Here is a 108,131-nt window from a genome sequence, read left to right as displayed (position 1 = left end):
TATAAAAAGTGTCTGCTGGATGGCATATATACTAAACAAAAATATAAACACAACATGCAACCATTTTAAAGATTTTACTGAGTTACAGTTCATATACGGAAATCAGTCAATTGAAATAAATTCATTAGGCCCTAATCTGTGGATTCCACATGACTGAGCAGGGGTGCAGCCATGGGTGGGCCTGTGAGGGCTAGGCCCACCCACTGGGGAGCCAGTGTTTTTTCCCACAAAAGGGCTCTATTACAAACAGAAATACTCCAAAGCATCCCCTGTCCCCCTCAGACAATCCCACAGACGAAGAAGCCAGGATTAGAGGTCCTGGGCTGGCGTGGTTACACGTGGTCTGCAGTGAGGCCAGTTGGACATACTACCAAATTATCTAAAACGACATTGGAGGCAGCCTTTGGTAGAGAAATTAACATTCAATTCTCTGACAACAGCTCTGATGGACATTTCTGCAGTCAGCATGCCAATTGAACTCGCCCTCAAAACTTGAGACATCTGTGGCATTGTGTTATGTGACAAAACTACACATTTTAAAGTGGCCTTTTATTGTCCCCAGCACAAGGTGCACCTGTGTAATCATCATGCTCTTTAATCAGTTTATTGATATGCCACATCTGTCAGGTGGATGGATTATCTTGGCAAAGGAAAAAATGCTCAATAATAGGCATGTAAACAATTTGTGCACAAAATTTGAGAAAAATACACTTTTTGTGCATATGGAACATTCCTGGGATTTTTTTATTTCAACTCATTAAACATGGGACCAACACTTTACATGATGCATTTATATTTTTGTTCAGTGGGTTATCTGCATGTTCTGTTCTGTAACCCACCACCAGGTGACAGCAGTCATCCGCTTGACCAGCATCATCCCTCTCTCCAAGGGAAGAGGATAGGAGTTGAACAAGCCAATTGGAAGCTGGGGATGATTACATTTCTTATTGTATGATGGCCACGGGAGGATTGTGGCTATAATTTAGATTCATGTCAGCAGAGGTGGTGCAGTGCACATCAACAAAATGCTTGCTTTTAGCTTTTGTTACTTGATTCTTACTTACAACATTCATTGTAAACTGGGAGACAAATACAACCTTTTACACAGGCAGCCCAGCTAATATTTTTTCACTAATTGGTATTTTGAGCAATCAGATCAGCTCTGTACATGTATTTATTTAACCTTTATTTAACTAGGCAAGTCAGTTAAGAACAAATTATTATTTTACAATGACGGCCTAACCTGGCCAAACCCTCCCCTAATCCGGACGACGCTGGGCCAATTGTGCGCCCGCCTATGGGACTCCCGATAACGGCCGGTTGTGATACAGCCCAGGATAGAACCAGTCTGTAGTGACGCCTCTAGCACTGAGATGCAATGCCTTAGACTGCTGCGCCACTCAGGAGCCCAAAGGGGATCTGATGTGAAAAGATCTGATGTGATTGGTCAAAAGATCAATTGGTAGAAAAAGTTATCTGAATTGGGCTGGCTGTGTAGACGCAGTCAAACTGGCCCAACATCTTTTCACTGGCATCTATTTACCAACATGCATTCTAGTGTCCAGATTACCACAATATATATATATATATATACATAATAGAGAGTTTTCTTTTAATTGTAAATTAATGTTTTGGCCTATTGGAAAGCTATGCTGTTGATACAGTTGATACCTTATGAATTGCTCTTCTTTCCCACAGTCAGGGGCATTAGTTAGCTCTGTGTAGTTTGTTTTTTACTCTCTTCTTTCTGTGTAAATCTCTCAGTTGACTATGGACCAAAAAATGCTTTTCTGAAGAATTGTCCCTCAGAAAAGAAGGGGATTTAAATGAATGGGATTTAAACCTAACCGCAGAAGAAAATCTAATCGTTTGTGAAAGAAAAGTATAGCATTGATTACCATTCTCTAATATCTGGCCTAAGGAGGCTAAAGTCTATCCAATTACCTTTGGCTGCCACCATCGTTAGCTTGACGGGCCCTCCAGCCAGTCGGCCCCTTTTGTCTGTCTTACTGAGATGCCAAACACAGGGACAATGGCTGCCATGCAGTGAGACGGTCCTAATTAGAGGCTGCTGGCTGGGTATGGTAATACCTCCAATGTAAAACCTCTACTAGGGTAATACCTCTCCTCTCAAATAAAGCTGTTTTACCAATCTCTTCTGTGGGCTGTGGAATTTTTATTTTATTTTATTTATTTATTTCACCTTTATTTAACCAGTTATGCCAGTTGAGAAGAAGTTCTCATTTACAACTGCGACCCGGCCAAGATAAAGCAAAACAGTGCGACAAAAACAACAACACAGAGTTACACGTAAACAAATGCACAGTCAATAACACAATAGAAAAATCTATGTACAGTGTGTGCAAATGTAGAAGAGTAGGGAGGTAAGGTAATAAATAGGCCAAGGAGGCGAAATAATTACAATTTAGCATCAACACTGGAGTGATAGATGTGCAGATGATGATGTGCAAGTAGAGATACAGGGTGCAAAAGAGCAAGAAGATAAATAACAATATGGGGATGAGGTAGTTGGGTGTGCTATTTACAGATTGGCTGTGTACAGGTACAGTGATCGGTAAGCTGCTCTGACAGCTGATGCTTAAAGTTAGAGAGGGAGATTTAAGTGTCCAGCTTCAGTGATTTTTGCAATTCGTTCAGTCATTGGCAGCAGAGAACTGGAAGGAAAGGCGTCCAAAGGAAGTGTTGGCTTTGGGGATGACCAGTGAAATATACCTGCTGGAGCGCGTGCTATGGATGGGTGTTACTATGGTGACCAGTGAGCTGAGATAAGGCGGAGCTTTACCTAGCAAAGATTTATAGATGACCTGGAGCCAGTGGGTTTGGCGACGAATATGTAGCGAGGGCCAGCCAACGAGAGCATACAGGTCGCAGTGGTGGGTAGTATATGGGGCTTTGGTGGCAAAACGGATGGCACTGTGATAGACTACATCCAGTTTGCTGAGTAGAGTGTTGGAGGCTATTTTCTAAATGGCATCGCCGAAGTCAAGGATCGGTAGGATAGTCAGTTTTACGAGGATATGTTTGGCAGCATGAGTGAAGGAGGCTTTGTTGCGAAATAGGAAGCCGATTCTAGATTTAATTTTGGATTGGAGATGCTTAATGTGAGTCTGGAAGGAGAGGGGTATGTGGAGAGTGACTGAGTGTCTCTTATTTTCTTCTTAATTAAACAAACTGAGTGTTTCTCCATCTGCAGCCTGTCTCAGTTTCAGGCTGCGTCCCAAATGACACCCTAATACCTATGTAGTGCACTACTCTTGACCAGAGCCCTATGGGCCCTGATCAAAGCTAGTGCACTTTATAGAATATGGTACCATTTGTGTCAGGCAGCCACATTCTGCTGCCAGTACAGAGAAGGCCAAGGGAGGCTCCCAGCCTAGAAAAGGCTGCTGTAAAACGTGTCATGTATATTCTCTGTTTGGACCATAGGTTGTGGATTTGGACCAGCCAGAGACAGACAGAGTAGGTTTTCTTCCATTCAAAGTTTGTCTCTATCTGGAATAGTTATTGCCAACCGGAATGACGACAGTCAGAGACAAAAAAAATCCACTTTATCCTAGTTAAGTTTTACAGTATAGTCTCCTGTTGCTGTTATAGCTTTTATGTAGTCTCTTCCAGCAGCTGTGTGCCTGGCACACAAGGCTGGCCTTTTTGTCTCTCTAGGCTATTAAAACATGGTGCCTCCTTTTCACATCTAAATCCCAGAGTTTGAGTACGGTAAACTAAGGTGGTCAGGGACAGACAGGTTAATACCCGATCCATCAAAGGACCAACACATACCCTAACTGACTGACTCTGCACCTGTTGGATGGACAGGGCAAACTCCAACTGGGCTCTGGCCAAGCTTCCTATTGACCCATTCAAAGACTCTTGTCTTCCCTGCAATTCTCCAGGTCGTTGCTGTATAAGAGAATCTTCTCAGCTCAAATGACCAGTTAAAATAAGGGTTAAATAAGACAGAACAGGTGAATATGCAAAATTGCTTGAATTTCGGTAGAATTACTTGAATTGGCTGACAGGTGTTTAGGGTTAGAATCATATATTGTATGAGGGGTGTGCAGGTAGTTTATACAGGGTGTTTAGGTAGTTTATACAGGGTGTTTATGTAGTTTATACAGGGTGTTTAGGTAATTTATACAGGGTGTTTAGGTAGTTTATACAGGGTGTGCAGGTAGTTTATACAGGGTGTTTAGGTAGTTTATACAGGGTGTTTAGGTAGTTTATACAGGGTGTTTAGGTAGTTTATACAGGGTGTTTAGGTAGTTTATACAGGGTGTGCAGGTAGTTTATACAGGGTGTTTAGGTAGTTTATACAGGGTGTTTAGGTAGTTTATACAGGGTGTGCAGGTAGTTTATACAGGGTGTGCAGGTAGTTAATGCAGGGTGTGCAGGTAGTTAATGCAGGGTGTGCAGGTAGTTAATGCAGGGTGTGCAGGTAGTTAATGCAGGGTGTGCAGGTAGTTTATACAGGGTGTGCAGGTAGTTTATACAGGGTGTGCAGGTAGTTTATACAGGGTGTTTAGGTAGTTAATGTAGGGTGTGCAGGTAGTTAATGCAGGGTGTGCAGGTAGTTAATGCAGGGTGTGCAGGTAGTTAATGCAGGGTGTGCAGGTAGTTAATGCAGGGTGTGCAGGTAGTTTATACAGGGTGTTTAGGTAGTTAATGCAGGGTGTGCAGGTAGTTAATGCAGGGTGTGCAGGTAGTTAATGCAGGGTGTGCAGGTAGTTAATGCAGGGTGTGCAGGTAGTTAATGCAGGGTGTGCAGGTAGTTAATGCAGGGTGTGCAGGTAGTTTATACAGGGTGTGCAGGTAGTTAATGCAGGGTGTGCAGGTAGTTTATACAGGGTGTGCAGGTAGTTTATACAGGGTGTGCAGGTAGTTTATACAGGGTGTGCAGGTAGTTAATGCAGGGTGTTTAGGTAGTTAATGCAGGGTGTTTAGGTAGTTTATACAGGGTGTGCAGGTAGTTTATATACAGGGTGTGCAGGTAGTTTACGCAGGGTATGCAGGTAGTTTATGCAGGGTGTTTAGGTAGTTTATACAGGGTGTTTAGGTAGTTAATGCAGGGTGTTTAGGTAGTTTATACAGGGTGTTTAGGTAGTTAATGCAGGGTGTTTAGGTAGTTTATACAGGGTGTGCAGGTAGTTAATGCAGGGTGTTTAGGTAGTTAATGCAGGGTGTGCAGGTAGTTAATGCAGGGTGTTTAGGTAGTTTATGCAGGGTGTGCAGGTAGTTTATACAGGGTGTGCAGGTAGTTAATGCAGGGTGTTTAGGTAGTTAATGCAGGGTGTTTAGGTAGTTTATACAGGGTGTGCAGGTAGTTAATGCAGGGTGTTTAGGTAGTTTATACAGGGTGTGCAGGTAGTTAATGCAGGGTGTTTAGGTAGTTAATGCAGGGTGTTTAGGTAGTTAATGCAGGGTGTTTAGGTAGTTTATACAGGGTGTGCAGGTAGTTAATGCAGGGTGTTTAGGTAGTTTATACAGAGTGTGCAGGTAGTTAATGCAGGGTGTTTAGGTAGTTTATGCAGGGTGTGCAGGTAGTTAATGCAGGGTGTTTAGGTAGTTTATGCAGGGTGTGCAGGTAGTTTATACAGGGTGTGCAGGTAGTTAATGCAGGGTGTTCGGGTAGTTAATGCAGGGTGTGCAGGTAGTTAATGCAGGGTGTTTAGGTAGTTTATGCAGGTTGTTTAGGTAGTTAATGCAGGGTGTGCAGGTAGTTAATGCAGGGTGTGCAGGTAGTTTATGCAGGGTGTGCAGGTAGTTTATACAGGGTGTGCAGGTAGTTAATGCAGGGTGTGCAGGTAGTTTATGCAGGGTGTGCAGGTAGTTTATACAGGGTGTATAGTAGTTAATGCAGGGTGTTTAGGTAGTTTATGCAGGGTGTGCAGGTAGTTTATACAGGGGTGCAGGTAGTTTATACAGGGTGTGCAGGTTGTTAATGCAGGGTGTGCAGGTAGTTTATGCAGGGTGTGCAGGTAGTTTATACAGGGTGTATAGTAGTTAATGCAGGGTGTTTAGGTAGTTAATGCAGGGTGTGCAGGTAGTTTATACAGGGTGTGCAGGTAGTTAATGCAGGGTGTTTAGGTAGTTTATGCAGGGTGTGCAGGTAGTTAATGCAGGGTTGTGCAGGTAGTTTATGCAGGGTGTTTAGGTAGTTTATGCAGGGTGTGCAGGTCGTTTATGCAGGGTGTGCAGGTAGTTTATACAGGGTGTGCAGGTAGTTAATGCAGGGTGTTTAGGTAGTTTATGCAGGGTGTGCAGGTAGTTTATACAGGGTGTGCAGGTAGTTAATGCAGGGTGTTTAGGTAGTTTATGCAGGGTGTGCAGGTAGTTAATGCAGGGTGTGCAGGTAGTTAATGCAGGGTGTTTAGTTAGTTTATGCAGGGTGTTTAGGTAGTTTATGCAGGGTGTGCAGGTAGTTTATACAGGGTGTGCAGGTAGTTCATGCAGGTTGTTTAGGTAGTTTATGCAGGGTGTTTAGGTAGTTAATGCAGGGTGTTTAGGTAGTTTATGCAGGGGTTGCAGGTAGTTTATGCAGGGTGTGCAGGTAGTTTATACAGGGTGTGCAGGTAGTTAATGCAGGGTGTGCAGGTAGTTTATGCAGGGTGTGCAGGTAGTATATACAGGGTGTGCAGGTAGTTAATGCATGGTGTTTAGGTAGTTTATGCAGGGTGTGCAGGTAGTTTATACAGGGTGTGCAGGTAGTTAATGCAGGTTGTTTAGGTAGTTTATGCAGGGTGTGCAGGTAGTTAATGTAGGGTGTGCAGGTAGTTTATGCCGGGTGTGCAGGTCGTTTATACAGGGTGTGCAGGTAGTTAATGCAGGGTGTTTAGGTAGTTTGTGCAGGGTGTGCAGGTAGATTATGCAGGGTATGCAGGTAGTTTATGCAGGGTATGCAGGTAGTTTTTGCAGGGTGTGCAGGTAGTTTATGCAGGGTGTGCAGGTCGTTTTTGCAGGATGTGTAGGTAGTTTATGCAGGGTATGCAGGTAGTTCATGCAGGGTATGCAGATAGTTTATACAGGGTGTGCAGGTAGTTAATGCAGGGTGTGCAGGTAGTTTATGCAGGGTGTGCAGGTAGTTTATACAGGGTGTATAGTAGTTAATGCAGGGTGTTTAGGTAGTTTATGCAGGGTGTGCAGGTAGTTTATACAGGGGTGCAGGTAGTTTATACAGGGTGTGCAGGTTGTTAATGCAGGGTGTGCAGGTAGTTTATGCAGGGTGTGCAGGTAGTTTATACAGGGTGTATAGTAGTTAATGCAGGGTGTTTAGGTAGTTAATGCAGGGTGTGCAGGTAGTTTATACAGGGTGTGCAGGTAGTTAATGCAGGGTGTTTAGGTAGTTTATGCAGGGTGTGCAGGTAGTTAATGCAGGGTTGTGCAGGTAGTTTATGCAGGGTGTTTAGGTAGTTTATGCAGGGTGTGCAGGTAGTTTATGCAGGGTGTGCAGGTAGTTTATACAGGGTGTGCAGGTAGTTAATGCAGGGTGTTTAGGTAGTTTATGCAGGGTGTGCAGGTAGTTTATACAGGGTGTGCAGGTAGTTAATGCAGGGTGTTTAGGTAGTTTATGCAGGGTGTGCAGGTAGTTAATGCAGGGTGTGCAGGTAGTTAATGCAGGGTGTTTAGTTAGTTTATGCAGGGTGTTTAGGTAGTTTATGCAGGGTGTGCAGGTAGTTTATACAGGGTGTGCAGGTAGTTAATGCAGGTTGTTTAGGTAGTTTATGCAGGGTGTTTAGGTAGTTAATGCAGGGTGTTTAGGTAGTTTATGCAGGGGTTGCAGGTAGTTTATGCAGGGTGTGCAGGTAGTTTATACAGGGTGTGCAGGTAGTTAATGCAGGGTGTGCAGGTAGTTTATGCAGGGTGTGCAGGTAGTATATACAGGGTGTGCAGGTAGTTAATGCATGGTGTTTAGGTAGTTTATGCAGGGTGTGCAGGTAGTTTATACAGGGTGTGCAGGTAGTTAATGCAGGTTGTTTAGGTAGTTTATGCAGGGTGTGCAGGTAGTTAATGTAGGGTGTGCAGGTAGTTTATGCCGGGTGTGCAGGTCGTTTATACAGGGTGTGCAGGTAGTTAATGCAGGGTGTTTAGGTAGTTTGTGCAGGGTGTGCAGGTAGATTATGCAGGGTATGCAGGTAGTTTATGCAGGGTATGCAGGTAGTTTTTGCAGGGTGTGCAGGTAGTTTATGCAGGGTGTGCAGGTCGTTTTTGCAGGATGTGTAGGTAGTTTATGCAGGGTATGCAGGTAGTTAATGCAGGGTATGCAGATAGTTTATGCAGGGTATGCAGGTGGTTTATGCAGGGTGTGCAGGTAGTTTATGCAGGGTATGCAGGTAGTTAATGCAAGGTATGCAGATAGTTTATGCAGGGTATGCAGGTAGTTATGCAGGGTGTGCAGGGTGTAAGCCTATAATACTGTAAGTGTGTGGGGGGACTGACAGCTGGAATGTAGTGAATATAGTAGGTACTGTAAGGACCAAGGGTCTACTGTTTTTCAAATCGTATTCTCTGTGCCACTCCATCTTCTGTATGGCCACTGTAGAACAGCAGAATAGAGCTCAGAGCTACCCTAACCAGATGCCCTGACATGGATAGAAATCTACCAGATAAGGAATACGGATATCTTACTCAAGTCTTGGCTCAAACACCTATTGCACTTTTTCCTCAGATCACGAAAACACTCTGCCAAAGGATAACACACTTAGGGACTTTACAGAGTATGTAACTAATTGTAACATGAAGAGACCTCTCTGTAAAATACAGGATAAAACAGTGCTTATAGATGGATTGTTTCCTTCTTTGACAGAAGCATCCTACTGTACTCCCATCCCTGCAGAGGGTTTTTGTAACTCTTTCAGAGAACAAACACATATTTTACAGTATCTAATAGCTACTTTATGTGTTCTTATTGTTTCTCCCTTGATTCATAAAGTAGTAGTACTATAATAGTACTGCATGTGTTTCACAAATACTTGATATGAAAACATGCATATGAACTCCTCTATGTTTTGTCTATTTTTGTCTATGTACTTTTATTTCGCAATATTGTATTGTCTGCCTGCAGGTGTAAGTGTTATGGACAGACTGATGGCTGTCAATACACACACACACACACGCACACACACACACACACACACACACACACACACACACACACACACACACACACACACACACACACACACACACACACACACACACACACACACACACACACACACACACACACACACACACACACACACACACACACACACACACACACACACACACACACACACACACACAGAGCCTGGTCTGACGATGCTCCAGGGGCCTCACACACACACACATCGCCGGTCCTCGCCTCGGCCTCCCAGGAAATCCGCTGCAGATGGACAGGATAACATCAAGTCCACTTCCCCAAGCCTGTGGTATAGCTGTAACAGATCCCAGATAGAGCAGAGGACGAAAACTAGAAAGGATTATGGAAGAGGGAGAGATAAGATCTACAGTATACTCCATAAGTCTGAGTCAGGGAAACAAACACTACAGAGCGCTCTCTCTCTCTCTCTCTCTCTCTCTCTCTCTCTCTCTCTCTCTCTCTCTCTCTCTCTCTCTCTCTCTCTCTCTCTCTCTCTCTCTCTCTCTCTCTCTCTCTCTCTCTCTCTCTCTCTGTCTCTCTCTCTCTCTCTCTCTCTCTCTCTCTCTCTCTCTCTCTCTCTCTCTCTCTCTCTCTCTCTCTCTCTCTCTGTGTGTGTGTGTGTGTGTATGCGTGCGGTAGCCACATATCCCCTCTACCCATGTCTCCGCCTTTCCCCCCTTCCCTGTCTCTCTCCACCTCCCTCCTCTTGTTTGTGTTGTGTGTTGGCAGCGATATCACAGATGTTGTTGCAGTGTTGCACATGGTGGGAACTAGCACCGGTGTTGTGACCACCACCACTCTGACTGGGTTCAAAGTGTTCAAATAGTCAGTGTCCCAAATGGCACTGGTCAGAAGTAGTGCACTATATATGGAATAGGTTGTAATTTGGGACACAACCAATGTGTTACGTAACTATAACCTTCTGTGGTGATACTGTGTTCTTCTGGTTCCTGAATGTACATTGCGTCTTCTTGGGCAGAAGCTTTTCTAGTCATACCGTACCCTGAGGTCAACATTTTTAGCAAATTGCTGAAGCGCCACTTCTCCTTGCTCATGAGTTCATTGGATTTCAAAGGGCTTCCTCATAGTGCAAGTGCAATGATATTATGCATGGCCATAGGGGAGATGATGCTGTAACTGTATAACTACAAGATGTGCAGAGTAGGGTTTAAGGGGGACACCTACAAAAATGGTATACTGTACTTATCATATTCCTAGAACTGACTTACCAGGCATTGGTCATGGATTTACTTGTCATTGTTTTGGAGGTTGTCCATAAATTCTTTGTTCCGAGGTCTTCAAATGTTACACAGACGTCTCAAATAGCCTACAGACATAGATGATATACTGTTGTAGACGCTGATGAAAGAAACTCCTAGAACTGTTTAGGAAACAGCTTCTCATTGTTATTATGTGCATGATGTCAAGATTGAGTAAAGATAGTCTTGTATATTGGTTCTTGACGACAATAGGCTGCAACACATTAATCTACCATGTGAATGTAGGACACAAGAGGCTCTGAGGGCCTACTGTATCTTCATTTCTAATACAAAAAAGCTAGGGTTTGTTATCATAGGAGGGATAAATAGCCAGATAACTAGAGTTCATTGTGGGTTCAGTTTCAGTGATGCACTGTAACTCACTCATCATAATAAACAACAATAATTGGGATACAGTAGCTTTTTAGACTGAACAGCCTGCTTTTCTTACCTAAGCATTGGAGTACGTGCTGTCACCCTGGCCTTAGTTATCTTTGTTTTCTTTATTATTTTAGTTAGGTCAGGGTGTGACATGGGGAATGTTTGTGTTTTGTCTCGTTTCGGGTGGTTATATGGAAAAGGGGGTGTTGGGTTTAGTGTATGGGTTTGTGTTGTGTGAATGTTTCTAGGTATGTCTATGGTTGAGTGAATGTTTCTAGGTATGTCTATGGTTGCCTGAGTGGTTCTCAATCAGAGACAGATGTCGTTCATTTGTCTCTGATTGGGAGCCATATTTTAGGCAGCCATAGGCATCATGTTTTTGTTGGGTCATTGTCTAGGTCTGTGTCTGTGTCTAGGTTGCATGTTTGCATTTTGTTCGGTTATAGCTTCACGGTCGTCTATTTGTTGTTTTGCTTCGTTCGTTCATCTCCTAAATAAAGAGAAGATGTATTTTTTACACACTGCGCCTTGGTCCTCTCTCTCTCCCTTGGACAATCGTGACAGAATGACCCAAACATTCAGGACCAAGCAGCGTGAAAGGAGGGAACCAGAGCCAGTTGTGCGGATATTGGAGGTGAGCAGCGGGAATGATACAGAGACTGTTAAGGATTTATTGAGGAGTTTGGAGGAGAGTGAAATGAGGGAGCTGCTGTGTTGGTGCGTGAGGCACGACATCCACCCGACAGAGCGTGTGCGGGATGTGATGTTACCTGAGTCAGTTCTCCATGCTCGTCCTGAGTTGCGTGCTAACCGTCTGGGAATGACAGTTCCACGAACTAGGTCTCCTGTGTGCCTCCCTAGTCCTGCTCCTCCTGTAGCACCTTCCCGCTCCAGCCCGGTACCACCAATTCCGGCATCACACACCAGGCTTCCAGTGTGTCTCCAGAGCCCTGTTCTTCCTCCACGTACTCGCCCTATGGTGCGTGTCTCCAGCCCGGTACCACCAGTGCCGGCACCACGCACTAGGCCTAATGTGCGTCTCCAGAGCCCTGTACGCACTGTTGCTTCTCCCCGCACTCGCCCTGAGGTGCGTGCCCTCAGCCCGGTACCACCTGTGCCGGTACCACGCACTAGGCCTATAGTGCGCTTTGAGAGCCCAGTGTGTCCTGTTCCTTCTCCCCGCACTAGCCTTGAGATGCGTGTATCCAGCCCGGTACCACCAGTGCCGGCACCACGCACTAGGCCTAATGTGCATATCCAGGGTCCAGTATGCCCTGTTTCATCTCCCCGCACTAGCCTTCAGGTGCGTGTCCCCAGCCCGGTACCTCCAGTTCCGGCACCACGCACCAGGCTTATAGTGCGTCTCAGCCGGCCAGAGTCTGCCGTCTGCCCAGCGGCGCCAGAGCTGCCAGTCTGCCCCGAGCCGTCAGAGCTGCCAGTCTGCCCCGAGCCGTCAGAGCTGCCAGTCTGCCCCGAGCCGTCAGAGCTGCCAGTCTGCCCCGAGCCGTCAGAGCTGCCAGTCTGCCCCGAGCCGTCAGAGCTGCCAGTCTGCCCCGAGCCGTCAGAGCTGCCAGTCTGCCCCGAGCCGTCAGAGCTGCCAGTCTGCCCCGAGCCGTCAGAGCTGCCAGTCTGCCCCGAGCCGCCAGTCTGCCCCGAGCTGCCCGTCTGCCCCGAGCTGCCCGTCTGTCCCGAGCTGCCCGTCTGTCCCGAGCTGCCCGTCTGTCCCGAGCTGCCCGTCTGTCCCGAGCTGCCCGTCTGTCCCGAGCTGCCCGTCTGCCAAGCACCGTCAGAGCGGCCCGTCTGCCAAGCACCGTCAGAGCGGCCCGTCTGCCAAGCACCGTCAGAGCGGCCCGTCTGCCAAGCACCGTCAGAACGGCCCGTCTGCCAAGCACCGTCAGAGCGGCCCGTCTGCCAAGCGCCGTCAGAGCTGCCCGTCTGCCAAGCGCCATCAGAGCTGCCCGTCTGCCCAGTGCCGTCTGAGCCATCCGTCTGCCCAGTGCCGTCTGAGTCATCCGTCTGCCCAGTGCCGTCTGAGTCATCCGTCTGCCCTACGCCGTCTGAGTCATACGTCTGCCATGAGCCTGCAAAGCCGCCCGTCTGCCATGAGCCTGCAAAGCCGCCCGTCTGCCATGAGCCTGCAAAGCCGCCCATCTGCCATGAGCCTGCAAAGCCGCCCGTCTGCCATGAGCCTGCAAAGCCGCCCGTCTGCCATGAGCCTGCAAAGCCGCCCGTCTGCCATGAGCCTGCAAAGCCGCCCGTCTGCCATCAGCCTACAGAGTCGTCCGCCAAACAGGAGCCGCTAGAGCCTTCCGCCAGACAGGAGCCGCTAGAGCCTTCCGCCAGACAGGAGCCGCTAGAGCCTTCCGCCAGACCGGATCCGCCAGAGCCTTCCGCCAAACAGGAGCCGCTAGAGCCTTCCGCCAGACAGGAGCCGCTAGAGCCTTCCGCCAGACAGGAGCCGCTAGAGCCTTCCGCCAGACCGGATCCGCCAGAGCCTTCCGCCAGACCGGATCCGCCAGAGCCTTCCGCCAGACCGGATCCGCCAGAGCCTTCCGCCAGACCGGATCCGCCAGAGCCTTCCGCCAGACCGGATCTGCCAGAGCCGCCAACCAGACAGGACCTGCCAGAGCCGCCAACCAGACAGGATCTGCCAGAACCGCCAGTGAGCCATGAGCGTCCAGAACCGTCAGCCAGCCATGAGCGTCCAGAGCCGTCAGCCAGCCATGAGCGTCCAGAGCCGTCAGCCAGCCATGAGCGTCCAGAGCCGTCAGCCAGCCATGAGCGTCCAGAGCCGTCAGCCAGCCATGAGCGTCCAGAGCCGTCAGCCAGCCATGAGCGTCCAGAGCCGTCAGCCAGCCATGAGCGTCCAGAGCCGTCAGCCAGCCATGAGCGTCCAGAGCCGTCAGCCAGCCATGAGCGTCCAGAGCCGTTCGCCATCCAGAACTGCCCTCAGTCCAGAGCTGTCTCTCTGTCCGGAGCTGCCCTTCAGTCCGGAGTTGCCCCTCTATCCTGAGCTACCTCTCTATCCTGAGCTACCTCTCTATCCTGAGCTACCTCTCTATCCTGAGCTACCTCTCTGTCCTGAGCTACCTTGTCCCGGAGCTGTCCCTTAGCTTAGAGCTGCCATTTATCCAGAACTGCCCCTCAGTCCAGAGCTGTCTCTCTGTCCGGAGCTGCCCTTCAGTCCGGAGTTGCCCCTCTATCCTGAGCTACCTCTCTATCCTGAGCTACCTCTCTATCCTGAGCTATCCCTCTGTCCTGAGCTACCTATTTGTCCTGAGCTACCTTGTCCCGGGGCTGCCCCTTAGTCCGGTGCTGCCCCTTAGTCCGGTGCTGCCCCTTAGTCCGGTGCTGCCCCTTAGTCCGGTGCTGCCCCTTAGTCCGGTGCTGCCCCTTAGTCCGGTGCTGCCCTTTAGTCCGGTGCTGCCCCTTAATCCAGTGGGGTTAAGTTGGAGGGTGGTCATTTGGAGGAGGCTACGTAAGCGGGTAGTGACTATGGTGGGGTGGGGACCACGACCTGTGCCGGAGCCGCCGCCGTGGACGGACGGACGCCCACCCAGACCTCCCCTAGACTTTATGCTGGTGCGCCCGGAGTTCGCACCTTAAGGGGGGGGTTATGTCACACCCTGGCCTTAGTTATCTTTGTTTTCTTTATTATTTTAGTTAGGTCAGGGTGTGACATGGGGAATGTTTGTGTTTTGTCTCGTTTCGGGTGGTTATATGGAAAAGGGGGTGTTGGGTTTAGTGTATGGGTTTGTGTTGTGTGAATGTTTCTAGGTATGTCTATGGTTGAGTGAATGTTTCTAGGTATGTCTATGGTTGCCTGAGTGGTTCTCAATCAGAGACAGATGTCGTTCATTTGTCTCTGATTGGGAGCCATATTTTAGGCAGCCATAGGCATCATGTTTTTGTTGGGTCATTGTCTAGGTCTGTGTCTGTGTCTAGGTTGCATGTTTGCATTTTGTTCGGTTATAGCTTCACGGTCGTCTATTTGTTGTTTTGCTTCGTTCGTTCATCTCCTAAATAAAGAGAAGATGTATTTTTTACACGCTGCGCCTTGGTCCTCTCTCTCTCCCTTGGACAATCGTGACACGTGCATTATGACGTCGTGTCACGTAAGACTTCATTGTTTTCTGACTTGATATATAGAGATGTTTCAATGGAAATTAAACAGCAAAGACATATGCCTACAAACTTACACAACCACCCTGACTCACCCTGACTCAGGATTCTATTTTTTGATAATCACAGTTGGTGTATGTCAATGAGAAATCAAGAGAAAATCAAGCGAGCGTTGGGAGACATTTCCTGTTGATACTTATCTTTACTTGACAGCAGAACAGGTTGGAAGATAGCAACCCATTGTCTTCTTATCTTGTTGCACAGTCATCATGCCTTTATGCAGCATTTCAGAAGCTAAACCTCTCCTCACCTGGGCCCATGTGGTCACTTCACCTCTATTCTTTCTCCACAGAGGGCTCTATGGCTGGCAAGAGAATCTACCTCAACTCAATGTCTCACGACAGTGACACTTCCAGTACAGTAGTACTGTACCAGCACAGGAAACAAATGGCCAAATCTGCAAGAGTTGAATCCCTGCTCACACACATGTAACTCCATATGGCAAGGTCAAGCAGATACCCGCTCGACCCGCGAAAGACGTCAACGCACCCTGGCAACAGACAAAACAAGACACGGTACTGCAAAACAAAAAACAGCTGTGGAGGAAACATTCGTGATGTGGACGTTAATAAACTCTTAGAAGAGCTGAGGAGTGACTGAGTGAGGACTGCCCACGGCCCGCTGGCTGCCTACACAGTGCAGAGCAGCAGCAATTGTGTATCCAAGTTGTGATCTCACTCTGTTTATGCATATCATCTCATAGGTATTCTCATCTCAAGAGATTATATCTATTTTTTAAGAATCCTCTTTGCATTCTTGCAGCTCCATCAAATGCACTTTTTCCTACTAGATATATATATTTTTTAGGGCTCTATTCAATCCATAGCTCTGAAGATCCACTTTATAGCGTGATTGACAATTAATGGCAATGTTGCCGAGGTCTCGCAGACTGCATTCACAGTAAACGCAGCATATGTTGGCTCAATCGCATTTTAACGCGGATTGGATTAAATCCAGCCCTTAGTTATGAAATGAAGGGGATACTGTTTGGAATTATCTTTTACCCAGATAATGTTCACCATATACTTTTCTCAGCATAAAGAAACAGCACTATTCAATATTGTTGTGCTTCATGTCATGTTATACGTTATATGTAATATGTCTGACAGGAGTTTCTGTCTGTCATGTTTGTGAAAGTCCAGAGCCTAATACTAATATTCCAGTAAACTGATAGGGTTGTGACCCGAGCCTTATGTTGGTGGATCATATCATCTCTAAATGAACATCATTTATGCTTCAACTCCGTCTATAATATGCCAAAAGTCACACCTCTCTGGAGGTTAAGTCTAATAAATCTATTAATAAATCTAATAAATCTATTATATGTTAAATCATATCAGAGTTTTTTTTCTGCCGTGAGACTCTCCAAGTTCAAGCTCAGGTCCACAAGATTTAGGAGCCGTTGCCAATTCATTTTCTACTGGATCTGTCTTCTGTGAAAATCCTACAATGTTATTCCAAACAGTGACATCGTGTGTTATAGTAGTCTGATGGTGAAAGAAGACATTGTTCTGGCAGGGGGACATTAACTGTGAGCAGTTAAGCAGAACAGTTGTAATATTATTAGAAGCCATTGTCGTTGCAAACACAAATGTTAGGGAGAGGGCCAAGAGTTCATTCGTAAGTATCTTATCACAACAATAAATTGCACAGGGATGTCTATATTTATCTAACTTTGGTGTTGTAGACAGACATGTCTGGCTATGTCAGAGAGCATTGCTTAACTTCTACAACTAAAAAGATTGCAGTAATGAAATAATAACAATATGGATGTTGAATGTCTATTCCATTACTAACTATATGTCTCAAAATGACAGTACCTGTAGGTTGGCTTAGATAGCTGATGACATGTAGACTATATTTCGTCTCCAATGTTTATTGAAAACATACATTAAGATGCACAATGAGCACTTGTCTCTTAAGTACATTGGTACAGTTGTTGGTTAGCTAGTTAGCAAATTTGAGCCATATTAGCATAGATGTGACATCAGTCAAAACACCTCAAAACAAGACATGTTATCAATAACAAGACCAAACTAGCTGCAACGATCCACTTACAATTCACTACATGGCAGTTTATTGTCATTGTTGCTAGCTGTCTGGCCATCCACAATCACAACAATACACAGCCTTCTGTCCCTTTGAAGTACACACATTGGGAATAACAAAAATCAATGGAACAGATTTTGTCATGCATGTGTCCCACTATCTAATGGAAAGAGTTACTTCTCTCAGTTGGAAAGACATCTCCCTCAACCATTTGCCAGTTCATTCTATAAAAACATGTTTATAGATTTTTATTTTTTTATTTAACCTTAATTTAACTAGAATGAGTACCAATCTCTGTCCTGTCGATTTTTATGGCTGGCCTGCTCTTAGCAACCCAACGAAGAAAATTATAGCAGATATAATTTTTTGGGCAGCTTCATTAAATAGTACCCGCAAAATACCAGTCTCAACATCAACAGTGAAGAGGCGACTCCGGGATGCTGGCCTTCAAGGCAGAATTGCAAGGAAAAAGCCATATTGCAGACTGCCAATAAAAAGACTAAGATGGGCAAAAGAACACAGACACTGGACAGAGAAACTCTGCCTAGAAGGCCAGTATCCCGGAGTCGCCTCTTCACTGTTGACGTTGAGACTGGTGTTTTAATGAAGCTGCCAGTTGAGGACTTGTGAGGCGTCTGTTTCTCAAACTAGACACTCTAATGTACTTGTCCTCTTGCTCAGTTGTGCACCAGGGCCTCCCACTTCTCTTTCTATTCTGGTTAGGGCCAGTTTGCACTGTTCTGTGAAGGGAGTAGTACACAGCGTTGTACGAGATCTTCAGTTTCTTGGCAATTTCTCGCATGGAATAGCCTTCATTTCTCAGATCAAGAATAGACTGACGAGTTTCAGAGGAAAGTTCTTTGTTTCTGGCCATTTTGAGCTTGTTATCAAACCCACAAATGCTGAAGCTCCAGATACTCAACTAGTCTAAAGAAGGCCAGTTTTATTGCTTCTTTAATCAGAACAACAGTTTTCAGCTGTGTTAACATAATTGAAAAAGGGTTTTCTAATGATCAATTAGCCTTTTAAAATTATAAACTTTAGCTAACACAACGTGTCATTGGAACACAGGAGTGATGGTTGCTGATAATGGGCCTCTGTACGCCTACATAGATATTCCATAAAAAATCTGCCAGTTCCAGCTACAATAGTCATTCACAACATTAACAATGTCTACACTGTATTTCTGATCAATTTGATGTTATTTAAATGGACAAAAAAATTGCTTTTCTTTCAAAAACAAGGACATTTCTAAGTGACCCCAAACTTTTGAACGGTCGTGTAGATACGTGGTTGCAAAGGGCATCAGTGTTCCAAGGCAGGATACTATGAGCGCAGCCCAATCCAGAAATCTGGCAGTGGCTTCTGATTAAATTCAATTTTCACAGAACCGCTTGTTGCCATTTCGATGAGGCTCTCTTGTTCAGATATCGGTAATTGGACTGGAGGCAGAGCATGAAAGGGATAACGAATCCAGTTGTTTGTTTCATCCGTTTCGGGAAAGTACCTGCGTAATTGAGGACTCAACTCACTCGGGTGCTTCGCTATATCACATTTGATATTGTCCGTAAGCTTGAGTTCATGTGCACATAAAAAATCATACAATGATGGAAAGACCTGTGTGTTGTCCTTGTTAATGCAGACAGAGTAGAGCTCCAACTTCTTAATCATAGCCTCAATTTTGTCACGCACATTGAATATAGTTGCGGAGAGTTCCTGTAATCCTAGATTCAGATCATTCAGGCAAGAAAAAACCTCACCCAGATAGGCCAGTCGTGTGAGAAACTCGTCATCATGCAAGTGGTCAGACAAGTGAAAATTATGGTCAGTAAAAAGTAAAAAGAAAACTTTAAGCTCGTCTCTCAATTAAAAAAAACATGTCAATACTTTGCCCCTTGATAACCAGCGCACTTCTGTATGTTGTAAAAGTGTTACATGGTCGCTGCCCATATCATTGCATAGTGCAGAAAATACACAAGAGTTCAAGGACTTTTCTTTAACAAAGTTAACCATTTTCACTGTAGTGTCCAAAACGTCTTTCAAGCTGTCAGACATTCCCTTGGCAGCAAGAACCTCTCGATGGATGCTGCAATGTACCCAAGTGGCGTCGGGAGCGACTGCTTGCACGCTCGTTACCACTCCACTATGTCTCCCTGTCATGGCTTTTGCGCCATCAGTACAGATACCAACACATCTTGACCACCAAAGTCCATTTGATGTCACAAAGCTGTCCAGTACTTAAAAAATATCCTCTCCTGTTGTCCTGGTTTCCAGTGGTTTTCAGAAGAGGATGTCTTCCTTAATTGACCCCCCATAAACGTAAAGGACATATACCAGGAGCTGTGCCAGGCCCGCCACGTCTGTAACGCACAGCTGTAACGCATAAAATTCACTGGCTTGTATGCAAAGCAGTAATATTTCAAAACATCTCCTGCCATGTCAGTGACGTGTCGTGAAACAGTGTTGTTTGATGAAGTCATTGTTTGTATAGTTTTTTGGGACTTTTCCCCCAGCATTGTCTCGGCCATATCCGCGGCAGCAGGAAGAATTAAGTCCTCCACAATAGTGTCATGACGTTGCCTGTTTAGGTACATAAAGCCCATCCCCCTCTCCCTGCCACTCCCTGCCTCCCCCTTTCCTCCTTCAACCCATGCTGTGGTCACAGAGAGACGTCATAAATTCCTGAGAATCTCCTCATGGACACACAGTATAGCAGAGGGTAAAACTTCCATAGAGAACAAAGAGATTTCTTCCACCTCACAGAACTTGAGGTACGAACACATTTCATGTTCCTGAAAAGTATAAAAGATTGGTGAAGATTCCAGCTATTAACCGGTCCGTTTGTCACAACTCGGGAAACTCATGGGAGACTGTGTGGCTACATTACCATACCGCTGTTTATATAATAACCTCAGATATGAGGTTTACATCTAATTGTTATATAAAATGAATGAGTGAGTATGATACTGTTTGTATAATTGTGTAATATGATTTTGGACTGTTTAATAAAGAAAAATACAAATCCCTTTTGATTTGAACTAAATCCGAGGACCCGCCCCTGAGCCCAGTTGGGTCAGACATCCTGGGACCGCCCCTTTCTGCAATCCTAATAAAAACCCAAATTGAGAAATTATCACTAGACCATGTTTTTCTCCATTAGGAGGAGAACGAAGGTTGTGTACCATTGCTGAATCGTTTAACCATACCACGTGGTTAAACTCTTAGACGAATAAGAACAAGTCTTTGATATTGACTACTAGTCTGCAGCTAGGAATTCGGTATCATTGAACGCGAAGAACGACAACCGCCGAAACATCCATTCTATAAAGAATGTCAGTCTGAACTATCCACAATAACCAAGACAGAGACGGACAAAACTCTCCAACAGAAACTAACTTTTCTCCAGCGATCAAGACGACACACTGAGCGTAAATATATATATATATATTGATTGCAATTGTTCCCGAATGAGTGAACGTTCATGTGTAAAGGATTAGCATGTCAATTGTTATAATTATGAACTCTGTAGTGACTTCTTAGTCGACCCCCAATTTTCCCTTTGTCTAACAAGCCGCCATGCCGGTTCAGCCCACTAGGGCATATTTCTCCCATCATTTCATGTAACCATTTTAAGTTTGTTTGTTTGTTTATGCATTTCTGTGAATTACTTAGTTAGTAATAAATAAGTGATTTAAGACAATTGATGTATGGATGACTCATAGTGAAGACTGGGTTCGTGCAGATAACCAACAATTTACGACGTTTGGAATGAGACTAACGTGAGGTAAAATAAATAAATCATTAATCAGAAGACTATTGATCAGATATGAAAATATCTGAAAGGTTATATTGGGAAATTTTGTAATCTGAAAAACTTTGTAATCTGAATATATTCCCTGGTGCCCCAAATTCATAGTTAATTAGTTACGTTATTATTTAGTTGATCGCGTAATAACTAATTACAGAGAATCTTTGATAAAAACTGTAAGTCTTCAATTTAATGATAGCAAAGACACGACAATAGTATGGAGCTTGCCTGTCCTAGCCACTCAGTAGTTCACCATATAAGATGCTTCTCACAACTGTCAGTGTCCATGCAAGCTGGGCTAACAACAAATGTAGAATTACTGATGATAGCGTTGGATGTGCTCGTGGAAGCAGAACAACTTGTGTTGTTGACAGGTGCAGGTGTAGTACTGCTGGTAGTAGTAGTACTATCAGTAGAGCTGGTAAGTGTCTCTATGGACACGGGCCTTACTTTAATGAACCATTTATCAATTTTTGAGCAAACGGAATGAGCAGCAGCAATGTTTGGCTACATACGGACCGTTAGTTGAATTCCCGTGAGAGAGTAACGGTTAATGTGATTGGATGTTAATTATTTGACTAGGCTACCTGTATTTGTGTTATTACGTCGCTGAACACTAGATGGTTTAATTTTATTTTTGGCAGTGAAACGAGGCTACTCAGGCGAGAAAAAAACCTCACCCAAATGTATAGCCCCGTTGGGAAATATAAATGGACTGTTTGAAAATATGAAGAAAAAAAATAAGAATGTTATTTCTTATGTCGGCGTACCCCCGATGGCATTGTGCGTACCCCAGTTTGGGAATACCTGACCTACAGTATACTGTCATTCACACTGTGCCACAGAAAGAGAAGGGGACCTAGAGTCCTAGACCGTGTCAATGTGGTAAAGTCAGATGACAGATGAATCCAGGCCTGATCATTAAAGAGGCTGGACAACCTTGGAGAGCATCTGGTGTCCTCTGAGAGTAGGAGAAGATACATCTGCACTTTCTCTCTCTCTCTCTCTCTCTCTCTCTCTCTCTCTCTCTCTCTCTCTCTCTCTCTCTCTCTCTCTCTCTCTCTCTCTCTCTCGTCGGAGTGCATGCTGGGAGTGAGTCGTCAAGCAGGAGTGATTGTGAGAGCGAATGGAATTTCTTTTCACTCTATTGGGTTTTGGTATGTATATACAGTGGGGAGAACAAGTATTTGATACACTGCCGATTTTGAAGGTTTTCCTACTTACAAAGCATGTAGAGGTCTGTAATTTTTATCATAGGTACACTTCAACTGTGAGAGACGGAATCTAAAACAAAAATCCAGAAAATCACATTGTATGATTTTTAAATAATTAATTTGCATTTTATTGCATGACATAAGTATTTGATCACCTACCAACCAGTAAGAATTCCGGCTCTCACAGACCTGTTAGTTTTTCTTTAAGAAGCCCTCCTGTTCTCCACTCATTACCTGTATTGACTGCACCTGTTTGAACTCGTTACCTGTATAAAAGACACCTGTCCACACACTCAATCAAACAGATTCCAACCTCTCCACAATGGCCAAGACCAGAGAGCTGTGTAAGGACATCAGGGATAAAATTGTAGACCTGCACAAGGCTGGGATGGGCTACAGGACAATAGGCAAGCAGCTTGGTGAGAAGGAAACAACTGTTGGCGCAATTATTAGAAAATGGAAGAAGTTCAAGATGACGGTCAATCACCCTCGGTCTGGGGCTCCATGCAAGATTTCACCTCGTGGGGCATCAATGATCATGAGGAAGGTGAGGGATCAGCCCAGAACTACACGGCAGGACCTGGTCAATGACCTGAAGAGAGCTGGGACCACAGTCTCAAAGAAAACCATTAGTAACACACTACGCCGTCATGGATTAAAATCCTGCAGCGCACGCAAGGTCCCCCTGCTTAAGCCAGTGCATGTCCAGGTCTGTCTGTGACCATCTGGATGATCCAGAGGAGGAATGGGAGAAGGTCATGTGGTCTGATGAGACAAAAATAGAGCTTTTTGGTCTAACTCCACTCGCCGTGTTTGGAGGAAGAAGAAGTATGAGTACAACCCCAAGAACACCATCCCAACCGTGAAGCATGGAGGTGGAAACATCATTCTTTGGGGATGCTTTTCTGCAAAGGGGACAGGACGACTGCACCGTATTGAGGGGAGGATGGATGGGGCCATGTATCGCGAGATCTTGGCCAACAACCTCCTTCCCTCAGTAAGAGCATTGAAGATGGGTCGTGGCTGGGTCTTCCAGCATGACAACGACACGAAGCACACAGCCATGGCAACTAAGGAGTGGCTCCGTAAGAAGCATCTCAAGGTCCTGGAGTGGCCTAGCCAGTCTCCAGACCTGAAACCAATAGGAAATCTTTGGAGGGAGCTGAAACTCCGTATTGCCCAGCGACAGCCCCGAAACCTGAAGGATCTGGAGAAGATCTGTAGGGAGGAGAGGGCCAAAATCCCTGCTGCAGTGTGTGCAAACCTGGTCAATAACTACAGGAAACGTATGATCTTTGTAATTGCAAACAAAGGTTTCTGTACCAAATATTAAGTTCTGCTTTTCTGATGTATCAAATACTTATGTCATGCAATAAAATGCAAATTAATTACTTAAAAATCATACAATATGATTTTCTGGATTTTTGTTTTAGATTCCGTCTCTCACAGTTGAAGTGTACCTATGATAAAAATTACAGACCTCTACATGCTTTGTAAGTTGGAAAACCTGCAAAATCGGCAGTGTATCAAATACTTGTTCTCCCCACTGTATATATATATTGATTAGTTTAGTTGTTTTAAGGGTATCTTGTTTAACTATCACTAAGCACGTATAGGGGTGGTGGGATCGTTGAGGTTGGTTTTTCGCGAGGGCACAACCAGCGGGTGGGGCTGGTTGCAATGGCCACTCGCGGAAGTGTAGAGTTTGAAAAACTTAGTCGGAGGCATGGAGTAAAGGTTCCTGCTGCGGCCGGGTGTTCAGTGGAAGAATGTAGCTTGGCTGTGGGTGCTATCATTGGGTATGATAGCATCAAATCAGCCTCAAGGATGAATAGCGCTGTAGTGATATTCTTAGATTCCATTGAAAAGGTGAATAAAATAGTTGAGAGGGGTGTTGTGTTGCGGGAGACACAGACGCCGGTATTTCCGCTTATGAATCCGGCGAAGAAAGTTATACTTTCTAACGTGCCACCATTTGTTAGAGATGAAGTGTTGGAGCGAGAGTTATCTCGCCATGGTCAAATCGTATCTACAATAAAGAAGGTTCTTTTTGGATGCAAATCTCCGTTGCTGAAACATGTCGTGTCTCATAGGAGACAAGTGCATATGATTTTAAAAAAGGACGGAGATGAACTGAATTTAGCGTTCAGTTTTAAGATTGATGGATTTGATTATGTCTTCTACGCTTCTACTGAATCAATGAAATGCTTTGGCTGTGGAAGAGAGGGGCATTTGGTGCGTAGTTGTCCCGAGAATGAGCGCGCTGAGCCCGGTAGTAGCTCTAGTGCTGGTGCAACTAACGCACCACCGCGAAGGGATGAACATGCTAAGGGTGCAGGGGAAGGGAGAAGGTGGGCAGATGTGGTTGGAAAAGTAGGAGAGGAAGGCATTGTGGATACGGGGGCAATTGTGGTAGATCAGAACAAAGAGGGAGGGGAAACAGTCGGTGAGATTGCGACTGCCGTCGCTGAGGTGGTGCTGGAAAATGAAATTGGAGGTCAAGAGGAGATTGAAATAACGGAAAAGGAAGCAGATGTTTTCAAAATACCGAGGAGTAAAAGGAAGAATTTAAGGGGTGGTGAAGGGTCTAGTTCTAAGAGAAAGGTAGAGATTGATAAATCAGTTGAAGATGAACAAGTGGTAGAGATGGTGGAGTTTTCTTCTGGGGAGGATAGCGAGAGTGAGTCATCTGACGCGTCACAACAATATAGCGAGATAAATGGGGTGGAAGGGAGGTATGGGATTGAGAAGATACGTCAATTTCTGAAGTTGACAAAAGGGAAGAAATATATGCAGGATTACAATGTAACTGATTTTTTCCCTGAAAGTGAATTGTTTATTGAATCAGCAAAGTTTCTGATGTCAAAAATTACAGGGGGAGGTTTGAAAAGCCCTGAAATTGCTAGACTCAAGAAAGTGGTCACGAGAGTGATAAGTGATGTAAATTCTAAAGAAAATGAAAGAGTTCAGTTGCAGTTTTAACTCTGTAAAGAGATGTGGTGGCTGTCTCTTCCTCTGTATATTTTTTTCATCCATGAGCAGTTTTAAGATTTCTTCTTTAAACGTAAATGGGGCAAGAGATGGTAAAAAAAGAGCCATGGTGTATGAGTTAATTAGGGGAAAGGGAAGTGACATAAATCTTCTACAAGAAACGCATAGTAATTTGGAAAATTAAGTTATGTGGCAACAGGAGTGGGGGGGGACAGTGGTGTGTAGTCATAAAAACTCAAAAAGTGGGGGTGTGGCTATCTTGTTCTCAAAAGGGTTTTTGCCTTTGTCATATGAGGTTGAAGAGGTAGTTGAGGGGAGGTTATTAAAAGTTAGAGCAAGGTATGAAAACATCACTATGTGTCTGATAAATGTATATGCCCCAGTGGTGACAGTTGAGAGGGTATGTTTTTTAGAGACCTTATCAAATACCATTGAGAAATGTAACAAAGAAGATTATTTATTTATTGCTGGGGATTTTAACTGCACAGTCAGCGATTTAGATAGAAATCACCAAGAACCTCATATAGCCTCAAGGACTTTTTTTAAAACGCCTCATTGTAACACATGAACTGTGTGATATTTGGCGGAGTCAACATGGAGGAACAAGGCAGTACACCTGGGCGCATGTGAGAGAGAACATCATCTCTATGGCCAGGTTAGATAGGTTTTATTGTTTTGAGCATCAATCTCAGGTCTGTAAATCAAGTGTGATAACCCCAGTGGGATTTTCTGATCATTGTTTAATAACAGAGGTGGTGTTCATTAACGATGTAAAACCCAAAAGCGCATACTGGCATTTTAATATAACTTTATTGAGTGATGCTCACTTCAGGAAATGTTTCAGTTTTTTCTAGGAGAGGTGGAGGTCTCAAAAGGCCAGTTTTGTATCCCTTCAACAGTGGTGGGATATAGGGAAAATCCAGATTCAACAATTCTGTAATCAATACACAAGGAATGTCACCAAGGATATCACCAGATCAATGAAAGCCCTAGAGTTTGAAATAGTGGAACTCATGACGTTGGTTGAGACCACAGGAGATCGAGGCCATACTCAGGCCCTCAAGAGGAGAAAAGCTGCATTGGCAGACCTGCTGGGTATCAGAGCACAGGGGGCATTGGTGAGAAGTAAGTTTCAGGGAATATCTGAAATGGATGCCTCATCCAAATTTTTCTTTGGTTTAGAGAAAAAGAATGGACAAAGAAAAATTATTCATTGTCTCAAATCAGCTGTTGGACAAGAGCTCACTAGCCCTAGTGAAATTAGAAAGAGGGCAGTAGAGTTCTATGCTGAGCTCTACAAGTGTGAGTACAAAGAGGATAAAACAGTGACACAGCAGTTCTTTGATGGGCTCCCAAAGGTGGCTGCAGAAGCTCAGGTTGAGCTTGAGCAACCATTGTCTTTGCAGGATTTATACACTGCATTAAAAGGCATGGAAAATGGAAGGGCACCAGGCATTGATGGGCTTCCCGTTGACTTTTTTAAGTCTTTTTGGGCTATGTTGGGAGAGGATTGGCTAGCAGTAGTTAATGATAGTTTAACCGGAGGGTTACTACCAATAAGCTGCAGAAGGGCTGTCCTCACCCTACTGCCCAAAAAGGGTGACCCTAGGGAGGTGAAGAACTGGAGGCCGGTGGCTTTATTGTGCACTGATTATAAGATATTGTCAAAGGCTTTGTCCAACAGGCTGAGGGAGGTGATGGGGCAAATCATACATACGGACCAGTCCTACTGTGTTCCTGGCAGGCAGATAGGGGATAACATTTCTCTGATTCGTGATTTTTTGGACGTCTCTAGGGCTATTGGGTTGGATGCTGGTCTAATTTCAATTGATCAGGAAAAGGCATTTGACCGAGTTGAACATCAATATTTATGGCACACGTTTGAGGCGTTTGGGTTCAGCTCTGGTTTTATTGCCATGATAAAGGTGATATATGGTGACATTGAAAGTGTATTGAAAGTTAACGGTGGTTTGAGTGCTCCTTTTAAAGTGTGTAGAGGTATTAGGCAGGGATGTTCTTTGTCAGGAATGTTATATGCCATTGCTATAGAGCCACTACTAAATAGCATTAGAAGTCGCATTGCAGGGGTGTACCTTTCAGAGGATATTCCTCCTATTCGTCTCTCAGCCTATGCTGATGATGTAGTTGTGTTAGTGAAAAATCAAGCGGAGGTGGATAGTTTGAGTCTAATGGTTGATCGTTTTAGGGGAATATCCTCTGCAAAGGTAAATTGGGAAAAGAGTTGTGCTTTACAGATTGGAGAATGGTCTGGAGGGATCATGGCTTTGCCAGGGGGGCTAGAATGGTGTAAGGGAGGTTTTAAGTATCTTGGAGTGTACCTAGGAGATGAGGGGACTATGGAAAAAAATTGGAGTGGGGTGGTTGAAATGGTGGAAGGGAGGATGAGGAGATGGCGTTGGTTACTATCTCATATGTCATATAGGGGGCGCACTATTATAGTTAACAATGTGATTGCCTCTGCACTGTGGCATCGGTTGTCAGTTTTAGAACCACCATCTGGCCTTCTGGCTAAGATACAGGCAATTATTGTGGATTTCTTTTGGGATAAATATCACTGGGTTCCACAAAGTGTTTTGTATTTGTCAAAAGAGGAGGGGGGACAAGGTCTTGTACATCTTGCTAGTAGGACTGCTGCTTTCCGGTTTCAGTTTATTCAAAGGTTGCTTTATGGACCGGAAAATGTGGTGTGGAGAGGGGTGGCAGGTCTTGTATTACAGAGGGTTGGAGGATTATGTTTAAAGAAGGCTTTATTTCTGGTTGATAGTAGCCAGATTTCTAGGGAGGGAGTACCTCCGTTTTACAGAGGCCTTCTCAGAGTGTGGAGCATAATGAAGGTGTCCAGACGAACTTCAGCGGAGTCAGTGCATTGGCTGTTGGAGGAACCTCTGGTGTATGGGGCAAGACTGGATTGTACAACTGCAGCTGTTCCACATTTCTCCAAGATTCTGGTGAAGGGCAAAATCATCACCTTAAAACAGTTAATGGCCATGGCTGGGCCCGCCTTAATGGATGGAAGACGGGTGGCTGAACATTTGGGGATGAGGTCGGAAAGGATTGTCGGACAAATGCTGGGGAGCAGCAGGAAGGCTCTGTCAGCGGAAGAGTGGGGTATGCTTAGTAGCCACAAGAAGAAGGTACAAGATGAAGACGTCTCATTTCCAAGACTAGGGATTACACCAAATATCCCAGAGTTAGAAAGAAAGGCGTTATTGCTGGATTTGAGAGGGTTGGAGGAGGTGGGTTTGGATGAGGTGAATGGGAAGGACTTGTATAGGGGGTGTGTCAAGGTGTTGAATAAAGATAAATTGAAAAATAGAAAAGACACTCCATGGAGGGTAAAATTGGGCATTGATGACAAGGTAAAGCCAGAATGGAGAGCACTGTACAAGCCACCGTTACAAAAGGGTACTGGTGATATGCAATGGAGGGTGTTACATGGCATCATTGCAGTTAATGCTTTTGTATCTGTTATTAACTCAGATGTTAGAGATGGATGTCCTTTTTGTAATATAAGAGAAACCATTTTTCACTGTTTTATGGAGTGTGAGAGGATAAAACCTCTATTGGAAATGCTGGAATCTTTGTTTAAAGCTGTAGGGGAGTTTTTCAATAACACTGTTTTTATTTTGGGGTTTCGATATAGTAAGCAACAGAAAAGAAAATGTCAAATGTTACATTTTATTTTGGGACAAGCTAAGATGTCAATTTTTCTGAGTAGGAAACATAAGATAGAAACGGGATATGGGCAGGATGTAAGATGTGTTTTTAAAGGATTAGTGAAAGCAAGAATAAAAGTAGATTTTGAGTTCTTCTCAGCTGTAAAAGATCTCCTATTGTTTGAGGAGAAGTGGGCCTACGAAGGAGCGCTTTGTTTTGTAGAGGAGGGGAAATTATTTTTTGCTGATGAAATAAGTTGAATGTATATGTTATGTATTTATTTTTGTTTAGGAATTACATTTGTTGTTTCATTTCTGAAAAGGCAGTGTGTCATTATTTATGTTAACACTTGAGTATAAAATAAAGGTTTTATAAAAACTCAAAAAACTCTCTCTCTCTCTCTCTCTCTCTCTCTCTCTCTCTCTCTCACTCTCCTTCCTCTTTCTCCCTCTCTCTCTTTCTCTCTCTGCCACTCTCTATCTCTCTCTTTCTTTCTTTCTCTCTCTTTCTCTCTCTTTTTCACTCTCAGTCTCACTCTCTTAATTTCTATATTTCTCTCTCTCTTGCCATCTCTCTCTCTATTTTGCTCTCTCTCACTCTCCTTTGCTCTCGCTCTCTCTCTCTGTCTCTGTCTCTCTCTGCTAATTACACTGTTCTTATTATCAGCCTCTGTATAGAGATAAGGGGAGGACTCTATTGTATCAGAGACAACGGACACCTGGCTTTGACTAAGTGCTCAATCAATTCACAGAAGAAGCAGAACTGCATGGGAAATTGTGCATCTTGCACATGTATTTTCATATAACCAAACTTCAATTTGCAGGAAATTTAGTTTTCATCAAGTCTATTATTAAATCCTTGCAAGATATTGAATAAAGAGATGTCTGGTTTAAATGTCTGTGGTTACTATGAGCTTTTTATGTTTAACCTCAGGTCATGGTGTCACGATCGTCAATGGGAGAGAGAGAGGACCAAGGCGCAGCGCGTGAAAAATACATCTTCTTTAATGAAGGAAAAAACAACCACTTACAAAATGAACAAAACAAACGATCGTGAAGCTAAACTGAACTAAGTGCACACATGCAACATAGAACATACATAGACAACTACCCACAAAAGCCTACTGCCTATGGCTGCCTTAAATATGGCTCCCAATCAGAGACAATGAATGACAGCTGTCTCTGATTGAGAACCAATCCAGGCAGCCAGAGACATAACTAGACAACTATACTCTACTCTGCCCCATACACATACCACACCATAGACTAGACAAAACACACACAAACAACCCACCCCAACTCACGCCCTGACCAACTAAATAAATAAAAGAAAAAGGAACAATAGGTCAGGAACGTGACACATGGAAATAACTGATTAATGGAAACAACATTTCCAACCGCACCAGCATATGGTCTCACAAGGGGTCTGAGGATCTCATCTCGATACCTAATGGCAGTCAGGCTACCTCTGGCGAGCACATGGAGGGCTGTGCAGCCCCCCAAAGAAATGCCACCCCACACCATGACTGACCCACCGCCAAACCGGTCATGCTGGAGGATGTTGCAGGCAGCAGAACGTTCTCCACGGCGTCTCCAGACTCTGTCACGTCTGTCACATGTGCTCAGTGTGAATCTGCTTTCATCTGTGAAGAGCACAGGGCGCCAGTGGCGAATTTGTTCTCTGGCAAATGCCAAACGTCCTGCACGGTGTTGGGCTGTAAGCACAACCCCCACCTGTGGATGTCGGGCCCTCATACCACCCTCATGGAGTCTGTTTCTGACCGTTTGAGCAGACACGTGCACATTTGTGGTCTGCTGGAGGTCATTTTTCAGGGCTCTGGCAGTGCTCCTCCTGCTTCTCCTTGCACAAAGGCGGAGGTAGCGGTCCTGCTGCTGGGTTGTTGCCCTCCTACGGCCTCCTCCACGTCTCCTGATGTACTGGCCTGGTAGCGCCTCCAAGCTCTGGACACTACGCTGACAGACACAGCAAACCTTCTTGCCACAGCTCGCATTGATGTGCCATCCTGGAAGAGCTGCACTACCTGAGCCACTTGTGTGGGTTGTAGACTCCGTCTCATGCTACCACTAGAGTGAAAGCACCGCCAGCATTCAAAAGTGACCAAAACATCAGCCAGGAAGCATAGGAACTGAGAAGTGGTCTGTGGTCACCACCTGCAGAACCACTCCTTTATTGGGGGTGTCTTGCTAATTGCCTATAATTTCCACCTGTTGTCTATTCCATTTGCACAACAGCATGTTGTAAAGAAATGTATTATCAATCAGTGTTGCTTCCTAAGTGGACAGTTTGATTTCACAGAAGTGTGATTGACTTGGAGTTACATTGTGTTGTTTAATTAAAAACAACCTGAGGATTGATTATAAAAAATGTTTGACATGTTTCTACAAACATTACGGATACTTTTTGGAATTTTCGTCTGCCCTTCAGGACCGGCACGAGCCTGTGGTTTTCTGAACATAACGCGCAAACCAAATGGAGGTTTTTGGTTATAAAAATAATCTTTATCGAACAAAAATAAAATGTATTGTGTAACTGGGAGTCTCGTGAGTACAAACATCTGAAGATCATCAAAGGCAAGCGATTCATTTTTATTGCTTTTCTGACTTTCGTGACCAAGCTAATTTGCGGCTAGCTGTTCTTACTGTTTTGTCTAGTGATTGATAAACTCACAAACGCTTGGATTGCTTTCGCTGTAAAGCATATTTTCAAAATCTGACGCGATAGGTGGATTAACAACAAGCTAAGCTGCATTTTGGTATATTTCACTTGTGATTTCATGATTATAAATATTTTTATTTTTTATTTGGCGCTCTGCAATTCAGCGGTTGTTTACGAAAATTATCCCGCTAAAGGGATCCGTGCGTCAAGAAGTTAAACAGTCCAAAATCACATTACACAATTTCACAAACAGTATCATCCTCACTCATTCATCTTGTACAACAATTAGATGTAAGCCTCATAACTGAGGCTATTGTATAAACAGCGTTATCCCATGAGTTTCACAAAATTGTACCAAACGGACTAGTTCGTAGCTGGATTCTTCACCGATCTTTTTTACCTTCTCCAGAACATAAATGTCATTCGGTTCTCCAGTTCTGTGAGGTGGAAGAAATTCCTTTGTTCTCTCTATGAAACTCACTCTCTCTCTATACTGTGGCCATCAGGAGATAATCTCCTCCAGGAATGTACAACCTCTCTGACCACAGCAGCCTGGTTGTAGGAGACAGAGAGAGATGGTGCCGAGGTAGGGGGATGGTGCTCGCTGTGTCCAAAGAGGGCAACGTCATGACATATGGAACATACTGTACTATCACTACCATTACACACTGACTGTTGTTCTAAAGTTTCCTCTCTCTTCACTCACCTAAGAGATAATGACATGCAGTAATCTCACAACAACAACTCTGCTGCCTATTCTAGTGTTGTGACATCGTACGGTATGCAACATGTTTTGGCACATGCCGGTGGAAAAGCTAACGGCATATTACATATATCAAATAGATAAACAGTATTGGTCTTGTGCACAACAGCAAACGTCTGCCATTGAGCCTGATCCAACATGTGTGTCTTTTCTGGAGATTGCCGACCGCAGAGGAAAAACACTCATCCTTCAATAAGCTTTCCTCCCCTGTCAAACAAAAACAACCACAGGGAATATTTACTGTACTAAAGAAGACTAGTGATGCCTGACTTCCTGTGTTACACCCTAAATACTCCATAAAATATCAAAATAAAGAGAGTCGCACACTCCATATATCACCTCCTAGTAATTTATTGGGTAAATCACCAACGTCTCTGTCAGCACCTCCACATTAAATAATATTTCTGTGTGTGCCCCAGCTCATGTTTTTTATCACACCCTAAATACTCCTCAGCACGAGAGAAAGAACCCCAGCATGACCTTTCCCCTTATATCAGTCTATGCAAGTCTCCTCAATTGTGTGTGTGTGTGTGTGTGTGTGTGTGTGTGTGTGTGTGTGTGTGTGTGTGTGTGTGTGTGTGTGTGTGTGTGTGTGTGTGTGTGTGTGTGTGTGTGTGTGTGTGTGTGTGTGTGTGTGTGTGTGTGTGTGTGTGTGTGTGTGTGTGTGTGTGTGTGTGTGTGTGTGTGTGTGTGTGTGTGTGGAAGAATCCCATTGTGACCTTCCTTTTAATATCTGTCTTTTGACGTCCCCTGATAATATTTAGTGAATACTGCAGGGAACCAGCTGGACTGGTCATATAGCACAGGAGGGTTCCCATGGGACTATTATACTAAGGTGTAACGTGTGAGCTGGGAGTCAGGGAGTGAATCATTTAATAAATAAATGAAAACATAATATAAAACAAGAAACACGAACAACGCACAGACAGGAAACAGAAACAATAAGTGACATACAGTATATAGGGAAGGTAATCAGGGAGGTGATGGAGTCAAGGTGAGTCTGATGATGCGCAGGTGCGCGTAACGATGGTGACAGGTGTGCGCCATAACGAGCAGCCTGGTGACCTAGAGCCCGGAGAGGGAGCACATGTGACACAAGGAGAGTGCATAGGGCTCATACAGAAAGCAGACTCTTTGCTTCCTATACACAAACATACACACAACTGTACACTTAGCATACCAGTAGTTTAATATGGCAGAGCTTCAAAAGAATGTGAATCTTCGATAAAGCGTAAATCATGGTTCTGAGATGCAGTAGTCTGGCCGGAGTACCGCGGGAGAACACACCTCCACACAGGTCCTCTATACATTTCAATGTGTTGACAGCTGGAGAAGTTGCTTGAGCTGCGCTGAGTTCGAAAAGAATGAAAGCCAACGGTCCAATATTGTAGAACACTGCTGTGTGTACGAGTACACGGTTTCTAGACCCTTACGTGCAACACTTGGAAGGAGAAATTTGCTTCACAGCAGCATGCAGAATACCCTGTATCCTGGTGGGCTTTTGACTTTCTTAGAAGTGATTTCCTGGCACAGCCACTTCTCAGTTCTGGGTGCTACAAGTTCAGGCATGGGCTGGTTTAATATTCTTTCTAAGTAGTTGAAATAAACGCCTGTAAATAGCAGGTAGAATCCAAAAAAGTCAACCATTATTATACTGACTGTCTTTGTGTCATTTTCTGATTCATTTGTAAGAAGAAAACAGGTCAAATAAGATGTATTGGCATCACATGGTCATTGAGCCACTACTGATGTTTTATATAACACTATGAAGACAATGATCAAGTGTGTTGCTAATGGCAAAATATGTTTAAACAAGCACTTCCATTGAATTGAACATCATGCTGGTTACTACTTAGTTTCCTAATACCTAGAACCATCTCAGGCTTGAACGTACGCTGGGGAGAGATATCATTGCGAAAGAACATAAACACAATTAAGGCCCAGGGATGCTTGTTATTGTGGTCATCCTAGTGAAATGTGCAATAACTCATGTTAACCTTGGCATTCATTTGTGAGCTCATGGAATCTGATATTTGTTTTACTATCTCCATTCAGTTGCTCAATTCCTTCAATTTACAACATTGTGTACCTACTGTGGTCGTGGGTTCCAATGGTACTTTGATTTATCATGTGTAAAGCCTCAACAAAGACTTGGCTGAATAATGTTCTCCTCTATGCCAACCACACTTCTGAATTCCACCAAGCAAACCTCTGCATTTATCTATTTTTAACAACACCTTCTCTGTTCTCTCAGAGGCTACATCCATCAAGGAGTCGTAAGCTGCCTGCCATCAACAGGAGGAAAGATCTGCAGGTCACATGGATTAATCTCCGCCAATTGGATTATAAGTAGAATACAAGGCTTGGATATGAAGAGGAGGTAAACCTAAAAAAAAGTCCTTATTTTCTCCCCAATCGCATTAGCTCTGCACAGAGCCAGTAATTAGGAGGCTGTCTGTGGAAGGCCAGCTCCAGCTTGACTTTTATTGGCTAAACAAATTTGATGAAAGTTTGTGGTTTTGACCTTTTTGCTGCGTTGCGTTAAGGCCCAACGGGAGGTTCAGAGAGGCAGGCAGAGATAAGACTGAACAAAATGGAATGGCAGACGATGTCAGGGCCTTATCAGAACAGATCACCAGAAAGAGAGAGAGGGAGAGAGAAAGAGAGAGTGAGGGATAGAGAGAGAGAGAAGGAGAGGGAGAGAGCGAGAGAGAGAGAGCGAGAGAGAGAGAGAAAGAGACAGAGAGAGAGAGAGAGAGAAAGAAAGAGGGAGGGATAGAGAGGAGATGGAGAGAGAGAGAGAGAGAGAGAGAGAGAGAGAGAGAGAGAGAGAGAGAGAGAGAGAGAGAGAGAGAGAGAGAGAGAGAGAGGCGGGCATCTCCTGTAAATATCAATGGAAGTGTCCAATAATGGACTTCTAAATAAAATGAAAGACATCCTGCTTTTTGAAATGGTGTTATCTTCCACTCACAGCACTTTTTCCCCATTAGGTGTCCCAGCGGTACGGGTAGTAACCATGTCACCTGTGTTGATAACAGCCTACTTTCTGGCTGACAAAACCCCTTTGATATGACAATTGCCTACACATTGTGTTTGGTTCTTATCGTTGTCATAATGGGGAAAAGGCCCAACCTAAGACTGAGGCAACTGAGAGGCAGCATAGAAGGGCACATGAGGAGAGCATGTAAGTCCCTCATTGTCTACACGGGGAATGACTTACAGTATATTTCTCTGTTGTTGCCAATAGAAACCGTGCAGTGCTTTTAATAAAGGATTTTCTCAGTTTCAGGTTAGGTCATAATCCTTTGGCTTCAAAGTCTCCTGCTACTTAAAGGAACCCCCTCTCAAAGAAAGACTGTTCTCTCAAAGACTGACTGTTCTCTCAAACACTGACTGTTCTATCAAACACTGACTGTTCTATCAAACACTGACTGTTCTCTCAAACACTGACTGTTCTATCAAACACTGACTGTTCTCTCAAACACTGACTGTTCTCTCAAACACTGACTGTTCTCTCAAACACTGACTGTTCTATCAAACACTGACTGTTCTCTCAAACACTGACTGTTCTATCAAACACTGACTGTTCTCTCAAACACTGACTGTTCTATCAAACACTGACTGTTCTCTCAAACACTGACTGTTCTATCAAACACTGACTGTTCTCTCAAACACTGACTGTTCTATCAAAGACTGACTGTTCTATCAAACACTGACTGTTCTCTCAAACACTGACTGTTCTATCAAAGACGGACTGTTCTCTCAAACACTGACTGTTCTCTCAAACACTGACTGTTCTCTCAAACACTGACTGTTCTACCAAATCCCAGACTGGCACAGATTGTCAGGCTCCATCTCAAATGGCCCCCTGTAGTGCACTACTACTAGTACTTTACACTACAGTAAGAGACCTGTCACCTGTCAATCGTTGTCATTTCAAATAGGATGAACTGTGTATGGTGGCCGTGAACATGCCTGAATGCAGAGAGATAAGCTGTAGCATTGCTCTCCCAGGAACATATACTGAACAGCAGTATGGGATTACCTGGGGTCATAAAGGACCATGGTACACCCCTGAATGTTACGGTACATCACACACTCCCCTGACCTGTCATACGCCATGTTGGTCAGTTAAATGTAATGTTACACAATGACTGGCTGTACATGCGTTAATCAGCCTTATTTCCCCTTCATTTGATTAGGTTTATCACACCATGCAAAGGTGATGATCTCTGCACCAGCTGCAGACCTTTTCAGGACATGAAACTGTCAACATGGGCAAAAAAAATAGGTTTATGACGTTAATGAGGTGATCAGGCAGTGGAAGTGTCAATGTGGGCGAGAAAGATAAACATGCTCCTGGCCATTACAATAATGAAGTGGTCTTATTATGGAGCTGTACTAACTACTGTACTGTGTTAGATATAACTACTGTACTGTGTTGGACATAACTACTGTACTGTGTTAGATATAACTACTGTACTGTGTTAGATATAACTACTGTACTGTGTTAGATATAACTACTGTACTGTGTTGGACATAACTACTGTACTGTGTTAGATATAACTACTGTACTGTGTTAGATATAACTACTGTACTGTGTTAGATATAACTACTGTACTGTGTTGGACATAACTACTGTACTGTGTTAGATATAACTACTGTACTGTGTTAGATATAACTACTGTACTGTGTTAGATATAACTACTGTACTGTGTTGGACATAACTACTGTACTGTGTTAGATATAACTACTGTACTGTGTTAGATATAACTACTGTACTGTGTTAGATATAACTACTGTACTTTGCCAGTCATAACTACTGCATTGTGTTAGATATAACTACTGTATTGTGTTAGATATAACTACTGTACTGTGTTAGATATAACTACTGTACTGTGTTAGATATAACTACTGTACTGTGTTAGACATAACTACTGTACTGTGTTAGATATAACTACTGTACTGTGTTAGATATAACTACTGTACTGTGTTAGATATAACTACTGTACTGTGTTAGACATAACTACTGTACTGTGTTAGACATAACTACTGTACTGTGTTAGATATAACTACTGTACTGTGCCAGTCATAACTACTGTACTGTGTTAGATATAACTACTGTACTGTGTTAGATATAACTACTGTACTGTGTTAGACATAACTACTGTACTGTGTTAGATATAACTACTGTACTGTGTTAGATATAACTACTGTACTGTGTTAGATATAACTACTGTACTGTGTTAGATATAACTACTGTGCTGTGTTAGACATAACTACTGTACTGTGTTAGATATAACTACTGTACTGTGTTAGACATAACTACTGCACTGTGTTAGACATAACTACTGTACTGTGTAGTCATAACTACTGTACTGTGTTAGATATAACTACTGTACTGTGTTAGATATAACTACTGTACTGTGTTAGATATAACTACTGTACTGTGTTAGACATAACTACTGTACTGTGTTAGATATAACTACTGTACTGTGTTAGATATAACTACTGTACTGTGTTAGATATAACTACTGTACTGTGTTAGATATAACTACTGTACTGTGTTAGATATAACTACTGTGCTGTGTTAGACATAACTACTGTACTGTGTTAGATATAACTACTGTACTGTGTTAGATATAACTACTGTACTGTGTTAGATATAACTACTGTACTGTGTTAGATATAACTACTGTACTGTGTTAGATATAACTACTGTACTGTGTTGGTGTCACGATCGTGTGGAAGAGATTCGGACCAAAACGCAGCATGAGGAAAATAAGCCATCTTCTTTTAATAAATGAACGAAGATGAACATGAAACGAAAACACTATACAAACAAACAAAAAACAACAAATGATCGTGAAGCTAAATAACGCAAGTGCACAGACAAGCAACAAACGTTAAACAAGACAACTACCCACCAAAAGCCTACTGCCTATGGCTACCTTAAATATGGCTCCCAATCAGAGACAAATGAATGACAGCTGTCTCTGATTGAGACCCAATCTAGGCAGCCATAGACATAACTAGAAAACCTCACAATTATCTATCCCATACACAATACAACACCCATAGACTAAACAAAACACACACAACATACAATGCCCACCCCAACTCACGCCCTGACCAACTAAACATAATCAAAATAACATAAAAATAGGTCAGGAACGTGACATAACCCCCCCCTCAAGGTGCGTACTCCGAACGCACCACCAAAAGTCTAGGGGAGGGTCTGGGTGGGCATCTGTCCACGGTGGTGGCTCCGGCTCTGGACGCTGCCCCCACACCACCATAGTCACTCCCCGCTTCCGTATCCCCCCCCCAATGACCACCCTCCAACTAAACCCACCTAACTGAAGGGGCAGCATCGGGATAAGGGGCAGCACCGGGATAAGGGGCAACACCGGGATGAGGGACGACAGCTCCGGGCTGAGGGACGGCAGCTCCGGGCTGAGGGACGGCAGCTCCGGGCTGAGGGACGGCAGCTCCGGGCTGAGCTGGACGGCAGCTCCTGGCTGGCTGGCTCTGGCTGGTCATGGCTGGCTGGCTGGCTCTGGCTGGTCATGGCTGGCTGACGGCTCTGGCTGGTCATGGCTGGCTGACGGCTCTGGCTGGTCATGGCTGGCTGACGGCACTGGCTGATCCGGTCTGGCGGAAGGCTCTGGCTGATCCGGTCTGGCGGAAGGCTCTGGCTGATCCGGTCTGGCGGAAGGCTCTGGCTGATCCGGTCTGGCGGAAGGCTCTGGCTGATCCGGTCTGGCGGAAGGCTCTGGCTGATCCGGTCTGGCGGAAGGCTCTGGCTGATCCGGTCTGGCGGAAGGCTCTGGCTGATCCGGTCTGGCGGAAGGCTCTAGCGGCTCCTGTCTGGCGGACGGCTCTAGCGGCTCCTGTCTGGCGGACGGCTCTGTAGGCTCATGGCAGACGGGCGGCTTTGCAGGCTCATGGCAGACGGGCGGCTTTGCAGGCTCATGGCAGACGGACAGTTCAGACGGCGTATGGCAGACGGGCAGTTCAGACGCCGCTGGGCAGACGGGCAGTTCAGGCGCCGCTGGGCAGACGGGCAGTTCAGGCGCCGCTGGGCAGACGGGCAGTTCAGGCGCCGCTGGGCAGACGGGCAGTTCAGGCGCCGCTGGGCAGACGGGCAGTTCAGGCGCCGCTGGGCAGACGGGCAGTTCAGGCGCCGCTGGGCAGACGGGCAGTTCAGGCGCCGCTGGGCAGACGGGCAGTTCAGGCGCCGCTGGGCAGACGGGCAGTTCAGGCACCGCTGGGCAGACGGCAGACTCTGGCCGGCTGAGACGCACTGTAGGCCTGGTGCGTGGTACCGGAACTGGAGGTACCGGGCTAAGGACACGCACCTCAGGGCGAGTGCGGGGAGAAGGAACAGTGCGTCCAGGGCTCTGGAGACGCACAGGAGGCTTGGTGCGTGGTGCCGGAACTGGAGGCACTGGGCTGGAGACACGCACCATAGGGAGAGTGCGTGGAAGAGGAACAGGGCTCTGGAGATGCACTGGAAGCCTGGTGCGTGGTGTAGGCACTGGTGGTACTGGACTGGGGTGGGAAGGTGGCGCCGGATATACCGGACCGTGAAGGAGGACACGTGCTCTTGAGCACCGAGCCTCCCCAACCTTACCAGGTTGAATGGTCCCCGTAGCCCTGCCAGTGCGGCGAGGTGGAATAGCCCGCACTGGGCTATGCAGGCGAACCGGGGACACCACCTGTAAGGCTGGTGCCATGTACACCGGCCCGAGGAGACGTACTGGAGGCCAGATACGTTGGGCCGGCTTCATGGCATCCGGCTCGATGCCCAACCTAGCCCTCCCAGTGCGGCATGGTGGAATAGCCCGCACTGGGCTAAGCACGCGTACTGGGGACACCGTGCGCTTTACCGCATAACACGGTGTCTGACCAGTACGACGCCCTCTTACTCCACGGTAAGCCCGGGGAGTTGGCTCAGGTATCCAACCCGGCTTCGCCACACTCCCCTTTAGCCTCCCCCCAAGAAATTTTTGGGTGAGCCTCTCGGGCTTCCAGCCTCTCTTACGTGCTGCCTCCTCATACCAGCGCTCCTGGGCTGTGGCTGCCTTCTTCTCCTCCCTCAAGCGGCGATTCACACCAACCTTAGTCCAGGGTCCTTCTCCATTGAAAATTTGCTCCCAACTCCATTCCTCTTCTCTCCATTGCTTTAGTTCCTTCCCTCCTTCCTCAATCCGCTTGGTCCTGTTGTGGTGGGTAGTTCTGTCACGATCGTGTGGAAGAGATTCGGACCAAAACGCAGCATGAGGAAAATAAGCCATCTTCTTTTAATAAATGAACGAAGATGAACATGAAACGAAAACACTATACAAACAAACAAAAAACAACAAATGATCGTGAAGCTAAATAACGCAAGTGCACAGACAAGCAACAAACGTTAAACAAGACAACTACCCACCAAAAGCCTACTGCCTATGGCTACCTTAAATATGGCTCCCAATCAGAGACAAATGAATGACAGCTGTCTCTGATTGAGACCCAATCTAGGCAGCCATAGACATAACTAGAAAACCTCACAATTATCTATCCCATACACAATACAACACCCATAGACTAAACAAAACACACACAACATACAATGCCCACACCAACTCACGCCCTGACCAACTAAACATAATCAAAATAACATAAAATAGGTCAGGAACGTGACAGTTGGACATAACTACTGTACTGTGTTAGATATAACTACTGTACTGTGTTAGACATAACTACTGTACTGTGTTAGATATAACTACTGTACTGTGTTAGATATAACTACTGTACTGTGTTGGACATAACTACTGTACTGTGTTAGATATAACTACTGTACTGTGTTAGATATAACTACTGTACTGTGTTAGACATAACTACTGTACTGTGTAGTCATAACTACTGTACTGTGTTAGATATAACTACTGTACTGTGTTAGATATAACTACTGTACTGTGTTAGACATAACTACTGTACTGTGTTAGATATAACTACTGTACTGTGTTAGATATAACTACTGTACTGTGTTAGACATAACTACTGTACTGTGTAGTCATAACTACTGTACTGTGTTAGATATAACTACTGTACTGTGTTAGATATAACTACTGTACTGTGTTAGACATAACTACTGTACTGTGTTAGATATAACTACTGTACTGTGTTAGATATAACTACTGTACTGTGTTAGATATAACTACTGTACTGTGTTAGATATAACTACTGTACTGTGTTAGATATAACTACTGTGCTGTGTTAGACATAACTACTGTACTGTGTTAGATATAACTACTGTACTGTGTTAGATATAACTACTGTACTGTGTTAGATATAACTACTGTACTGTGTTAGATATAACTACTGTACTGTGTTAGATATAACTACTGTACTGTGTTAGATATAACTACTGTACTGTGTTAGATATAACTACTGTACTGTGTTAGACATAACTACTGTACTGTGTCAGACATAACTACTATACTGTGTTAGACATAACTACTGTACTGTGTTAGATATAACTACTGTACTGTGCCAGTCATAACTCCTGTACTGTGCCAGTCATAACTACTGTACTGTGTTAGATATAACTACTGTACTGTGTCAGATATAACTACTGTACTGTGTTAGATATAACTACTGTACTGTGTTAGATATAACTACTGTAATGTGTTAGATATAACTACTGTACTGTGTTAGATATTGCTACTGTACTGTGTTAGACATAACTACTGTACTGTGTTAGATATAACTACTGTACTGTGTTAGATATAACTACTGTACTGTGTTAGATATAACTACTGTACAGTGTTGGACATAACTACTGTACTGTGTTAGATATAACTACTGTACTGTGTTAGATATAACTACTGTACTGTGCCAGTCATAACTACTGTAATGTGTTAGATATAACTACTGTACTGTGTTAGATATAACTACTGTACTGTGTTAGATATAACTACTGTACTGTGTTAGATATAACTACTGTACCGTGTTGGACATAACTACTGTACTGTGTTGGACATAACTACTGTACTGTGTTAGATATAACTACTGTACTGTGTTAGATATAACTACTGTACTGTGTTAGACATAACTACTGTACTGTGTTAGACATAACTACTGTACTGTGTAGTCATAACTACTGTACTGTGTTAGATATAACTACTGTACTGTGTTGGATATAACTACTGTACTGTGTAGTCATAACTACTGTGCTGTGTTAGATATAACTACTGTACTGTGTTAGATATAACTACTGTACTGTGTTAGACATAACTACTGTACTGTGTTAGATATAACTACTGTACTGTGTTAGATATAACTACTGTACTGTGTTAGACATAACTACTGTACTGTGTAGTCATAACTACTGTACTGTGTTAGATATAACTACTGTACTGTGTTAGATATAACTACTGTACTGTGTTAGACATAACTACTGTACTGTGTTAGATATAACTACTGTACTGTGTTAGATATAACTACTGTACTGTGTTAGATATAACTACTGTACTGTGTTAGATATAACTACTGTACTGTGTTAGATATAACTACTGTGCTGTGTTAGACATAACTACTGTACTGTGTTAGATATAACTACTGTACTATGTTAGATATAACTACTGTACTGTGTTAGATATAACTACTGTACTGTGTTAGATATAACTACTGTACTGTGTTAGATATAACTACTGTACTGTGTTAGATATAACTACTGTACTGTGTTAGATATAACTACTGTACTGTGTTAGACATAACTACTGTACTGTGTCAGACATAACTACTATACTGTGTTAGACATAACTACTGTACTGTGTTAGATATAACTACTGTACTGTGCCAGTCATAACTACTGTACTGTGCCAGTCATAACTACTGTACTGTGTTAGATATAACTACTGTACTGTGTCAGATATAACTACTGTACTGTGTTAGATATAACTACTGTACTGTGTTAGATATAACTACTGTAATGTGTTAGATATAACTACTGTACTGTGTTAGATATTGCTACTGTACTGTGTTAGACATAACTACTGTACTGTGTTAGATATAACTACTGTACTGTGTTAGATATAACTACTGTACTGTGTTAGATATAACTACTGTACAGTGTTGGACATAACTACTGTACTGTGTTAGATATAACTACTGTACTGTGTTAGATATAACTACTGTACTGTGCCAGTCATAACTACTGTAATGTGTTAGATATAACTACTGTACTGTGTTAGATATAACTACTGTACTGTGTTAGATATAACTACTGTACTGTGTTAGATATAACTACTGTACCGTGTTGGACATAACTACTGTACTGTGTTGGACATAACTACTGTACTGTGTTAGATATAACTACTGTACTGTGTTAGATATAACTACTGTACTGTGTTAGACATAACTACTGTACTGTGTTAGACATAACTACTGTACTGTGTAGTCATAACTACTGTACTGTGTTAGATATAACTACTGTACTGTGTTGGATATAACTACTGTACTGTGTAGTCATAACTACTGTGCTGTGTTAGATATAACTACTGTACTGTGTTAGATATAACTACTGTACTGTGTTAGACATAACTACTGTACTGTGTTAGATATAACTACTGTACTGTGTTAGATATAACTACTGTACTGTGCCAGTCATAACTACTGTACTGTGTTAGATATAACTACTGTACTGTGTTAGATATAACTACTGTACTGTGTTAGATATAACTACTGTACTGTGTTAGATATAACTACTGTACTGTGTTAGACATAACTACTGTACTGTGTTAGATATAACTATTGTACTGTGTTAGATATAACTACTGTACTGTGCCAGTCATAACTACTGTATTGTGTTAGATATAACTACTGTACTGTGTTAGATATAACTACTGTACAGTGTTGGACATAACTACTGTACTGTGTTAGATATAACTACTGTACTGTGTTAGATATAACTACTGTACTGTGCCAGTCATAACTACTGTAATGTGTTAGATATAACTACTGTACTGTGTTAGACATAACTACTGTACTGTGTTAGATATAACTACTGTACTGTGTTAGATATAACTACTGTACTGTGTTGGACATAACTACTGTACTGTGTTGGACATAACTACTGTACTGTGTTAGATATAACTACTGTACTGTGTTAGATATAACTACTGTACTGTGTTAGACATAACTACTGTACTGTGTAGTCATAACTACTGTACTGTGTTAGATATAACTACTGTACTGTGTTAGATATAACTACTGTACTGTGTTAGACATAACTACTGTACTGTGTTAGATATAACTACTGTACTGTGTTAGATATAACTACTGTACTGTGTTAGATATAACTACTGTACTGTGTTAGATATAACTACTGTACTGTGTTAGATATAACTACTGTGCTGTGTTAGACATAACTACTGTACTGTGTTAGATATAACTACTGTACTATGTTAGATATAACTACTGTACTGTGTTAGATATAACTACTGTACTGTGTTAGATATAACTACTGTACTGTGTTAGATATAACTACTGTACTGTGTTAGATATAACTACTGTACTGTGTTAGATATAACTACTGTACTGTGTTAGACATAACTACTGTACTGTGTCAGACATAACTACTATACTGTGTTAGACATAACTACTGTACTGTGTTAGATATAACTACTGTACTGTGCCAGTCATAACTACTGTACTGTGCCAGTCATAACTACTGTACTGTGTTAGATATAACTACTGTACTGTGTCAGATATAACTACTGTACTGTGTTAGATATAACTACTGTACTGTGTTAGATATAACTACTGTAATGTGTTAGATATAACTACTGTACTGTGTTAGATATTGCTACTGTACTGTGTTAGACATAACTACTGTACTGTGTTAGATATAACTACTGTACTGTGTTAGATATAACTACTGTACTGTGTTAGATATAACTACTGTACAGTGTTGGACATAACTACTGTACTGTGTTAGATATAACTACTGTACTGTGTTAGATATAACTACTGTACTGTGCCAGTCATAACTACTGTAATGTGTTAGATATAACTACTGTACTGTGTTAGATATAACTACTGTACTGTGTTAGATATAACTACTGTACTGTGTTAGATATAACTACTGTACCGTGTTGGACATAACTACTGTACTGTGTTGGACATAACTACTGTACTGTGTTAGATATAACTACTGTACTGTGTTAGATATAACTACTGTACTGTGTTAGACATAACTACTGTACTGTGTTAGACATAACTACTGTACTGTGTAGTCATAACTACTGTACTGTGTTAGATATAACTACTGTACTGTGTTGGATATAACTACTGTACTGTGTAGTCATAACTACTGTGCTGTGTTAGATATAACTACTGTACTGTGTTAGATATAACTACTGTACTGTGTTAGACATAACTACTGTACTGTGTTAGATATAACTACTGTACTGTGTTAGATATAACTACTGTACTGTGCCAGTCATAACTACTGTACTGTGTTAGATATAACTACTGTACTGTGTTAGATATAACTACTGTACTGTGTTAGATATAACTACTGTACTGTGTTAGATATAACTACTGTACTGTGTTAGACATAACTACTGTACTGTGTTAGATATAACTATTGTACTGTGTTAGATATAACTACTGTACTGTGCCAGTCATAACTACTGTATTGTGTTAGATATAACTACTGTACTGTGTTAGATATAACTACTGTACAGTGTTGGACATAACTACTGTACTGTGTTAGATATAACTACTGTACTGTGTTAGATATAACTACTGTACTGTGCCAGTCATAACTACTGTAATGTGTTAGATATAACTACTGTACTGTGTTAGACATAACTACTGTACTGTGTTAGATATAACTACTGTACTGTGTTAGATATAACTACTGTACTGTGTTGGACATAACTACTGTACTGTGTTGGACATAACTACTGTACTGTGTTAGATATAACTACTGTACTGTGTTAGATATAACTACTGTACTGTGTTAGACATAACTACTGTACTGTGTTAGACATAACTACTGTACTGTGTAGTCATAACTACTGTACTGTGTTAGATATAACTACTGTACTGTGTTGGATATAACTACTGTACTGTGTAGTCATAACTACTGTGCTGTGTTAGATATAACTACTGTACTGTGTTAGATATAACTACTGTACTGTGTTGGACATAACTACTGTACTGTGTTAGATATAACTACTGTGCTGTGTTAGATATAACTACTGTACTGTGTTAGATATAACTACTGTACTGTGTTGGACATAACTACTGTAATGTGTTAGATATAACTACTGTACTGTGTTAGATATAACTACTGTACTGTGTAGTCATAACTACTGTACTGTGTTAGATATAACTACTGTACTGTGTTAGATATAACTACTGTACTGTGTTAGATATAACTACTGTACTGTGTTAGATATAACTACTGTACTGTGTAGTCATAACTACTGTAATGTGTTAGATATAACTACTGTACTGTGTCAGTCATAACTACTGTACTGTGTTAGACATAACTACTGGACTGTGTAGTCATAACTACTGTACTGTGTTAGATATAACTACTGTACTGTGTAGTCATAACTACTGTACTGTGTCAGTCATAACTACTGTATTGTGTCAGATATAACTACTGTATTGTGTTAGATATAACTACTATACTCTTGTCACGTTCTGACCTCTGTTATGTCTTTTTTTTAGTTTGGTCAGGGCGTGAGTTGGGGTGGGCATTCTATGTTGTTTTTCTATGTTTTGTTCTGTTGGTAGATTTCTATGTGTTGGGCCTAGTATGGTTCTCAATCAGAGGCAGGTGTCAGTCGTTGTCTCTGATTGGGAGCCATATTTAGGTAGCCTGTTTTTCATTGTGTTTTGTGGGTGATTATTTTCTGTTCTGTTTTTTGTTTCACCGTACAGGAGTGTTCGTTTGTCGGTTTATTGTTTTTGTTCAGTGTTCATTTTTCCGTATTAAAACAATATGGACACTTACCACGCTGCGCATTGATCCTCCTCTTCTTCCAACCACGACAAGCGTTACACCTTTTTACTTAATGGAAGATGTGGTCGTACAGTATCAATAGTAGAATATCTGGGTGTAACTCTACATGTGGGTATTCCATTTTTCTAGTAATTGTTTAGTTTTGTTCTCAGGCTAAACTAGAACATTGGATATTGTTAATTGAATTAGGTCAATGAATTAGCAACAGCAAAAAGACCAGAAAGCCTGTAGTCAGTCTCTGTGGGTGTGAGCTGTTCAGAAAGAGAGAGAGACAGGGAACAGGGAGAGAGAGAAATAGAGAGGGGGACAGAGAGAGAGAGAGAGAGAGAGTCTTAAAAAGCACTGCACAGTCACACGTGATAGCTTTTGGGGATCCCTCCAGAAATGTGTGCATTAATACCATTGAGCAGTTTGGCAATAGGCATGCAGGAGAAACAGACAGGGATTATGTACTGTTCTGGATCCCACACCTGCTGCTGATTAAAAACAATAGCAGCATAGCCGGCCACTCAGCCGACAGCAGAGTGGAGCTCAGGGACAGTGGCACAAAGCTTTGGTCATTGTGTGGTGGCCTGTGTGGTGTGGGGTATGACATGGGCACAGAGCAGCCGCACATGAAGAGAAAAGAGACACGACAGCAGAACGCCACAGTTAGCTACAGCAGAAACAGAGGAGAACACTGTCAAAATACTGTCAAAGAGCAGCATCAACCGTGTTGTTAAATTGCTATTTGGCTCACCACACACTAAGCATCTGTTAACGTCATATTATATGTGGAGAGTGCTAAAACTCTGTATCATATACAGTGATTCTGATGCCTTTGAATCATGGATACTAGATCTGATGGATGTGAGATGTGAGATTTGTTTGACTAACTCGTTATTGTTATTTTTATTGTATTGCTATTTTTCCTTTAGTTTATTTAGCAAATGCTGTCATACTTTTTTTTTTTAACTCTGCATTGTTGGTTAAGGTAAGCGTTTCACGGTATACAACATATTCGACGCATGTGACAAATAACATTTGATTTGATTTGCATCAGTCTGTGTAAGGTGAGAGAAATGAATAGGCTTTGTTGTTGTTATAAATGATTCACCTCTGTATAAAGCTAGTGCCATTAGCTTCTCTTTGTACTGTATATCCTTCACTTGTTGCTGAGAGAAAAAATAAAAAAATACATTTAAGGAACCTGCATTCCTCTCTACTCCTGTGAATATGCAATGTTTTTGCACCGGCAGAGACGCTTCGCTGTATCTGTGTCAGTCAACGCTGCAGAATATATATCCTGATGAAACATAAACAATATAATTCCCACATAGCTTTACTTCAAAAAAGAACTGACAATAAACGCATGATGCAGGAAGCTGGAGCCTCCAGCAGTGAAAACAGAAGTTTATTTTTTTCTTCTGTTGAAGTACAATAATGCAACACTTGCTGAATCAGTGGAGAGAGAGAGAGAGAGACAGAGGGAGAGAGAGACAGAGAGACAGAGACAGAGACAGAGAGAGAGAGAGAGAGAGAGAGAGAGAGAGAGAGAGAGAGAGAGAGAGAGAGAGAGAGAGAGACAGAGACAGAGAAAGACAGAGAGAGACAGAGAAAGGTATGTAGATGCTCCCTTCCAGAAGAAGAATCCTCTTTCCCTCATCAGAGAACTCCAAACATCCCCCTTTCTGGTTCCTCTATTATCTAAGCCCCATGCATTCATCCTTTAGCGACTGTACAGTCTACCCTCTCTAACACAACACAATGGACTGGGAATTCAATTCCATTCACAGAAGCTTATAATCCCATTCTTCCAACAATAAATCAATGCTTATACCCCCATCTGTGTGTGTAGAAGAACTCTTTATTATAATAGTGTGCATATTTTGACTTCTTCATAGATAGTTGTCACTCACGTTCAACAGGACTTTTGTATTGTACACAGTGTTCTGTAAACTTAGCTCAGGTAATGCCAGGGCTCTACATTCACATTGCAAAGTTACCCCGGTTACACTGGAGAATACATCTGTAAATAGATTCATCTGACCTACATCAAACACAATGATATAACAGTAACAGTGGACAGTTACGTTTAAAAGACTTTACATTCACGTTTAGTTTATAAACAATTTGATAAATACAAGATTAGATATATAACAAAAGAATATATTTATATATTTTTCCATATAATATACTCCACATACAATATAATTGTTGTGTGTGGCTTGCTTCCTGCCATTAATGTTATTTCACAATAAAAAATAAAAAATTACATTTCAACTCCATTTCAATAAATAAAGAAACAGAAAAGAGAAACAGAACAAAACAAAAAAGAAAGACAAAAACAGCAGGCATCTCTAAAAAAAAGGGGTGAACATTTTGGCACTTCCTTGGTGGTGAATTTTCTTTAAGTCAAGTTTGACAAAAAATAGGCTTCAGCAGATGACAATGTAACATATAAAGACACCATAAACGATTTAACATAACAATCCAATGAATGAGGCATTTCAAACTTAAAATACACTAGCTATCCTTCCTTCCACCCACACACACACACACACACACACACACACACACACACACACACACACACACACACACACACACACACACACACACACACACACACACACACACACACACACACACACACACACACACACACACACACACACACACACACACACACACACACTCTTTGAAGGAGAAGCTCCTGATTTCCCTCACCCATATGGACCACAAAACAATGCATTGGAAAGATGCAACATAACAAAGAGAACATTATATAAAAAGTAAATAAACGTCACTTGTTTTGTTGAGTCTACCTGTGTTAGTGCTGTAATTCAGTTAAGCTTTTGATAAAACAGGGCATTTCTTGCATGCCTGAAAACGTTCCCTAAAACACTAAGAGTGCTTACCTATTCATAGAAAACTGATACAAGTATTTCTGTTAGACTTCTTTCAAGTGCTGGATTCAACTTCATTTAATCAAAGCCTCCCTTTGTGTCTTCACCACTCTTCAATTACTACTGTTTATCCACAAGCACGGTGAAGGCAAAATCATTGGATCAAGGGCACAAGCCTCTCTGAAGAGGAAAATATGCTAGTACTATGCAACACATTAAAGTTGGTACACACAGTACCATTAGTAACCATAGCAGGACAATGTAGACCTCTACTCTGTGTAAAGGCCACGTGTAAAGCATAAGGACGACCACTTGCAAGACAAAACAGTTCTGAATCTCAACATAAATTGTTCCCTTTTCTGTGAGACAGGTGACAAAAGCTTCAGATCTGTTTCAGGTAGGTTTCAAAAGATGGAGAAGGCAACTGAGAAAAACCTCTACTGCTGTAAGATGAATATCTAAAGGACATTGTCATTCAAACTGAATTAATAACGTATGTTGGTAACCATAAAGTGTATCTATCATCCACGAGCTCTGATCTGCAGGAGGATTCCTGAGTTGTCGGGCAAAACCTTTCTGTATGGACCAATGAAAGCATTTACCTTTCTGTATGGACCAATGAAAACATTGACAGTTTCTGAAGTGTCTAGCTCGATAAGGCACTGACACAGTTGAGCTGCTGTTATCTAGAGTATTGACTGGGGACCTACTCAGTCAGACATACAAAGAGGGCAATGAAACTAGATTTCTTCCCTTTCTCATTCACCTAAAAGCTTGAGGGTCCTCTTTGAAAAGAATCAAGAAGATAAAAAGCAATGTGAGTCATGTTTGTCTCCCCCTGCCTAGAGTATACATGATGACAGAAGTGGTCATTTGGTACATTTTGACTTGGTTTAAGTGTCTAACTCATGTATAACTAATGAACACAGAACAACAGTCATCGTAAAAAAAACATGTAAAAAAACAAATGATATGAAAAACAATAACTGTGTCCATGAACACAGAAAACACGTGTAGATGCTCTGCATGGAATGTCTCCATCTTATGAGTTGTATACATTTAAAAAATGACGATGATGACGATGTCACATGGTAAAAAGTTTTAAATAAAAAGATACTTCAAAAGCAAAAACATGGAGGATACTGAGTTGACTCTGTAGGCAGAGGTTGATGAGAGAATCTGTAGTCACTCGACAGAGAGAGAAGGAGATGAGGGGCAGAGTGGAAAAGAGGGGATGGTTGATGAGAGAATCTGTAGTCACTCGACAGAGAGAGAAGGAGATGAGGGGCGGAGTGGAAAAGAGGGGATGGCAGGTCGCAGGTTGGCTCAGAACCAACAGAACACAGAGAGGCAGAAAGGAGCATGGCGTTTTCTCTGTCCATCCTCCAGTAGCAGGAGGCTCAGCAGCAGGAACATCTGCTGTCGAAACACAATGACTCCAACACCCCGGAATTGTGAGTAGTGGGGAAGGTTGGGTGACATCAGGTTGTCAGATAGCCAACCAGTGCTTGAGCTGAAATAGAAAAGAGTGAATTTGATAAAGCTTCATTGCCAATGCAGTATGGAGCATCATTAGAGGTCACATTCATTCATAGTTTTCCATTCTGGTCATCACTCTGTCTACCTCCACTATACCGCTCTGTTTTCCAGCCCTTACAGATGTAGAACCTTAAACACACTACAAGTTTGCATTTCCTGCTGTGCAAGAAAATTGTCAGCAACAAAAGAGTGATCAAATTGAGTTTTAAAAATGTTTCTAAAGTTTGTCATTTTCACTTTAAAATGTCAGACTTAATTTGCCATAATGAAAAATATATCAACCCCTACAAAAATGTCCATTCATTATAATACACATAATAATTCAAATGTCCTGTTGCTGCAGGATTATTTTCCTGCTCTAGCACACTGGCTCAAATTAAGATCCAACATCTGTACTCACGGTGAACTGTCTGATGGTAGCTCCCTCCGCCACCAGATGATGTTCGTGTTCTGGTGTGATGCAGTAGGCTATCCTCTGAAAAATAAACCATTACAGTACATTATATCACATAACTCATACCTTACAATAAACACATAGTCTTACACTGCATAAAACAGAATCCAAAGAGTTTAGATGCACATTGTCCCAAGCACAAGAGATATGAACTTGAAGCTTGTAATAAACTAGCGCTTTAATCTATGGTCGCAGTTTATTCTAAAGATCCACCATTTCTTCTATAGATAAGGAACTTCGAGATAGCTCAAATATGTCGAACAGCGTTCTGATTCTGATGTGATCAGGCTGGACTGGATGTACACTGTACTGTAGTGTGTACTGCATGACCTCTGATGTCTCTTCCAGATTGCCCCCATCCTCATATCTGACTGAGTGCACTTGGTGTGATAACTGTATGATAGACTGTGATCTCAGCTGGAGGAAAAGCATGGGAGATAGTCATGGAAGGAGTCTAAACACTGCCAGGATATCAGAAGGAAATGCCACGAGGAGTGAGTAGGAAAACACAAGGTAACACTGTTTACTGCTCAGGAAGATAATCAAAGCTGTGGAATGTTGTTTTTATGATTGTACTGTACACTGTTCAGGCTTTGAACCCTCAAGATCTCTAACCAGCGTCCCAAAAGTACTGACATCATCAACCATCAACCATTGAAAAGGCTAAAAGGCTAAAAGCTAAATGCCTGCCATTGATCTAAGATTATCTTTGCATAAAATAAACACATACTATCCCAGGGGGGCAACCCTGGTTGAAATGACGTCATAATCTGGTTATAAGGATGGCATTTCAACCAGTTTTAACCGCTGGGATACAGATAAGAGGTTGCTATTTACCACAGCTTTCAAGCTACATGACTTCAAGCTACAGTACATACTGTATCTGCCAACATTAACACACTACATGTTAAAACCTCTTAAGGATTGGACCCTTTTTCGCCTAAAATTATATACCCAAATCTAACTGCCTGTAGCTCAGAACATGAAGCGAGGATATGCATATTCTAGATACCATTTTTTTATTTTTAACTAGGCTAGTCAGTTAACAAATTCTTATTTACAATGACGGCCTACCCCGGCCAAACCCGGACAATGCTGGGCCAATTGTGCACCGCCCTATGGGACTCCCAATCACGGCCGGTTGTGATATAGCCTGGAATCAAACCAGGGTCTGTAGTGACGCTTCTAGCACTGAGATGCAGTGCTTTAGACCGCTGCGCCACTCGGGAGCCATTTGAAAGGAAACACTTTGAAGTTTGTGGAAATGTGAAATTAATGTTGGAGAATATAACACATTAGATCTGGTAAAAGATAATACAAACCAAAAAACTTGCGTTTTCTATTTATTTTTTGGTTTCATAATCTTTCAGATGCAAGAGAAAGGCCATACATTAAGATAGTAGCCTATTTTTTATTTTTTTATTTCACCTTTATTTAACCAGGTAGGCTAGTTGAGAACAAGTTCTCATTTGCAACTGCGACCTGGCCAAGATAAAGCATAGCAGTGTGAACAGACAACAACACAGAGTTACACATGGAGTAAACAATAAACAAGTCAATAACATAGTAGGAAAAAAAAGGAGAAAAAAAAGATAATCTATATACAGTGTGTGCAAAAGGCATGAGGAGGTAGGCAATAAATAGGCCATAGGAGCGAATAATTACAATTTAGCAGATTAACACTGGGGTGATAAATCATCAGATGATCATGTGCAAATAGAGATACTGGTGTGCAAAAGAGCAGAAAAGTAAATAAATGAAAACAGTATGGGGAAGAGGTAGGTAAATTGGGTGGGCTGTTTACAGATGGACTATGTACAGCTGCAGCGATCGGTTAGCTGCTCAGATAGCAGATGTTTAAAGTTGTTGAGGGAGATAAAATCTCCAACTTCAGAGATTTTTGCAATTCGTTCCAGTCGCAGGCAGCAGAGAACTGGAAGGAAAGGCGGCCAAATGAGGTTTTGGCTTTAGGGATGATCAGTGAGATACACCTGCTGGAGCGCGTACTACGGGTGGGTGTTGCCATCGTGACCAGTGAACTGAGATAAGGCAGCGCTTTACCTAGCATAGCCTTGTAGATGACCTGGAGCCAGTGGGTCTGACGACGAACATGCAGCGAGGGCCAGCCGACTAGAGCATACAGGTCGCAGTGGTGGGTGGTATAAGGTGCTTTAGTAACAAAACGGATGGCACTGTGATAAACTGCATCCAATTTGCTGAGTAGAGTATTGGAAGCTATTTTGTAGATGACATCGCCGAAGTCGAGGATCGGTAGGATAGTCAGTTTTACTAGGGTAAGTTTGGCGGCGTGAGTGAAGGAGGCTTTGTTGCGAAATAGAAAGCCGACTCTCGATTTGATTTTGGATTGGAGATATTTGATATGTGTCATTTAGATTGTGTCCACAAGATGGCAGCAGTGTGTGTGTAAAGTTTCAGACTGATCCAGAGAAGATTTACCTCACTACACAACATTTTGCATCAATTCTGCCAGGAGTTTGCCCAAATGTGCCGAATTGGTCAATTTATACATTTTCAAGTACATAACTATAGAAAACATACAAAAATGCTATGGAAATAAAAAATGGATCATTAGCTCCCCTACAGAAAAGACACATCTAGATGGCCCTGCAGGGTGGGTGTGGAGCCAGAGACAGCAGTGGGGTCAAACTGTAGAACCCAGTTCCTACATTTGAATATCAAAATCGATTTTTTCAAACAAAACTACACTACATTTGTGACCCGATTCAGGAAACTAGGCGTATTTCGCAAGTCACGACCTCACAGGGGAGCTGTTTGAACGTCCAAAATATTTTTTTTGCAAAATGCGTTTTTTGGCAGAAATGCCTTTTCAAACGTGAACTTTCATGTGCCTTAATATCAAACTTGTATGCCATCTGTAAATATTAATACAATTGTTAAATTACGAGCCTAGTTGGTTTAGCCACAGAAAAAGTGAGCAACCTTCCCATTAGTCATGATTTACTTGAGATAATGAGTGGGCTGGACATGCCGAGAGTTGGATTTGGATTGGTTTACCATATAGCCCACGTCTGTCTATTGGAGCTGGTCAGTATGTTTAGGTAATCGTGTCGAACGCTGCTTTTTTTTAAATGTATCGTGTTGTAAAACTGAATAAACCTAATGTCAAGTTAAAGTGTACTGTTAGCTAGCTAACATTAGCTGGCTGGCTCGCTAGATAACGATATGTGTACGCTCTCCACTTTCTGGGAGGCCGAGTTTTGAAATCAGTGGAATTCGAGCATGATAGCTAAGGAGATAGAGAAAACACCAGTCTGGATTACACTGTCAAACTAAGGCAACCATTCATGGCATCAGACAGGAGACACGTCCAACCATGATGTATACTGGTAAGATTTTCAGAGTGAGCTGTTAGCTAGCTAACGTTAGCTGGCTGGGTCGCTAGCTAACGTTAAGTGTATGATCTTATTCTTCGTATCTCAGACACATTTGCTTGACTAGTTATAGCCATAGAACCTGGTTGGTTAGCTACCTGCAGATTCATGCAGGGTAGTAACGTCATGAGTTGTGATTATGGTCCATTGTTTAGCTTGCTAGCTAGCTAGTTACATATCTTAACAAAAGACCCCACTCTAATTTTGACAAAGTATTTTCATTTCAAGTTAAAGTGTACTGTTAGCTAGCTAGCTAACGTTCGCTGGCTGGCTTGCTAACTAACGTTACATCATGCGTTGGGATTCATTGTATACCTAGCTAGCTATCTAGCTACATTTCTTAACAAAAAACTCTCATTTTAGTGTGCCAGAGCGCAGAATAATTGATGCATTTTTGAACGCTTCACACCTGTTGAATATGTCCGGTGTCAGCAAACATCGGCAACAAAGCGTATTTCAATTGTTGCCAGCAGCACAGTTACAGTCACCAACGCTCTGGATAACATGAAAAAAACCTAACCAGCTCTGCTATGGGGGAGTAAAATGGTCAGTGTGGGGTGTTCTCTCATTATATGTCTGGAAGTAGCTAGCCAATGTTAGCCAGTTAGCTTGGGTGCTTGACTGTAGTTGTGAGGGCAGAGCTTTCGTAACAATCCTACTTATTGGCCAGAGCGTCCAGTGTGCACTCTGAACGCGAAACCACAGATAGAGCAATAGGGCGAGTAATGTTCAATGAGCTGTTCTCTCTCTCAGATGTCTGGAAGTAGTTGGCAAGTTAGTACAGAACGCACGGATCAACCCTTAAAGATATTGGTGGGGCTTAGGCTTAAGAGGGTGTGAACAATGTTGAATGGGTGTAGACAAAGAAGGGCTCTCCAATAGTAGCACCAAAACATTGAAAGACGGTTTTCTCAAAAGTGAGTTTACAAGTTGAACAACTTTCAAAGCAAATTTACTTTCCCATTGTTTCCTCAAATGCAGTGTATGATATACCATTTTGTAGCTCTAAATCTCTACTTTTATCCAATGTAAAAAAAAAAGAAATTCAAATGTTGCTACATAAGACCGAATCCAGGTGGTGAGTCACATTTTATCTCTGGGACCCTCAGGATGACAAATCAGAGCAAGATTACTGAATGTAAGTACATTATTTACCTTCAGAGGTGACTGTCTCAAACCAGTGTTTTGTTGTTGTGCATTATCCTCAAACAATAGAATGGTATTATTTCACTGTAATAGCTACTGTAAATTGGACACTGCAGTTAGATTAACAAGAATTTAAGCTTTCTGCCCATATAAGATATGTCTATGTCCCGGAAATTTGGCTGTTGTATACAACGTTTTCTAGTCACATTATCGCATATGACCAACAACCTTCCCGGTATAGGGACACCGATCCCGTAGAAGTTTTAATGTTTTTTCATGTATGTAAATTGTAAAGTCTTTTGTCTGTAATGTCTTTTATGTTATATGTCGGACCCCAGTAAGACTAGCTGTCGCCATTGGCGTTGGCTAATGGGCATCCTAATAAATCAAATCAAATCGATCTAAGGTTATCTTTACATTATATAAACAACAACTATGCAGATGAGAGGGATTTGTTTTTCCACTGACCTGTTTGAATGTCCCTGGCATACTGAGGAACTTGTAGATGGCGTAGATGGGAACAAACATCATGGAGGACAGAGCTACGCCCCAGCCAATCACATTGGACCATGAAGGAAAGACATAGTCATCATAACTCAGGCCCGTGGACGTCACGATGCTGGCTATCACCACGACCTGAGGACAGGAGAAACAACAGAACAGATCACTAGGTCATCATACAAACTGAGGACAGGAGAAACAACAGAATGGTTAGCTAGGTCACCATATAAACTGGGGACAGGAGAAACAACAGAATGGTTAGCTAGGTCACCATATAAACTGAGGACAGGAGAAACAACAGAATGGTTAGCTAGGTCACCATATAAACTGAGGACAGGAGAAACAACAGAACAGATAGCTAGGTCACCATATAAACAGAGGACAGGAGAAACAACAGAACGGCTAGCTAGGTCACCATATAAACAGAGGACAGGAGGAACAACAGATCTGCTAGGTCTTGATGCTGGCTATCACCACAAAGTAAGGAGAGGAGAAAAAACAACAGAGTGGTTATAATATTCCCAACAAGACATCAAACAGAGCTTCTGTAGAAATAACGAATACTCCTCCTCCACTCCGCCACTGTTCATTTTGACAAAAAAATGTAAGCATTGCAGAGATGAAATTGAGTTGAATAGAACAGACTAGGGCATGGTCGCTCCCTCTGGGGTTTGAACATACTGTAGTAGACTTTCACTGTAAGTACTCTGGTTCACCAGGCTGCTGTAGACTAGAGACTGGAGGCCCATCACCACTGAACTGTAGCTCTGTAGCTTTGTAACTGTTGCCCCAGAGAGCAGCAAACATCACTAGTAGTTATAATACAACACTGGAAGGTCAGGGAAGTGTCTCTTCCTCGTCTCCAACTGAATATCAAAGGCCAACAACATTCTTCTATGTCCTTCTTCTACAAATGCCATCTACGCAACAGCCAAAGTTGCATGCTATCTTCCTGATATTAGCTGTTTCTGCCTTGCTTCTGGAGGTAAGGCTAGCAGAACTATGGTAGCATACACTACACATTAAAACTAAACAATGATAGCTCTCCTCAGACATAAGGTTTAAAGATCATGGTGATATATTGGCTTACAATCTAATCTACCTCTTTTCCTGGCTTTCAACCTTCCTCTGCTCTTTTTATTTCCTGTTTGCCATATAAAACATATAAACTTCCCATATGGAAGGAAGAATATCGACTTATGACTGATTATAATCAATGTAAAAGCATTAAGGGAATAACATAATTTCCCACCAAGACAAATAATTTGCTTTTGGTAATCCTTATCTATACAAACCCATACAGTATCTGTGCTTCATTGACATAGCATATTTCTAATATTATAAAATATAGAGACCTACACATCCTTAACTAATTCCCAGTGCACTGAACATTCTGTAAATCAATATGTTCAGTAAGTTGTAGTTCAATCAATCATATGTATTTATAAAGCCCTTTTTACATCATCCGATATCTCAAAGTGCTATACAGAAACCCAGCCTAAAACCCCAAACAGCAAGCAAAGCAGATGTAGAAGCACGGTGGCTAGGAAAAACTCCCTAGAAAGGCAGGAACCTAGGAAGAAACCTAGAGAGGAACCAGGCTCTCAGGGGGGCCCAGTCCTCTTCTGGCTGTGCTGGGTTGAGATTATAACAGTATGGCCAAGATGTTCAAACATAGTTATATTGTAGTTTAATCAGTTTTCATGGTGAGTTCATGTGATGCTAATCTATTCTTGGAGATACAGTACTTCTAACATGGAGGCGAACAACCTTTAAAAAAATATAACAGGAAAACATATTTCCTGTGGCAAATTATGAATTGCTGGCACATAATAGGAGTTTAAAAAGACTATAGTACAGTATATGGCAGCCAGTAACAATTAAGAAACCTCTGTTGTGAATTTCCTAATTTAAGCACAATGACATAGATCATGATTCCTACAGTATGTTTAATACCTTAGGCTTGTGTCAGGTACTTTGCCCTCCCATCCCCACCCCCAGCACCATGCCAAAGGCTTCCACCCCACCCCTGTCCCCCAACCAGCCCTTTCTTGCCCCCCGGGGGTCTTACCAGTAGGAAGGTGGGGCTGACAAACTTCCAGCACAGCCTCCAGTAGAGACCTGGCTTGAAGCCCATCATGCGCTCGATATCCTCACTGAAGCGGTCCACGCCTGGAGAGGAAACACAGGGCAGAAGACCAGGGCATGAACTCACGCACACAGAACCAGACCCATAAACCCACTGCAGACCTGGGTTCAAATAGTACTTGTTTCCTTACAAATACTGAAGCTGAGCTTGATTGAGCTTGCCCGGTGCAATACAACCAATAGTCCCGAAAGTAGAAACCCTGCCCATCTGGCACTACGGGAAGGTTGAATCAAACATTCAACGTACTTGAAAGAAAACAAATACTATTTGCACCCAGGTCAGACCCACACTCCGCTTTGCTTCTGATGCCTCAAGTTCACAGGAGAACTAACGCTCCTCTCATCAATTTCCATACATAACAGGTGGAGCATTGGCTGAGAAAGAGCTTCATGGCACACAACTCCAATTTCTTGTATAATTATGAGTTCACACAGCAGTAAAAATGCAGCTCAATGATATCTGTTTCATAAAAGTCTCTGAGCCTTTCAATTATGTTATATTATAATTTCACACAGGGTTAAGTCTGCCTATAAGGAGATGGACTGTGTCCCAAACGGCACTATATAGTGCACTACTTTTGACTAAAAGTAGTACACTATATAGGGAATATGGTGCCATTCTGTACACAACCATGATGTTTCTATAGCTTGGGCATACTGTTTCTTTATCAGGGCAGCCCAGGCCTGTTAACATCTACAAGAAGACCCTCTCCTTTTAACTCCTCCCCAGAACAGCTCAGCATCTGAGATGCTCTGTCTGTCTCACCTCCTCTTGAGGTTCAGTTTCAACAGTTAATGCTGATTATAAATCATGGTGTACATTCATGGGCTGTAGTTTAAAGATAAAGCACAATTCATCTTGTCGACGTACAGTATTATCTCTGTGCAATACATAAAACACTAAACAGACTGCATACAACTGTTCACACACCATATAATCATTCACTACTCTCCCTCACGCAGAGGAGAGGAGTATTGGGAGAGATGGAGATCTATTAGTGAAGAGAGGCAGTCTAGAAGATAAGAGGAGGGAGGGAGTGTATGGAGAAATGGAAAGAGGAGTATTGGGAGAGATGGAGAAAGGGGGTTAACAGTGGCGGTCTAAGGAAGGGAAGCACGATGTCTCTACACTGCCAGTAAAGGTCAGGTGTAGCTGCAGGGCCTGGGTAGTGAAGATGCCATGGAGTTAGGGAGGTTGAGAGAGCCCAGCGGAGGAGAGGGCAGGCCAGGAGAGGGCAACTGTGGGCAGGGGGTGATGGAGGGTGGGGTGATGGAGGGATGGACAGAACAAAGGGCTGGGCTCTAATGAACAACAGAAGAGGATGAGGAAAGGTACAGTAGATAAGCAGGTTCACCACAGTAAGAAGTCAGCATTAGTATGTGCCTCTGTACAAGGCTAAGGGGGGCCGATTATACATACCGTAGAACCAGGACACCCCAATGGCCTCAATCAGCACCCCAAACAAGATGGAGGTCCCCGCCGCGTAGTTATCCAACAAAGTCAGCACATATATACCTCCCTGACAGACAGAGAGAGAGAGACAGATACAGAGACACGATGACAAAAGGTTGTTGCAGATGTTACTGAGGGCAACCTGGCTGCAGTTAACTACTGTGAGCTGACAAGGATAAGCATGAAACAAAGCTTATCCAGTCAGTCAATAACAATACTTCACATGGTTGGACAGGGGTTTCCCTTTTCTGTCTTTGCTGTGACTGATCCACCTAAATCACAGAGGCACACTCTATCTTGTGTCTCTTTGGTTTGATTTATGCAATCATATGACAACTATGGAAATCATATGTGACTCAGAGGAACAGGAAGTGACCTCACATTAGTGACGCAGAAGAGCGCTACAAGGAAGGTTCCGAATGCCGTGGCGAAGGTGAACAGCTTCCTGTTCCTCTTCAGGATCTTGAAGTCGTCCGACAGTCCTGTGATGACTGCCTCCATACCGCCCATCTAGAAGACAGACAGACAGACAGACAGACAGACAGACAGACAGACAGACAGACAGACAGACAGACAGACAGACAGACAGACAGACAGACAGACAGACAGACAGACAGACAGACATTAGGATGATTCAGTGGCACAAACACATTAACCGTAGTGCCTACAGCAGCAATGTAATAGAATCACACAAAGTCTTCGCACCCAAACAGAATACCTTTGGCCTAGAATATAAATGATCAGACCTAGCTTTCTTAGTGCAGTGCTACATTGGGCATGACTACTACTGTAAAATAAAATGTTCCCCTACTGTGGAATTTCCTTTCTCTCATCATTTACAGTAAACGATCACCTTGTGTAACTGAGAAATTGAATGAGGAAAAATGTAAATCTCTGTGAACAAAGTTTTCCTGTGTTTCAGGTTGCGGTGCATGTGATTTTCCACCTCATGCTTCATGGTTATTGGGTAACAGTCAAAACAACTGCCTTCCCACACTGCCTCTAGTCTAGACAATACCTAGAGCACTCACTGCAACCATGGGAAAGTAGAATAATGCAGAGAGAGACAGAGCGAGGGACAGCGAGAGGGACAGAGAGAGACAGAGAAAGAGAAAGACAGAGAGAGGGACAGAGAGAGAAAGAGAGAGACAGAGAGAGACAGAGAGAGGGACAGAGAGAGAGAGAGAGAGAGAGAGGGAGAGACAGAGAGAGAGAGACAGGGAGAGAGCGAGACAGGGAGAGACAGAAAGAGAGAGAGACAGAGAGAGAGAGACAGGGAGAGAGAGAGAGAGAGAGGGAGAGAGAGAGAGAGACAGGGAGAGACAGAAGAGGGAGAGAGAAGAGAGAGAGAGAGAGAGAGAAACAGAGAGACAGAGACAGCGAGACAGATATAGATAGACTGGAGGAGATTACATAGTATTCTAATCTTCACATACTATAAATCCACTAGATAGATCAGATAAACCCACCATAAGATAGAAACAAAAGGTCAGTGCCCTGTGGTGGGACATAGCATGCAGTCATTCAACCCTGAGGAGGGCCAGTAACTCACAGAGCTGTCGATGCCCAGAGTCAGCAGCATGATGAAGAATACTATGGCCCAGAAGGTAGATCCAGGCAGGGTGGAGATGGCCTCAGGATAGATGATGAACACCAGTCCTGCACCTGCACTCACACAAAGATACACAGATAGAGACACTTGTGATAGGACATACCAGAGCCAACTGATTACCATCAGTCTATAAAACGGTGCCTTGTTTGGTGGGATGCTGAAATAAAACAGTAAATTGTTGGGTGGGATGTTGATGTATAACTTCTTTGTCCTGAGCTTGACCCTGTCCACAAGGTCGTTTTAGAGGAAATAAGAGATGATTTATCAATGGAAAGGAAAGTGAAAGAAGGAGGAGCGGATGGAGAAAGACAGAAGTGAGGACACAAGATGACAAAGAAATGACAGACAGCTAGAGACAGTGGAAAGTAGAAAACAGAAGAAATAGAAAGCAAAGCAGATTTTTAACAGATCCCATTCTTTTTGTATGTCTGCCAACCCCTCTCCACAGCAGGCCAGTATTTATGTGACTTCTTGGAAACTGTTTCCCTTAAAAAAACTGTTTGAAATGTTCTCTGGTATTTAAATTCCATCTGAACCCCAGAGCCTCTCAGCTACTGTTGCAATCAATTATATTAAAAGCATTGCACGTTGCTGCTCATTCTTAAAGGGATGATTCACCCATTTTGAATGTTACATCATTTTTGTGCATCACTGAGCGATGTTTGATCGATTCCCGGGATCATTTCATGTTTTCATGTGTATCTGAGCTATTGCCGTACAAGCAGGCAGAAATACAGCCGGTATGATGACTTTTGCATCACTTGTCATACCAGCTGTATTTCTGCCTGCTTGAATGGCAGTAGCTCAGATATACATGAAAACATGAAATCGCTTACAGATGCACAAAAAAAGATATAACATTCAAAATGGGTGAATTTTTTCTTTAAGTTGTTTGATTCAGTGAGCAGTAACAGTAAGCTTGAGGAATGTTTAGTTCCATGATGAATTTATAGATGTTTCGACTGGGTTTGAAACTCTCTAAATGGTGTGTAGATGACTGACTGCTGGGTGTTGTCAGAATCCTGTCCTCCCTTAGAGCAGGTGACTCCTCTCGCTCTTCTCAGGGTCAGACAGGGACTGTTCATGTGTTGAGTCTGTCCTAGCTGAGTCATAGCCTGGGTGGATCCACCATACAAACACAGCACTCTGGGGGCTGGCCAGGGAAAAGAGAATACTGTGGGTAGCCTGCGATATAGCCTTATACTGTATGTTTCCTAATAAGGCATGTCTATCTTCCTATCTTTTTCTTTGTGTTTTATGAGGTATCTATGCTGTGGACAGTTTGGTCATGAATCTGGTTCTAAATGAAGTTGGGTGTGTTGTTGGCATGTGTGTGGTCTGGGTGTGTTACGCATGTCATCCTCCTGTGTGTGTACATGTGTACATGTGTGTATGTGTGTATGTGTGTATGTGTGTATGTGTGTGTGTGTGTGTGTGTGTGTGTGTGTGTGTGTGTGTGTGTGTGTGTGTGTGTGTGTGTGTGTGTGTGTGTGTGTGTGTGTGTGTGTGTGTGCGTGCGTGCATGCATGCATATCTAGTAGGGTTCCTTTCACCTTCGGTGGCCACGTCCTCTATCCTGACTCCGTGTTTGTAGGCCATGTAGCCGAGCACAGAGAAGATGGCAAACCCTGAAAAGAAGCTGGTGACACAGTTCACTGTGCTGGTCAGGATAGCATCCCTGTTGGGAAGAGAACACACACACATAAAACATGTTTAGAAAAATAAAGCTACCATGATAGTACCAGGACAGGTTTTAGAACAATAATAAACCCACCATATTAACACTTCGACTATTGGACTTCCTGTTGCTTCCTTGAACCATAGTCAATCTAAACCAACATTTCTATTGGAACCATATCTTGGGTCTTGTCTTGAGGGTCTTGTCTTGAGGGTCTTGTCTTGAGGGTCTTGTCTTGAGGGTCTGTCTTGAGGGTCTGTCTTTAGGGTCTTGTCTTGAGGGTCTTGTCAAGGTATTAGAATACAGGATAACGAAGGGGCCGTAACCCCACACCCCACCACCAAGCCCTGGGTCCAACCTCACCACATCACAGCAAGCTTCTGCCACAACGTGGACCCAGCAGAGATCTCCCAGATCCGGAACGTGGTAGCCCACCAAGGAGCACTGTTAGGACGGCAGCAAGAACAGGTCTCCCAAATCTCCGGGAACCTTCGGGCACTTGCTGAGTCCCTCCAACCATGGCACGCCCCCAACCCAGGAGGAGCCAATGCCCAGGTCTCATCGCCCAGTGCTACAGACGTCGTTGTGGTTCATCCAGGGAACCTGCACCGGGAGCCCAAGATCCCAGCCCCTGAGCGGTATGACGGTCACCCGGGAGGATGCAAGGGGTTTCTCACTCAGTGTACTCTGGTGTTCGGGCTACAGTCCTCCTCATTCCACACCGATCGGTCCATGATCACCTACATCATCTCTCTACTCTCGGGCAAGGCCCTGGCGTGGGCAATGGCGGTGTGGGAACAGCAGCCACCATCTTGCAGAGCCGTAGTAGCCTTCACTGCCAAGCTGCAACGAGTCTTCAACCACCCAGTCTGCCGGACGAGAAGTGGACAGCCAACTGTTCAACCTCCGCCAAGGGGCCATTGAGTTCCGCATCCTCGCCGCCGAGAGTGGTTGGAATACGGAGGCACTGGTTACCGCTTTCCACCAGGGTCTGTCTAACTCCATCAAAGATGAGCTGCCCACTCGGGAACTGGGAGAGGACCTCGAGTTCCTGAAAACACTGGCAATCAGGTTTGACAACCGGGAACGGGGGAGACAGCACCCTTTTGACACCACTCCAGAATTCCGGTTTCCTGAGCACCCCCAAGGCCACCGAGCCCAGCATGGAGGATCCCATGCAGCTGGGTCGCACACGTCTGAGCCCACAGGAGCGTGACAGGCGCATGCACAAAGGCTCCCCGGGGTCGTCTGTATTCCCTCTCGACCCCTGAAGCAGCAGTCATGGACAATTACATCCGGGAATCGCTGGAGGCAGGTTTCAATCGCCCCTCTACATCCCCTGCTGGTGGATGTAAGAAGGATGGAGGCCTGCATCCCTGCTTCGCCTACAGAGGGCTGAACCAGATTACAATCAAGAATTGTTACCCCCTATCCCTGATGACCTCCGCATTGGAGTTGGTCCAAGGGGCCCAATTCTTCACCAAACTAGACCTCCGCAACGCTTACAATCTGGTGAGAATCAGGGAGGGGGATGAATGGAAGACAGCCTTTAATACCCCTAGTGGCCACTATGAGTATTTAGTCATGCCCTTCAGATTATCGAACTCACCGGCAGTCTTTCAAGCATTGGTCAATGACACCCTGAGGGATATGTTGAATCGGTTCGTCTTTGTTAACCTCAACGACATCTTGATTTTCTCCAAGACCCTTCCAGACACATACTGCATGTCCACCAAGTCCTTGAGTCAACTATATGTCAAGATAGAGAAGTGTGAGTTCCACATATCCCAGGATTCCTTCCCCGGTCACATTATCTCTATCACAGGCACCCAAATGGACCCCGTAAAGATTGAGGCGGTCGCAAACTGGCCCCGTCCCACCTCACTCAAGCAGGTCCAGGGGTTCCTTGGGTTTTCCAATTTTTACAGGCGTTTTACATACAACTTTGGTGCGGGTGCAGAGCCTCTCACGGTCCTAACCCGCAAGTCCCAGACCCGTTTTTGCTGGACCCCGAGGATGACAGGGCATTCATGGAGCTCAATGGACGTTTCACCTCTGGACCCATCCTCGTTCATCCTGATTCGACTCGTCCCTTTGTGGTGGAGGTGGACGTCTCGGACACCGGAGCAGGGGCGGCCATTTCACTGCGGAACAAGTAGGACAAGAAACTGCACCCATGCCCCTTTTTCTACAAACGGTTCGTGCCAGCGGAACGCAACTACGATGTAGGCAACCGGGAGCTCTTGGCAGTTAAGTGGGCTCTTGAGGGGTGTAGACACTGGTTGGAGAGGGCACCTCATCCTTTCGTGATCTGGACAGACCATAAGAACTTGGTCTCCATTCAAGAAGCCAAGAGGTTGAACGCTCGCCAGGCTAGGTGGGCTCTGTTTTTTAATATGTTTGATTTTACACTAGCCTATCGCCCGGGATCCAAGAATCAGAAGGCAGATGCCCTGTCGCTCCAACATGATATCTCCAACGAGTTGAGGGATCCCGAGCCCATCATTCCCAGCTCACGCATTGTGGCCCCTGTGATATGGAGTATTGAGACCACGGTCCGACAAGCCCAGACCCGAGAACCTGACCCCGGCGATCAGCCCGGTCCCAAGTACTACAATGGGGACACTCCTCTAAATGAACTGGGCATCAAAGGGTTAATCGGACACTGGAGTTCCTGAGGTGGAAATTCTGGTGGCCCAACATGATGGAGGATGTGAGATCCTTTGTTGCGGCCTGTTCCATCTGTGCCCAAAGCAAGTCATCACGTCAGCGACCGGCCGGGTTGATCCAACCTCTACCCATCCCCAGCCGGCCCTGGTCACATCTGTCTGTAGATTTTATTACAGGGTTAACTCCATCTCAAGGGCTTACCACTATCCTGGTGGTGGTCGATCGGTTCTCCAAGGCAGCCCATTTCATCGCCTTACCCAAGATGCCTTCAGTGAAGTAGACCGCTGATCTCGTGATTATCCATGTCTTTCAACTACACGGAGTTCCCCCGAACATTGTCTCAGATCGTGGGCCCCAGTTTGCCGTATGGTATTGTAAGGCCTTTGGCGAGTCTCTTCTCGGGATTCCACCCTCAGTTGAATGGGCAAACTGAGCGGGCCAACCAGGAGCTGGAGAGGTTCCTCCGCTGCTTTGTCTCCACTCAGGCCAGCAACTGGAGCAAGTTCCTCATCTGAGCAGAGTATGCTCATAACACACTGCTGAACTCGCCATTTGAGTGTCAGTTCGGGTTCGACCTCCCCCTATTTCATGAACAAGAGGCCGAAGCGGAGGTGCCATCAGCCGAGGCGTTCATTCGACGATGTCATCGCATCTGGATCAGAGCGCGATCCTCCTTGCTCCACTCCTCTGCCCAACACCAACATCAGGCAAACCGGCACTGAAGACCTCTTCGACTCCTCCGACCGGTTCAATGGGTGTGGCTGTCCACCTGTGATCTTCCCTTAAAGTTGGACTCGCGGAAGCTCGATCCACGCTACATAGGACCATTCAATATCCTGAGTCGCATCAACCCGGTCACCTATCATCTTCTCAGGTCCATGAGAGTCTGTCCGTACTTTCATGTCTCCCGTCTCAAGCTTTCTCTCCCCTGACACCTGCTCCTCCGCCCCCTCAACTTATGAATGGCCGCCCGCCTTACATGGTCCAGTGTCTGTTGGAGGCTCGTTGAGTCCGAGGGACCCTGCAGCAGAGGTGTGGACTCGAGTCACATGACTTGGACTCGAGTCACAAATATGATGACTTGGAACTCGACTTTGACTTTAACACCGATGACTTGTGACTTGCCTTGGACTTTAGCCTTTTGACTCGACCTGACTTGATACCCTCCCCAAGACCAAATATAAAAATGTATGCTATTAAAAAAAGTGTGCAGCGCATCAACTCTTCATTTAATGGATTACAGTTTGATTCGGACAGCAGCCAATCAAATTGTGCCAGCTGAGAAAAAGTTGTGCGTGGCAGTGCAGAGGAACGTCGGCGGGTGAATTCAGATGGAGCCCTTGGAAAGATGATACCCAAAATTAATATTTTCGGATATAAATACGACGCTGTATCAACAAAAAACGGATTGCAACTTGCAAAACATTCGTGAAGAAAATTACAGACGGAGGCGCAACAATTTCCAACTTTGTTCGACATTTGAAGCTGCACAAAGAACGGTAAGTCGTGGCTAATATAGCCGACAGCTATATAATTTATCAATTTACTAGTGTAGCATCTAGGCTAATGTAACGTTAAATCAATGAGCCTCCACACAGTCAGTCAGTGCGGGAACGTGATCATTGCACCTAAGATTGATCTACAATTCGTTAGCCAGATGGTAGCCTAAATCCTGCCTGATGTTACTGCTGTTCCTAAAACCATTGACACACGTTAGCCTACTGTAACCACACAGAGAGAGAGAGTGTGTGTGTGTGTGTGTGTGTGTGTGTGTGTGTGTGTGTGTGTGTGTGTGTGTGTGTGTGTGTGTGTGTGTGTGTGTGTGTGTGCGTGCGTGCGTGCGTGCGTGCGTGCGTGCGTGTGTGTGTGTGTGTGTGTGTGCGTGTGTGTGTGTGTGTGTATGCGTGTGTGTATGTGTATGTGTGTGTGTGTGTGTGTTAAGGTTGGGCGATTGTGTACAAGCCTACATCGACCGATTGCGCCCCATAGTGATCCTCGATCACTATTGGGGGGGTGGGGGGGTCTTTCTCATGGCTACCCATGTATTTCCATGGAAATATAACGTTTATTTGGAAAGTAATAAATATATAGATATTTTTTAAAGGATTCATGATTTGCGTAAATGTAATATACTAACTATTACTCTTGTTAAAAATATGAAATGGTATTACATTTGGTGAAGAGCACATTATGACTTGTTTAGGACTCGAAACTCAAAGTTTAGGACTTGAGACTTGACTTGATACTTGCCTGTCTTGACTTGGGACTTGACTTGGGACTTGAGTGCTAAGACCTGAGACTTACTTGTGACTTGTAAAACAATGACTTGGTCCCACCTCTGCCCTGCAGTACCTGGTGGACTGGGAGGGCTACGGTATCGAGAAGCAGGCGTGGGTGCCTGCCCGGGACATCCTGGATCCGGGTCTTGTTAGAGAATTCAAACAACTACGTGGTGGTCATCATGGCTGTCATGGTTCCTCCTGGCACCAGAGGGCAGCAGAGACCGCCCTAGAGACTTTTATTGGACTCAGGTGTGTCTTATTATTTCATGATTGTGTCCTTGTTAAAAGAGGTGTGTTTTTTGTGGTTTCTTTGCAGAAGCTTGAATTGTTTACAGTGTGTGTTTGTTTATTGTGTGATTTTGAGACTTAGTGTACTATGATCCTGCGGCTACTGTTTCTCAGTAAAGTATTTATGTTTATCCTTAACCACTGATTCCTCATCTGGTCTCTTCTATGCACCTGGGTTCAACCTCACCACATCACAGAAACAATAAAAAAGAGTCCCACCCCCCCACCCCTGTTTTGGTAAGAAGCTGTGGGATGCGACTGGAGAAATGTAACCTCTCTCAAATTCATAGACAGAGCTATGGATTCAAGGACTGACCATCCACGATATCAAACGTATAGTGTATATAGTGTTTGTTTACATTTACTTTGTTTACAAACTTTGGAGTAAAACAAAGCTTATATTTTGGGTTCTGTTGGGGTACGACAGTTGAACTAAGCTCATGAGGCATTTATAAGTTATATTCTTCAAGAATCAATGAGTACATATCATTAATTAATATGTCCAAAAATGGATACATCAACTGCTGATTGCCCCTTTAAAGAGTTTAATGTTGTATTGGTTTGAATTAACCATTTTGATGGCAGAGGGACTGGATGTTGTTTGAGAGCCTTTGAGGCCCACCTGGAAATCAAACTAGGTGAAAGCCTGAAGACTGTTTGTGGTCAGTAACCCACGTTCAGTCAGCAGACATCAACCCACGTTCAGTCAGCAGACAGACAGAGAGAACATGGACCACAGTCTGACCTCAACCGTCCCAGCTGTGTACAATATGGAGAATAATACAACCAGCTGCTAGCCACTCAGATGTCCTTTGAGAATATCTACGGAAGTAACAGCCAACTTTCACAAGTCCTCATTCAGCCTCTCAGCTCCCAAATATGGCCCAGCTGAGCACACATGAGGCCTTCAGCTGTGTTGGGGGGGGCGTGTTTAGATCAGGACAAGTAATCTATAAGAGTGGGAAATTGGCTGTACAGCGTCACACTACAATAACACTACCCAGCTAACACATAACGTTCTGAGAACCATATGTTTCCGAGAGCTTGTTGAGAGCGTGGTAGTCCTATAGTCATTTTGCATACAACCTTCCCACAATGTTCTGTGAATGATGCAGGACACCCAGTTATCACACTGTTCTGAGAACCATATGTTTCTTTGGTGGGAAATTCACAACGTTTCCTACAGATTTGTAGCAGATAGCTATACACCTTGACAAACTTAGCAGTGAGTGAGTGATGACCATAAAAACACACAAGACTGATGGCTATAGCTAATTAGCTGTGTTCAACAAGTATATTATTCTTCTGTCTTTATCTAGCTCTATTTGTGATATTTTACCTTGCCTTGCTGGCTTGATAGTTTGCTAGGTAATCAATCCTCTGATGACATCTGTGATGTTGTAGATGATAACCATCTGAATACATGAGCTCCGTCTGAAGTTGGATGTGGTCACTTCAATGTAAACAAGCCCATTTTCTGGTGCAAACCTGCGCATGCAACTTTTCATGATGCGGCCGGGAAATTGGTCTATAGAATGGGTGGACAATGGTCCATGGACAAACATTACTGTACTGTTACCACTGCAGCCAGCGAGACACCTACTGACCTATACATACACAAACACAGCTGGAATACAAAAGAGACCATATATCTACACACAGCAGAATGGGTCTGATAGCAGCACCCACCTCTCCACTTTCACAGGAACCTATTAGTGATGACAAGGATCAGCAGACCGCACAGTCTAATGTCTGTTTCTCTGTGAGGGGTTTAGAGGACGACAGAATGGCAGGAAAGGTAACTCTGCCTATGGCTATAGCCATCATCTGGCCTAGCATGGCCTGCACTTATCCTGTTAGCTCCAAGCCAGAAGGTCCACTGCCTGATACACATCACCTTTCTGTCCAGTTAAAACAGGAAAGACAAACCTTAAGAGAACTAAACAAAGCACAGGATCTGTTCTATCTCGTTGCCTGGTTATGGGTTATAGAAGGTCATGTAAGCCTTGTAAGGTCATGATAGAGAAGCACTGAGGACAGGACCATGATATCAACACAGTGATACGTCTTACCTGTAACAGTTGTTGTCAAATTTATTGTAGCTGGCAAATGCAATGAGCACTCCAAAGCCAGCTCCCAATGAATAGAAGATCTGGGTAGCAGCATCAATCCACACCTACAGCAGGAACATAGAACAATACTTTATGTGTTGCTCTCAAAGATTTGTCCTTGTGGCCTGTGTGATCCAGCGGTGACAGCCTCTGACCCCGGCCCACTGCCCTTTGACTCACCCTTCCCCTATCCCCCCTGTCTTTCCAACACTTTACTATCTCTTCAATCAAGCAAAGAAAGTAAGAAACTGCCCCACTCCTTGAAAATATATATATATTTGTCATCAAAGAGCCCATGGCATTACAATACAATACAGAGAAGAGCACTACATTTGACAGAATCTCTCCTGAGTACTGACTATCTACTGACTATTGGCTCTAAATAATCTCGTCTCTGATATAATTCCTCGGCCATATTTTCAAAAAGAGCTCCTTACCGTTAATTTACTGAGTTTTATATTGAATATGGCATATTTTATTCCTATATTTTTTCCCTCCACTTTGTTTACAAGAACAGCTAACACATGTTTTGGTTTCTAAATTTGTTAATTACATTTATTTCCATATTGGACGTGACTATGGGAGCTCTAGCAGTAACACTGTCCTGCACTCTGAGGCTATGTCTCCCAGTAAAAGGGTTTACAAATTCTTGTATCTTTTTCAAAATTCCCAGGTTTTAAGAAATCCTGTTCGGTGGATCCCGGATTTCTAGTTAATTCTCTCTTGATTCCGGGATCCTGGGAATTTTGTAAGTTATTGGAAATATTGCATCCCTAATATCAGTAACACATTGTATTGTACTCTAAAGACCTGTCTGACCTTGGGGTCGTTGAGTTGTTTAAAGTCGATGTGGAGGTAGGCCCGTATGCCGTCCATAGCCCCTGGCAGAGTGATGCCTCTGATCAGCAGGACGAACAGCACCACATAGGGCATTGTGGCCGTGATGTACACCACCTGGACACAACACAACACAGAACATTAGCTACATGACAACAGTAGTGTTCAATACACCACCTGGACACAACACAACACAGAACATTAGCTACATGACAACAGTAGTGTCCAATACACCACCTGGACACAACACAACACAGAACATTAGCTACATGACAACAGTAGTGTTCAATACACCACCTGGACACAACACAACACAGAACATTAGCTACATGACAACAGTAGTGTTCAATACACCACCTGGACACAACACAACACAGAACATTAGCTACATGACAACAGTAGTGTTCAATACACCACCTGGACACAACACAACACAGAACATTAGCTACATGACAACAGTAGTGTTCAATACACCACCTGGACACAACACAACACAGAACATTAGCTACATGACAACAGTAGTGTTCAATACACCACCTGGACAACATAACATTACAGATGACTCATTATTGCTGTGAGATCATGTCCTATGACATGCAGACATCATGTGAATTGTTGTATTCTCCCTGGTCTGTCAGCTTTGGTTATCGTATAGATGTTCTTTTTCAGATGTGTGTAGACTCACGCACCAAGCCGTACTAAACAGGGCTTAGATCTGTCAACTCAGAGACTGGTTATTGTCACACTCAGGTTACTGTTTATAGATTTTATTTCTCAAGGTAGTGTAGCACAACCACAGTTCATTTTGTGTACAGTAGGAGTAAGTGCTATACTAGGGAAAGGGAAGGGGGATACCGAAATGTGTCTTTCCGCATTTAACACAACCCCTCTGAATCAGAGAGGTGCAGGGGGCTGCTTTAATCAAGGTCATCGGCGCCCGGGGAGCAGTTGTTGTTGGGGGTTAACTGCCTTGCTAAAGAGCAGAATGACAGTAGGAGTGTGTGTTGTATTACAGTAGGAGTGTGTGTTGTACTACAGTAGGAGTGTGTGTTATATTACAGTAGGAGTGTGTGTGTTGTATTACAGTAGGAGTGTGTGTTGTACTACAGTAGGAGTGTGTGTTGTACTACAGTAGGAGTGTGTGTTATATTACAGTAGGAGTGTGTGTGTTGTACTACAGTAGGAGTGTGTGTTGTACTACAGTAGGAGTGTGTGTGTTGTATTACAGTAGGAGTGTGTGTTGTATTACAGTAGTTGTGTGTGTTGTACTACAGTAGGAGTGTGTGTTGTACTACAGTAGGAGTGTGTGTTATATTACAGTAGGAGTGTGTGTGTTGTATTACAGTAGGAGTGTGTGTTGTATTACAGTAGTTGTGTGTGTTGTACTACAGTAGGAGTGTGTGTTGTACTACAGTAGGAGTGTGTGTTGTATTACAGTAGGAGTGTGTGTTGTACTACAGTAGGAGTGTGTGTTGTATTACAGTAGGAGTGTGTTGTATTAGAGTAGGAGTGTGTGTTGTATTACAGTAGGAGTGTGTGTTGTACTACAGTAGGAGTGTGTGTTGTACTACAGTAGGAGTGTGTGTTGTACTACAGTAGGAGTGTGTGTTGTATTACAGTAGGAGTGTGTTGTATTACAGTAGGAGTGTGTTGTATTAGAGTAGGAGTGTGTGTTGTATTACAGTAGGAGTGTGTGTTGTATTACAGTAGGAGTGTGTGTTGTATTACAGTAGGGGTGTGTGTTGTACTACAGTAGGAGTGTGTGTTGTATTACAGTAGCAGTGTGTGTTGTATTACAGTAGGAGTGTGTGTTGTACTACAGTAGGAGTGTGTGCTGTCCTAAGCGGTAGGGTACAGCACAGTGTCTCAACAGTACCTTGCCGGAGGACTTGACACCCTTCCAGAGACTGAAGTAGAGAAGAAAGACCACAGCCACCAGACAGAGGACCAGCTCCCAGCGAGGCATGCCCAGGTCCTGGATCCCCCTGCTCTCATGGAGGTGGAGTACGCCACGCCTGGAGAACACACACACACACTAAGGCTGAGTCCCGATTCTACAAGCTTCTACCGTAGTGTCCTTTGCACACTTTCACATGGCCAATGCTTACACCAACCCTATGCTTTTAAATCAACGACGGGGAGTCTGAAAGTGTGTAATTCTGGAAAAGGGTGTAGAATCTGGAAGCATCCACATACTTAACAAGACAGTGGTGTGGAGGATGACATGTGTAACACACAGACCACACACACTCCAACAACACACCCAACTTAATTTAGACCCAGATTTATGACCAAACTGTCCACAGCATAGATACCTCATAAAACACAAAGAAAAAGATAGGAAGATAGACATGCCTTATTAGGAAACATACAGTATAAGGCTATATTGCAGGCTACCCACAGTATTCTCTTTTCCCTGGTCAGCCCCCAGAGTGCTGTGTTTGTATGGTGGATCCACCCAGGCTATGACTCAGCTAGGACAGACTCAACACATGAACAGTCCCTGTCTGACCCTGAGAAGAGCGAGGGGAGTCACCTGCTCTAAGGGAGGACAGGATTCTGACAACACCCAACAGTCAGTCATCTACACACCATTTACTCCAGTCTGAACTTAAACCACTTCAATCAGGTAGAAAGTGTGTAGAAATGATAATGAACTCAACTTTTTAAAATAATCTCAACAACTTTTCTTCAATCACAGTATTTTCAATAAAGAGCTATCAGCAGCAGTATTTTGGTTGATTTTGTGGTCTCAAGCCAGTGAGATTATTAACATGAATATGGGCAAAATGTAATTACTGACAATGAATGAGGTGGGAATGTTGTTCACTTGTCATATAATTGCCACATTTAATATCAATATAGCATTAAAAATAGTTTTCCAGATTGTATTTTGGCGATTATTTTTCGCGATGTGAATACTGGGTCACGACAGAGACAACTTGGTTCAATTTGGTTCCTGAGGTGTTAAAACCCAGTCACAGCATCTATACATTCATCATGGAACTAACCATTCCACAAGCTTACTGTTACTGCTCACTAAATCAAACAACTTAAGAATGAGAAGCAAAGTTCAAAGCTTTTATCTCAACATACTATGATCACCATTTGTTCTGTATCCATTCAATCATCTAGCTAACAGAATCACGAGGGAAGAATGAAGGACTCAGGGTTTGGAGTACCTGAGAAAATATGTTCTACTCTTAACATGCACAAAAGCACGCATGCATGCACACACACACACTCTCTCACACTCCTTCAAAGACCTTGGCAGCTAGAGGTTTTAATAACAGACTTTGTCAACCCTCTTGGGAGCCATTCCCCTCAAAGCACTCTGACTACTACTCTCAGTTGAAGGGGCGCTCAAAGCACTCTGACTACTACTCTCAGTTGAAGGGGCGCTCAAAGCACTCTGACTACTACTCTCAGTTGAAGGGGCGCTCAAAGCACTCTGACTACTACTCTCAGTTGAAGGGGCGCTCAAAGCACTCTGACTACTACTCTCAGTTGAAGGGGCCCTCAAAGCACTCTGACTACTACTCTCAGTTGAAGGGGCCCTCAAAGCACTCTGACTACTACTCTCAGTTGAAGGGGCGCTCAAAGCACTCTGACTACTACTCTCAGTTGAAGGGGCGCTCAAAGCACTCTGACTACTACTCTCAGTTGAAGGGGCGCTCAAAGCACTCTGACTACTACTCTCAGTTGAAGGGGCGCTCAAAGCACTCTGACTACTACTCTCAGTTGAAGGGGCGCTCAAAGCACTCTGACTACTACTCTCAGTTGAAGGGGCGCTCAAAGCACTCTGACTACTACTCTCAGTTGAAGGGGCGCTCAAAGCACTCTGACTACTACTCTCAGTTGAAGGGGCGCTCAAAGCACTCTGACTACTACTCTCAGTTGAAGGGGCGCTCAAAGCACTCTGACTACTACTCTCAGTTGAAGGGGCGCTCAAAGCACTCTGACTACTACTCTCAGTTGAAGGGGCGCTCAAAGCACTCTGACTACTACTCTCAGTTGAAGGGGCGCTCAAAGCACTCTGACTACTACTCTCAGTTGAAGGGGCGCTCAAAGCACTCTGACTACTACTCTCAGTTGAAGGGGCGCTCAAAGCACTCTGACTACTACTCTCAGTTGAAGGGGCGCTCAAAGCACTCTGACTACTACTCTCAGTTGAAGGGGCGCTCAAAGCACTCTGACTACTACTCTCAGTTGAAGGGGCGCTCAAAGCACTCTGACTACTACTCTCAGTTGAAGGGGCGCTCAAAGCACTCTGACTACTACTCTCAGTTGAAGGGGCCCTCAAAGCACTCTGACTACTACTCTCAGTTGAAGGGGCCCTCAAAGCACTCTGACTACTACTCTCAGTTGAAGGGGCGCTCAAAGCACTCTGACTACTACTCTCAGTTGAAGGGGCGCTCAAAGCACTCTGACTACTACTCTCAGTTGAAGGGGCGCTCAAAGCACTCTGACTACTACTCTCAGTTGAAGGGGCGCTCAAAGCACTCTGACTACTACTCTCAGTTGAAGGGGCGCTCAAAGCACTCTGACTACTACTCTCAGTTGAAGGGGCGCTCAAAGCACTCTGACTACTACTCTCAGTTGAAGGGGCGCTCAAAGCACTCTGACTACTACTCTCAGTTGAAGGGGCGCTCAAAGCACTCTGACTACTACTCTCAGTTGAAGGGGCGCTCAAAGCACTCTGACTACTACTCTCAGTTGAAGGGGCGCTCAAAGCACTCTGACTACTACTCTCAGTTGAAGGGGCGCTCAAAGCACTCTGACTACTACTCTCAGTTGAAGGGGCGCTCAAAGCACTCTGACTACTACTCTCAGTTGAAGGGGCGCTCAAAGCACTCTGACTACTACTCTCAGTTGAAGGGGCGCTCAAAGCACTCTGACTACTACTCTCAGTTGAAGGGGCGCTCAAAGCACTCTGACTACTACTCTCAGTTGAAGGGGCGCTCAAAGCACTCTGACTACTACTCTCAGTTGAAGGGGCGCTCAAAGCACTCTGACTACTACTCTCAGTTGAAGGGGCGCTCAAAGCACTCTGACTACTACTCTCAGTTGAAGGGGCGCTCAAAGCACTCTGACTACTACTCTCAGTTGAAGGGGCGCTCAAAGCACTCTGACTACTACTCTCAGTTGAAGGGGCGCTCAAAGCACTCTGACTACTACTCTCAGTTGAAGGGGCGCTCAAAGCACTCTGACTACTACTCTCAGTTGAAGGGGCGCTCAAAGCACTCTGACTACTACTCTCAGTTGAAGGGGCGCTCAAAGCACTCTGACTACTACTCTCAGTTGAAGGGGCGCTCAAAGCACTCTGACTACTACTCTCAGTTGAAGGGGCGCTCAAAGCACTCTGACTACTACTCTCAGTTGAAGGGGCGCTCAAAGCACTCTGACTACTACTCTCAGTTGAAGGGGCGCTCAAAGCACTCTGACTACTACTCTCAGTTGAAGGGGCGCTCAAAGCACTCTGACTACTACTCTCAGTTGAAGGGGCGCTCAAAGCACTCTGACTACTACTCTCAGTTGAAGGGGCGCTCAAAGCACTCTGACTACTACTCTCAGTTGAAGGGGCGCTCAAAGCACTCTGACTACTACTCTCAGTTGAAGGGGCCCTCAAAGCACTCTGACTACTACTCTCAGTTGAAGGGGCCCTCAAAGCACTCTGACTACTACTCTCAGTTGAAGGGGCGCTCAAAGCACTCTGACTACTACTCTCAGTTGAAGGGGCGCTCAAAGCACTCTGACTACTACTCTCAGTTGAAGGGGCGCTCAAAGCACTCTGACTACTACTCTCAGTTGAAGGGGCGCTCAAAGCACTCTGACTACTACTCTCAGTTGAAGGGGCGCTCAAAGCACTCTGACTACTACTCTCAGTTGAAGGGGCGCTCAAAGCACTCTGACTACTACTCTCAGTTGAAGGGGCGCTCAAAGCACTCTGACTACTACTCTCAGTTGAAGGGGCGCTCAAAGCACTCTGACTACTACTCTCAGTTGAAGGGGCGCTCAAAGCACTCTGACTACTACTCTCAGTTGAAGGGGCGCTCAAAGCACTCTGACTACTACTCTCAGTTGAAGGGGCGCTCAAAGCACTCTGACTACTACTCTCAGTTGAAGGGGCGCTCAAAGCACTCTGACTACTACTCTCAGTTGAAGGGGCGCTCAAAGCACTCTGACTACTACTCTCAGTTGAAGGGGCGCTCAAAGCACTCTGACTACTACTCTCAGTTGAAGGGGCGCTCAAAGCACTCTGACTACTACTCTCAGTTGAAGGGGCGCTCAAAGCACTCTGACTACTACTCTCAGTTGAAGGGGCGCTCAAAGCACTCTGACTACTACTCTCAGTTGAAGGGGCGCTCAAAGCACTCTGACTACTACTCTCAGTTGAAGGGGCGCTCAAAGCACTCTGACTACTACTCTCAGTTGAAGGGGCGCTCAAAGCACTCTGACTACTACTCTCAGTTGAAGGGGCGCTCAAAGCACTCTGACTACTACTCTCAGTTGAAGGGGCGCTCAAAGCACTCTGACTACTACTCTCAGTTGAAGGGGCGCTCAAAGCACTCTGACTACTACTCTCAGTTGAAGGGGCGCTCAAAGCACTCTGACTACTACTCTCAGTTGAAGGGGCGCTCAAAGCACTCTGACTACTACTCTCAGTTGAAGGGGCGCTCAAAGCACTCTGACTACTACTCTCAGTTGAAGGGGCGCTCAAAGCACTCTGACTACTACTCTCAGTTGAAGGGGCGCTCAAAGCACTCTGACTACTACTCTCAGTTGAAGGGGCGCTCAAAGCACTCTGACTACTACTCTCAGTTGAAGGGGCGCTCAAAGCACTCTGACTACTACTCTCAGTTGAAGGGGCGCTCAAAGCACTCTGACTACTACTCTCAGTTGAAGGGGCGCTCAAAGCACTCTGACTACTACTCTCAGTTGAAGGGGCCCTCAAAGCACTCTGACTACTACTCTCAGTTGAAGGGGCGCTCAAAGCACTCTGACTACTACTCTCAGTTGAAGGGGCGCTCAAAGCACTCTGACTACTACTCTCAGTTGAAGGGGCGCTCAAAGCACTCTGACTACTACTCTCAGTTGAAGGGGCGCTCAAAGCACTCTGACTACTACTCTCAGTTGAAGGGGCGCTCAAAGCACTCTGACTACTACTCTCAGTTGAAGGGGCGCTCAAAGCACTCTGACTACTACTCTCAGTTGAAGGGGCGCTCAAAGCACTCTGACTACTACTCTCAGTTGAAGGGGCGCTCAAAGCACTCTGACTACTACTCTCAGTTGAAGGGGCGCTCAAAGCACTCTGACTACTACTCTCAGTTGAAGGGGCGCTCAAAGCACTCTGACTACTACTCTCAGTTGAAGGGGCGCTCAAAGCACTCTGACTACTACTCTCAGTTGAAGGGGCGCTCAAAGCACTCTGACTACTACTCTCAGTTGAAGGGGCGCTCAAAGCACTCTGACTACTACTCTCAGTTGAAGGGGCGCTCAAAGCACTCTGACTACTACTCTCAGTTGAAGGGGCGCTCAAAGCACTCTGACTACTACTCTCAGTTGAAGGGGCGCTCAAAGCACTCTGACTACTACTCTCAGTTGAAGGGACGCTCAAAGCACTCTGACTACTACTCTCAGTTGAAGGGACGCTCAAAGGTTCAAGTGCTTTACCGGAACATATATAAAAGAGGGGAGACAGCAGGAAGACAAATGGTGTCTCATCCTTCCCTACAGAAATATTGTTTCCTGCTATCTATCTCCTCATTCCCAGATCATCCTCGGATCTTCCCAGGACAGGCATACTGAGCCACACCTGCTCTGAGTCCCACCGGACTGACAGCGGATCTGGATCAACTTCCAGCTCAGCGATATTAGGGAGCATCCCGTTCCTGCTCTGCATCTCAAGTGGCACCCTATTCCCTTTATAGTGCACTACTTTTGTCCAGGGACCATAGGGATTTGGTCAAAAGCTGTGCACTATATAAGGGAATAGGGTGCAATTTAAAGACACTGCCTTGCTCAAAGGGAAGCAGGGGTCAGAGGTCATAGTGTTTAAATGATCAACGGTATTGACCAATATTGACCTCTAATGAGAACGGCCATGTGTTTTTCCCCTCTTCTTCTAAACTGAGTAAGGAGGAAGGAGTAAACATGAGTCATCACAAGTGGACAGTATTATGGGACATCTGATCTCATTCTAATATCAGAGGGTGCCCTAAAACAATTTAAGTTTACATCGAGATGACAGATAGTTTGTTTCTGCTTTGAAAACACGGCGTTTAAAAACCCGGTAATCATAGCTCCCTGAGGAGCGGGTTGATGGCTGCTTGTTTCTTCATCTCCAGTCTTTGAAACAGGCCTGAGGCTCAGTGTTACAGCCCAGCCGAGGGCTCACCGCCATTGGGGAGAGAGATGTGGGACTCCATGGAGCCGACAACAAAGAGCCAGGCCAGAATTATGCTCACCACGAAGCTCATATCCAAGACAACATGATCTTTAGGGTCTCCTCTGTCTCTCCAAGACCTGATGTTTTGTCTGCTGTCTCTTTCTGGAGCCCTCAAAGTTGTTGTCATGTGTTACTGCCATGCTATGTTGTTGTCTTAGGTCTCTTTATGTAGTGTTGTGGTGTCTCTCTTGTTGTGATGTGTGTTTTATCCTATATTTGTATTTTTAATCCCAGCCCCGTCCCAGCAGGAGGCCTTTTGCCTTTTGGTAGGCCGCCATTGTAAATAAGAATTTGTTCTTAACTGACTAGGTATCCCCCTTTCCCTAATACTATGTTCACTTGCCTAGTTAAATAAAGGTTAAATCAAATCAATCAAAATAACACCCATCCTATTCATCAGAGAAAGAGCTGTCTAAGAGCTGCACATCAAAACAATCCATCCTTTAACTTCATTATCTGTTTCTGATTCCTCCTCTCTGTCTGTTTGACCGGTGGGCTAGCGAGGCGATCCGATCCGGCGGGCAGCCTCTCTCTGTGATTATGCTGATAAGTGTAGCTACGAAATTACATGTGGAACTGATGCCCCCGGATGGTTACACAACCCACTGCCTGGCAAGCCAGAAGAGAAGACACAGGAACAAGCCAACTGTCTGTCCAGACTAGACACCAAGGACAAGGGGACTGTCAGATCAGACAGCCCAGTCCTAAATATGTCTAACCGACGTGATTTATATCCTGATGATAATACATTTAAAGCTGTTAGAACACGCGTTTCAAAATAGTTTTGCCACTTCACCAGGTAAAGAGAGAACGAGAGAGAGAGGGCAGGGGAGGGAAGAGGAGAGGGAAGAGGAGAGGGCAGGGGAGGGAAGAGGAGAGGAGAGGAGAGGGCAGGGGAGGGAAGAGGAGAGGAGAGGAGAGGGAAGGGCAGGGGAGAGGAGAGGAGAGGAGAGGAGAGGAGAGGAGAGGAGAGGAGAGGAGAGGAGAGGAGAGGAGAGGAGAGGAGAGGAGAGGAGAGGAGAGAGGAGAGGAGAGGAGAGGAGAGGAGAGGAGAGGAGAGGAGAGGAGAGGAGAGGAGAGGAGAGGAGAGGAGAGGAGAGGAGAGGAGAGGAGAGGAGAGGAGAGGAGAGGAGAGAGGCTGTCTAAGAAGGACAGAACGGAACAAGAGACAGACACGTTGATATTTCTGACTAGTCATGTATAGGCAGGGGGTCTAGGGTTGTTGTGGTGCTTCCAGGCTGTACAGTCCATCTGATATCACACTAACCGTAAATGTTATCAAACATCAACGCATGTTCTTTGGACCAGTTATTCTAAAAACAAACTCTTATCTGCTTTCCCTGAAATGGTCAACACATCAGTGATCTGAAGCTAATTGGCCAAAGTATATCAATCCCTAAGGCCTCTTTTACAAATTCTGGGCTAAAATGTTCTTTAAGAAGCATATATACACAACAGAGACACACATATAATATGGTAGTGATATGAACAATATGCCATTAAAAAAAAGGACAACAATGTCTTCCAGGAAAAAATTCAAGCAATACTGTATGCTTTATCAAATATTATTGACTAGTATTAATCTCTTTGGCCATTTTCTCAGACATGTACAGCACGTTCTCCAGAATGAGGTAAACGTCTGACTTGACTTTAAGTAGGCACACCAAGCAGGATCACTAATTACTACAAATACCCTCAGAACCATGCAAGTGGAACTGATGGAAAGTGAGATTGATCAAATAAAAGCTAATTATCTCCTATGTAATTGTTCAAGCAATTTCGTCAAAAAACTGTTTAATTGAGCACTTCATCAATCGAGTGACATTGAAGTCAATCATCTAAAAATGCAAATAGCCCTTTTTTAAGGAAGGCTACACTCTTAGAAAAAAATAGTTCCAAAAGGGTTCTTTGGCTGTCCCTATAGGAGAACTCTTTTTGGTTCCAGGTAGAACCCTTCTTGGTTCCATGTAGAACCCTCTATAGAAAGGGTTCTACATGGAACCGAAAAGGGTTCGACCTGCAATTAAAAATGGTTCTTCAAAGGGTTATCCTATGGGGACAGCCGAAGAAACCTTTAAGTTTCTAGATAGTGTAACAGTTTAACTTTAGTCCGTCCCCTCGCCCCGACCCGGGCGCGAACCAGGGACCCTCTGCACACATCAACAACGGTCACCCACGAAGCATCGTTACCCATCGCTCCACAAAAGCCGCGGCCCTTGCAGAGCAAGGGGAACCACTACTTCAAGGTCTTAGAGCAAGTGACGTCACCGATTGAAAGGCTATTAGCGGGCACCACCGCTAACTAGATAGCCATTTCACATCCGTTACAATAGCACTTTTATTTCTAAGAGTGTATCAGGTTGCTGGATCGAATCCCCGAGCTGACAAGGTAAAAAGCTGTCATTCTGCCCCTGAGCAAAGCAGTTAACCCACTGTTCCCTGGGCGCTGAAGACGTGGATGTCGATAAAGGCAGCCCCACACACCTCTCTGATTCAGAGGGGTTGGGTTAAATGCGGAGGACACATTTCAATTGAAGGCATTCAGTTGTACAACTGACTAGGTATCCACCTTTTCCTTTCCTTTCCCTTTCCATCAAGTCAAGCTATCCCTGATACTAAATCAAACACAGCTATTTTAGCATGTAAAGGATGTAAAGAATCTATAGAAACCATCTGTTGTTGATGAAACGGTGTGAAAATCTGATGTTTCAACGTTCACACAGGATGTGTATAGCATGTCTGCTGATTTAAATACAGATCGTTGTTGAACTGACCATGCAAGGACCACTGGGATATTCCTACTAAGACCAAAGTCCAGCCTGAGGATGTATTGGACTGTTGGACTAGATGTACCAAGCTTCTATCACATACCTTTACCCTGGTCATACATCTACAAACATGACTGATTACTTCTCTCAGTGTCTAGGTGATTGGCCAGTAGCTAGGTTGATGTTCTATATGGAAACATATTTGTGCTGGATTTAAGATTGAAGCGTTTGATCTTGAGAACTATGGGCACCTGGGGGGTAGACAGGTCATAACCTAACAAGTGTTCATGTTGACCTGTGCCCTGACCCCTGACTTTTAGGGATTAGCCTCTACCATGCAGAGCGCCGAGTGAGCCACCCTGCCACGTGACTCACCTTTAACACTAATTGAACTGCCATGGTTTACAAACACATGTTAACATAATAAAACTAACTAGGTTATCTAACAAGAATAATACATACATAGCACTGTGTATCAAATGCATGCTGTGTCAAAAGGAGTTTAAATCAATGGTCTATAAACAGTCTCCTCTGACCTTCCCAGAGAACATGATAATAAAATGTTCCATTAAGGTTCAGCTAACCTCTGGTGGACTTGCAACGGCTCTTGGATATATCCCACTGATAGAGGGTGGGCTAGAGAGCCAACTAGAGTCAGAGAGGGAGAAACATGTCTAAAGCAGGGAGACAACTAGAGTCAGAGGGAGAGAAACATGTCTAAAGCAGGGAGACAACTAGAGTCAGAGGGAGAGAAACATGTCTAAAGCAGGGAGACAACTAGAATCAGAGGGAGAGAAACATGTCTAAAGCAGGGAGCCAACTAGAGTCAGAGAGAGAGAAACATGTCTAAAGCAGGAAGACAACTAGAGTCAGAGAGAGAGAAACATGTCTAAAGCAGGGAGACAACTAGAGTCAGAGAGAGAGAAACATGTCTAAAGCAGGGAGACAACTAGAGTCAGAGGGAGAGAAACATGTCTAAAGCAGGGAGCCAACTAGAGTCAGAGGGAGAGAAACATGTCTAAAGCAGGGAGACAACTAGAATCAGAGGGAGAGAAACATGTCTAAAGCAGGGAGCCAACTAGAGTCAGAGAGAGAGAAACATGTCTAAAGCAGGAAGACAACTAGAGTCAGAGAGAGAGAAACATGTCTAAAGCAGGGAGCCAACTAGAGTCAGAGGGAGAGAAACATGTCTAAAGCAGGGAGACAACTAGAGTCAGAGGGAGAGAAACATGTCTAAAGCAGGGAGCCAACTAGAGTCAGAGGGAGAGAAACATGTCTAAAGCAGGGAGACAACTAGAGTCAGAGGGAGAGAAACATGTCTAAAGCAGGGAGACAACTAGAGTCATAGGGGGAGAAACATGTCTAAAGCAGGGAGACAACTAGAGTCCGAGGGAGAGAAACATGTCTAAAGCAGGGAGACAACTAGAGTCAGAGAGAGAGAAACATGTCTAAAGCAGGGAGACAACTAGAATCAGAGGGAGAGAAAAATGTCTAAAGCAGGGAGCCAACTAGAGTCAGAGAGAGAGAAACATGTCTAAAGCAGGAAGACAACTAGAGTCAGAGGGAGAGAAACATGTCTAAAGCAGGAAGACAACTAGAGTCAGAGGGAGAGAAACATGTCTAAAGCAGGGAGACAACTAGAGTCAGAGGGAGAGAAACATGTCTAAAGCAAGGAGACAACTAGAGTCAGAGGGAGAGAAACATGTCTAAAGCAGGGAGACAACTAGAGTCAGAGGGAGAGAAACATGTCTAAAGCAGGGAGCCAACTAGAGTCAGAGGGAGAGAAACATGTCTAAAGCAGGGAGACAACTAGAATCAGAGGGAGAGAAACATGTCTAAAGCAGGGAGCCAACTAGAGTCAGAGAGAGAGAAACATGTCTAAAGCAGGAAGACAACTAGAGTCAGAGGGAGAGAAACATGTCTAAAGCAGGAAGACAACTAGAGTCAGAGGGAGAGAAACATGTCTAAAGCAGGGAGACAACTAGAGTCAGAGGGAGAGAAACATGTCTAAAGCAGGGAGACAACTAGAGTCAGAGGGAGAGAAACATGTCTAAAGCAGGGAGACAACTAGAGTCAGAGGGAGAGAAACATGTCTAAAGCAGGGAGACAACTAGAGTCAGAGGGAGAGAAACATGTCTAAAGCAGGAAGACAACTAGAATCAGAGGGAGAGAAACATGTCTAAAGCAGGGAGCCACCTAGAGTCAGAGGGAGAGAAACATGTCTAAAGCAGGGAGACAACTAGAGTCAGAGGGAGAGAAACATGTCTAAAGCAGGGAACCAACTAGAGTCAGAGGGAGAGAAACATGTCTAAAGCAGGGAGACAACTAGAGTCAGAGGGAGAGAAACATGTCTAAAGCAGGGAGCCAACTAGAGTCAGAGGGAGAGAAACATGTCTAAAGCAGGGAGCCAACTAGAATCAGAGGGAGAGAAACATGTCTAAAGCAGGGAGACAACTAGAGTCAGAGGGAGAGAAACATGTCTAAAGCAGGGAGCCAACTAGAGTCAGAGGGAGAGAAACATGTCTAAAGCAGGGAGACAACTAGAGTCAGAGGGAGAGAAACATGTCTAAAGCAGGGAGACAACTAGAGTCAGAGGGAGAGAAACATGTCTAAAGCAGGGAGCCAACTAGAATCAGAGGGAGAGAAACATGTCTAAAGCAGGGAGCCAACTAGAGTCAGAGGGAGAGAAACATGTCTAAAGCAGGGAGACAACTAGAGTCAGAGGGAGAGAAACATGTCTAAAGCAGGGAGACAACTAGAATCAGAGGGAGAGAAACATGTCTAAAGCAGGGAGCCACCTAGAGTCAGAGGGAGAGAAACATGTCTAAAGCAGGGAGACAACTAGAATCAGAGGGAGAGAAACATGTCTAAAGCAGGGAGCCAACTAGAGTCAGAGGGAGAGAAACATGTCTAAAGCAGGGAGCCAACTAGAGTCAGAGGGAGAGAAACATGTCTAAAGCAGGGAGCCAACTAGAGTCAGAGGGAGAGAAACATGTCTAAAGCAGGGAGCCAACTAGAGTCAGAGGGAGAGAAACATGTCTAAAGCAGGGAGACAACTAGAGTCAGAGGGAGAGAAACATGTCTAAAGCAGGGAGCCAACTAGAGTCAGAGGGAGAGAAACATGTCTAAAGCAGGGAGACAACTAGAGTCAGAGGGAGAGAAACATGTCTAAAGCAGGGAGACAACTAGAGTCAGAGGGAGAGAAACATGTCTAAAGCAGGGAGACAACTAGAGTCAGAGGGAGAGAAACATGTCTAAAGCAGGGAGCCAACTAGAATCAGAGGGAGAGAAACATGTCTAAAGCAGGGAGCCAACTAGAGTCAGAGGGAGAGAAACATGTCTAAAGCAGGGAGACAACTAGAGTCAGAGGGAGAGAAACATGTCTAAAGCAGGGAGCCAACTAGAGTCAGAGGGAGAGAAACATGTCTAAAGCAGGGAGCCAACTAGAGTCAGAGGGAGAGAAACATGTCTAAAGCAGGGAGCCAACTAGAGTCAGAGGGAGAGAAACATGTCTAAAGCAGGGAGCCAACTAGAGTCAGAGGGAGAGAAACATGTCTAAAGCAGGGAGACAACTAGAGTCAGAGGGAGAGAAACATGTCTAAAGCAGGGAGACAACTAGAATCAGAGGGAGAGAAACATGTCTAAAGCAGGGAGCCAACTAGAGTCAGAGGGAGAGAAACATGTCTAAAGCAGGGAGACAACTAGAGTCAGAGGGAGAGAAACATGTCTAAAGCAGGGAGCCAACTAGAGTCAGAGGGAGAGAAACATGTCTAAAGCAGGGAGCCAACTAGAGTCAGAGGGAGAGAATCACGTCTAAAGCAGGGAGCCAACTAGAGTCAGAGGGAGAGAAACATGTCTAAAGCAGGGAGACAACTAGAGTCAGAGGGAGAGAAACATGTCTAAAGCAGGGAGCCAACTAGAGTCAGAGGGAGAGAAACATGTCTAAAGCAGGGAGACAACTAGAATCAGAGGGAGAGAAACATGTCTAAAGCAGGGAAACAACTAGAGTCAGAGGGAGAGAAACATGTCTAAAGCAGGGAGCCAACTAGAGTCAGAGGGAGAGAAACATGTCTAAAGCAGGGAGACAACTAGAGTCAGAGGGAGAGAAACATGTCTAAAGCAGGGAGACAACTAGAGTCAGAGGGAGAGAAACATGTCTAAAGCAGGGAGACAACTAGAGTCAGAGGGAGAGAAACATGTCTAAAGCAGGGAGACAACTAGAGTCAGAGGGAGAGAAACATGTCTAAAGCAGGGAGACAACTAGAATCAGAGGGAGAGAAACATGTCTAAAGCAGGGAGACAACTAGAATCAGAGGGAGAGAAACATGTCTAAAGCAGGGAGACAACTAGAGTCAGAGGGAGAGAAACATGTCTAAAGCAGGGAGACAACTAGAGTCAGAGGGAGAGAAACATGTCTAAAGCAGGGAGACAACTAGAATCAGAGGGAGAGAAACATGTCTAAAGCAGGGAGACAACTAGAGTCAGAGGGAGAGAAACATGTCTAAAGCAGGGAGACAACTAGAGTCCGAGGGAGAGAAACATGTCTAAAGCAGGGAGACAACTAGAATCAGAGGGAGAGAAACATGTCTAAAGCAGGGAGCCAACTAGAGTCAGAGGGAGAGAAACATGTCTAAAGCAGGGAGACAACTAGAATCAGAGGGAGAGAAACATGTCTAAAGCAGGGAGCCAACTAGAGTCAGAGGGGGAGAAACATGTCTAAAGCAGGGAGCCAACTAGAATCAGAGGGAGAGAAACATGTCTAAAGCAGGGAGACAACTAGAGTCAGAGGGAGAGAAACATGTCTAAAGCAGGGAGACAACTAGAATCAGAGGGAGAGAAACATGTCTAAAGCAGGGAGACAACTAGAGTCAGAGGGGGAGAAACATGTCTAAAGCAGGGAGACAACTAGAGTCAGAGGGGGAGAAACATGTCTAAAGCAGGGAGCCACCTAGAGTCAGAGGGAGAGAAACATGTCTAAAGCAGGGAGACAACTAGAGTCAGAGGGAGAGAAACATGTCTAAAGCAGGGAGACAACTAGAGTCAGAGGGTGAGAAACATGTCTAAAGCAGGGAGACAACTAGAGTCCGAGGGGGAGAAACATGTCTAAAGCAGGGAGACAACTAGAGTCAGAGGGAGAGAAACATGTCTAAAGCAGGGAGACAACTAGAGTCAGAGAGAGAGAAACATGTCTAAAGCAGGGAGCCAACTAGAGTCAGAGGGAGAGAAACATGTCTAAAGCAGGGAGACAACTAGAGTCAGAGGGAGAGAAACATGTCTAAAGCAGGGAGACAACTAGAGTCAGAGGGAGAGAAACATGTCTAAAGCAGGGAGCCAACTAGAATCAGAGGGAGAGAAACATGTCTAAAGCAGGGAGCCAACTAGAGTCAGAGGGAGAGAAACATGTCTAAAGCAGGGAGCCAACTAGAATCAGAGGGAGAGAAACATGTCTAAAGCAGGGAGACAACTAGAATCAGAGGGAGAGAAACATGTCTAAAGCAGGGAGACAACTAGAGTCAGAGGGAGAGAAACATGTCTAAAGCAGGGAGACAACTAGAGTCAGAGGGAGAGAAACATGTCTAAAGCAGGGAGACAACTAGAGTCAGAGGGAGAGAAACATGTCTAAAGCAGGGAGACAACTAGAGTCAGAGGGAGAGAAACATGTCTAAAGCAGGGAGACAACTAGAGTCAGAGAGAGAGAAACATGTCTAAAGCAGGGAGCCAACTATAGTCAGAGGGAGAGAAACATGTCTAAAGCAGGGAGACAACTAGAATCAGAGGGAGAGAAACATGTCTAAAGCAGGGAGACAACTAGAGTCAGAGGGAGAGAAACATGTCTAAAGCAGGGAGACAACTAGAGTCAGAGGGAGAGAAACATGTCTAAAGCAGGGAGACAACTAGAGTCAGAGGGAGAGAAACATGTCTAAAGCAGGGAGACAACTAGAGTCAGAGAGAGAGAAACATGTCTAAAGCAGGGAGACAACTAGAATCAGAGGGAGAGAAACATGTCTAAAGCAGGGAGACAACTAGAGTCAGAGGGAGAGAAACATGTCTAAAGCAGGGAGACAACTAGAGTCAGAGGGAGAGAAACATGTCTAAAGCAGGGAGACAACTAGAGTCAGAGGGAGAGAAACATGTCTAAAGCAGGGAGACAACTAGAGTCAGAGGGAGAGAAACATGTCTAAAGCAGGGAGCCAACTAGAATCAGAGGGAGAGAAACATGTCTAAAGCAGGGAGCCAACTAGAGTCAGAGGGGGAGACACATGTCTAAAGCAGCAGTCTCCTGAGGAAGCTAGGCTTTTGGCCATCCTCTTACCTCACCGCTTTTTAGAGCCCCATGTGTTCATAATTACTGACCCAGGTCTGCCCAGGTCCTTCAGCCTCTGCTCTTACTCAATCACTCTTTCCCATCCAGTGGTCTACAGGCTCCCCTCGTCCACATTATATTACATTCTAGAAATCACGCCCAACTTAACTCCATGTAACTGTGTGATTGATAACCTACCACAGATGTAGGAATAGATTTTTGAGAGGATTCACACGCACATGCAAAAATTATATCAAACGTTTTACCATTGCAACATTTGATAGGCTACAGTCACATTCAAAGCGGTTGTCTGAAGCTTGTTTGAGTTCACAGATGGCGATCCCTCATCGTGATTAGTAATTTGCAACAATCTCAATGAACGTAATCATTGTCTTTCTTTTGCAGTATCTCAAACTGTCGTAATTGCCAGCTGAGATAAACTTTTGTGAATTGATTATACTCCTGGTTCAGAGTTTCTTAACATCATCCTAAAACCTGCTTTGAGCTGGGAGTTTTTTTTTGTCTTAACACTGATTTTAACAGGATTCCTTGGGCCTTTTCTGAGACACTTCATGGATACAGGCTCAGAAGTGTGCCTGGTGTCTGTTATCTTTGGCCTTTATAATTAGGGTACAGGGTCTGACACAAAGCCACTAATAAGCATTTTTCTATGGCTGGCCATGCTTTCCACCTGGCTACCCCTACCCCGGTCAACAGCCCTGCGATCCCCACAGCAACTCGCCTAAACCTCCCCCACTTCTCCTTCACCCAAATCCAGATAGCTGACGTTCTGAAAGAGCTGAAAAATCTGGACCCCTACAAATCAGCCGGGCTAGACAATCTGGACCCTCTCTTTCTAAAATTATCTGCCGAAATTGTTGCAAATCCTATTACTAGCCTGTTCAACCTCTCTTTCGTATCGTCTGAGATTCCCATAGATTGGAAAGCTGCCGCAGTCATCCCCCTTTTCAAAGGGGGAGACACTCTAGACCCAAACTGCTACAGACCTATATCTATTCTACCCTGCCTTTCTAAGGTCTTTGAAAGCCAAGTTAACAAACAGATTACCGACCACTTCGAATCTCACCGTACCTTCTCCGCTATACAATCTTGTTTCAGAGCTGGTCATGGGTGCACCTCAGCCACGCTCAAGGTCCTAAACGATATCATAACCGCCATCGATAAGAGACATTACTGTGCAGCCGTATTCATCGACCTGGCTAAGGCTTTCGACTCTGTCAATCACAACATTCTTACTAGCAGACTCAACAGCCTTGGTTTCTCAAATGATTGCCTCGCCTGGTTCACCAACTACTTCTCCGATAGAGTTCAGTGTGTCAAATCGGAGGGCCTGTTGTCCGGACCTCTGGCAGTCTCTATGGAGGTGCCACAGGGTTCAGTTCTCGGGCCGACTCTCTTCTCTGTATATATCAATGATGTCGCTCTTGCTGCGGGTGATTCTTTGATCCACCTCTACGCAGACGACACCATTCTGTATAGATCTGGCCCTTCTTTGGACACGGTGTTAACTAACCTCCAGATGAGCTTCAATGCCATACAACTCTCCTTCCGTGGCCTCCAACTGCTCTTACATGCAAGTAAAACTAAAGTATTTGGTTGGGAGGAGTATTTGGTTGGGAGGAGTATTTGGCTGAGAGGAGTATTTGGTTGGAGCGGAGTATTTGGTTGAGAGGAGTATTTGGTTGGAGAGGAGTATTTGGTTGGGGAGGCGTATTTGGTTGGGGAGGAGTATTTGGTTGGAGAGGAGTATTTGGTTGGAGAGGAGTATTTGGTTGTGGAGGAGTATTTGGTTGGGGAGTAGTATTTGGTTGGGGAGGAGTATTTGGTTGGGGAGGAGTATTTGGTTGGGGAGGAGTATTTGGTTGGGGAGGAGTATTTGGTTGGGAGGAGTATTTGGTTGGGGAGGAGTATTTGGTTGGGGAGGAGTATTTGGTTGGGAGGAGTATTTGGTTGGGGAGGAGTATTTGGTTGGGAGGAGTATTTGGTTGGAGAGGAGTATTTGGTTGGGGAGGAGTATTTGGTTGGGAGGAGTATTTGGTTGGGAGGTGTATTTGGTTGGGAGGAGTATTTGGTTGGGAGGAGTATTTGGTTGAGAGGAGTATTTAGTTGGAGAGGAGTATTTGTTTGGGGAGGAGTATTTGGTTGGGGAGGAGTATTTGGTTGGGGGGAGTATTTGGTTGGGGGGAGTATTTGGTTGGGGGTAGTATTTGGTTGGGGAAGAGTATTTGGTTGAGAGGAGTATTTGGTTGGGGCAGTATTTGGTTGGGGGGAGTATTTGGTTGAGAGGAGTATTTGGTTGGGAGGAGTATTTGGTTGGGGGGAGTATTTGGTTGAGAGGAGTATTTGGTTGGGGGAGTATTTGGATGGGGCAGTATTTGGATGGGGGAGAATTTGGTTGAGGAGAGAATTTGGTTGGGGGAGAATTTGGTTGGGGGGAGTATTTGGTTGGGGGAGTATTTGGTTGGATATTTGATTTAAAATACTTGATTTGAGTGAAAGTTGAGTGAATGGCAATTCTGGTACTTTGATAAAGAGGACAACAATACAATAGTTGTTTCAAGACGTGATTTCAAGATTTGATGTTTGATTCAAAATAAATCTGTTTTCTTATTGTCTTATGTATCACTAAAAAGACATTTTATCCAAGGTATTGGAAAAAGAAGTCTGAGCGGGTTATGGTGTATGTTTCAGATCCCCTGTGAGTGTTCACAATGTCTAGACTTGGAACACATGACCTATTGATCTCCCAGCAGCGGACTTGTTCAATTAAGACCGATAAAGGTTGTGTGAGACTTCCAACGGTGTTCTGAGTTCTAACCTTTTGATAATCTAATAGCTATTTAATGGATAATCTGAGCTGCTAATAGAATAAAATGGCTCTCAATTTAGGTAGAAAAATATAAATAATTTGTTGAGTAACAGATTAGTTTGTTATATTAATTTGAGAATGTCATCAATAATATTATGCAAAGTCAATGTATTGAAATATCTGAACATTTTGCAGTGTCCTCAAAATATTAGGATATTTCTTTACAGTGACTGTGCATAATAGTATTGATGGCATTCTCTAATTAATATAACAAACTGATCTGTACTCAAACTGTATAAACTTACATGACTGATTGACCTTGATTGATATAAACTGAGACAACCCATCAGCACCATCAACACAGAAGGTATATATTTACCCAGCCTCTTGGTAGCCCAGCTTGGTTTCTGAGAATCCTAGTCTGTCATTAGGTGTTGATAGCTATGTTGAGCCCCTGTGATAGCATTGTAACTGACACCTGCTGTGTGTCCGCCCCTGGATGTTGCCATGACACTAATGACTATACTCCAGGGACCTTTGCACTGCAGCACCACAGATTGCAGGGCAGCCGTGATCAATGAAACCAATAATAAAGGCCTAATAGGAGAGGAAATGAGGGCCTAGCACATCCTCAGTCAGCTGAGGAGAGGACAGCAACACATCACACAGCAACACATCAACGTGGCCTGGTGTGAGAACCAGAGCAATGCAGCAGCAAAGGAAAAGTAAGCTGTGTGTGTGTGTGTGTGTGTGTGTGTGTGTGTGTGTGTGTGTGTGTGTGTGTGTGTGTGTGTGTGTGTGTGTGTGTGTGTGTGTGTGTGTGTGTGTGTGTGTGTGTGTGTGTGTGTGTGTGTGTGTGTGTGTGTGTGTGTGTGTGTGTGTGTGTGTGTGTGTGTGTGTGTGTGTGTGTGTGTGTGTGTGTGTGTGTGTGTGTGTGTGTGTGTGTTGAATGTTACAGGTTAACCACATGCCCTCAAATCTCTAAAATCTCTGGAGAAAATGTCTCCTCTGTCCCTGTCCATCTCTAGGGGATACAGGAGGATCAAATCTCCATATCTAAAAACTAAGAACACCTGCAGCTCCTTGAGACTCTCAGAGATCACTGCTCATTACATAAGGAGGCAAACTTACGTCGGAAAGAAAGAGAAAGAATAGAGAGGGAAAACATGAGGGGAAGAGATAGAGAGAGAGAAATTAAGAGAGAGAAAGAGAGAAAGTAAGAGAGGGAGAAAAATAAAAAGATAAGAAAAGGACAGAAAGAGGTAGAAAATGAGAGAGAGAACGAGGGGAAAGGGAGAGAGAAAGAGAGAATGTAAGAGAGAAAGAGAGGGAGAAAAAGAGAAGAAAAAAAAGAGAAAGAGGGAGAAAAGGAGAGGGAGAAAATGAGGGAAAGAAGGAGAGAGAGAAATATGTTGACTCAGTCACTGTGATCTCTCCCAGAGCATGCAGTGGTCTGATGGTCTTGTTCCTGTTCCTGGTGCTCTGTGGGAGCAGGGGGTTTATGTCCCCCACACAAGACCAGACTGAAATATACAATGAGATTAGAAGTGTTGTCAGAGAAAAATCACTGTCTATTCTAGAGATTCCACTGCCTGGGTCTCTGTGTTGTTCATTCAGCCTGTCTAGAATCAACTACAGTTATACTGGGATATAGTGGCTCTCAGGGGAGTATGGACCTAAAGCTCTTTGATAGAGCCGTTGTCAATACACCAATGAGTATTCAAGGTCTGTGAAGATGGTAAAATACACAAAGAACAACATTTTCTGGTAAATAAATGCAGGAAGATATGCTGTAAAAGGAACCAACTTGACTCCATTGACTTCCTATAATTACCAAGAATTGAAGGTCTATGAATAATTTTTACAGTACGGTAGAAGCAGTGGTTAAGTGGAGGGTAAACACACATAAACGTTGTTCACCTAACTTTTTTTCCCTCCCAAAAGTTTACCCACCTTTTGCACAAAAATGCATTGAAAGTATACGGAGAGTAACTTTATTCACCACAGATGGCGATCAGAGCAGAGTTTACACACCAATTTTCTTACCTTTTGACTGGGTCAAAAGAATGAGAGTGCAATTTTATGCTAAAAGAAAGAAAATATGATGTAACGGAAACTGACTGTATTCAAGTTTAGAGGGATTGATGAGAGAAAAACATTGGAGGAAATCCAGAGATGTTGATTACATAAACACACGAGACATCAATGCAGATCAGCATTCTGGTAGAGGGTCTTTCATCTGCTCTTATTGGCCGCCTGTCACGCACTCTTAGGCCGCGTCCCAAATGGCTCACTATTCCTTATATAGTGCACTAGTAAAGTTTAGAATGCAAGCTTAGAATGTTTTGTTTGCCTCCCTGGCGCTCTACTCTGTACTGCACATCAGCTGCAGGATAAGGATGCTGCTGTATGTCCCAGTCATTTCAGACGACTTCCTTCGGGCTGCAGAAGTAATCTTCACACAGAGCTCTGGAAAGGAATTCTTTGAAGTGCAAACGGATGGGGCTTTTCGTGTCAACTTCAAACGCAGCATCTAAGCGTTTTTTATATGCCTTTCTGTAGAGCAATCGGTATATGGGCGGATGGCTTCAGACATTTTGGTGATACTGCACAAACGTTTTAATGACAGTGGCACACTTCACAGTGGAATTGTTTGAGTATGAGTAGGGTTGCAAAATTCCTGAAACGTTCAATAAATTCTCTGGTTTTCCCGAAATTCTGGAAAGGCGGGTTCCTGGAATCAGGAGGGAATAAGCAGGAAATCTGTAATCCTCCAACCAGGAATTCTGGAAAACCGGGGAATTTATTGAAAGCAGGAATTTTGGTATCCTAAAATGAAGTGTCATATACACTGGTACCATGCAAAGATGCAATAATAGTCAATAAAAACACTTTCAATAAAGATTCATTGCTTAGTAAAGGCCTTTGTTGCCTGAACACGTTCTGCTCAGCATGTAAGCAGATTGAGCCACGTCATCAGAATCTACTGAATGGTAAAAGTCACTCTTCAATGAGACAAGGGCCCAGAAGCATAAAGACACACTTTAAGACTGTGACTCTGCAGAAGTCCAAGGCTTATCTATTCCTCAAGCCACTCCAGGACTTTAGACTTCATACTGGTCAGTCTTGGTAAGATGTAGAGTGAGTAAGCAGGGGTTTCATGGCAGGTGATGAGAGTGAGTGTGTGCAGTTTGCTGTCCACTCACTGATGTACACTAACTAAATATTGATTTATGAAGACCTGCCATACTGTACACGCCATAATAATAATACATTTAAAAACAGTTATTTCCTGTTTATGAAATGCTTAAGTGTACAATTTCCACTTCAAAAAGTGGTCAGACTAAATAACCAAGCTTCTAAAAGGTTAAGCCTACTTCTAACACATTTAGTCTCTAATGAAAATACTTGATTTGACACAGTTCATATTTGGCACAGTAGGTCAGCTCTATCCCAACGAGAAACATGTTAAAAGGCTGGTTTCTTTAATCTTTTAGATACCGCGACAGAGGAGGGTCAGACTCAAGACACACGTCAGAGGCACAGGTCAAGAACAGGACAGGACCCACTGTACTCACTCATAGAACAGGGACAGGACCCACTGTACTCACTCATAGAACAGGAACAGAACCCACTGTACTCACTCATAGAACAGGACAGGACAGGACCCACTGTACTCACTCATAGAACAGGAACAGGACAGAACCCACTGTACTCACTCATAGAACAGGAACAGGACAGAACCCACTGTACTCACTCATAGAACAGGAACAGGACAGGGCCCACTGTACTCACTCATAGAACAGGAACAGAACAGAACCCACTGTACTCACTCATAGAACAGGAACAGGACAGGGCCCACTGTACTCACTCATAGAACAGGGACAGGACCCACTGTACTCACTCATAGAACAGGGACAGGACCCACTGTACTCACTCATAGAACAGGGACAGGACCCATGGTACTCACTCATAGAACAGGGACAGAACCCACTGTAATCACTCATAGAACAGGGACAGAACCCACTGTACTCATAGAACAGGGACAGGACCCACTGTACTCACTCATAGAACAGGACAGAACCCACTGTACTCACTCATAGAACAGGAACAGGACAGAACCCACTGTACTCACTCATAGAACAGGGACAGGACCCATGGTACTCACTCATAGAACAGAGACAGAACCCACTGTACTCACTCATAGAACAGGGACAGAACCCACTGTACTCATAGAACAGGGACAGAACCCACTGTATTCACTCATAGAACAGGGACAGAACCCACTGTAATCACTCATAGAACAGGGACAGAACCCACTGTACTCACTCATAGAACAGAGACAGAACCCACTGTACTCACTCATAGAACAGGGACAGAACCCACTGTACTCATAGAACAGGGACAGAACCCACTGTATTCACTCATAGAACAGGGACAGAACCCCCTGTATTCACTCATAGAACAGGAACAGGACAGAACCCACTGTATTCACTCATAGAACAGGACAGAACCCCCTGTACTCACTCATAGAACAGGAACAGGACAGAACCCACTGTACTCACTCATTAAACAGGGACAGAACCCACTGTACTCATAGAACAGGGACAGAACCCACTGTATTCACTCATAGAACAGGGACAGAACCCCCTGTACTCACTCATAGAACAGGAACAGGACAGAGCCCACTGTACTCACTCATTGAACAGGAACAGGACAGAACCCACTGTACTCACTCATAGAACAGGAACAGGACAGAACCCACTGTACTCACTCATTGAACAGGAACAGGACAGGACCCACTGTATTCACTCATAGAACAGGGACAGAACCCACTGTAATCACTCATAGAACAGGGACAGAACCCACTGTACTCACTCATAGAACAGGGACAGAACCCACTGTACTCATTGAACAGGGACAGAACCCACTGTATTCACTCATAGAACAGGGACATAATCCACTGTACTCACTCATAGAACAGGGACAGGACAGAACCCACTGTACTCACTCATTAAACAGGGACAGAACCCACTGTACTCACTCATAGAACAGGGACAGAACCCACTATACTCACTCATAGAACAGGGACAGGACAGAACCCACTGGACTCACTCATAGAACAGGAACAGGACAGAACCCACTGTACTCACTCATAGAACAGGACAGAACGCACTGTACTCACTCATAGAACAGGACAGAACCCACTGTACTCACTCATAGAACAGGACAGAACCCACTGTACTCACTCATAGAACTCTGCAGCCGGCGTCATCTTGTACTTGGCATAAGACGTCCCGTTGCCCAGGAAGGATCTGTTTAGAAGCTTGGGGTCTGTGCAGTTCGGACTGTTCCAGGCGTTGCCACAATGGAGCCAGGGCAGCTCACTGGTCATAGAGGAGAACAGGTAGTACAGGGACCAGGCTATGATGACGTTGTAGTAGAAACCCACATACAACGCTATGATGATCACAGTGTAGCCCACACCTGTGGGAGGGAGGGAGGGATATGAACGAGAGAAACAGAGAGAGAAACAGAGAGCGAGAGAGAGAGCAGAGAGAGAGAGAGAGATGGTTACATAGTGTAGGTTACATAGGGTTACAGAGGGTGGAAAGCTGTTACTCCTGTGTAATGCCAATCATAAATGTGTATGTGTCAGGGAACACAAATATCAAACCAAACTATGCAGCATGTATCCACAAGGCCTTGGACAGCAGAGACTACTGAAAAACAAGCAGGGCAGTGGAATACCAGCTAGTATTATGTTTAAAAAAGAACTTGAGGAAATTTGAGCATTCAACCACTTATTTCACCTGATTCAATGTATTATTTGAGCAGAATGTGATGTGCTATAACTCTACCATCAGAACAAGCAGCAGATGAACTTAACAATGTCACTTTAACATTGTCTTTTACCCCTTTTTCTCCCCAATTTCGTGGTATCCAATTGGTAGTTACAGTCTTGTCGCTGCAACTCCAGTATTGACTCAGAGCCATGCATCCACCGAAACACAACACAACCAAGCCGTACTGCTTTTTACACAATGCCCGCTTAACCCGGAAGCCAGCCACACCAATGTGTCAGAGGAAACACCGTACACCTGGCGACTGTGTCAGCGTGCATGCGCCCGGCCCGCCACAGGAGTCGCTAGAGCACAATGGGACAAGGACATCCCTGCCGGCCAAACAACAATATACAATAGACTTAATGTGTAACATACTGTAAATCACAACACTGCCTGTAAACTTCTGGTGAAGCTTTCAGGTTCAACAGTTCAGATGTCATGGTGTGTGTGGTAACAGTATGCCATGGTGATAAGGCTGTCAGTAGTTAAACTAATCAACAAACAGCCTTTATGTGTCCATCTTCATTACAATGCATATCTCTGTTTCTACACTATATCTACTGTATGTTTATTGTTGTACAGTGTGTTGAGATTTACTGTATACTTCTAAAAGACCACATCTCTCCTTCCTCTCTCCTCTGATCAAGGCTTTTGGAAAAGTGGACAGGGAGAGATGAAGACGGGGAAATGAAAAAGAGAGGTACTGTATATAGGAGAAAGGAGAGATGAAGACGGGGAAATGAAAAAGAGAGGTACTGTATATAGGAGAAAGGAGAGATGAAGACGGGGAAATGAAAAAGAGAGGTACTGTATATAGGAGAAAGGAGAGATGAAGACGGGGAAATGAAAAAGAGAGGTACTGTATATAGGAGAAAGGAGAGATGAAGACGGGGAAATGAAAAAGAGAGGTACTGTATATAGGAGAAAGGAGAGATGAAGACGGGGAAAATGAAAAAGAGAGATACTGTATATAGGAGAAAGGAGAGATGAAGACGGGGAAATGAAAAAGAGAGGTACTGTATATAGGAGAAAGGAGAGATGAACGAAGGAGATTATAGGGGAAACCCGGTGGGTACAAACTGGTTGAATCAACGTTGTTTCAATGTAATTTGTCAACGTATTGTGACGTGGACTCTGTGTGTAAAATACAATGGATTTGCTAAAACTGTTGTTTTGAGTGTGAAATTTCAACCAAAGGATTATGTCATTATGGTTACCAATTTTCAGCATAGACAAAGCTTGAATAAAATATGTTGAATTTGTATGTGAGTTATATCCACTAGCATAAAAAAATAATAGGCTGGGCAGCACCTCTTACTGGAGAATGTATCTATCTACGGCTATCCCTTTGGTCTCCCATCCAGGGTTTTAAAAAAGCACAGCCGTGCTTTGCTTTGAAATGTATCACTGACACCATTGTGCTATCTGAGAATGAGAGATCTCCACTTAAAAACGAAATAGATTCACTGTTGCTATTAAAGTCATTTCCAAAGGGTAGGTTTAACAGAGGTTTAACATATAGCACTAATGATACTATTTAGGCCTATATAGCCTTTGCATCAACAGCTATTGTTTCAATTCAACTTGAAAATAGACAATAAATAGGCCTAGGGTTTCAAGTTTAGCTTGATTTCAAATTTAATCTACAAGTTAATAATGAATATGTTGGATTCAATGGCTCCATCTCAACCAGAAATCTAAGTTATAGAATAGGACAAAATCAAATACAACTTTATTTAAAGTGCATTTAAAGTTTGATTTGATTATATTTTGTCCTATTCTATAACTTTGATTATTGGTTGAGATGGAGCCATTGAATCAAACATATTCATTATTAACTTGTAGATTAAATTTGAAATCAAGCAAAATTGGAATTAAAGCCAGACTCAGTGGCACAGAGGAAACTTTCCAAGCAGAAGATACATCTCCTTCAAATGGTGACACTGTAACTATAAATGTCTTCTTATGTAATCATATAAAGCAGACGTGTTGAAGATCGCAGGTCTGTGGAGATCTTCACAATTTCTATAATAATCTGCCTGGAATCTCCAACAGCATTGATCACTTGCATCATGTATATACTTTTAATGTAATCCTTTACAGTAATCCAGGTCATTTGGTTGTGCTATTACATGAAGCACTGTGATAACACATTAAGTTGTTGTATTAATCAGCAAAATCACTGTCATTGTGTTACCATTTCAACTTTGTTGTGCTTTTAAATGGCTTAAAGTGCATTGATACACATTTAGGTGACAACTAAACCAAAACCAGACATAGTTTTTCCATTGGAATTTGGTTTTGCTTTTAGATGGTTGAACGCATACTGACCACATTTACATGCACATCAATATCCCATTATTATTCAGGATACTCAAGTATTCTGTGTTTGAGTTGACGCAAATAAACATCACATCCAGTTTACAATAACCTGAAAAAGCTTGAATCCCGGTTGTAAGAAACCTGGATAAGATGCCTGGGACAGGCTGATCTAAGACGGGATACTGTGGCATGTAAACATCCTATCCCATTTACTGTTGTTTCTGTGGTCTGTGCTGTCAGGCTCAGTTTCACATATCATGAGTGTTGTGTGATGATGTTTTCATCTGATTGTCAAACTAAACACTTCAAAAAGTAGGTTACCTGCTCAGTTCGATCCACAAAAGTAATTCCATAATAATTTAGCCTACTATAATTAATTTACTACAATTGAAATTACATTTCTGCTTATAATTTCCGACATTTGGGAGGCCATATTATAATTTCGAGCATTTGCCATTTGTTTGTCAATTGAAGATTGATACATGCAGCTTCTCTTCTGTCATAACTTCTGCCTAGTTACATCTTCTGCCTAGTTACATCTTCTGCCTAGTTACATCTTCTGCCTAATTAAATAAAGGTTATATAAAAAATACAAATAAATACTTGTTTCCCCAGAAGACTAAATAAAGTAGTGCTCACCAGAATAATGTCTTCCATGGATAAAATGAATGCATTAGTAATCTAGTTAACACCGGTAAAGTTGTCTGTCCACATGTCATCAGTTTGACCTGTTTTAAGGAAATTAAAAGCTGAGAAAACGACGAAACACATTTCGGATAAGACTTTAGTTCGTCTTGGGTGCATATTTTATGTGGTTGAAATACTGTCTGCTTGCATAACAGTGCAAGCATTTGCATTTTCTCAAGAGATGCTGAAATAAATCAATTATATTTCTTAACTTCTGTTCCCGAGACAAAATTAACATTTGTTGTATAATTTCACTACGAGAAATCCATAATTCTGCAAGAGTTAATATTATATTACACTACATGTGAGAGGTTATAGGCCTACAGTCAGTGTCCATAGTTCAGTTACTATTCCATTTAACCCAAATTAACTTAAATTAGAAGTATTCCGTTAATTCATGGATACAGGGATACTCATGAGCGGGATATATCATCTATATTACGGACTTAATTTTTGCTGGACCCCAGGAAGAGTAGTTTCTGCCTTGGCAGCAGCTAATGGCCATCCATAATACTGACAAAATATCAAAGGTGCATGTAAACAGCTTATACCGAATAAGACCTTAAGCGGGATATGAGCTACTATCCGGAATACTGTGCGCCTTTAAACGTGGTCACTGATAACACATTGGTAATTCAACAAACTTTTGGCTGTCTTTTTGAGTGGGTGAATATAGGTTGCAATCTCATTCATCAACGTCTTGTCAACATTGTCCATATTGAAATGATGTGGTGTGCCCACTGGGAAGGAACATTAAAAGAGCGGGGAAAGGAAGGAGGGGAAAAGACAAGAGGTGAGAGAAAAAAGAGAGAGATGTTCAAAGATAGAGAAGAAAAGAGAGGCCAGGAGCCTTGAGAAGGTGAGAGGTGGGAGATGAGGCAGAGGTCAGGAAAGAGATGGAATACAGAGATGGGAGAGAAAGAGACAGCTCACCTTTAAAGACAGGGCAGATCTTCCAGACTGTAGCAGCTCCTTCCCTATTGTACTGTCCCAGTGCTAGTTCCATATAGAACAGAGGCATCCCAGCAATCACCAGGAACAGAATGTAGGGGATTAGAAAGGCACCTGAAATCACAACAAAAACCCACAAAACAACGTTTTTGAACGTGATCCTTTTGGCACGTTCAGCCAAGACAACATATTTAGCATTTTGTGGGTGTTTTTGCCCTAGCAATTTGTGTTGATGATGATATCTAACGAAAAATCACATGAAACAGACATCAACATGGACTCTCCAGGCACAGACAGTGAATTGTCCATGCTTGGTAGCTTTTTATGTTCCAGTGAATTCGAGGAAGAATAAAATTCCCTTCATCTAGTATAATTAAAAATATCTTGTATGCAACATTTTAACTAAAAGCTGAGCATTGGGCTGCATTACAGCCTTTCATAGAGCGCCAAATGAACATGACCCACAGCTGAAGAGTTGGCACCACAGGACACAACACTGCAACACTCAGTTCACCAGATAAAGATACACATGTCTATTGTCACCACGTGAAGTGTAATGCTGCCAAAGGGGACAGGAAATCTAGTAAACACTGTTATTACAACAAGCTACTGAAGGTCTGTGGTGGCAAACCCAAAATGTCACTTTGTAATTAACAAGGAACTTTGGTTTGTTAACATTCACTCGGCTCGATTATAGATATATTCAGGTGCAATTTTTATGTTTTCTCTTGTTGTGGTCATTTGATTTGGTGATTGTTGGCAATCAATAATCTCTGTAGTTAGCCTTTGCTCTGTTGTTCATTCTTCAGACTTGTGATAACCATGACTGGCACTTCTAACAGATGTTATCTAAAACTCTTCTTAGCAAACAAATGCAGCACACATATTACAAGTGATTGGCTTACTTATTCCACCACCACTACTGAGCCACTGAAATATGCCTAATCCATTTTAAGTGTGGCCCCCCAGACCCCGGTGAAGACCGAACGCTGCCCGCAGGAAAAATGGGTTCGACACCGCTGATCTAGACACATTTAAATTAAGTTATTAATTATTAACATATTTGCATAGCTATCTGTTCAACTGTGAGTATTTAAATATTTCCCATCAGCAATAAAGCACTTATGAGCCAGCAACTGGTGTGAATGGGTTACGAGTCAACCCTTTACAGTAAGATACAGTAGCACCCAGATACAGTGAATGTATTTGCAGTTGAGTCAACCACACTGACCTGAATGAATTTATCCAATGAGGTATTTCCGTATTCCTCTTAAACTACACTGACCTGAATGAATTTATGTAGTGAGGTATTTCCGTTTCCCTCTTACCAGCAAAGCCTCTTGGCTCAAGAAAGCCTGCGCAAAGCTATTTGAGGATTTCAAAAAATCACTGACTAGTGACTGGTACGTATGGTAGCATACAAACTAACAGATTGGCACATATTATCATAAACTCACGAAGAAAGTTATTTCACAACAGTAAAACAAACTTGATATTAGTTCCAAAGCAGTCTCGCGTTGCCATACCAAGCCTGGTTCTCTACGAGGATAGTTCCAAAGAAACCTGGGAATGTCTTAACAGAAGTCTTTACAGAAGTTATAACAGTTCACTCACCACCTCCATTCTTGTAGCAGAGGTAAGGGAATCTCCAGACATTGGCCAAGTCCACTGCGAAGCCTATGACGGATAGGAGAAAGTCTATTTTCTTTCCCCATGTTTCCCTCTCCTCCAGCTCCTCAGCGGTGCAGGGGGTGCCGTGCGTGCTGGGGGTTGGCATGATGGTCGATCTGGTATACTGGACCCCATTTTGGTCCTTCACCAGTATCAGTTCCACCTCCTTCTTCTCCACATTGCAGGGTTTCAGCGGGGCCACTGATGACAGCTTGTGGTCTGGCAGGACCTGGATGTTCATCTTTTCTCCGGTGTCGGTGTGCAGCTCGCCGACGGCCGTGAGCTCTCACCTCACGGAGGAAGTATCCGTGGCGGAGGTGATGCTCGCGCTGCGGTGGACCGTGAAGAGGATGGGAGTCCCGCTAGCGTGGAAAGGCAAACTCTGCATAAGTGATTATTTTCTCCACGAACTACAGTGGACTCCACCGCATTCATCGGCTAGAGAGGTAAAAAAAATACATTCAGAAGTTTGTAGAAGTGGAATAGTTATACGTTTATAGCTACACTAGCGCACAGAGAGGAATAGCCAAAATATGGGCGATAGAAAAGGATTTCCTTGTTTCAGAAACCTCAGTCATGTTTTACAAATATATTGTCTTATATTATATTAAATTATATAAACTACTAGTCATGCCATTGGAAACGTATTTCAAAATGTTAAAATAAACGTAAATAACAGGTGAACGTCGTAGAATAGGTTTAGGCTATTCTATTGCTCCTGCGTATTTCTCATAATCCCCGTGCGCATTTGTTGAACGCAGCTAAGCAACATTGGTTAATCAATCAAATTGATACAAACTGGCAGCAATACACCATAAAATATCAGTTAAAAGTACAATAGTATAGTCAGTGATGTATAGTATCGTTATTAAAGCACATTAAAACCCGTATAAGTAGAAGAGGAGCCACGGTTGGTCCGTACTTGTGAAGCTACGGACACCTCTCCATGACCCGTTGCTGCTGTCGTCCTGCTGCGTCTGAGGAGAGACTGCCCATTCTGATGGAACTTTAAGACTCGCCTTCTCATGAGAGATAGACGATATACATTCAGAGCTTTTAAATCAGGTCCTCTCTCTCTCTCCACGTGATTTTTTATAATTGAAAATGTTCTTTCTGCTCCTCCCTCTCTCACTTCATGTTGGATATTTCTTGGCACGCCGTCGCCACTGTTGTGAAGTGCGCGCCAACATGCGCCCGTGGTCCCCCCTTTGCTGCTATGACAGCCTCCACTCTTCTGGGAAGGCTTTCCACTAAATGTTGGGACATTGCTGCAGGGACTTGCTTCCATTCAGCCACAAGAGCATTAGTAAGGTCAGGCACTGATATTGGCCGATTAGGCCTGGCTCTCAGTCGGTGTTCCAATTCATCCCAAAGGTGTTCGATGAGATTGATTTTAGGGCTTCTGTGCAGGCCAGTCAAGGTCTTCCACAACGATCTCGACAAACTATTTCTGTATGAACCTCACTTTTTGCACGGGGGCATTGTCATGCTGAAACAGGAAAGGGCTTTCCCCAAACTGTTGCCACAAAGTTGGAAGCACAGAACCGTCTGAATGTCATTGTATGCTGTAGTGTTAAGATTTCCCTTTAATGCAACTAAGGGGCCTACTACGAACCATGAAAAACATCCCCAGACCATTATTCCTTCCCCACCAAACTTTACAGTTGGCACTACGCATTGGGGTAGGTAGCGTTCTCCTGGCATCTGCCAAACTCAGATTCAACCGTTGGACTGCCAGATGGTGAAGTGTGATTCATCACGCCAGAGAACGCGTTTCCACTGCACCAGAGTCCAATGGCGGTGAGCTTTACACCATTTTCGACTTCACAATAACAGCACTTACAGTTGACTAGGGCAGCTTTACCAGGGCAGATATTTGACAAACTGACTTGTTGAAAAAGTGGCATCCTATGACGGTGCCACGTTGAAAGTCACTGAGCTGTTCATTAAGGCCCTTCTACTGCCAATGTTTGTCTATGAAAATTGCAAGGCTGTGTGCTCGATTTTATACACCTGTCAGCAATGAGTGTGCCTGAAATAGCCGAATCCACTAATTTGAAGGGGTGTCAAACATACTTTTGTATATACAGTGCATTCGGAAAGTATTCAGACCCTTTGACTTATTCCACATTTTGTTACATTACAACCTTATTCTAAAATGTATTAAATTGTTTTTTTCCCTTGTCAATCTACGCACAATACCCCATAATGACAAAACAAAACAGGATTATTGTTTTTTTGCAAATGTAAAAAAAAAAACACAGAAATATCACATTTGCATAAGTATTCAGACCCTTTACCCTTTTTGTTGAAGCACCTTTGGCAGCGATTATAGCCTTGAGTTTCCTTGGGTGTGACGCTACAAGCTTGGCACACCTGTATTTGGTGAGTTTCTCCCATTCTTCTCTGCAGATCCTCTCAAGCTCTGTCAGGTTGGATGGGGAGCGTCGCTGCACAGCTATTTTCAGGTCTCTCCAGAGATTTTTGATCGGGTTCAAGTCCGCACTCTGGGTGGGCCACTCAAGGCCATTCAGAGACTTGTCCTGAAGCCACTCCTGCACTGTCTAGGCTGTGTGCTTAGGATCGTTGTCCTGTTGGAAGGTGAACCAACGCCCCAGTCTGAGGCCCTGTGGAGAAGGTTTTCATCAAGGATCTCTCAGTACTTTGTTCCGTTCATCTTTCCCTTGATCTTGACTAGTCTCTCAGTCCCTGCCGCTGAAAAACATCAACACATCATGATGCTGCCACCACCATGCTTCACCGTAGGGATGGTGCTAGGTTTCCTCCAGACGGGACGCTTGACATTCAGGCCAAAGAGTTCAATCTTGGTTTCATCAGACTAGAGAATCTTCTTTCTCATGGTCTGAGAGTCTTTAGGTGTCTTTTGGCAAACTCCAAGCGGGCTGTCATGTGGCTTTTACTGAGGAGTGGCTTCCGTCTGGCCACTACCATAAAGGCCTGATTGGTGGAGTGCTGGAGAGATGGTTGTCCTTCTGGAAGGTTCTCCCATCTCCACAGAGGAACTCTGGAGCGCTGTCAGAGTGACCATCGGGATCTGGGTCATCTCCCTGACCAAGGCCCTTCTCCCCTGATTGCTCAGCTTGGCTCTAGGAAGAGTCTTGGTGGTTCCAAACTTCTTACATTGATGGAGGCCACTGTGTTCTTGGGAACCTTCAATTGTTTGCAGAAATGTTTTGGTACCCTTTCCCAGATCTGTGCCTCGACACAATCCTGTCTCAGAGCTCTACGTACAATTCCTTCGACCTCATGGCTTGGTTTTTGCTCTGACATGCACTGTACTGTGGGGCCTTATATAGACAGGTGTGTGCCTTTCCAAATCATGTCCAATCAATTGAATTTACCACAGGTGGACTCAATTCAAGTTGTAGAAACATCTCAAGGATGATCAATGGAAACAGAATGCACCTGAGCTCAATTTCGAGTATCATAGCAAAGGGTCTGAATACTTATGTCATTCAAGTATTTCAGTAATTATTTTATTGTTTTTCTGCAAAAAAGTCAAAAAAACGTTTAGAATAAGGCTGTAACGTAACAACATGTGGAAAAAGGGAAGGGGTGTGAATACTTTCCAAATGCACATGTGTACATACACGTTGAATTTAATCCGTGGTAAATGTAGCATAGGATACAGAGAATGGAATAGGCCTTCTTCTCACGCAAGTAGATTTGGATTACTTATTATAGGACATTTTCAAAGTGTTGACAGGAAATTTAAAAGTGTTGACAGACTTAATGTTATTCATTTTTTTGTAGCATATTGAAACCATTACATTTTTTGAAAGTATGAACAGTTAAAAATGACAGTTCTTTTTTTGTTCCATTTTCATTTCTTCAACAACAAAAAAATATATTTTACCGAAAGCAAGAAAATAAAACTTATTTCAGAAATGTTTTAATTTGGACTTTATTTATCTGTTTCTTCTCTCAACTAAATATATTGAATTACAGTTTTCTAAGAAGCGGTAAAAGCACTGTGTTCCATACGTAATTAAATAACACACCAGCTTTTGCCATGGGCAATGATTTCTATTAGATATGGTTGATCAGTTCATCCCATTAAAGTCAATGAATGTCCCCTTAACGCTCTCCAGTGC

At 43.8% G+C, this 108,131-nt stretch overlaps 1 protein-coding gene across 2 annotated transcripts; it reads right to left on the bottom strand.

Moving 5' to 3' along the window:
- Positions 1-48,626: 48,626 nt before the first annotated feature.
- Positions 48,627-105,103, bottom strand: LOC139575811 (sodium-dependent noradrenaline transporter-like). 2 transcript variants are annotated; one of them, XM_071401136.1, is made up of 15 exons: positions 104,939-105,103; positions 103,960-104,454; positions 102,328-102,459; positions 97,789-98,026; positions 74,065-74,203; positions 72,171-72,305; positions 71,313-71,416; positions 63,876-64,000; positions 62,263-62,375; positions 61,092-61,220; positions 60,678-60,777; positions 59,181-59,281; positions 57,077-57,244; positions 51,996-52,070; positions 48,627-51,569 (listed from the first exon to the last, which is right to left on the bottom strand). In XM_071401136.1, the coding sequence occupies exons 2-15, from the start codon at positions 104,255-104,257 to the stop codon at positions 51,546-51,548; spliced, it is 1,881 nt and encodes a 626-aa protein (XP_071257237.1). In that variant the 5' UTR covers positions 104,258-104,454; positions 104,939-105,103; the 3' UTR covers positions 48,627-51,545. The 2 variants fall into 2 exon arrangements, with proteins under 2 accessions (XP_071257237.1, XP_071257238.1); XM_071401137.1 differs by having other exon boundaries at positions 103,960-104,378.
- Positions 105,104-108,131: the final 3,028 nt, after the last annotated feature.

The sequence above is a fragment of the Salvelinus alpinus genome, chromosome 5 (genome assembly GCF_045679555.1).
Source record: "Salvelinus alpinus chromosome 5, SLU_Salpinus.1, whole genome shotgun sequence".
Classification (NCBI taxonomy): Eukaryota; Metazoa; Chordata; class Actinopteri; order Salmoniformes; family Salmonidae; genus Salvelinus; species Salvelinus alpinus.
Note: the sequence above shows the minus strand (reverse complement) of the source record. Positions and strands in the feature narration are given on the sequence as shown.

Bases quoted from the DNA above. Each gene is read 5' to 3' on its own strand.
- LOC139575811 (XM_071401136.1), bottom strand. From the start codon at position 104,257: ATGAACATCCAGGTCCTGCCAGACCACAAGCTGTCATCAGTGGCCCCG. The intron at 98,027-102,327 runs GTGAGCTGTCTC...TCCCTCCCACAG, and splicing joins GATCTGCCCTGTCTTTAAAG to GTGTGGGCTACACTGTGATC. The intron at 61,221-62,262 runs GTGAGTTACTGG...TCTGTCTTCTAG, and splicing joins CTCTGGGCATCGACAGCTCT to ATGGGCGGTATGGAGGCAGT.